Source organism: Schistocerca gregaria, chromosome X (assembly GCF_023897955.1).
Source record: "Schistocerca gregaria isolate iqSchGreg1 chromosome X, iqSchGreg1.2, whole genome shotgun sequence".
Lineage (NCBI taxonomy): Eukaryota > Metazoa > Arthropoda > Insecta > Orthoptera > Acrididae > Schistocerca > Schistocerca gregaria.
In genome coordinates, this window is record NC_064931.1 from 859,541,185 (window position 1) to 859,685,363 (window position 144,179).

At 42.7% G+C, this 144,179-nt stretch overlaps 1 protein-coding gene and 1 long non-coding RNA gene across 2 annotated transcripts; one reads left to right on the top strand and one right to left on the bottom strand.

The window, feature by feature from the left end:
* Positions 1-9,362: 9,362 nt before the first annotated feature.
* Positions 9,363-10,153, bottom strand: LOC126298677 (uncharacterized). Its single transcript, XR_007552642.1, has 3 exons — positions 10,014-10,153; positions 9,745-9,855; positions 9,363-9,566 (listed from the first exon to the last, which is right to left on the bottom strand). It is a non-coding gene; the product is annotated as an uncharacterized LOC126298677 (long non-coding RNA).
* Positions 10,154-10,282: 129 nt separating this feature from the next.
* LOC126298676 (epoxide hydrolase 4-like) lies at positions 10,283-121,235 on the top strand. Its single transcript, XM_049990108.1, has 6 exons — positions 10,283-11,542; positions 11,618-11,742; positions 67,588-67,863; positions 92,122-92,273; positions 110,021-110,272; positions 120,452-121,235. The coding sequence occupies exons 1-6, from the start codon at positions 11,330-11,332 to the stop codon at positions 120,631-120,633; spliced, it is 1,200 nt and encodes a 399-aa protein (XP_049846065.1). The 5' UTR covers positions 10,283-11,329; the 3' UTR covers positions 120,634-121,235.
* The last annotated feature ends 22,944 nt before the right edge of the window (positions 121,236-144,179 follow it).

Genomic DNA, 144,179 nt, shown 5'->3' on the forward strand with positions numbered 1-144,179 from the left:
TACCACCAAAGAATGTGGTACTGCCGCACCATGTGGATATAGGGGCCTCACAGATTCAATGATACTGTCAAACTGTCAATATTTTGACTATATGAGGGCATGTATTGCCAATACTACAAATGTTGATGAGCAATATTGATGGACTTCAAAATATTCTCAGTATTGTCAATACATACTGAATCTGTGAGGTCAAATATTACAGTTTGACAATATTCCCCATTCAGATGTTGACAGACTTCAGCAACTATCTGGTGGCGTTAGTGTGCACTGTTAATTTTTTCAATTCAGCACTGTGTATGTGATACCCCAATTTCAATTTTTAAGGAGTCTTTTAACTTAAAATAATTTAAATACGGCAATGCGACGGTAATCATTGGATATGTCACTTTAATAATGTTAACAGAGGATTCTCTATGACACTGCTTATTTCATTAATTTGAAAATATGGTACCGATTGTTGTACTACACAGCAGTTCCGTAAAACGCTCACATTTGGAAAAATACGTCATATATCTGCAATGATTAGCAGGAAGTGTGTGAAATGCATGTCAATTTCACCAACAAAAAAAGTCTTACGTTTATTGCCTGTACAGGTTCTTGCCAGGCAGATATGATTGCTCCACAGGTTTCCATGGAATTTTACTAATTGTGCTTGCTGATTTAACAGAACTAGACTTCGAGGTGCGTGCAAGCTATAGCTAATATACACTCCTGGAAATTGAAATAAGAACACCGTGAATTCATTGTCCCAGGAAGGGGAAACTTTATTGACACATTCCTGGGGTCAGATACATCACATGATCACACTGACAGAACCACAGGCACATAGACACAGGCAACAGAGCATGCACAATTTCCGCACTAGTACAGTGTATATCCACCTTTCGCAGCAATGCAGGCTGCTATTCTCCCATGGAGACGATCGTAGAGATGCTGGATGTAGTCCTGTGGAACAGCTTGCCATGCCATTTCCACCTGGCGCCTCAGTTGGACCAGCGTTCGTGCTGGACGTGCAGACCGCGTGAGACGACGCTTCATCCAGTCCCAAACATGCTCAATGGGGGACAGATTCGGAGATCTTGCTGGCCAGGGTAGTTGATTTACACCTTCTAGAGCACGTTGGGTAGCACGGGATACATGCGGACGTGCATTGTCCTGTTGGAACAGCAAGTTCCATTGCCGGTCTAGGAATGGTAGAACGATGGGTTCGATGACGGTTTGGATGTACCGTGCAGTATTCAGTGTCCCCTTGACGATCACCAGAGGTGTACGGCCAGTGTAGGAGATCGCTCCCCACACCATGATGCCGGGTGTTGGCCCTGTGCGCCTCGGTCGTATGCAGTCCTGATTGTGGCGCTCACCTGCACGGCGCCAAACACGCATACGACCATCATTGGCACCAAGGCAGAAGCGACTCTCATCGCTGAAGACGACATGTCTCCATTCGTCCCTCCATTCACGCCTGTCGCGACACCACTGGAGGCGGGCTGCACGATGTTGGGGCGTGAGCGGAAGACAGCCTAACGGTGTGCGGGACCGTAGCCCAGCTTCATGGAGACGGTTGCGAATGGTCCTCGCCGATACCCCAGGAGCAACAGTGTCCCTTATTTGCTGGGAAGTGGCGGTGCGGTCCCCTACGGCACTGCGTAGGATGCTACGGTCTTGGCGTGCATCCGTGCGTCGCTGCGGTCCGGTCCCAGGTCGATGGGCACGTGCACCTTCCGCCGACCACTGGCGACAACATCGATGTACTGTAGAGACCTCACGCCCCACGTGTTGAGCAATTCGGCGGTACGTCCACCCGGCCTCCCGCATGCCCACTATACGCCCTCGCTCAAAGTCCGTCAACTGCACATACGGTTCACGTCCACGCTGTCGCGGCATGCTACCAGTGTTAAAGACTGCGATGGAGCTCCGTATGCCACGGCAAACTGGCTGGCACTGACGGCGGCGGTGCACAAATGCTGTGCAGCTAGCGCCATTCGACGGCCAACACCGCGGTTCCTGGTGTGTCCGCTGTGCCGTGCGTGTGATCATTGCTTGTACAGCCCTCTCGCAGTGTCCGGAGCAAGTATGGTGGGTCTGACACACCGGTGTCAATGTGTTCTTTTTTCCATTTCCAGGAGTGTAATTTCGGCACAGGCTTTGTTTTGTGTGTTCACCATGTTAACCTTGTAAAATCTCGTTTTGTCAGAGTCATTGATAGTGTGAGGTCGCTTTAATTTGTTGAAGGATTGAGAAACTGATATTATCAACATGTGCAGGTCCTTACCTCCCGCATAAAAACTAGACTTCGGCATTGTTTCCTTGTTTCGATACAGTGTATCGATACTTGGAACTGTTTCAGTATTTCGAAACGGCTATGTTTCACTGTTTCGAAAGAGTGGTGTTACATTCTGCTCTGTGTCGAAAACGGGACCAGATTCGATCTTGAGCCAGACACAGAAACTGTATCGTTGTTTCAAAATAACGCTGTTTCAGTCCACTTCTGCTCGGAACGGACTAATTGTATCGAAACAGTGATGTTTCATTTCGCTCTGTTTCGGACGCGACTGGGACACATACAGAGATACTGAAAAACGTTTAACATACTATTTCATAAAACACTTTTAAGAGAGTCGAAATCTTTTTGACACACAAACTGCAGGAAGCTTAAGATTCCCGAAAATAAAGGTTCGTTTCCAATTGACTGCCCTGTTCCGAAATGGCGTGATAGATGCTTTATGAAGACTAACAAACAATAAAATAACGAACACTATTCGCATTCAAAATAATTAAAGTGTGAAAAACATTCAGTTAAATTACACATCTCTTACACTTCTCTGTTCATGTTCAATAATCATATTAAAAACGCAGGGAAACATACAACATTTTGAATTAAAAAAAGGCGTAGAGTGGCAGTTTTTAGACATATACATAAATTGGATATACTTTAAAGCCGTCTCATTGACGGATCATTGATAGTGTAACAATGAACGGGAAGGGCTGGGAAGCAAGGTGCATTTATAGTAATGGTTCGAAATACCTTGGCGAACAAAAAATTTTTCTCTTATATTTTGATATTATTATTCGAATTATGTGGCTTTATTTGCGAGTCTGTAGTCAATGTGCTTATTCTCCACAATGATTCCTTTTGTGTGCATTTTATTAGCAGGCTGGGAAATGTGTAAATCTCAGTACTGCATCCGTTGTTTCTGCAGTTTTCTCCTGCCTCCAGTTCCATTCGTGCTGGTTATTCTGTTTTCAGCTATGGCGTTACGAAGCCTGGAGTGGGATTTAATTATGAAGATGAATCCTGAGAAAATTAAATCTAAGTTTTGATTAGCAGTGTTGTCGTTTAAAAGTAGTTCAACTTATTGCTTAAACAGATGCTTGCGACATTAAGCATCCAATAGTTAATCTATGTGAAACTTGTTCAAAACCAGTTTTTATGAATCTGAGCAGTGACGAAGCGAGTTCAGTTTCTACAGCAACTGTTCAGGACTCTGCCATTTCAGTGCCTGTGCGTCAAGATGAACAATATGTGCGAGAAATACCCAGCACTTTCACCGGTTCAGTTCTGAGTAGGTGTGGTGATGATGATGATGAGTCCCATACTCCGTTTACCGAGCGTAGGGGAGCGACGCGGGAGACCCGCGCCGCCATACTAGGCAAGGTCCTAGTGGAGGTGGTTTGCCATTGCCTTCCTCCGACCGTAATGGGGATGATTGATGATGATGATGAAGACGACACAAACACCCAGTCATCACGAGGCAGGTGAAAAATCCCTGACCCCGCCGGGAATCGAACCCGGGACCCCGTGCTCGGGAAGCGAGAACGCTACCGCGAGACCACGAGCTGCGGACGTAGGTGTGGTAGACAAACAAAGATTACCGGATTTGCATCAAGACAAGTGGCCTTCATCTAAATGAGCCAAAAAACAAGACGAACAGATTTGAAGACTTGTTGTTAAAGAATATCTTCCATTTAATGTAGTCGAGAGTGTAGAGTTTAGAAAAATAATTTATTTATTAAATGAAAACTATGTACCTCCCAGTATAAAAACACTTTCCCACAGTTTACTTTCTCAGGTGTTCTACAGCACACTAATGCGAGTAAGATCTGCAGTGCAAGCTGCAGCCTACATCTCCATAATGACTTATGGATGGGCATCTGTGAAAATGAGAATTATATTGCAGTGACTACACAATGCATTGATGAAAACTACAATCTGAAGTCATATTTGTTATCTAGTGTTTAATTACATGAGAAGCATACAGCAGAAAACATTTCCAGTGAATTACAAAATGTGGCTTCAGCTTACTAATAAAATTGTAGCTTGCGCTACGGATGATCCACCCAATATGCAGAAGGCAGTAATGATGTGCATATGGTGGCATGTACCTTGTTTTGCACATACACTTAATTTAATTGTGCAAGTCCTCAATCACTTGAAAAATTATACAATATCCAGAAGCAAATGGGCTTCCCTATTTTAACATCGAAACAAATTTGCTCCAAGCGATGGAATTCCACGTTAGAATGTTTCATAAGCTTTTGAAAATCAAAGGGTCTTTGCAAAGCACCCTCGCCGTCCTCAGTGTGGATTCACAAACAATACTGTCCAATGAAGAATGGTCAGTTATTGAAGAATCTTTGAAATACTATCTCCTTTTGAACAAGTCACAACAGAAATTAGCAGCAAAAGAAATGTAACCTTGTCACAAGTTGTCTTATTAAGCAAATTTTTTACAAAGTCATTGTCTGAGACTGAAAAACTCTGATAACAGCAATGAAGCCACCGATACAGTAACAGCTAAACTTGAAGGTGGAATCTGTACCCACCTCGTTCAAATGTGTGCAGATAAAGCAATTGCATGCAAAGCAACATTATTCGATCCTAGCTTCAGGGAGCATGGGTTTCCAAAAACTGGGCATTGATTGAAAGGAAAATAGACGCCATAATTAATAAGTGCTGTGCAATATGACAGAAATCTACTCGGTGTTCTATAGACAATCAATCACCAGCCAAACCAGTTGTGGCGAGCACATTCAACTCTAGCAGTGGCAGCATCTGGCAAGATTTTGACCAAGCTGTAGGTGGCTTGATCCAAAGTCTAGACAATCCACGTGCTGCAAGTATAGTCGAGCTTGATAAATATATGAAGATGTCACTAATACACAGATCAGAAGATGTATTGCTGTGGTGGAAACAAAATCATGTGTTGTTTCCCACATTATTTAAAATAATGAAACGATGGCACCTCTGTTCCACATGAGCGTATATTTTCAAAGCTGTGGCAAACAATAACAGATAGGCGATCCCACATTCCAAGCAAAAAAGTGTCAAAAATGATATTTCTAAACTATGATTTAGAGTAGGAGCAGTAGATCTACTCAGAAATGATCGCTAAAATTTTGACTGATTTTCTTCTTCTCTGGAGAATGTGTACTGAATTTGTATTTGACTGTATTTTGTTTAATCCACTAAATCCTACATGTAGCTACTTTACAAGAATATTTTTTGTTTTTCAATTTTTTGCACACAGAAGACACATTTTTGCTCACCATTCAGTGAGTTTAACTTTTTTGAGTATGTTATTTATTTATATGTTTGAGAATAATTATCTCTTTATGTATGAATATGTTTGTGTGTTTATTTTTGTAAATGTGCTATGTTTGGTTATTACACGATAGGTATCTTGATACTTGTGTATCATAAATAATTCTCCGGAAAATCAAGATACTTTTGGTTTTGGCGTTCAGATACTGTGATACAAATTGCATTTCAGCAGCAACTTAACTTCATCTCTGATTTCCTGGGGAAATTTATAATGAAATTATAATACAACTGCTTGCTGTGTGTACTTGAGGGAACTCCATATACCTGCACCTCAAACTGACTTCTCTAGCAAGAACTGTAAGTGGTGCAGAGCCAGGTCTGCCATGAAATAGGTTTCACAAAGGCATTACACTGTATGAATTGTTTCAAATTTTAGTCTGGACGTTATACTTCAAGGAAACATACAGATCTCTGCGTTTCAGTTACTTTGAAATGTTTTATTATGGTAATTTTTTTAACTGTGTGCATCAGTCACTTTGCATCCTGCTCTGTGTGACAAATAATGAAAAATTTAACTGTGAGTAAGAAAAGTGTAAGTGGCACACACATAAATGTTAATTCAGTGCCTCGCTTTCCAGAATGTTATCTCAATAAATTACATCTCATGACATGGATTTTCAAGAGCAGATGCAGGTTATCACTAATAAAACCATTCAAAATTAAGCACTAGAATACAGAGAAACAAGTTTGGAAAAAGCTCTTTTGTCAAACATATGAAGTATGTTCTTGGCCAACTGGAATGTATGAAAGTCACACGAGATGAAAGCAGCGCATTTGTTACAGGAAATACGAAAGTGCAAAGACACCTAACTGAAAGTTTCGTACGTTTTGCGACATGATTGGTGCTCTCGCACCTCAGTTGTGTTTTTATGACAATATTTATACAGTAGACACGTAAGATGATATAATGTGAAGGCTATTGCAAAACACAAACTATTTCACTGTTGCGAAACATTACATTGTTTTGTTTCATTTGTTTCGAAACTGTTATGTGTTCCCTTCTGCTCATCTGTAATGAAAACAATTAATATCTTGCGAATTGTGCAGGTCCCGCCAAAAAACTGTTGAGAACAATTATGCGAATTAACATCACATGACATGATGTGGCGTGTAACATGAATACATTTCAAGTAATTTATCCTGTTCTACAAAGAAGCATTTGACTATTAGCACTGTATTGTACTGCAGTACATAGATGTGTCATTTAAATCCACGCCGATGAAGATCCGCCTGGTTTAAGCAGTGCGGTATTTACATTATAAGCTGTTCAAAAGCCTTGTTTCTCCGTCATGGACAAACAAAAGTTTCTTAAGATCTAATTACTAAAACGAAGCCTGCCTTTCGCTATACAATCGAACTCGTAAGATCTTTTCACCTTTCTGTTGTTTAACTCATAGGTATTTTTGAGTATGGATTTAGGACTACTCAAACCACCTCTAAGGACTAAGGCTTGTAGCATTTTAAGGCGCGTTTACACTGAGGTCGCAACATTGTTCGTGGCTAGTAATGGACTATCGATGTTCGCAACAGTAAGATAATTTAATTATTGTTTGTGACTCATATGCTGTCTGTATCTCTTATATGTATTCTACTATGTGCAGTATGCACCACCATCATCTCTCATCACACACCACCTTTTTACATTTTGTCTGTATATCCTATATGTATTCTACTACCGGTATGTGAGTTAATGTACCACTACTGTCATCTCTCGTCATATACCATCTTAACATAATTTTTCAAATTGACTTGTCCTATATCAGGATTTCCTTTGCTGAACAAATTGTATGATCTACAGGACCAATAATAAATCAAAACAAATCAAACATATTCGCAATACAAAATCAATGTTACACGGCTGCATTGGTAGAGATCAAAGAAACACTGTTCGTGACCTGCTACCATTAAATTCCGCTACGCAGCGCTAGTGTTCATTTGCTCTTAGTGAGTGTTTTGGTGTTTATTTTGCTGGAGTGTAGTGGTGCGTTTGTTGTATGTCCCTTCATTTTTATTTGAAATGGAGTGGTCACGAGACAAAATTTTCCAATTGATATCGCTCTATGAGGCAGAGGAGTGCCTGTGGAATTTATGTTGCGCAGGTTACAAAAATACCAAATATCAAACATGAGTCATTACAAAAAGTTGCTGTGGCGCTTGGCACCAGCAGCAGTGACGTGTACAAAAAAATTAAATCTCTCTTTCCTGAGTACGGACGAGAGGAAAGAAAAATATAGGAAAGTAAAACATCTGGATGTGGTACTGACACACTTTACGAAACGAAGTGGTTTGGATTTAAATATCTACGTTTCCTGGATGATATGGAACTATCTGAGATATGGCTGGCTTTGATAGGAGTCTCCTGATGCCAGAAAACGAAGAGTAACAACAAATCTGTGGTTCACAGGGATTGCTTTTCTGAAATTTGTGTCTTTCTTTGAAACAACTGGTCCTATAATATTCAACAATATTTCAAAATCTGACGGCGACATCCTAGTGAAATTACGAAAGCCAGCACCGTCTTCCATATTCAGCGCACACAGTAGTGGTGGGCAGGAAATCGCGTATCTGTTAGGAATCACAGTGATTGAGAAGTCACACATATCACAATAACAACTTTACAAAATCTAACTGCGATTTCAGTCACAGTTAGCAGTCGCAAGTAGCATTTCACATTAAACGCCGTGAGCCATCTGTTGGCCGAATTCCATACTGCTTTCTGCGATTTCAGTGACAAATCGCAACTAAGAGTCACAAGTAGCAACTAAAAAGCGCAGTTAGCATTCTTTTCCTAGTTGTTGAACGACGTATGTACTTCGTTATGAGAGCTTTGTGCCTCACGAGATCGGTGTGCTGTGTGTGTGCATATGAAGGACTTATTTCATTAGTGGTACAAGTCCATTTTTGTTCATTTTGAGATACGGAGTCGTAAAGTTAAATGAGCGCTGAAAAATCTACAGTTGAGATATCAGAAATATTCAAGCATATGGCTTCTTGCTAGAAATGAAACTTTATTAATATTTGTTTGGATCATTAATCTCAGAAGCATTATAGACAGAAAAGTGGAGGTAATGGGCTTGTACCACTATTGAAATAAGCCCTTCACATTATATGACGACATGCACATTCAGCATCGGTTATGATTGGTCAAACACAGCTGTGGCTCTGAATGTATTATATTAATAAGAAGCAACATTGCCTTTTTCTCCTGAAAATATCAAGTAACGTAACAAATGTGATTCTGCTTCCAATATGACAATTTTGGTTAATAATCCACATGCCTACAGGACTTTGCAATGTTAACACAGCAGAACTCAGACATCTGTATAAGTGTAGTGAAATGAAAACAGCATTATTGAGTCATATGAATGCCTCACTTTTATTCCGGCACAGCTCAAGACTCGGGATAAAAGTTTTGCACCTGGTGTTCTACATGGCAACTTTACACACACGAACTTTTTGCCGACACTACTACCACCTACATAAGTAAGCTTTTCCTGTGTTACTTTCAAGTACTGCACTTAAGCTATTCCTGATTTAACTATAAGACCTGTACTTCCCACTTTCATATCAACAGCCTCAAAATGCATGTTGTAGACTTCGTGATATGTTACAGGTCAGTGTCACACCAAGATTGTGGAGAAGGGGGGGAGGGCGGCATGTCACTCTCCAACTAGTGTTTACCAGTAAATAAGTGGCGGAAAATTACGAGTATAGGACGGCTTAAACATGTGGAAAATGAGATTTTCATTACTCACTGTATTGAACATTTATTATTCCTTTAAAATCGCATAACATCTTCAATAAAACACAGTTTAATCACTCATGTGCACACTTATTTCACAATTATGTCACTTTTAAACTGCAAATCCTCTAAGAGCTGTCTTGAATCTTTACGAGTCTCTCTCAACAGCCTTGATGTGGATAGATACGTACAGCAACCAGTAATCAAGAGTCAGAACTGTGTCTGCAAAATCACAAGCATTGTTAAACAATTTCTGCTGTCACTAATTACAAGCAATATAATTGACAGAGTAGATTGCTAATATTAGCTGTAATGAAAGCCACTCAATGGGGTATATTTCACATGTGCAAGAACGATCTCACTGAAGTAATTAAGTCCATCGAAACACTTAGAAACTAACCTCTCGTCTGACGAAAACGGTCTAAAGACGCAGTGGCAATTTCTCCAGATCTGTTGACAATGATATTTTGAGTTATCAATTTACTGAGTGACTGAACTGTAGTTCGGGTACCTGTGAACATAACAATATATTAGAATTCATTTTCTTAACACGAACTATTACGCTACTGTATGGCTACTTACATATTAATTACACTATTAATATTTTCACAGTTGTTTCTTTAATACATAATTAGAACCAACGGAAGAACAAACGTAAAACGTACTTACCAATGACAGGTTTGTTGAGATGCAATTTTCTGTGTGGGCAGATGTAACTTTTTCATACGGTGGTAAGTCGCAGAAATCGCAGAAGTCACAGAAATCGCAGAAGTAGCAGAAGTCACAGAAATCGCGGAAGTAGCAGAAATCGCAGAAATAGCAGTGGCGGAGGGATACGCTACCTACGTTCCTTAACTGCGACAAATCACAGTTAAGAATAGCAGATACTGAAAAGTAGCATTCACAGAAATCACTGATATCGGAAAATCGCAGTTTAGCTCATCACTATCACAAAGCATGACATTCCCGCCACGTCTTCTATAGTATGTTTTGGTCTACCAACGCCGGACTAGGTCGTTTTCTTCGTCTGTTTATTTCGTTTAGTATTATTAATGCAGGACCAAATGTCATTAATTCTTCCTCTTCACTTGACTTAGGGTTTATCTTGATGTGAATACACACAGTAACCTATCAGTTCACCGCAGCAGACTATGTGAATACGTAGAAATTCAGAATTGTTGGTCATAGTGCAAACGGGAATGCGAACAACGAACAATGTTGCCAACATGTTGAGGGAACTAATTGCACACGATGTTCCGAACAAATACATGTTTGAGCTCAATGTAAACGCGCCTGTACACATCTTAAGCGATTTTACGTTTACATTTATCTACGTTGAGAGTTAACTACACTTCTTACACCAGGCTGATACTACGCTTTTTAAAATGGTTTCTCACAAATAACCGCGCCATCTGTGAAGGTCTCATAGTGCAACTCAGCAACTGATAACTTATTCTTCAATTTTAATTACAAAATACAAACATGTGAGTTTGAAAGAGATGAAACTGTGACTGCCAATGTGCATAAAAAAGAAGAAATACTCAAGAACTACCTCCTTTCGTTGGAGTCAGATGCGTACAATGGTTTCACTTTCACATGTAGTAGGGAAATATGGTAGTTCCCGTAAATATTTTACTTGCATATCATTTTAGCTCATTCTATGACAACGATTTTCTCAAAAAGATAGTGATTCACATCTTTCTCCTTTAGTACACGCATTTCTAGTTCCAGTGACACATCTTTCTCCTTTAGTGCACGCATTTCTAGTTCCAGTAACTGATGCGATTATTTCGTCATTGTTTTGCGTATCCTGATATCACAAAACCATGTACGTGACGATTAGTATTGAATACTGGAAGTCTTTGATCATAGAGGTGAAGGACGCAACTGCGTGCCCGTAGACGTCAGTTTTAAAGTTCATTGCTTGGTTGTAGTTGGTGGTAAGATTTTGCAGTGAGTGACAGTCACGGAGAACGGCAAACATAATGAGTGAAAAAGAAGCTTGTGTTGTGAGCATATCGCATTGGGATACGTTGCGAATACACGCAATATCGTGCGTTATTGGCAGCTGGGTTGTTTTCCGAAGACTCGTCAGATCATTATGGAGCCCATTAAATCTTAATCTACAGGATAGAGAGAAACCTCCTCAATGCCTGGTTGACTCTTCACTGGGGCAACATTCGTATATAAAAGTCAAAGTAAGTGTTGAAGTAATGTTTATTGCACGTCTACGCTCTGTACAGATCTCCTTAAATTATCCATATTATTCACAGGGTGCCAAACTACATTATGTAGAAGCTGGTTCACGAAGTAAGCCGATGCTTTTGCTCTTGCATGGTTTTCCTGATTGCTGGTTAACGTGGCGATACCAGATTCCAGCACTCGTAAAGCATTTCAGGTTGGTTGTTACTCAATGAAATATGCCGGCTACACAGAAACGTGCAAATATGTTGTGTTATTTAACTCTAAAACTGTATTGACAGTGATGGAACTATTTGTTTCCACATTTATAGCTATTAAATGTCAATTAAGGACTAACAACATATCAGGTGTTTAAAGATGCTGACAATCCAATCCATTATTTATCAGCACTAAATGCCTTCTCTCTTATGTGAAACTGTTGATGTGAACATGTTTCTGCACTTGATGTTACATTAAACATTATAACACTGTTCCATGTCCTTCAGTGGGTTGCAGTGTATGGATGTAAATGTGAAATATATTTCACATAAAACTTTATTTTCTAGGACATGAAGTAAAATATTTATACTTGTATTAAGATACACTCCATTCTGATGGTTTATAGAATATGACCATTTCGGTGCCACATGTCAACATTACACACTTAACTAATGACAGTTGTTAGGACAATGTTAGGAAATTATCACTTTATCCTCAGAGGCTCAGGTTGAAGTAAATGAGATTTGTATGCTTACATATACATGGTAATTTTTGGTAGTGTTAAAATACCTTTGCTAATGCAAAATGTTGGTTCCTCTTTGATGGCGGCTTATTCATACTAACCTATTGTTGTTCATTTTTATATATATATCTGCCACTTAGGTCGACCAACACATTTACAACATTTATGTGATAAAGCTATGCCAATGATTTGGCCAATATGATGCTTTTACGTTGTTTATATTAATAGAGGCATATTAGGGATGTGACACATTCATTTGATATTTCTTGAAAGTGACACAGAGAGCAATTATTAGTATGTTCCTAACTTTATTTGAAAATATTCTGGTGTTTAAATTTTGCATATCGACTGAAGACCATTCAAATAAATTGTTATTCAAGGGCAGTGTACTATTAGAAACATTGTTTTAATTTCTGCTGCGAGATGTGATGGACAGCATTGCAGCCTTAAAAAAACTAAACTGACCAGTTTAAACTGTTGTAACTGAATGGTGTCCATGTAGTTAATTATTTTCTTTAATGCTAAACAAACACACTACTGTGTATTTTATTGGGAAGAATAGGTGTTGTTCCCGTATTTGTAAGCCAGAATTCATAACTAAACAAACTTGTTCATGGATTTTTATTCAGTACAATAATTTCATACTAATGAAGTGATATGCATACTGTAATCATTCTGCAGTGTTTATTTCTCTTGATAACCAACTTTTGGCTTAAAAGGTCTTTGTGAAATAACATTAAGTTTGCACTTTCTCTAGAGGAAACAGTAAACTGAAACAGTTAATTTGCTTTGAAGATTGTGAAAAGGTAGCACTGCTGTGGTCACCATAGTATTCTTTCTCTTTCCTGTCCAATTTTACTTAAGTATTCCATAATTCACACAGTCTGGAGGATGCAGGAAGAAGGCCAATGGAAGTTGTGGACAGAAGCACAGAGATAGGAGTTTATAGAATACATTAATATAAAAAAGTTGGTACTACAAATATTGCAATAAAATCTGATTTCATTACTTAAAAGTTTGAGTCACTGTGGATATTCACTGAAGAGTTAAGCTGTTGTACACATAAAAAAAGTAAAAACCTCCTATCCAAGTGAGAGATAGAATCATCTAGCTTGTGAGACACATACTAAGTAATTACACAACCTGCAAATTGACCTTTGAATACACCTACCAGGTCAGTTATAGGGGCACCTGAACCATGGTGTATCTTGACATTTTTCAGATTAACAATTCATTGACAGAGTGGGAAAAAGTGATAAGTGACACAAAGAATCCTTGGCCTGTCTTCGGACAGTTCCACTTTGACCTTGATGGTAGTGAGGCAGCAATAACACATTGTAGTATCTACTTTGAGAGTCCAAAAGTGTTGGGAAGCCCTTCTCATTCGTGACCTCTCGAGAGCATCCACAATTCATGGAGATTGGTTAGAGCTGGGTCCAAGATGCACACACCTTGTGCAGTAATATCCAGATGCACTAAATAATATTTTGGTCAGGTGACCTGACAATTTAGGATTGATAAGGTTGTGCATTGTTTTGCTGAAGGAATTGCCAGTGGCATGATGTAAGTGAACAAACATTTGTACGTGGCTGGGTAAAAGGCTCCTGTACCATTCAGTGTCACAAACATAATTTCATTTAAATGTACAACTGTATGAGAGGACCTTAAATGTATGCCAATATGTGACATGTAATGATAGTTGGACACTGTCTCCATGCTCAGTGTCAATGGCAGTGTTCTTGCCCATATGTTAATCTGTGTCACAGTCCATGTAGAGAGAAGAGGTGCGTGTGTGGAGGCTGTGGCTTCTGCACTTCATAATTGGGGGATAGTTCTGTATGGTATGGCTATCTAGCTTTGAATTGGTGAGACATTTGCTCACAGAGACCTGTGTATTTGATATTCAAATTTCTGTTTATCTTTGATGGGATACTATCAAGTTGATGTCAGTGGCAATTGGCACTGATACTAATACCTCTCTCTGAATCAAAGTACCTTTGGGCTTATCATTTACATGATGGCACGTGAGATTCTCCATCACTAGAACATCTGAGATGGAGTGTCCTATGTGTTGGGCATAACACAATATGGCCTTGACCAGATGTGCTGCTATCGTGCATTTTGCTCATCCTGTGTTACTGTAAAGCTGTTGGTCAGTATAAGGTCTGAAGAGATTCCAGTTATGTGACACACTATTCTATTCAAACAATCCCCAATCCAGTTGCTCATGAGTATTGTGTAGCATTCTTAATGGCACTGTTTGTTTATTTAGAGTGACTGGAACATCTATTACTTCGTGTAAGAAACTTAATCTTAGTTTTCAAACATCATTCCCTGAACTTTAAACCCTTTCACTATTGGATGGCTTGCACAAGTGCATGGAAAATGACAAGATTTGGATACATAATACTATAAAATAAGTTTTGTGCAGTCTCTTATTGCTGGCAATATGGGTATGGCCTGTGCATCCACCTCATCATTTTCAGTTTCAGATTTGACTGCATTTGAGAGAACTGCATCTCATGACCAAGGAGAGATTATTCTGCATCCAATTACAATAAACTCGTTTGAAAGTTGCTGGCACACCTGCATTAAGGGACTTCCAAATCGTCAGGATTGGAGACAGGACTAAAGATGGGGTGGCTGTTGTAATTGATGAGAGGTACCACTCCTCTCCCAACCCTCTTACCACTGCTGTCCAAGTAATTGAATTGAAAGCTCTTGCGCCGAAGATCACAATGTGTTCTTTATAGTTTCCACTGCATGATATGCTGGTTGTAAATACACTGACAGCTTTTCCAGGTACTCGCTCCAGCCATTCATTCTCTCAAGTGAGTTCAGTGCATGCAGTGTGCTGGAAGGCTCAGCTACCACGTGCCCCAAGGGGTTGTATTATTGAGTTCTTCATCCAGTCAGTGTATCTGACTTCTGAACTGTGGTCAGAGGACTCTTTCTTTTCTACAGCTAAAAGATCTTCAGCAATTGACCTCTTTTTTTTTTTTTTCCTCTCCAGCTATTGCAGACTCTGTCCAGGGGAAGAGGCTACAAATTTTTATTCCAGTGAAACACACTTTCTAGTGTGTATCCACCTGCTAAGTGGTACAGTGTCAGGTTGAGACTACAATGATGGATGCTCTAAAGGGCAAATTGGTCACGATACAGTTAGCAGGCTATCTTCAAACAGGATTGTGCCCAGGAGATTGTTGATCATATAACCTATTTGATCCACGGAGCTGCTGTCGATTTCGTTTGCCAGTCTAGGAACCATCTCAGATGACAATCCGTTCCTTGGTGGAATAAAGAATGTTACAGGCAGTCGGAGCCAGGCATTCAGCTTTGGAGAAATTCAAACACTGTCCAACTGCAAAAAATCTTTTGCCTTCAGGGCTGTGAGAGCACAAGCAAGGTGAGCGATAAAAGTAATACTGAAAGGAATTCACCACTTCCATCAGTCAGTCCGTTTCCACTGTGAGAGTTTGAGAATCGGTATGGAGGATTTCAGCAGGTGCTGTACATCTCCCCTTACGGTTTTGATGCAAAATGGGGTATTTATGTACCTAGAAATGTGGCTCAGGTTTTTAGCTTTGTCATGCGGCAAACTCTAGAGTTCCAGATGTTCTGTAGAGACAAGAAGGTTCTGTTTCTTCTTGTGTAATAAGGAGTTCTACAATCGTCCATTCTCCACGTAGGAACCAGAATCAGCTCTGTCTGCAGCCAGAGACATTGCTCCAGGACTGGATCAGGTTCATTATGCCATAGTCATCTGTGCCCTGGGGCCAAAGATGAGCTCCTATCTTGTTCCAATCAGATGTTGTTTGATGGCTAGTACCCAACCACTTGGAAAGAGGCAATATTAATTCTCATATGAAAACCAGGTATAGGTTGTATCTACCATCAGAGTTCCTGGAGTGTAGCCCTTACCAGCTGTATGGGTGAGACTCAAGAACGCATGTTCGAATGCTGCCTTGTCTCGGTACTTGAATCCAGAGTTCACATGTGCCACTTTTAGTGTGGTTTCAGGTGCAACCATTCCACCATTTACAACTTAATTCCACTATAGTCGGTGAGACAGGAGTGTCTCTTATGCTGAATCCATTTAGTGATATTGTGACCATGAAAAGGTGTATGACACCACTTGGAGGTAAAATATCCTTCACCAACTTCATGGATGAGGAACTATGTTTGTGACTGCTGCTTCTTATTCAGTTCTCCCTCAGTGCTAGATACTTTATAGTATTTCTGATGCCTCACGTGACTCATTATGTTCAACAGATTGGGGTCCACCTAGGAAGTGTACTCATGTGGGAACTATGGCTGACAGTCAAGAAGCTGGAAACATGAAACAATAAAACTGGTTTTAGGTTCTCACTACACAAGACTGCTTCTTAATTTCAACTGTGCTCATCATGGTTTTAATGAATTAGTGCTCACGGTGGGGAACAGTATTCTAACTTTCAAAGACAATAATGTTTTTTTTAAATCTACTATTTAACTCAAAACTAACCTGGCTACCACACCTGAAAGACCAGCAAACAAAGGACATAACATCATTGACTATTTTGAAATACCTGGATGGAAAGATGTGGGTGAGCTGTCAGCTACTGCCCTATGCAATTTCTTACAGCATTTGTTAGATCATGATTAGATTGTATTTGTGTTTGAGCACATACTTTTTACCTCAACATGGTATGTGCTGTCCACCATGAGGGCATTTGTATATCATCTGAGACATAAGGGACCACTCCAGACTTGGCAGCACCTCCTTCTGATCTCTATTTTTGAAAATTTTCTTGAAGAGTGAGCCATTTGGGGAAGGGTGCCTTACATGGTGCATCGTGCATTGAGATTTTTAGCCCACTTTCTCATCGTGGCATTACAGTCCTGCTCATCCTCCATTTCTTGAGCGAGGACACCTTCCTGAGTGCATTTTCCTTCATCCACTATGCAGTGTCGTTTCCTGTGCCGACAATGTCCGTGGAATTTTTTGCACCTCATATCCAGCAAGGTAGCTAGTCTGTTGTGGTGCCCCCGACTACACAGGGATGGCTCCACTGATGCCTACGCCGTTAACTCGCGTGTGCCAAGGGGTAGATACCCGTGATCCTGGGGCATTGGGACTCCCAGCAATGGCCATCCTGCCAAGTGGCCTTTGCTGTGTCTGGGTGACACCCTTGGGGAGGGTTCCTGGTCGGAGTGGGTGGCACCAGGGCAGATGACGCGCACCACGTTATCAGTTGTTGGTGATCAAACGCCAGCAGTGTTCAAAGTCTCAGTACAATGCAAGAAAGCACAATCCCAAATCATTCCCATCCCTGGCTACACCATGGGAGGAACACCAGGCTAAGGATGGCAGCGAATTTTATTCGCCCTGGTACCTCGTGTATACGAGAGCTGATGGGGAATCTTTCATGATGATGAAGCCTCAGTTTTTGTTGAGCATTTAGAGGACAAGTTTGGGGAGTTGGGGAGCTTGTCCAAAATGAAATCTGGGTCAGTCTTGATCAAAACATCATTCTCTGCCCAGTCACAGGGGTTACATCTACATGACTACTCTGCAATTCACATTTAAGTGCTTGGCAGAGGGTTCATTGAACCACAATCATACTATCTCTCTACTATTCCACTCCCGAACAGCGAGCGGGAAAAACGAACACCTAAACCTTTCTGTTCGAGCTCTGATTTCTCTTATTTTATTTTGATGATCATTCCTACCTATGTAGGTTGGGCTCAACAAAATATTTTCGCATTCGGAAGAGAAAGTTGGTGACTGAAATTTCGTAAAAAGGTCTCGCCGCGCCGAAAAACGTCTATGCTGTAATGACTTCCATCCCAACTCGTCTATCATATCTGCCACACTCTCTCCCCTATAACGCGATAATACAAAACGAGCTGCCCTTTTTTGCACCCTTTCGATATCCTCCGTCAATCCCACCTGGTAAGGATCCCACACCGTGCAGCAATATTCTAACAGAGGACGAACGAGTGTAGCGTAAGCTGTCTCTTTAGTGGACTTGTTGCATCTTCTAAGTGTCCTGCCAATGAAACGCAACCTTTGGCTCGCCTTCCCGACAATACTATCTATGTGGTCCTTCCAACTGAAGTTGTTCGTAATTTTAACACCCAGGTACTTAGTTGAATTGTCAGTTTTGAGAATTGTACTATTTATCGAGTAATCGAATTCCAACGGATTTCTTTTGGAACTCATGTAGATCATCTCACCCTTTTCGTTATTTAGCGTCAACTGCCACCTGACACACCATACAGCAATCTTTTCTAAATCGCTTTGCAACTGATACTGGCCTTCGGATGACTTTACTAGACGGTAAATTACAGCATCATCTGCGAACAATCTAAGAGAACTGCTCAGATTGTCACCCAGGTCATTTATATAGATCAGGAACAGTAGAGGTCCCAGGACGCTTCCCTGGGGAACACCTGATATCACTTCAGTTTTACTCGATGATTTGCCGTCTATTGCTACGAACTGCGACCTTCCTGACAGGAAATCACGAATCAAGTCGCACAACTGAGACGATACCCCATAGCTCCACAGCTTGATTAGAAGTCGCTTGTGAGGAACGGTGTCAAAAGCTTTCCGGAAATCTAGAAATACGGAATCAACTTGAGATCCCCTGTCGATAGCGGCCATTACTTCGTGCTGCCATTACTGCGTTGCACAAGAGCGATGTTTTCTGAAGCCATGCTGATTACGTGTCAATAGAGCGTTCCCTTCGAGGTGATTCATAATGTTTGAATACAGTATACGCTCCAAAACCCTACTGCAAACCGACGTCAATGATATAGGTCTGTAGTTAAATGGATTACTCCTACTACCCTTCTTGAACACTGGTGCGACGTGCGCAATTTTCCAATCTGTAGGTTCAGATCTATCTGTGAGCGAGCGGTTGTATATGACTGCTAAGTAGGGAGCTATAGTATCAGCGTAATCTGAAAGGAACCTAATCGGTATACAATCTGGACCTGAAGACTTGCCCGTGTCAAGCGATTTGAGTTGCTTCGCAACCACTAAGGTATCTACTTCTAAGAAACTCATGCTATCAGATGTTCCTGTTTCAAATTCTGGAATATTCCATTCGTCTTCCCTGGTGAAGGAATTTCGGAAAACTGCGTTCAATAACTCCGCTTTAGCGGCACAGTCGTCGATAACAGTACCATCGGCACTGCGCAGCGAAGGTATTGACTGCGTCTTGCCGCTTGTGTACTTTACATACGACCAGAATTTCTTCGGATTTTCTACCAAATTTCGAGACAATGTTTCGTTGTGGAACCTATTAAAGGCATCTCGCATCGAAGTACGTGCCAAATTTCGCGCGTCTGTAAATTTTAGCCCATCTTCGGGATTTCGCGTTCTTCTGAACTTCGCATGCTTTTTCCGTTGCCTCTGCAACAGCGTTCGGACCTTTTTTGTGTACCACGGGGGATCCGTTCCATCTCTTACCAATTTATGAGGTATGAATATCTCAATTGCTGTTGCTACTATATCTTTGAATTTGAGCCACATCTCGTCTACATTCGCATAGTCAGTTCGGAAGGAATGGAAATTGTCTTTTAGGAAGGCTTCTAGTGGCACTTTATTCGCTTTTTTAAATAAAATTATTTTGCGTTTGTTTCTGATGGATTTGGAAGAAATGGTATTGAGCCTAGCTAAAATGACCTTGTGATCACTAATCCCTGTATCAGTCATGATGCTCTCTATCAGCTCTGGATTGTTTGTGGCCAAGAGGTCAAGTGTGTTTTCGCAACCATTTACAATTCGCGTGGGTTCGTGGACTAACTGCTCGAAATAATTTTCGGAGAATGCATTTAGGACAATCTCGGAAGACGTTTTCTGCCTACCACCGGTTTTGAACAAGTATTTTTGCCAACATACCGAGGGTAGGTTGAAGTCCCCACCAACTATAACCGTATGAGTGGGGTATTTATTTTTTACGAGACTCAAACTTTCTCTGAACTGTTCCGCAACTGTATCATCGGAGTCTGGGGGTCGGTAGAAGGAGCCAATTATTAACTTAATTCGGCTGTTAAGTATAACCTCCACCCATACCAATTCGCACGGAGTATCTACTTCGACTTCACTACAAGATAAACCACTACTGACAGACACAAACACTCCACCACCAATTCTGCCTAATCTATCTTTCCTGAACACCGTCTGAGACTTCGTAAAAATTTCTGCAGAACTTACTTCAGGCTTTAGCCAGCTTTCTGTACCTATAACGATATCAGCTTCTGTGCTTTCTATTAGCGCTTGAAGCTCAGGGACTTTTCCAGCGCAACTACAACAATTTAAAACTATAATTCCGACTGTTCCTTGATCCAAGCACGTCCTGTATATGCCAAGCACCCTTTGACATTGCAGCCCATCCCGCACTTTCCCGAGGCCTTCTAACCTAAAAAAACCGCCCAGTCCACGCCACACAGCCTCCGCTACCCGTGTAGCCGCCAGCTGAGTGTAGTGAACTCCTGACCTATTCAGCGGAACCCGAAACCCCACCACCCTATGGCGCAAGTCAAGGAATCTGCAGCCAATACGGTCGCAAAACCGTCTGAGCCTCTGATTCAGACCCTCCACCCGGCTCTGCACCAAAGGTCCGCAGTCGGTTCTGTCAACGATGCTGCAGATGGTGAGCTCTGCCTTCATCTCGTAAGCAAGACCGGCAGCCTTCACCAAATCAGATAGCCGCTGGAATCCAGAGAGAATTTCCTCAGATCCAAAGCGACACACGTCATTAGTGCCGACATGTGCCACCACCTGCAGCTGGCTGCACCCTGTACTCTTCATGGCATCCGGAAGGACCCTTTCCACATCAGGAATGACTCCTCCCGGAATGCACACAGAGTGCACACTGGATTTCTTCCCCTCCTTAGCCACCGTATCCCTAAGGGTCCCCATTACGCGCCTAACATTGGAGCTCCCAACTACCAGTAAGCCCACCCTCTGCGATTGCCCGGACCTTGAAGGCTGAGAATGATTCTCTGAAACAGGGCAGGCAGCTGCATCTGGCTCAGCCAGAGACAGTGCCTGAAACTGGTTTGTCAGACGCACCGGGGAAGCTTTCTGATCAGCCTCCGGGGACGCCTTTCGCTGCCTGCCACGCCTTGGAACGACCTCCCAATCAACCACAGGCGAGGGCTCAGTCCCACTGCGGGCAGCAACCGGGGCAACCACAGCGGCAGACCGATCTGGGGACAGACGGGACGAGGTTGACATCCCCGTGATACCAGAGTCCGGCTCCCCACAGTGGTGCCCATTGGCAACAGCCTCAAGCTGTGCGACCGAAGTCAGCGCCGATTGCAGCTGTGAGCGAAGGGATGCCAAGTCGGCCCTCATCCGAACACAGCAATCACAGTCCCTGTCCATTCTAATCGATGTTTTAACAACAGTTACCGAAACACGAGTCCGTGCCTAGATAACGCAAGTGGAACACGCAAAGAATGTATCAACTAACCTGTACAAATGCCTAACGACTGTGCTACAATCTGCTGAATTTACGATTACAGTAACTAAAACTCGAAATTGCACCTCCTATACGAAACTCACACGCAATTTAAATAAGAATCTACGAAGTAAACACTAAAGCGCGATGCTACAACTGTCAAGTACTATAATACGCCCGAAATATATGAATTAAACAATGCAAGTACCCAAAAACACGCAAAGAAATTAATTAAACTATCTAACAAATAAGTAAGCTAGGGTTATACGACTTGCTGCTGCAGCTACTTATCCAACGGCTGGGGGATGTTTCTGTAACCATCACGTCCCACAAGAGCTTATATATGGTCCAGGCTCTCATACTACAGAGGGACCTTGTTTTGCAGTCTGACGATGAACTGCGTGCCAATTTAGAGCGGCGAGGTGTACATTTTGTTTGGCATGCCCACCAGGGTCCAAGGGATAAACAGGTTGTCACTGGCACCTTCATCTTGGCCTTCGAGGGTGATATATTACCTGAGAAGGTCAAGATGATGATCTACCGCTGTGACATTTGCCTGTATCCCTCCCCTGTTGTTGTGCTTTAAATGCTGGAGGTTCGTCCATATGTCTTCCGCTGTACTGCCAGCCCCACCTGTCGAGATTGTGGACGACCATCGCATCTCAATACTCCATGTGCCCCACCTCCCATCTGTGTCAACTGTGAAGATAATCATTCACCGTGGTCACCAGACTGCAGGATTTTACAGAAAGATAGGAAAATCCAGGAATATAAGACCCTGGACCGACTGACCTATGCTGATGCTAAGAGGAAATTCGAACGGCTACATCCTGTATGTATGGCATTGTCTTACGCCAATGCTACAACAGTTCTAGCTCCGTCAGCTCCACCAACCTCAGTCACTTCCGAACTGTAAGACCACATGCCCCTTCCCTTTTGTTCCTGCACCACCTACTTCAAGAGCAACACTCCCCCAACAGTCGGGGATATCAGTCCCTACTTCTGCACTGGAGAAGTGTAAGTCTTTTTCGGCTCCTCTTGCTAGGAAGGGTTCCCTTGTGTCACTCCCTTCCCAGGTTGCTACTAGTGGTCAACAGTGGCTGAAGAGCTCAAAAGCAGCTGGTTGTAGGGCTTCACACTCATTTTCAGTCCCAGAGACTGAATCGGTGAAGTCCTCCCAGCTAGGGAAACCCAAGGAGCAGCTAGAGAAAGCCAAAAAGAAGATCCCCAAGACCAAGGGAATTGAGGTGGCACCCACACCACTGCTACCCAAAAGCTCCGAGTCTGTGGATGAGGTGGAGATTCTGGCGTCCGCTGAGGACCTAGATTTTGCTGGACCCTCAGACATAATGGATATAGACTGCTCAGGCAAAATGTTGGTGGCATTAGGTGACCATGAGGCGTAAACTGCCTCATTGAATGTTACATATCTTCCCAGTCTCAAGATGTCATCCTCCGTGGATTTGTGACCGTTTTTTCCACCGCCTGGCTGAGCTGTGGCAGCTGTTAAGCTTTACATCTGCTTTCTGCATTGCCCTCCAGGAAACATGGTTCCCAGCATTGCAGACACCTGCCCTCTGCAGCTATAAGGAATATTACAGGAACCATAGCGACTATAATCAAGTGTCAGGTGGAGTTTGTGTTTATGTTCTAAACTCAGTCTGTAGTGAAACTGTGCCCCTTCAAACACTTTTTGAGGCTGTGGCTACCAGAATGATGGCACAGGAAGTAACTGTCTGCAATGTGTATATTCCGCCAGATGGCGCAGTACCCCTAAATGTATTAGCTGCACTGATTGATCAGCTCCCTAAACCTTTCCTTATTTTGGAGATTTTAACACCCCTAACCTCTTGTTGGGTGGCACCGTGCTTATTGACCAAGGCAGAGATGTTGAAACTGTACTGTCTTACTGTTTCAGTTTGACCTCTGTCTCTTAACTATTGGGGCCACCACACACATCAGTGTGGCTCATGGCAGTTACTTGGCCATTGATTTATCAATCTGCAGCCCAGGACGTCTCCCATCTATCAACTGAAGAGCACAGGACGATCTGTCTGGAAGTGACCACTTCCCCATCGTGATTATCACTCCCCTGGCATCAGGCACAGATGCCTGCCCAGATGGGCTTAAAACAAGGCGGACTGGGAAACTTCAACCTCTACAGTCACTGCTGAACCTCCCCCACACGGGAACATCGATGTGTTGATTGAACAGTTGGCTACAACAGTCCTTTCTGTGACAGAAAATGAGATCCCTTGCTCTTTAACTGCCACTGGCGAAAGGCAGTCCCTTGGTGGTAGGTGGAAGTCGCTGAAGCAATTAAGGAGTGTCGGCGAGATCTACAGTGGCATAAGCAGCACCCTTCCTTGTAACACCTCATGGCCTTTAAACAGTTCCATGCCCACATTTGCCAACTTATCAAACAACGGAAGCAGGAGTGTTGGGAGAGCTGCGTCTCGACCACTGGGTGCCATCGTCACCTTCCCAAGTCTGGACAAGGATCAAATGTGTTCTCAGGTACCAGACCTCAACAGTTGTTCCCGGTGTTAACATTAATGGCGTGTTACCTACCAATGCAATCACGATTGCCAACCACTTTGCTGAGCCCTATGCTTGAGCCCCTGCATCATAGAATCCCCCCCCCCCCTCCCCCCCCCCCCCCCCCCCCCCCCCCCGCCTTTCGCAATCCCAAACGTTGGATGAAAGGGAAAGTCCTCTCATTCACTGCACGCCACAGTGAATCCTATAATACCCCAGCTACAGAGTGGGAGCTCCTCAGTGCCCTTGCACATTGCCCCGACACAGCTCCTGGGCCATATCTCTCATCTGACTACAAACGACATCTTGTCATCTTCAACCAGATCTGGAGCGATGGTCCCTCGAGTCTGCCATCAAAACAGCCTTTTCCAGATGCCAACACCTGGTTGCTGTCTTTTGGTTTATGAATAGCGCAGGACACGACCTGGTGACATCATATCCTTGCCACATTATACGAGTGTGATGTCAGAGGCCCACTCCAGATTTTTATCTAAAATTTCCTGTCACTTTGTACTTTCTGTGTAAAAGTTGGTGCCTCCCGTAGTCCCCCTGCCTCCATATCCAGAATTAGGTCCCGCAGGGCTCAGTATTGAGTGTGTCTCTATTTTTAGTGGCCATTAATGGTCTGGCAGCAGCTGTAGGGTCACCCTTCTCACCCTCTCTGTATGCTGATTGACTTCTACATTTCAAACTACTTCACCAGTACTGGTGTTGCTGAGTGTTGCCTACAGGGAGCCATCCACAAAGCGCAGTCATGGGCTGTAACCCGTTGTTTGCAGTTTTCGGCTGCCAAGTTGTGTGTTATGTACTTCTGTCGGTGTTGTACCATTCATGCGGAACCAGAACTTTACCTTAATGATGATCCACTCACTGTAGTAGACACACATCGATTCTTGGGTCTGGATTTTGACACTCGATTGACTTGGCTTCCTCACCTCCATTAGCTTAAGCAGAAGCGCTGGCAGCACCTGAATGCCCTCCACTGCCTGGGCAACACCAACTGGGGTGCAGATCGCTCTACGCTGCTGCAGCTCTGCAAAGCCCTTGATCAATCCCATCTTGACTATGGGAGTCTCGTTTATGGTTCGGTAGCAGCTGCAGCATTGCCTTTACACGACCCAGTGCACCACTGAGACGTTTGCCTAGTGACAGGAGCTTTTAGGATGACTCCGGTGACCAGCGTCCTGGTGGAGGCCAGAGTCCCTCCATTGCAGGTTAGGCGTGCACAACTGCTGGCCAGTTATGTTGCACACGTTTGTAGTTCTCCTGCGCATCCGAATTACCGTTTCTTTTTCCTGCCCCGGCGGTTCATCTCCTGCATTGGTGGGGCCTCTTGCAGGGACTCTGTGGTTCTCTGTTGGCTCCGTATTGGCCACGTTTGGGTGATACATGGCTACCTCCTGCACCGTGATGACCCACCTCAGTTTCGGTGCAGTGCCTAGCTGACAGTGGCCCGTATCTTAGTGAACTGTCCTTCTTTGGCTGCCGTTCGACCGACTCTTCAGTTATTGGGCTCATTGCCATTAATTTTAGCTGACAACACCTCATCGGCTAATTTAGTTTTACTTTTTATATGTGAGGGTGGGTTTTATCATTCTATATAATTTTTTGTGCATGTCTTTTTGTCCCTTTGTGTTCTCCACTCTAATGCTTTTAGGCTGGATGTTTTAATGTGTCACAGAGTGGCTGGCTTTTCCTTTTTATTCTCATGCACAGCCAGGCACAGTCATCTGCTCCCTTGTTTTTATTCCTTCTACCTGTTTCTTGCTTCTCTCAGTGGTTTTCTTTTCCTGTTTTGTCTGTAGTAATGTTGGTTGTCCTTCTGGTTCTTCCATTCTCCTGTTGTTGTGCTCTATGTCTTCTTTCTTTTCTTCTTTTCCTTATGTAGTTATTTTACGGGAATAAGGGACCGATGACCTCGTAGTTTGTCCCTCCCCCCACCCCCCCTCCCTCCCTCATTTAAACCAACCAACCAGAATTTCATTGGATTTTTTCAGTAACATTCTGCTACAGTAGTTTTTGGAGGCTTCACACGTGGCTCTCTTGACAGCCAAATGCATTTCATTCAGCTTCTGTATGTACCCCTATGTTTTGTTTTAAACCTATTATGTGGTATTCTCTCTTTCCTTAGAAGTTCTTCTGCAATGTCTGTGTACCCTGGAGAGACCTTCCTATAATGTAGTGATCAACTGGGTATGTATCATCCAGTACATTGTCAATTATTCTTTTAAATTTGATCCATAGCTCCTATCACATACTCCAGTTCTGAGCTGTGAAAGTTCAGAGTTCCTCATTGAGGTGTAATACTACTGCTTCTTCATGTAGTTTACTGAACATATCAGTCTCTCTAAATGTTTTAGTTGTCCTTCATACTTCAGTCATCATCGTTGCACAACTGCCTCGGTACAGTTCAGTGTGGACAACCTCAAAGTGATCACATTTATTTGTTGCCATTAGATCTAACATATTTTCAGGAGTTGGGTTCTGAACTATCTGTTCTGTTTCACATGGTGTCCTGTCACATACAAAACTGTAATTTTCCCAATTGATTGTTGTATGATTGAAGTCTCCTCCAGTGATTACACCATGATATGGGAACTTAAGTCATAGGTAGCAGAGGTTTTCTCTAAGGTTAGTTAAATCAGGAAGCTAGTCTGGTGGTTGATAGGATCCAATTATAATCTTAGGCCCACCTTTGACACTGAGTCTTGCCCAAACAATCTTGCAGGCACCTTCAATTTTTATCTTGATGGATTTGAGTTTTTTGTGTACTGTGACAAATACTCCACCTCCAATTCTCGTTAGACAATCCATTCAATAGATACTTAAAATTTCCCCAAAAAAATCCACTGATATAAACTTCAGGTTTTAACAAATTTTCTGTAAATAGTATTATGTGAACTTCACTGCTTTTTACAAGGATGCACAGAAAAGTAATGCTTCCGATTTTTTTCGTGAAACCTCGTAAAGCTTTTAAAACAAAAAAAATGTTCTTAACATTCTAAATCTTTATTCATGTCTGCATATTTAATTCTCAACGTAGTGATCCTGGCGACGAACACAATTTTCTCAACAAGACACTACTTTGTTGACACTATCAATGTAGAATGTTTGACTTTTCGATGAAGTGACAACCACACCTTTTCTTGTGCTGCTTGATTCCTATCAGAGTGAAGTCCTAGAAGGGTATTTCCAAGTTTTGGAAATGGATGAAAATTGGATGGGATGAAGTTGGGACTGTTTTGGAAGATTATCAATGACAGTGAACCCAATGCATCAGATTATTTCAGGTTTTGCAGTTCTCATGTGTGGTTTGGCATTGTCATGATGAAGTGGGTGTTCCATATGTGCACAAACTCTTTGAAGTCAAAAGTCGATTACAGTATGCTGTTTCTCATACACACAGTCATGTTATTGCCACCATGTTACACACTACAATTGAGAGCCCTCTAGAAGCAGATGGATGCAAATATTTAGACTATGAAGAATAAAGATGTAGAAAATTAATAAAATCTGTTTTATTAAAAAAGCTTTAACAGTTTTCACATAAAAAATTTGGAGACATTACTTTCTGCGTGCTCTTGTAGTTCTTCAGACTTGGACACTTTATTGTGAATGCTTTGACAGTTAACTAATCAGCTTTTGATGTTCTTGCCTGTGGGAGGGATTTATTTTGATCTTACACTGATACTTTCCATTATCTTTCAGATTTAGTTACATGGTCTGAATGGAGAGTTGTCTAACTCAAAAAATCCTTTTGTGCAAGCCGCACACATTCAGGTACTTGGGTAAGAACCTCTGACATGTGGTGCACACTAGACCCATTTAGTGGGGCCTTACAGTTTTCGTCCCTAAGGTGAAGTCTAGGAAGTCACTGCGTATCTTGTCGCAGAACCTTCAAATTCTCTGGTTCAAGCATTCCACTTGACTGGGAACATGGGGACGGACCACAATCTATTCATTGAACAATGCTGCAGATATTCATCGTTGTTGAAACTCCATAAGCAAAGCTGGTTCTTCAGCCTTCTCTGCCAATTTCTGGAATGATCCAGGTATGACCTAGGAGCCCAGGCAACAGGTGCCATTTGTCCCAGAGTGAACCACAGTCGGCAATTGGTTGCAACCTGTTCCTCAATGGCTGCTGAAATAGCATCCTTATATATATATCCCTATGAAATCCCCAAACCACCTTCCCTACCCTCTGGCTCCTACCCTTGTAACTGCCCCCAGTGTAAAACCTGTCCCATGCACCCTCCCACCACCACCTACTCCAGTCCTGTAACCCGGAAGGTGTACACGATCGAAGGTAGAGCCACGTGTGAAAGCACCCACGTGATTTACCAACTGACCTGCCTACACTGTGACGCATTCTGTGTGGGAATGACCAGCAACAAACTGTCCATTCGCATGAATGGACACAGGCAGACAGTGTTTGTTGGTAATGAGGATCACCCTGTGGCTAAACATGCCTTGGTGCACGGCCAGCACATCTTGGCACAGTGTTACACCGTCCGGGTTATCTGGATACTTCCCACTAACACCAATCTATCCGAACTCCGGTGGTGGGAACTTGCCCTTCAATATATCCTCTCTTCCCGTTATCCACCAGGCCTCAATCTCCACTAATTTCAAGTTGCCGCCACTCATACCTCACCTGTCATTCAACATCATCTTTGCCTCTGCACTTCCGCCTCGACTGACATCTCTGCCCAAACTCTTTGCCTTTAAATATGACTGCTTGTATATATAAAGGTAAATCTTTCCGCTCCCGGGACTGGAATGACTCCTTACCCTCTCGCTTAAAACCCACATCCTTTCGTCTTTCCCTCTCCTTACCTCTTTCCTGATGAAGCAACCGTTGGTTGCGAAAGCTTGAAATTTTGCGTGTGTGTTGTGTGTTTTTTATTGTGTCTATCTACCAGCGCTTTCCCGTTTGGTAAGTCGTGGAATCTTTGTTTTTAATATATATAAGTGCATCTGATAATCCTTTACATCCCCTGCTGCCATTTCCCTAAGGGGTACCATTATTTGCTGTAGGTTTGAAATGCGGCTCTGACCCATTTGTTTGCCTACCCTTGACACAGCACAGAGCATGTTTCCAAAAGGTGAAGTAGCTCTCACTGTTTCATTTAGTTTCAGATGAAGACAGTGCTTTGAACCAATTGGTTAGGGGAACGGACATAATATTCTGAGTTCTCCCTAGGCACTGTCTCCTCTGTGCAGAATGTCTAACCCTACCATAGACATGCCATTCATAGTCAAATGGACAAGAAGTTACAGATTCTGTATTTCCTGTGGAAGAGGCAGTATCCACAGGAAGGTATTGTACTTAAAGTACTTTTAGTATCTCTGGTACATGGCTCTTAGCCGGCCTCCCAGCACACTCATTCATAGCAGCTTCCAGTCTCTCGAATACAAAAATCTTTATTGCTGAAGTTCAGACAACCACAAGTAACTGAATGTCATGTACTGTGAAGGGGACATATACTTCATTAATTCATTCATTTATTCACTCATTCATCCATCCATGTATCATTCTTACAGTGATATATGATTTGTCATCATAAGATAATGAAAATATCTTCAATAAGGATAGAAGCTGAAGTAACAAATTAAAATTTCTGCAACAGCTGGCACTTGAGCATAGGTCTCTGACTTACCAGGCATATGTGTTATCTACTACATCACCCTGATATTGTGGCTAACACACCTGCATGGACTACCCTAGTCCTAGGCCTTCCGTAACACAAATTTCCATTCCTTCCTCAGACCATCTTGATTTTCCCTCTTCTAAAATCGTCAGTATTGCTGAGGCCCTCAGATATTGGAATAGCACCCCACAATGAAACTAAATAGCTCAAAAATATCCATACGCACATAATATACACTATGTGATCAAAATTATCCGGACGCCCCAAAAACATAAGTTTCTCATATTAGGTACATTGTGCTGCCACCTACTGCCAAGTACTCCATGTCAGCAACCTCATTAGTCATTAGACATCATGAGAGAGCAGAATGGGGCACTCCACAGAACTCGTGGACTCCGAATGTGGTCAGGTGATTGGGTGTCACTTGTGTCATACGTCTGTATGCGAGATTTCCACATTCCTAAACATCCCTAGGTCCACTGTTTCCAATGCGGTAGTGAAGTGGAAACGTGAAGGGGCACATAAACCATAAAAGTGTATGAGCCAACCTCATCTGTTGACTGACACAGGCGACAGTTGAAGAGGGTCATAATGTGTAATAGACAGACATCTATCCAGACCATCACACAGGAATTCCAAACTGCATCAGGATCCACTGCAAGTACTATGGCAGTTAGGTGGGAGGTAAGAAAACTTGGATTTCATGGTAGAGTGGCTGCTCATAAGCCACACATCACGCTGGTAAATGCCAAACGATGCCTCACTTGGTGTAAGGAGCATAAACATTGGCCAGTTGGGCAGTGGAAAAACATTGTGTGGAGTGATGAATCACGGTACACAATGTGGCGATCTGATGGCAGGGTGTGGTATGGGGAAAGCCCAGCGAACCTCATGTGCCAGTGTGTGTAGTGTCAACAGTAAAATTGGGAGGCAGTGGTGTCATGGTGTGGTCGTGGTTTTCATGGAGGGGGCTTGCACCCCTTGTTTTGCGTGGCCCTACCACAGCACAGGTCTACATTGATGTTTTAAGCACATTCTTGCTTGCCACTGTTGAAAAGCAATTTGGGGATGGAGATTGCATCTTTCAACATAATCGAGCACCTGTTCATAATGCACAGCCTGTGGTGGAGTGGTTACACGACAATAATATCCCTGTAATGGACTGGCCTGCACAGAGTCCTGACCTGAATCGTATTGAACACCTTTGGGGTGTTTTGGAATGCCGACTTTGTGCCAGGCCTCACTGACAGACATGGATACCTCTCCTCAGGGTTGTACTTCGTGAAGAATGGGCTGCCATTCCCCAAGGAACATTCTAGCACTGATTGAATGTATGCCTGTGAGATTGGATGCTGTCATCAAGGTTAAGGGTGGGCTAACACCATATTGAATTCCAGCATTACCGATGGAGGGCGGCACAAACTTGAAAGTAATTTTCAGGCAGGATGCCCAGATACTTTTGATCATGTAGTGCATAAGTATGCTTTTATGAGGATAGGACAGGTGGTTGGCTGTTGCCTTGATGAAGGAACCATTCTGGTATTTTCCAGAAATGATTTAGGAAAACCTGAATCAGGATTATCGAACAGAGGACGTGCCATTTGCTGAATAGATTGGTGTCTTAACAATTGCATTTCTTAATTCTGTTGGTCCCTTTTGTATTATGTTCCTTGATCTATACCCTATTTACTCAGATAACTTATTATAGTTTTGCTCATCATCACTGAGCACATCAAGAACACCCACTGGTCACACCTGAACAATGAGCATGCTGCTATGCCACTTACATCAACTCAAGTCTCTTTAGAAAACTGACTCCACGTCTGTAATTGTACAGCTATGCCCGATAGTCCACATGACAAACTGTCAGCCTCCTCCTCCTCCTCCTCCTCCTCCTCCTCTGATGAGTGAGATGCTGAATTCAAGAGAATGACAAGACACTGCTATCATGCACTTTGTCTTCACACATGATTTTCTTGTAAAAGGGTCAAAACATAACAATGGTGGAATAATGTGTTTTCATTATTAACCACTAGTCTGAGTCCTCTAAGCAATCTCTAATTCCATAGCTGTTTTAAAGAAATTTATTTTAGTAATTGTTTTCATCTCCTTGAACAGTTTATTGTAAATATTATTCCCTGATAGAAAGTCTGTTTTAAATTCTTTTGTTTGTTTTTCCTTGGTAGACAAGAGTCCAAACTGGCTATTGATCCTTTGGTATCCTGGTCCAATGATTTTGACTGCCTGCCAGAAGGCACGGATGTACATGACAGCCGCCAGACGATGCCCTTATAATTTGCAAGCACTGCTGTTGCTGCCACAGCGCTATGCACAGGCCTTTTCCGCTGCGTTTTTATATCTGTGCTCACGATTGTCCTATAAAGCCAGCAGCCCAGGGGCTCAAACTGCAGTGGTGTTCAGATAATACTCATGATCGTTTATCTGTTCATCGTTGCTCTGGTTGCTGGTTGCTGCTATGACATGGTATCCAATTTGGTTTTGCTGTCTGGTCTAGGTATTTTGTCGTGTGGTCTGTGTCATCAGTTGTTGATGTTTGTGTCTGCGTTGTACCGTTAATTCCCTGTTGACCAGTATGCTCCAATCTCACTAGATTCTCGTTCTTAGAGTTCCACAATTAGATGTAAAACTGTTAGTGAAATATTTAGTAATGTTTTCCCTGATATACATAATGGATTGATAGATGTATTCACTTGGTGCACTTAAGGATACCTAGTTCTTTAAACAGTTTTTTACAATGGGCCTGACTACCTCTTCCAGTTGTCATTCTTAACGGCCCTAACCTGCTTTTTAAAATTTGTGTCCACGTTTTGTCAGGTCTCCAGAAAAGAATCCCACGGCTAAGAGTCAAGTGTAAGTTGGATAGTATGTCATCACAACACATTGGATGTTACATATAGATGATAGAACCCTGAACAAAACTTAATGATGACATTCTTTTTGCCAATGCATTCTGTGTTAATTGGCAATCAGTACTCCTCCCTAACACTTTGTGTTTTCCACAATATATGGATTTATTGTTTGTGGTTACTGCAACAAAATCGTTTTTCCTCTTTATGCTGAAGTGCTTACTGTTTGTTTTCTTTATGATCAGTGTTAATTTATTACATACTGCCTAGTCATAAACATCCTTGAGATTTTAATTTGCTTTGTCTAATAAGAGTTCTTGTGTTTCGTCAAAAAAAGTCATCAGCAGATGTATGAACTGTCATTACATTTTGCACCCAATTTTGTAGGCAAGATTGGAACCAGTCATTTGCTATTCCGCTTATACATAGTGCTTCTTGCTTGTGTAGTAGTAATTTATGGCCAGCAGTGTGAAAAGCCTTGGAGAAGTCAAAGAATATGCCTATAACTGTCGTGCTTCTTCAAAACTTCAAGTACCATTTTTTGTAAACTCTTTATTTGTTGATGTTGTACTTGTTCCACTTCAAAAACCAAACCATGCTGCATTAAAAAGGATGTTTTTATTCATGTAACTCATTAGTCTCATTTATGATTGAATCAGTTATTGTAGAGACTGCTAACAGTTAGTTTAGTTATTTTAGTTAGGTTAGTTACTTTCATGTGCCATGGATCATTTTGTGTGATAAATCATCATAATGTGGAATGCGTTATTTTACATTCATATTGCAAATTAATTTGTACATCTAGTTGTACTTCAAACATTACCATATAATTATTCCTCCCCCCACCACGACCACCTGCTTTCCCCCTCCACAAAAGCAAAACACATTGAGTCAGCAATACCTACCCACCACATTATACACATTACAGACGTAGAAATTCTTCTGCGGAATAGGAGTAGTTATAAAGGAGAAACTTTTTCAATTTGTTTTCAAATTTTACTTTGCTGTCTCAGGACACTGGGTATGTGGTCAAAAATGTTTGCTGCAGTGTTGTGCACCTCTATCTGTGCTAAAGACAAACTTAATGTTGAGTACTGAATGTCATTTTTTCTTCTAATATTGTAGTTATGTACCTCTTTGTTCCTTTTGAATTGTAGTGGATTATTTACAACAAACTTAGAGAATAAATATACTGTGGAGCAGTAGTCAGAATGCCCAACTCCTTCGTCAGAATGCTTAATTCCTTAGTCAGATGTCTAAAAGATGAGTGCGGGTAAGCACCACATATTATTCTTACAGTGCGTTTTTGGGCAATGAAGACCTTCTGTCTTAAAGATGAGTTACCTCAGAATATTGTTCTGTATGCCATTACTGAATGAAAATAAGCAAAACACAGGGTGATACACAAAGATATGCAAATAATTTACTATGTTATTCCACAAGTAAAACTGAAGAAAAAAGTTCATATAAACATAGGTCTGTAAATGTTTAGTTACTGAGTTACGGCTAACAAGATTTTGCCTGAAATTTAGCAACTCTGATAATATGAAGCCATCGCAAATGTGTACGAGTTTAAAGTAAAGCACAATTTAAATTTCTTTTCTTTTTATTGCTCTGGTGAATCTAATAAAACATGTCCCCAACGGGTATCTGCAGTAGTTTTCCAGAACACCTTTTGCCTTGGATAGGTCACAAAAATACACACCAGTCCTATTTTGTTATTTAATGCTTGTCATATCTGGTGTGTGAAAATGTAAATGGCATTCTCAGTAGAGGAACCCTTCTGAAATACAAACTGTGACTTGCTGAGGATATTATTGTTGCCACAGTGAGATACTACTCTAGAATACACCACCTTCTCAAAAATTTTGGAAAATGATGTAAACAGTGAAATAGGTCAGTACTTACTGACATCTCTTTTACCACTTTTCATTAAGATGGGTTTAAAAACTGCATATTTTAGTCTCTGGGAAAATGCGTTGAGTTAGTGATGCATTACATATTTCGGACAATACCGGACTTATTATATGGGAACAAATCTTGAGTACTCTATTGGAAAAACCATCAAAATCAGAGGAGCTTTTATTCCTGAGAGAATGCATGACCCTCTTAATTTCAGAAGTAGATATTAGTGGTACATTCAAGTGATGTAATTTTATGAGAGTTACTTTTTCAACATATTGCTGTTATCTTTCTCTTGAGCTATTGGTCCATATGCTTTCTACTATATTTAAGAAATGACTATTAAATAAATTTGCTACCTGTGACTTGTCATTTATAACCCTTCCATTAAATTCAATAGTAATGTTATCCTCTTCTGTGGTTGGTTGTCCTGTGTCTTGCTTCACTATATTCCATACTGCCTTAACTCTGTTGTCAGACATACTCATTTGGCATGTGCATGTTTCTTGATATTTTTTCTTTTATTTTTTTTTCTTTAATAACCTTTCATATTAATTTTGAGTAGTTTCTATAGTGTGCAATGATTGCAGGGTCTCTACTTGTTCTTGCCAAAAGATATATTTCCCTTTTCATTTCACAAGAGACTTCAATCCCTTTAGTGATCCATGGTTTTTTACATGGCTGTTTAATGTTCCTTCTGATTAACTTATGTGCAAAGCTATTTTCAAATACTGATATGAACTTGTTGTGGAATAGATTAAATTTTATTATGGCATTTAGTTCTTTACAAATTTCATCCCAGGTGGTTTCTTGTAAACTTTTCTTAAAGTTTGCTCTGTAGTCATTAATGATTCTGACTGGCTTCCACTTAGGTGTATCCACAGTGTAAGGCACTATGACATTTGTCTGACAAGCTGTGCATCATGATCAGAGAGAGTGTTTGTTACTGATAAACAGTTATTTTCTTACTTTGTGCCTCATCAAAGAAAACAATATCAATTAGGGGTCTACTGTCTTTATCCACCCATGTTGGAAAGTTAACTACTGAGAGCAAATTGTAGGATCCAAATAAGGTTTCCAGATCATTCTTACTATCAGAATCCTTTAGAAAATTTACATCGAAGTCACCACAGACTATTAACTGCTTGCCTATGTCTGGCAGACTGCACAGTAAGGAATCCAGGTACTTCATAAATGATTCAAAATTTCCCAGTGGGGATCCATATACAGTTACAATTGAAAGTGAACTGTTTTTCAGCATTAATTCACAAGTGCACTTATATGTGCTGATCACTACGAAATCCACTTGTGTCAATGCTTTTGAACTTGTGTTCTGTCTTAATATATGCAAAAAATCATCCTTTTCCCATTTAGTTCTGCACGAGTAAGCTGATAGACTGTAATATTTTATATGTAACTTATCTAACCTTGTGGTTATGTGGTGCTCAGACAAGCAAAGGATGTCTATCTTTTCCTCTAAATTTTGCAGGCAAGCAAAAACCTGTTGTACCTTAACTCAGTCCTCTAATATTTTTGTGGAATAAGCAAAATGTACTTTCTGTGCATTCTTGTGGGGCTCTTCTGTTGTAGTGACTTCCTTCAGAACAGGGTGCCTGGAACTTGATTGTAACCTAAAAAAGGTGCCCCTCTGACAACAGTAACCACAGGGATCTTGCATTGTGTGATGCTGGCTCTCTGTACGTTTTATGCAAGAAGTTCAGCCAACCTATCTTTCCCTCTCCTATTCAGGTGCAGGCCATGTCTAGTACAACCCCATCTCCCAATTGTAACAACGGGCACTGCACTCATATGAGAATTCATTTCAGTCAGCAGTAACCTGCTCAACTCAAGAGTTAACACGGCTCACAGCAGTATTAACCCAGGGCTGGTCATGGCTCTGCAGGACCTCCATGAAACTCGCATTCGTGTGTGTAGTTGCTAATCCTAGCTGTAATTTTCAATACTTTCTGCATTAGCTATCTTTAATAAGGGCATAATTCGCACGTTCTTTAGGTACTCTGGAGAAATACCTGGACTAAGGGACTCATTATGTCTGTCAGTGAGGTTTGTGTACTCTGTATGCACTCCTTTAGTGCATAGACTGGAATGTTATATATGCCTGCTGACTTGTTTTAATTTCTGTATTATCTTCCAGACTGTAAGCTCTGTTGTGGGAATCATCATTGTGCTTGCTGTGCAAGCCATAGTGAGTGGTACATGTGGATTTTCTATTATTCCACCTCCAGCTTTGATCTGTATGTTGCTACACTTATTTGCATTTTAGAATTACTTGTTTTTTGAAATCCTACACAACTTTGCTTCTATTTTGTGAATTGCATATTATTTTGTCATTTAATGGTTTTTTGCGGCAAGTGGTAGTCTCCTGTATGTATTTTTTATACCTGTGATAGTAGTCTAGGAACTGTAGGTTAGTATAGAACTTCTGTAAAAAAACAAAACGGAGAAATATAAGCATCTGGGAAGACTTTCTAGTACTTGTGGTTTTGTCTATTTTCGTTAGCAGCTGCTGTGTTAAAGTGGCCACTTTTGGAATTGCCTCCTCAAGAATTAATTTAAACAGTGTTCAGGATTTGTTTACGTGTAAATTTCCCAGTTCCCTAAATGTTTTTTTTTACATTCCAAGATGAGCCTTTTGTAGGCCTGCAGTTTTGTGCATTTTACCAAGCCTGTTTGTATCTTCATCATCTGACAGTAATGCTTAGAAAGGCCAGTAGGTCATCCTATCAAAACTGAGGCATTAGACAGGGAGTTGTGTGACTTGATTCTGAATGCCTTGTCCAAAAACTACTTCAAACAGATAAAGAACAAGCAGCCCATAAGGAACATCAGACCCTCCAAAGATCTGACACAAGACCAGCTGGTATGGAACTAACATGACATGCCTGGAAAACAATTAATTGGATCCGCAGAGGCCACGGCATCTGTGCTGAAAATCTCTACTGATGGGGAAAGGCTTCATCTTCTCAATGTGACTGTGTAAATGAACACCAGAAGATCAATAGCATTGTAACAAGCTGTGGCAGAAGAGCCTAACATCGGAACTTTGAAGATTTCTTGGAAGTGACAGAGGCAGCCCTTGAATGAATTGACAAATTAGATATTAAAGTATAGACTTATTTTTTAAATTATAAATTATGAAATTAATATATTTTTGTGAAACTATGTAATCCACAATAGTTAGTTGCTGTTCATATGTAATGCCATATACTAAATAAATATTATGCAGAATATTTATAAAGATAGGAATTGCTTAACAAGAATGACAGGATACAAGTTGCAGAGTATCTGAGTAGTCAGCATTGAATATTCAGTGTTGATGGCAGTGATGTGGAGCACAAATGGAAAAAATCAAAAGCCTCATTAAATATGCATTACACAAGTATGTTCTGAGCAAGGTCTTACGGGCTGGGAAAGACCCACTGTTGTTTAATAGCCATCTTAGAAAACTGCTTTGTAAATGAAGAGAGCTTCATTTCAGATTCAAGAAAAGTCAGAACCTAGCTGCCAAATGAAAGATGAATGAAGAGAATATTACTGAAAATAAAGCTGTGAGAAGTGTTCAATGACTTGGAAAATAAAATTTTCCCGCCCTTAGGTTCTGGGGGTTAGAATAGGCTAGAGGTATTCCTGCCTGTTGTAAGAGGTGACTAAAACGAGTCCCACATGTTTTGGCCTTTATGTGATGGTCCCCTGTAGGGTTTGACCTCCATTTTTCAAAATTTTCCTTAAAAGCGAGCCAGTTGGGGAAGAGCTGCTTACATGGTGCATTGTGTCCATCGTGCAGAGAGATCTTTACCCACTTTCTCATCATGGCATTGCAGTCCCACCCATCCTCCATCTCTTGGGTGAGGACACCTTCCTGGGTGTGTGTTCCACCATACACTACGCAGTGTAACTTTCTGTGCCAACGATGACCATGCACTTCTTCGCACCTCATATCCAGCATGATAGCCAGTCCATTGTGGTGGGGCTGCCATGTACCCTGTTGTTTGTAGCCCCCTGACGACACAGGGATCACTCTGCTGATACCTGCGCCGTTAACTCCTCACGAATGCCAAGGAGTAGATAACAGACACCCTGAGGCATCGGGACTCCTGGCAATTGCCATCCTGTCAGGCGGCCTTTGCTGCGGCTGGGTGGTGCCCGTGGGAAGAGCCCCGGGTTGGAGTGGGTGGCAGCAGGGCAGATGACACGCCATGAAGCATAGTACATCATCTCTTGCAGGTCGTCTGCCGCCAGCAGTTTCTAAGCGGGCAAAGTCTAACACCAATGCTAAGAAATATGGCCCCAAGTCGTTCCACTCCCAGGCCATACCATGGGAGGAATGCCGGGCTAAGGATCGCAGTGAAGCTTATCCGCCCCAGTACCTCGTATGTACGAGAGTTGATGGGGATTCTTTCATGTCCACGAAGCCTCAGTTTTTTGTGGAGCATTTGGAGGACAAATTTGGGGAGGTGGGGGGGCTTGTCCAAAATGCGCTCTGGGTCCGTTTACGATAAAAACAGCATCCTCTGCCCAGTCATGGGCACTACTCACTTGTGGCAAGTTGGGGAATGTTTTTGTTACCGTCACGCTTCCTAAGAGCTTAAATATGGTCCAGGGTAATATATTCCACAGTGATCTTCTTTTGCAGTCTGACGACAAGCTGTGCGACAATTTAGAGCAGCAAGGTGTTAATTTCATCTGGTGCGTCCATCGGGGGCCTAGGGGTAACTGGGTTGCCACTGGTGCCTTCATCATGGCCCTTGAGGGTGACACATTGCCCAAGAAGGTCAAGGTGATGGACTACAGCTGTGACATCAGGCCTACATCCTTTAAGTGCTGGAAGTTCGGCCATATGTCTACCCGCTGTACTTCCAGCCCCACCTGTTGAGATTGACCGCCCATCGCATCTCAATACTCCATGTGCCCTGCTTCCCTTATGTGTCAACTGCAAAGATCATCATTCACCTTGGTCACTAGACTGCAGGATTTTACAGAAAGTGAGGAAAATCGTGGAATATAAGACCCTGGATCAACTGACCTACACTGAGGCTAAGAGGAAATTTTAGCGCCTGCCTCCTGTGGTATTGACCTCTTCATAGGCCACCGTTATGAGAACAGTTGTCGCTCCATCAGTTCATCGAATTCCTGCTGCCTCTCAGAACAGGCGACTACTCCTGCCCCATGATTGTGGGGCACTTCTTCCCTGTCGCTTCCGAACCACCTACTTTGGGAGCAACAACGCCCCCCCATTCCCTCCCCCCCTCCAACCATTGAGGATTGGAGTCCTCATTTCTGAACCAGAGAAGTGTAAGGCTTCTTTGGCTCATCTTGCTAGGAAGGGGTCCCTTGGGTAACTCCCTTCCCAGGTTTTGGCTGGTTTCGATGTCTAGGTGCTGGGATACATAGTAGCTGCATTACAGGCCAAATACTGCTGAGCCTATAAGACTACACACATAAATCGAATGGTCGAAGGTTCCTATCACCCGGCAATTGTGAATTATGAAAGTAACATATAAATTTATAAATGAAAGATTACATTTAAATAAAATCTGCAGGTACTATCGTAACGACTTTAAATGATGAGTACAATAGTAGAAGTAGTTTTGAGAATGTGTTATATTTCTGCAAAAAATTACTGGTGTTGATGGTATAGCAATTAAATAAAATATAACTTGAATAACAGGGAAACAATAGATTCCTACAGCACATAATTAGTTATGAACAACAATACAGCTCGTGAGGTGTTCGCCTGTAAACACACACTACGTCTTCACTGTAGAATCCACGGAAATCTCAAAAGTGCACAAGTCAGCACTCCAAAGTATTTCTATCTGCCGTGACCACATGCAAACTGCTCCACACTCTCAAAGTATCTGCCGTGACTGTCTGTCCGTCACGCTGTCATTCCAGCACCCGTGTCCTTTGCAACTCTCCCCTCGTGCCGCACTGCCAGAACTCCCTGTCCTCTCTCAAAACAATGCACTTCCCTTGCTTCCATCCAGTCTCCCCATTCACGAGCGCTGTGATTGGATAGAGTGCTCTTGCCATGTCTTCAAGCTAACGCACCCACACATTATTGAAGCATATGGAATACTGGATTTACATTTAAATAACTTGAAATTAAATAAATATTCCTACAGCTGGACCATAAACACGTTCTAACACACATTATTAAATACATAAACAAATTAAACAAACATATATAAAGCAATAGCAGCAAAAGATAGGCCAGTAGCCTAATGTTTGTTAAATATTTAACAAATTTCTTTATGAATAGTATACATTGAATATAAACAAAGTCATAGATGAATGCATATATTTATAAGCATGCTGCTACCATTTCGTCATGTAACTGTGGAGTACTTATGGCCTGATGCAATCTATAGTAATCAGCCACTTTGACCTCCATTAGCTCGTGTACTATTAAAGTTTCGTGCCTGTAATTCATACCAATTTAGGTTTACACTAATATCTTTCAAAAGACATGGTGATCAAATAAATCAACTGAAGCGTTTATATTTTGGAAATTTGTTGCTGGGTGTTACTTGTATAATTTACCTTCAGATAATAAACTTTAAACTAATAAAAATATTGAAAATCTGATTACACCATCAGAATTGTCTTGCAGATAATAGTAATGTACATGTTTCTTTTTGAGATATCATGATTCATCTGGCTACTATTAATTTCTATATGAACTGTGAAATGTCTGCCATTAAGGTTCCACAAAGTCCACCATCTTTGGGATTCTCGGCATGTCCCCTTCAGCATAGTGTCACCATCTCGCTTCAGCCAGCATCTGCCACTATGTGGTCGGCCTGCCGAGTGGCCCGTGCCCGTCAAGTGGCCCGTGCGGTCACTGCTTCCCCCTAACTTAGAATATTTTCAGGGCGCAACGACTCGCCTGTTACCAACAACCAGGAAATAACTGTCTGCAATGTATATCTTCCTCTAGATGGTGCAGTCCCCCTGAATGTATTAGCTGCACTGATTGATCAACTCCCTAAACCTTTCCTACTTTTGGGAGATTTTTACACCCATAACCCCTTGTGGGATGGCACCGTGCTTACTGGCCAAGGCAGAGATGTCGAAACTGTACTGTCATACTGTTTCAGTTTGACCTCTGCCTCTTAAATATTGGGGCAGCCACACATTTCAGTGTGGTTCATGGTAGTTGCTCGTCCATTGATTTTTAAATTTGCGGCCCAGGACTTCTCCCATCTATCCACTGGAGAGCACATGACAACCTGTGTGGTAGTGACCACTTCCCCATCTTCATATCACTGCCACGGCGTCAGGCCCACAGACACCTGCCCAGGTGGGCTTTAAAGAAGGTGGACTGGGAAACTTTCACCTGTGATGTCACCGTTCTCTCTCCCCCATACGGTAGCATCGATGTGATGTTTGAGCAGGTGACTACCACAGTCGTTTCTGTGGCAGAAAATGTGATCCTTCGCTCTTTAGGGTGCCCTCGGTGAAAGACAGTCAATTTGGTGGTTGCCGGAAGTCACTGAGGCAATTACAGAGCGTTGGCGAGCTGTACACTGACATAAGTGGCACCCTTCCTTAGAGCATCTGATAGCCTTTAAGCGGCTCCATGCCAGTGTACACCTGCTTATAAAACAATGGAAACAGGAGTTTTGGGAGAGGTACATGTTGACCATTGGGTGCCATACGTCACCTTTCCACGTCTGGACGAAGATCGGACGTCTTTTTGGGTACCAGACCCGAACAGGTCCCTGGCGTTACCATCAATGGTGTGCTACGTACCGATGCAAACGCGATTGCTGAGCACTTTGCTGAGCACTATGCTTAAGTCACTGCATCGGTGACCTACCCCCGGAGCCATTTGCACCTTCAAACGACGGGTGGAAAGGAATGTCCTCTTGTTCACTACACGCAACAGTGAACCTTATAATGCCCCATTTATGGAGCGAGAGCTCCTCAATGCACTTGCACATTGCCCCAACACAGCTCTTGGGCCAGATCGCATCCACAGTCAGATGATTAAACGTATCTCATCTGACTACAAGCGATATCATCATCATCATCATCATCATCATCATCATCATCTTCAACCGGGACTGATGGGATGGCATCTTTCCATCGCAATGGCAGGAGAGCACCATCGTTCCAGTGCTCAAACCCGGTAAAAACCTTCTTGATGTGGATAGCTATTGGCTCATCAGCCTCACCAATGTTCTTTGTAAGCTGCTGGAATGTGTGGTGTGTCGGCGGTTGTGTTGGGTTGGGTCCTGGAGGCAAGTGGCTTACTGGCTCCATGTGAGGGCGATTTCCGCCATTGGTGTTTTACCACTGATATCCTTGTGTACCTTGAGTCTGCCATCTGAACAGCCTTTTCCAGACGCCAACATCTTGTTGCCGTATTTTTTGATCTACGCAAAGCGTGTGACATCACCTGGTGACACCATATCCTTGCCACGTTATGCGGGTGGGAGGGTCTCAGAGGCCCGCCCCCGATTTTTATTCAGAATTTCCTGTCGCTCCGTACTTGCCATGCCCAAGTTGGTGCCTCCCATAGTTCCCACCCCATATCCAATAGAATGGGGGTCTGCAGGGCTCTGTATTGAGTGTATCACTATTTTTAGTGGCTATTAATGGTCTAGCAGTAGCTGTAGGACCGTTTGTCCTGTGTGGACCCTAGGACACGTCAGAATCCCAGGCAACAAACTTGCCGACAGGCTACGCGGAAACCGCTTCTGGAAATGGGCATCTCTGAAGCTGACCTGCATTCTGACTTACGCCATAGGGTTTTTCGGCTTTGGGAGACGGAATGGCATAACAGTACACACAACAAACTACATGTCGTTAAGGAGACTACGAATGTGTGGAAGACTTCCTTGCAGGCCTCTCGCAGGGAATCTGTTGTCCTCTGCCGGCTCCGCATTGGCCACGCTTGGGTGACCCGTGGTTACTGCCGTGAAGACCTGCCAGAGTGTCGATGCGGTGCCCGGTTGACAGTGGCAATGGCAGGAGAGCACCACCGTTCCGGTGCACAAACCTGGTAAAAACCTTCTTGATGTGGATAGCTATTGGCTCATCAGCCTCACCAATGTTCTTTGTACTGTCTCACTTTGGCTGCCTGGCAACGAAATCTTGGGTTACCAGACTAGCTGCTAATTTTATCTGACAACGCCTCATTGGCTGACTTAATTTTACGTTTTATTCGTGAGGGTGGGTTTTATCATTTGATCTAAGTTTTAGTGCATGTCCTTTGTCCCTCTGTGTCCTCCACCCTAGTGATTCTAGGGTGCAGGTTTTAAGATGTTGCACAGTGGCTGGCTTCTCCTTTTTTATTCTCATGGTCAGCCAGCTGTGGTAATCTGCTTTGTTGTTTTAATCTCTTCATCTTGTTTCTTGTTTTTCCGTGGTTTTCTTGTCCCCTTTTGCCCATTTACTTGCTCGTTGCCCTTCATTATTCTTGTGATTTTCCTTTCATTCCATTTTGAGTTGTCAGTTCCTTTAGTTTTATTCTCCCACTTGTGGCATTGCTTTATTCGGAACAGGGAACTGATGGCCACATAGTTTGGTCCCTTTCCCCCCCTTTTAATCCAACCAACCAATAAAATTTTGTTAGCTGATCTGAGTAAAAACCCTAAGTGGTTTTGGTCTTATGTAAAATCAGTAAGCAGTTGGAAATTGTCCATTCATTTATTTGCTCAGTGACCATACTGGCACCAAAACAGAAGCTAACAGAGATAAGACAGAAATACTGAACTCGTCTTCCAAAAGTTTTTGACTGCCAGGTGCAAGTCTTTCGATTAGACGCCACTTCGGCGACTTGGACGTTGATGGGGATGAGATGACAACTATGATTAGGACAACACAACACCCAGTCCCTGAGTGGAGAAAATCTCCGACCCAGCCGGGAATCGAACCCGGGCCCTTAGGATTGACAGTCTGTCAAGCTGACCGCTCAGTTACCGGGGGCGGACATTGGGAGCAGATGAGACACCTATAAGATTCTGTGAAGACTGTGCAAAAGAACTTGCTCCCCTTGTAGCAGCAGTTTATTATAGATTGCTGGAGAAATGAAGGGTACCTAGCAATGGGTGAAAAGCACAGATCAGTCCTGTTTTCAAGAAGGGCCGCAGGACAGACGGATATAACTATAGGCCTACATCATTGATGTCAGTCTGTTGTAGAATTGTGTAACACTTTTATGCTCAAGAATTGATGTTTTTGGAGAACAGATGTCTCCTCTGTAAATATCAACGAGGATTCTGCAAATATAGAACCTGCCTATCTCAGCTTGCTCTGTTCCTTTGAGAGCCATAGTGCTGTAGACAATGGCACTCGGCTTGATGGCATTTGACAACATCCCACACTGCTGTTTAGTAGAAGAAAATGAGCTTATTGAGCACCAGACCAAATCTGCAACTGGACTCAAGACTTCTGCAGATGGAACTCAACATGTCACCCTTAACCGAACAAATCTGCCAGATGTAAAGGTAATTTCTGGAGTACCTCAAGGAAGTGTGATAGGACAGTTACTGTTTACAATATATATAAATGATCTAGTAGAGAGTATTAGAAGCTCTTTTTTACTGTTAACATGTGATGGGGTTGTCCATAGGAAAGTAGCAAGTAGAAGACAGTATCAATTTGCAGAATGACGTGGAGATGATTTGGAGTGGTGCAGGCTCTGACAGTTGACCCGGAATGGGAATAAATGTGACACACTGTACATCCAAACGAAAACAAATGCACTGCTGTACAGTACATTGTTGATGAGAAACTGCTGGAAACAGTATCTACTGTAAGATATTTAGGAGTAACTATCAAAAGTGACATGAAGTAAAATGACCACACAAATCAAATAGTGGGAAAAGCAAGTGCCAGACTGAGATTAATAGGAAGAATCTTGAGGAAATGTAACTTGTCCATGAAGGAAGTTACTTATAAGGTGCTTACTAAACCAATTCTTGAGTACTGTTCGTCAAAGTGAGATCCCTACCCGACAGGACGGATAGAAAACAGAGAGAAGATCCAATGTAGAGTGGTGCATTTCATCATGCAATTGTTTAGTTGGCACGAGAGAGTTTCTGAGATGCTCAACAAACTCCATTCGCAGTTGTTACAAGAGAATCATTGTGCACAACAGAGGTTTACTGTTGAAATTTCTAGAGAGCAATTTCCAGGAAGAGTTGGACAAAATATTACTCCCTCCCACATACATCTTGTGTAATGACCTTGAAGAGAGAATCTGAGAAATTGAAGCCAATACAGAGGTTTACTGACAGTCATTTTTCCCATGCACTTTTTGTGAATGGAACATGGTAGACATAGATCTTTTACAGATACACCACTTTTTTTTCCCCCTGTCGATATCTGTAAATACTTGGTCTAAGACTAATGCTGAACTTTTTGATGCTCCAGTAGAAGTGTTAATCATTTGTGCCAAGCCAAAAGTGCTCAAAATGTTTAGGAAGGTATTACTAATTTCACTCTGTCTGCATATTACTATGTTTGTTTTTGGGGCCAAGACTCTTTCCAGAACTTCAGTTAATTCGTTGAAGAAAGAGTCCACATTCTCTAGATGAGTAGTACATGTTCAGAATGATTAACTTCTTGTACATGTGTAGCTTTGTTAGTTCAATGACTGCCAATTCAAAGTGTTTATCTAAACTAACTGTGATCGTATTTTCTCTGGCTGTAAAATGTGTGCCACCTTTGACACGAATACGAGATCCCCACCCCCTAAGGAATTCCTACAGTAGCAACTGGCACATTCATATGTTGATAGCACTAAATGCTGTATTTCATTATCTCTGCACCAGTACGATTTAGTGCAAACCACTGTGCTCTTCAAAGACTGTAATTCAACTTCAAGCTTGTGTACTTAATTTTAGCGGACTGTGTGCATTTTGTGGAGAATAGATAATTATAAACAAATTTTTGTGGTGTTTGTGCACTCTGGTGTGGTAGATGATGTTCTGTGTGCACATTGAAGAAATCTCTAAACAGATTGAAATGCTGTTTAGGGATAGGAGCCTGTGGTCTTGATTTATCCTAAAAAAGACCTAGTTCTCTTCAACCCATGACAACACGTATTTGACCATATGTGGCCCCACACCCATGTGCTATACTCCAACTTAATCAACTTTTCTTTTCCAGTCCTGTTGGGGAGCAGACCATGTGTATCTCCTGATAGTCCCCACTGACACAAGTGCAGTGTGCACATGTGTAGCAGTCACCAGCACCAACACCATCTCCAGCTCTGTATTGACTCATTGTACAGCACTGCCAAGACAAGGCTGATCATGCCATCAGAACAGCCCAGTCATGCTGAAATTGGTGCTACCATTTAGAAAAACCATCTCAATCTATATTTTGCAAGCCATGTTCCCATGTATGGCAGAGGGTACTTAGTGTAGCAATCATTTCCTCATTTTCCAGTTCCAGTCACAAATAGTTCGCAGGAAGAAAAATTGCTTGTAAGCTTCCGTGTGAGTTTGAATCTCTCTAATTTTATCTTCATGGCCTTTTTGCTAGACATGTTAGAAGAAAGCAGTATATTGGATGGTTCTTCTAGGAATGTACACTTTAACAGTAAGCTATACCTGATGCAGAATTGTTCTCTTGCAAGATGTCACTGGAGTTAGCTGAGCATCTCCATGACGCTTTTGCACTTACTAAATGAATCTATAATGGAAATGTGCAACTCTTCTTCGGATCTTCTCTTTCCTCTTTCAATCCTATCTGATACAGATCCCAGACTGACAATCAGTATTACAGTATTAGTCAAAAATGTGTTTTGTAAGCTACTTCCTTTGTTGATGGACTACACTTCATGAGGATTCTTCTAACAGATCTGCCTGGCATCTGCCTTACCAGAAATTAAATTTGTGATCAATCCACTTTTAATTGCTCCATACACGTACACAGAGAAGCTGTAACTGCTTCCAGTGATTGTTCTGCAATTGTATGATTGCACATTAAAGATTCTTTCTGTCTATTCATTCGCAGTATGCTACATTTGTTTTTGTTGAGGGTCAGTTGCCACTCCCTGCACCAAGCATGATCCTATGTAAGTCTTCCTGCATTTCACTCCAATTTTATAGTGTTGTGACTTCTCTGTATAGAACAGTGTCTTCTGCAGAAAGCCTCACAGAACTTCTGATGTTATCTACGAAGTCATTTATATATACTGTGAAAAGTAATGGCACTATAACAGTCTGTTGGGGACACGTCTGATGTTACTTTCACATCTTAAGACTTCTCTCTGTTGAGAATGACATGCTGCATTCTGTTTTCTAGAAACTCTTCAATCCAATCACATAGCTAGTCTGATATGCCACACACTCGTATTTTCTACTGTAGGCAGTAGGTGGAACTGTATTGAAGGCTTCCCAGGAGCCAAGGAACAAGCATCTACTTGGGTGCCTGTATATACTGCTTTCTGGATCTTGTGGACAAAGAGAGTGAGCTGTGTTTTCCAAGATTGTTGTTTTTGGAACTGAGGTCAGTTTCTACAGAGGTGATTTTTGATTCCAGAAATGACGTAATACACGAGCATAAAATATGTTCCAGAATTGTACAACAGACCGACATCAGAGTTATAGGCCTATAGTTTTGTGCATCTGTTTGATAATCCTTTTGGAAAAAAAGAATGACCCGTGCTTTTTCCAGTTGTTAGGAAAGAATCACTCCTGCATGACAGGCACTCTGAAATCAGTCAGGGGATTGTGTAACGGAATGCTATGGGTTGAAACTGCTAAGTCTCAACAAGTCACTGACCTCTGGCAAGCTACGTGCCTTCAGGAAAGTGCCATAGACATGGAGCTCCACAACACCTTGAACTATAGCAAAGATGTTGTGACCTATAGAGATCTGGTCGACATTCTTGAGGAGAAATTGAAGGATGATGAAGGAATTGTTGATATGCAAAATATATTGGAATGGGTGAATGGGAATCTTATAAAATCTGGTTCCTTCATCCTTACCTTCAATAGCACAAAACTCCCAGATCATATAAAGGTAGGTTTCCTTTGTCTAAGTGTTCGGTCATATGTTCCCAACCCAGTGTGCTGCTTTGAATGCCAGTGCTTTGGGTGCACTGTCTTAGGATGTAAAGGTGAAGCTACTTGCGGCAAATGTGGCAAGGCTGCCCATGGTGGAGGTGGTTTCTCCTCCCTTCTGATGTATGTAAAATTGCTCTGGAGTAGGGATTGTAGTGTCTTTCTCGGATAAAGGAAGATATAGGAGATTGACATCAAAATGCATCCCATATGGCGAGGCCAAAAAGATCTAAAACATCATGCAGCTTCCCACATTCACTGCATTTGTTTCAGCCTTAAAAACGAAGGTTGCTAGTGTCATCACTAATACCTGCGTTTGTCAGTGCACGTGTCAAGCTGGGGTTGTTTCAGAGCCTATAGCCCTCCAAAGAATGTCAGATAAAGCAACAGTTGGCACTACTGCAGACCTCCAAGTACCTCCAATGCCAGAGCCTGATAAAACATTAGGCACTGCTGCTATTGCTGCTGTGGTAGCTCCTACAAAGCACTCCCAAACTAACAAAGCAAATGGGAAGCTTCCACTGCAGGCAAAAACAGGCAGTAAATTGTCAGATTGTGTCGATGTCACTTGACTTAATGGACTTATCACTTACCACCACCACCACCACCACCACCTGTTGTGGGCCCCCAACCTCAGTGAAAAGACAGGATGAAAGTGCAACATCAGTGGATCCAGGACTCGTGTAGGAACTGCAACTTCTGGCACAGGCACAACCCCTGTGCTTTTGTTTACAGGAAATGACACATTTCAAAGCCACTGATACCCTTGTGCTACAGGGCTATACCCTCTTCTGAAAGGATGACCTGACTGGGGAAATTGACAAGGGAGGGATTGCTGTGTTTCTCAATAACACAAACCATTCCTCTGCTCTCTCCTTGGTTACTGATATGCGAACAGTAGCCATTGCAGGTGGGTCAGAAGATCAGTGACTGTTCCCTGCATTTAGCTCCATGCGATAGACTCTGAGGCACTTGGACGTTATTGAGCAACTCTCCTGCCCGTTTCTCCTACTGGGTAATTTCAGTGCCCATAGTGTATTATGGGGCTCGAACTATAACTGCCCCAGGGGTCGAGTCTTGGAGAACCTCGAGATGTCTCAGGAGCTGTGCATCCTCAACATGGGCAGTACGACTCATTTCTTTTGCTGATAGTGGGTCATTCTCAGCCATCAACCTCTCTTTCTGCTCTCCAGCCCTTGTAGAGGCTGCTCAGTGGGAAGCAACTGACGACCTTCATTCCAGTGACCATTTCCCGCTGTGGATCTATCTATTGGATGGAGGAATTGGTGAACAGAAGCCACCAAAATCTATGATCAGTAGGGTTAACTGGACGCTCTTCATTTAGCTTACTGTGTTTGACCACCATAACAACATACAGGAATGGGTGGACCACATCACACGAGTGATCCATCGTGGTGCTGACCTATTGATCCAAGTCCTCAGGACAGCTTAGGAGGAGACCTGTACCTTGGTGGACTGATTAGTGCCATTCAGCAATCTGGGACAGGTGTGTAGCTCTTCAATAGTTCAAATGCTGCCAGACAGCAGACAACCTTTTGAATCACGAGAGCAAAGGCTCTATGCATAATGAAGGAGAGAAAGAAAAGGTCGTGGCAAGCATTCTTGGACTCTATCAACCATTCAACTTTTTCTATTAAAGTATGGGAAGCCATCCGGAGGATTTCCAGTTAACAGTTGTTTACAAATAGCAGCAGTGCTGAAACACAGATGTCTCCAGCCAACACCCAGAGACATCGCTCAGACAACTGCAGAGCATTTTACTGCAGCTACAGCCATTGCCAGCCAGGATCTGGCATTTCACTGCTACTGTATGAATGCGGAGAGGGCAAGTTGGGCTTAAGATCCCACAATTCTGAGTCTTAAAACTGCCCTTTCTCCATGTGGGAACTGGAATCAGCTCTATCTGAGACTTGTGATACTGCAACTGCTCACAATCAAATCCAGTAGTGCATGTTTAGACATTTGACAGCAGCATCAAAGCAAATCCTCCTCAATTGTTTTAATCTGATATGGAAGACAGACAGTTTCCCAAATTGTCGAGCGAGGCAACTGTAATACTTCTTATCAAACTAGGAAAGGACCACACACGTCCCAGTAATTACTGAAGTGTCACCTAATGAGCTGTGCAGGAGAGATGATGGGGTACGTGGTTAAGAAACCTGGCAACTCCTTAGCCACTCTTTGTGGATTCTGGAGATTTCAGTCCACTGTCAATGTCACCCTAATAGAGGCTGCTATTCAGCAGGCTTTCCTATGTAAACATCACTGTGTCAGTATATTCTTGGATACCAGTAAGGTGTATGACACTATTTGGAGACACAGTATTCTTGTACAACTCCATTTATGGGGCTTTCGTGGCCACTTCCCCATTTTCATATGGTCCATTCTGTCTAAGTGCCTTTTTAGGTCTCAAATTGGTGATGTGCTTTCAAATTGTTTTGAGCAGGAGAATGGTGTTCCTCAGGACAGTGTTTCAAGTGTTACCCTCTTTGCCAGAGCTTGAAAGGGTGACTTGAAAATGACCCATCAGTTGCAGTTTATATTGTGGAGGTTAGAGGACTGGGTTGCAAATATGGGTTTTCAGTTTCCTGCAGGTAAGTGTGTGTGCGTGTGCGCGCGTATCAAAAATGAGATCCAAAAACCTCACCGAGCCTTTGAATTGTAGAATGGTGTCCCTCCTAAGCAAATCAGGAAAATTAAAAATAGACGAGAATGATTACAATGAATGAACGAACGAAAAAGCGTTTCGTTCGTTCATTCATTGTAATCATTCTCGTCTATTTTTAATTTTCCTGATTTGCTTAGGAGGGACACCATTCTACAATTCAAAGGCTCGGTGAGGTTTTGGGATCTCATTTTTGATTCCAAATTGTCATGGTTACCACACCTGAGAGATGTGAAAGCCAGAACCCAGATGGCACTAAGTATTGTAAAGTGCCTTAGCCACAGATCATGGGAGCATGCATGGGCATGTGCTCCAGTTTTACAGGGCCTTTATGTTCTCATAGCTAGACTATGTATGCATAGTGTGTGGGTCAGTGAGGCCATCTTACCTGAAGATTATTGATACTGTCCGCCATGAAGTGCTTAGGCTGGCCACAGGTGCTTAGAGGACTAGCCCCATACCCACCACTCACCACCATCTGGTGGCAGCTCCTCATGGTGCCTCAGGCATCTAAGTTTCTCACAGCTCTGATTTCACCTGCATGCCGTGCTATTGCTCGTCCACCTCTGGATACCTTTTCTCAAAGTGTCCACCAGTGACAATACCAGCATTCAGGATCAGCATGCAGTGCGTGCTGGAGTCACTTGGTGTGGAGCATATGTGACCCAAAATTGAGGATTTTAACTGGCTACCACCATCGTTACTGCAATGGCCCAGTGTAATTTTAGATTTGGTGCAATACAGGAGAGACTGCACTCCTGCATCTGTTTTTAATGGGATATTTTCTGACATTTTAAATGAGCACCACAATTAAGTAGCTGTGTTTACAGATGGGTCTAAATGGGAACTCCATTGGTTTCTCTGGTGTCCTCCTGGATCGTGTCCTCAAGATCAAATTGCCTCAAGACTTTACTGTCTTCGACGCTTAATTATATGTGCTCTTGTGGCCACTGGACCAGATGAGATGTTCTTAGTGTGCTAAATTCCTTGTCTGTTCTGATTCTCTGAGAGCCCTTCACTCTCCACAATTCTTGTACCCAACAGCTAAGTCATCCAAGACATCCTCCTCCAGCTGTCCAGCTGCAATGGCTAAGGAAGGTGGTGTTTTTCTGCTAGGTACCTGGATACATGGGTATTGTGGGGAATGAAAGGACAGATCTGGCAGCTAAGGAGGCATGCTGTTTTCCTGAGTTATTTCAGTGTACCAACCCCTGCATGCTGCAGCCTCACTGTTGAGGTACAGTGTCTTGCATTGATGGGAGGATGAATGATTGGAAGTGACAGACAATAAGCTCTATCTAGCAAAGCCCACAACACAGCCGTGGAATATCTCCTTCTGGCCATGTCGACAGAGCGAGGTCCTCCTTACTTGCCCCTGCACAGGCCACAGCCCTATGACACGACTTCTTGCTTTGGTGAGAAGACCCTCCAATGTGTAATGCTTGTGGCGTGCAGATTTTATTAGACTGTATTTTAGTGTCTGACCAGAGGGCAATGTCAGATTTGCCAATAGATCTGCCCTATGTTTAAAGTAACATTCAAATGAATGTGGTGAGAGTTTTAAGGTTTTGTGGTTTGTGCAGCTTATTTCCTAAAATTTTGGGCAGATGTTCTTAATGTGTTAACAGGGTGACTGACTCGTCCATTTATTATTATTATTATTATTATTATTATTATTATTATTATTATTATTTTTTTTTTGTGAGTGGTCAGTGAGTCAAATTGCCCTGTGTCTTTCTTTTAGCACTTCTGTTGTTTTACTTCTCTCTTCATCCCATGTAGAGCGCATTTCACTTTTTCTCCCTTGTCTTAAGGCAAGATGACTGACCGTGTGAGTGAATGGGAATGAGATGGGAGTGAGTGAATGCTAGTAATTTTATGTGCTTCCTATTCACTGTGTGGTGACAAATTTTGCAATTCTGTCCACATTAGTTTCTTTTAATATGTGTAACGGTGCTGATAACCTTTGGTGAGGTCATTAAGACTAAGGGCACTCAACACCCAAGTTTCCCACACTATATAACTCCAGTGAACCATTTTCTACAGCTCCCACAATGCATAACACTACTTTCCTATGGCAACTCCCACAGTTTCCACTCATGACGTATAGCAGAGAAAAAAAGGTGTAATATATGAAACTAAAAAAATATTCTGAGTTCCATTTCCTTTATTTTACTTTTAAAGGATGTAAACTCCAATAATGTGTTGAGTTTACTAAGAGTGAGAGATCAGTAATGTCAGATGGATGCATGTAAACAAAATGTTGGATAGAAGTTGTACTTAACCAAAACTTATAACAAGAAGAGAGATTTCCTAAATGTAAAGTCAAAAATACCAAATAGTCACTTGGGTGACAAGAAAAGACACACTAATATGGTTTTCCAAAGCAAAAGTACATGGCGTACATTAAATCTGGGAACACGTTCAATTATTTATTACACAAAAACCAAACATTGTACAGATATCATACATATGTCATTTTGAAGAGAAACCCTGAAAGTTTTTCTTCATGTATACCACCACAGTGTAGTTTGGTAATTTGCCAATAGTCAGTGCTAGTTTCAAACATGGTGAATTCAGGTGCGGAGTGAGCTGTCTCATGAAATGGGCTCCCCAATCACCAGATCTCATTCCGTGTGACTTTTTTTGTGGGGACACATTAAAGATATGGTGTATGTACCGCCTCTACCACACTATGCAGCAGAGCCCCGGGGGAGAAGACAGGAAGTGACTACAACCGTTGATGATGCCGTGCTGGGATTGGTATGGCAAGAATTCAATAACCGTATTGACATCTGCCGGGTCACTCATGGTTTGCATATTAAAAAAAAATTTAAAAAATATCTGTGTCTCACTTCAAAATGCAATATGTATGACATCTGTACGATGTTTGGTTCTTGTGCAATAAATAATTGAAAGTGTTCCCGGACTTTATGTACACTCTTTACAACTAAACTACTCATGGATGTGCACAGTTTAAGAGAGAGATAAAAAAGTTAGTTTATACTAACCCTCCAATAAAATAACCACCAACTGTATTGCAAAAGATATCAATAATGTGAACCAGACAAAAAGAACAAAAATAAAATATAAATTCAGTGTTAATGTCTAGGCAAGCACTAAAATTACACTTGTTATTCTGCCACCATCTTGGCAAAGAAAGACACATGTACTGCAGAGTCTGTTGTATTTCAGGATGCCAGATAATGATGCAGAGGCTGTGGTTCGGTTGGCATCTATATTAGGTGGTGGAACTGGGTTGTTGGTCAGGAAGTTAGTAATCCGTAACCTTGGATGGAGTAGCAATGGAGTGGTGAGGGATGCCTAGTTGTCATTAGATGTTCAAGAAAACAACATTGTTCAAACATTCATTTATTGCTCAGCAATGTACAATAGTTGTGATGAAGCTTGGAGAAGACAATGTACCCAAAGCCTAAGCTGTACACGGTCGGTGAGAAGGTGCTGTGGTCAGCTTAGGGGCTTGTCACTCGCTGCCCCTGTTGTCACATGACTGGTGAAGTGCTGATGGCAATGTTTTGACAAGGACTCTGACTCCAGCAGCGGGTGGCAACCCACGACAGCAGTCACAAAGGCTAGAGGCAGCCACATGATGGGGGCAACGCTGGGGCCTGCAGACTCATGCCGTCCATGTAAGCAGAAGGGAAAGTGTACTGACTCTCCTAGTTCACTAATTCCACTGCAAGATCTCAGCTGTTCCACTTGGTGAACCATGGAAGTACATGTTAGCATGGCAATTGCAGGACATGAATGGAACCGTTCAAGAAATTTATGTAATGAAATAAAAATTACGTGGATATAGTTCACTTATCTTAGTGGACATCAGTTCTCCGCTAGTTTCGACAATTTCCGGGCAGTCTTTGAAGTATTTGAAGACTTCAGCTCCTTCAGAATTTGTTTAATGCCACTGAAAAATTAGCATTTCATATAATGAATAAGCTTAGGAATGATGTCCATCACATGATATTTGCAACATCCAAAATTTGATATTTCAACACTAATGTGATCTATACTATTTAAACATTCATAGAAAATGTAGCCCCCATGAATAGTCCTTGTAGGGTTTTACTGCGACAATATTTTCCACCTATAAGAATAGTAAAGGCGCCTTTTGATGGGTATGATCAATGTCTTCCCTGTAGAGGAGCAGTAATCTGTAATAGATATCAGTTAAGAGTGTAGCATGTAAGATAAATTCCCATTTAGAAGGCACAAACGCTTCAGGCATTTTACAATTCTTGTTTGATGCACCACATAACCTGCCAGATGATAAACTAAATATTCGTTTGCTGAGGAGTTTTCAACACTTCATAACATATGTTGCGGGTCGGGTTGAGCCTCTCTGAAGTTACGCAGGAGACACAATGTTTTTTTTTTTTTTTTCAAAATTATATCTTCCATGTCTGCATCTGGCTTATGTATTATGTCAAAGAAAATTCTCACTTGTGTTCATAGTTTCCACTGGAAGATAATGAAAGTTTAACAGAAATATAAACACACTAACAAGCTCAGGAAGTCTATTACTAATGGATGATCATTGTAACTTACAGAACTTACAATACCGAAATGATATTCATGTGGATCCTGATTAAATTTTGCTGTCAGGACATATCTGAAACCTCTTTCCCACAATATTCAGATATTTCTAATGTACTTCCAATTGTTATTCTTAGAGACTGGAGAGTGTTTTTGGAAGCAAAACTGTTACTCCTCTCGGTGAGAATGGTTTTCCCTGTCATTAACATTATTTAAGTTTCTGACTTTTTGTACAAAACAGCCTTAGGAAAGTTGGTCATACATCTAGTGAGTGATGCCATTGATTCACTGCCTTTGAATCCTGATGCTTCAGTTTCGCTGAAGAATTTTATTCTGTTGGCTATTGAGTTACTGAATAACTGCAGAGCTAATCTTACGTTAATTCGTTGAAAAGAGGATGGATCAAAGTGGGTGAAAGCTAACTTGTGACAAACTCTGAACCTTGTGAATTCTGGGGAACTGTCTTGTTCATAAACTCTTCGATAAAAATTGTAGTTGATCATCTTAAAATTCAAAAATACCTCTGATTTATCACAAAACTTATTCTTTACTCATTTTATTGTATGAATAGTCTGAAAATGCCCAGATTCTTCTGCTTTATTCAACTGGATTTGATATAGAGAAAGTCATTTTATTTTTATGCCACTAATTGATAGACATTGTCAGACCTTTTTTATTTGTTTGACTGCCATCAGAAATGAATGCAGTAATTCTTATTATGCCGTACTCTAGCTGGATAATTATTTGAATCAATATCGGCGAAACTACGTCACCAGGAGTTGCACTGCAACAAGCATACACAGCAACAGGGTGGATCTAGTTATACAGTAGAGGAACAAAATAAACACCATAACATGATTTGCAAGTGTATTTTTAGTCTTCTGGGGTATAATCCCCTAAATTGATGAAACCATGAAGTTTGTTCAAAGTGTTATTGAAATATAGTGCTTCTTGGAGTCTAGTTTAATAAAAAATCATTTGTTTTCAGCTCGTTTTTCCCAAAAATATTTCTTAATTGCTTCCACTAAGCTCATAAATGTGGTTTGGAAGGAAGTGGCAACAATTCATGCTTCAAATGATGACTGTATTTTTGGGAAGACTTAATTTTTAAGAGCATGCTGTCCTCAAGGAACACGTTAACATACCACATTCCCTTACTGCTTTTCAGTTGTCATTTCTTTATCATAGTCCCTACTATGTTTCAGTTTCTTACTGAGTTTAGAATGATCTGGGAGATTTGACTGAGACATCTTAAACTTTTGTAGGAGAGCTGCTTTCACAGAAGATTCAACTTCAAAATTTCTTATATTTCAATGTCCTCTGTAATGAAATTACTGCTGCATCCAGTTATGTTTCATTCTGTAAATTTTCCTTGAAAAAAGAAACGGTGAGAGACACGATAACTTCTTGTTCAAAATTTCCTTCGCTGTGGCTTCTCTCTTGAGTATTTTACTGGCAATTTTCTGTTATGTAATACTTTTGATAGATATTGCAGTACATTGGGAAATAAATGAGGAATGCTCCTAGTTTTAGAGACCATCTTTGTCTTGGAATTTTAACTTGTTTATTGCTGATGATAAATAAGCCCACTCTTGTGATAAGTTCTTCACTCAAATGTTAATCACACAGAAAACAATTGAGTGAGATCTGTCTTTTTGAGGTATTGCTCTCACCCATTTGGAAAACTTTGTTTTTTGGAGGTCTAAAAAAATGTTTACCTTTACTTTGTAGCCAGATCTGCATGCTGTAGTGAAACCCGTAGGCAAATTTTTTTATTTTTTATTTTTTTTTTTAGTTGTTCTTGAAGTATGAGTAACTGTAACTCTTAACACCACTTTATCACTGCAGCCTTCAACTGTGCACTGTTACCTTTCAACACTTCAACAAACCCACAAAATAAGCACAGACACTACCAACACAACCTTTTAGATATGGTAAAATCACATTTGTCTCGAGTGACAGTGCTGCTTGTAGCTGGCGGGCACGCCATCTATCCAGTGCTACCTGTGTTAAGGTGCCAGGAGGTAGCACACTTTCTCTTGTACTTGTTGTGAGACTACAGATGCATCATGGAGGAGGTGGAGGTGGATAGCAAGGAATTTGCCCACACAAAATGAGGGCAGCTGAGTGGCTGCTTGGCCCCAGGTTCAAACTGTAGACCACCAAGGGTAGGAAGCCGGCAGTAGCTGAGCAAGCCTGAAGGTGGCCTTCTGGTTGAAGGGCACAATCAGCAGCAGTAGCAGCAGCATCCAGGGGTGTGGCTAGATCATCCTTCCAGACTGGTAAACCAGTGTAGGTCCCTCCTCACATCTGGTGGCTGTCATACTGCATACTTGTCTACAAATGAGTTGTATTTATATGGGTTTGTTCTGTCCTTATTTCACTGTGGCATAAATTCCGGTCATGTAAGCTACAACAGAGCTGCAACTCAGACATTAAGCAAGCAGAATGCTCACCACCTGACGGTTCTACCTTTCTGCTGTGACAATGAAATCACATCTACATTTGCAAGCCACTGCATGGAGTATGAATTTTGTGTTACACTCTCAAATAAAGGGAGGGGAAAAGATGGCTGTCTATATGCCTCTGTACAAGCTTTAATTTCTCATATCTTTGTGGTGCTTGCACAAAAATCTATTAGTGGCAGTGGAATCATTCTGCAGTCACCTTCAAATGCCATTCTCTAAATTTCCTCAATAGTATCTTGCAAAAGTAAATAGTCTTCCCTTTGGGGATATCCATTTCAATTCACAAAGCATCTCCATAATACTTGCATGTAGATCGAATCTACTAGTAACAAATCTAGCAGCCTGCCTCTACATTGCTTTGATGTCTTCCTTTAACCCTGTGTGGTGGGGATCTCAAACACTGATTAGTTATAAAGAGTGGATCGCAGTACTGTTCAATATGTGGTCTCCTTTACAGATCCCCCCCCCCAGGGGACTCAGTTCTTTCACAAGTTCGTTCATGGTGCCTGTAGGGCACCAAGCTGTTGCAGCCCATTCATCCTTCCTGGGCTGAATTTCCTTGCCTTGCCCTTACCCTCCCTCTGTGTCCTCTCTCCTTCCGTGCTGCCCACTCTTTCCCCTCTCTGTCTTCTTGTGTGTGTTGATCTGGCTATCCCACTAGTGTCCTGTATTCCTTGTGGTTTTGTTCCCCATGCCTTTTCTTTTTCATCCTTCCTTTTTGGTATTTTTGGTATTTTTGGTTCCCCTCCATTTCTAAATTTTCTCTCCATAGTGTGACAACAATTGGGACATCTTCGGTGTGGATTCCCCTCCCCCTTCCTTCTCTGCCATTAGACCCCTTCCATCCCACTAGGTCACCAGAACCTATCCCCCATCCCCCCCCCCCCCCCCCCCCCCCCATCTCCTCGAGGGGCAGATTTACAGCTTTAAATCAAATTGTTCTTGGACCGACTCCTGGGAGGCCATCTCCTGTCTAAAAAACTTTGCACAATTGAGGAGACTTGCACCACGTGACATTCTTCCCTCTGTCTCACCCGCTGGGAATGTAACATCATCTACTGTGTTCATGTTGGCCATACCAGGTTGCCCCATGGTTTTTTACTCTGCAATGAGCAACCATCTTTAACATATGAACCACACTTTGTTAAAATTCACCCAATAAACCAAAGCTGAACACTGGCCATATCTACTACCATCCTTGCATGCATGTTCCATTTCATATCGCTTTGCAATGCTACACATAGATATTTAGTTGATATGACTGTGTCAAACAGCACACTACTGACATTTACAGCTACATCTAAATCTACATGGACACTCTGCAAATCACACTTACGTGTCTGGCAGAGGGTTCATCGAACCACCTTAACAATAATTCTGTTATTCCAATCTTGTGGGTGGAAAAATGAACACCAGTATCTTTCTGTGCAAACTCTTGATTCCCCTTATCTCAGTATGATTATTTTTCTCCCTATGTAGGTCAGTGTCAACAAAATATTTTCTTATTTGGAGGAGAAAGTTGGTGATCGAAATTTTGTGAGAAGATTCTGCTGAAACAAAGAACACCGTTGTTTTAACGATGTCCATCCCAAATCCTGTATCATGCCAGTGATGCTCTCTCCCCTATTTTGCTATAATACAAAACGTGCTGCTCTTCTTTGAACTTTCTCAACGTACTTCATTAATCTTATCTGGTAATGATCGATTACCACACAGCAGTACACTAAGAGAGGATGGACAAGCATAGTGTAGGCAATCTCTTTAGTAGATGTGTTAAATTTTCTAAGTGTTCTGCCAACAAAACCCCGTGTTTAGTTTGCCTGATGCTATATTTGAAAATTTCTATTGTCACCCCTATGTGGTGCCAGGCTGTGTGCTAAGTACTTGATGCCGTGTAGCAATACTTGTATTAGCTGGTTGCTTCTACTGTAAGCACCTAGCCAGCCCTTGTCTGACCTGCTTCCATGAGGCTCTTGCATTACTGGTAATGGTGCTTTATTCAGCCATGCTAGGTAAATTAGTTGCAGTGCAACAAAGTTAAGTGTACATTAGTAGCAGTCCCATGTTTGGTGAATATTGAAGAGGTGAGTAGACTGCCTCAGACCTATAAGCCTCTACCATCGCTGTAAGATAACCATTTAGATAAGAGACAGATGTTGGAAAACTGGACTAAACCTGTCAAGTTGCACTCAGCTGATTCTTTCTGACAATTTTGAAGAGGACCCCAAAACAGCTTTTGAAACTGATAAGCCAACAAGCCCTTCACATAATCTACTAACTGCTGCAGTTTCCCCAGTACATTGGAAGGCAAGGGACAGGAAAATCCTTCACTACTAAATGGCTCCCACTCTATAGTATAACAGAAATCAATTCAGATCACAGGTAGAAGAGTATACTGTTGATGCATAAGGACCCGTATTCTTGTATCTTCAGGAGACATTTCAGTGTGATACTGTTTTAGTAAGGGGCAATGTCCTTAATAGTAAGTAGGCCTTGAGTGGCTAAGAGATAAAAGGGAAACTGCCTAGCTTTATTAATGATTCATGCAGTTATTCACCTCTCCCTTTCACCACCAGCCAACATGTTGGAATCATGGTGTGCATGTACATGTGTACCGTAGGGCTACTATATATTCCACAGATCTACCACTACACAATGTCCTAAGTGAAAAGATGGGTCCCTCCTTCATTTTATTTCAATGTATGTAATTAGGGACACGGTACCGAGTGAAAAGTAGAGATACTGTACTTGTGAGTAGTATCGGTCAAAAAGTATCGTACTCGTGAAGGTATCGACACAAAAGTATCGATACCCCAAGTTGTTGATGCTTTTGGTGTCAATAGATTTTTCGAACAAAATATGAAAGTTTACAAAATTTCATCATAGAAAAATTGAAAGTATCAATACTTTGGGGTATGTTTTCAAATGCTCTATGAAGTTCTTTTGTATGATTTGTACTTCATATCATACAAATTCAACATCTATCCATATTTTGAGATTTCAGAAATTTAAATGAACTTCACAACTTCCAGTCTAGTTCTAACATAAAATTGGTAAGCAATAATATAATGCACAAGACACAGTACAGTCTGCTCCATACAGCATAATATGTGCCTACGTAGAAGATACACTGCAAGCCCTATGAATGTTTTAACATTGAAAATAATAAGCAATATTTCAAGTAATCAAACAATTTATTTAGTATAAATATTTCACAATATGAAATCCAAATTATGATTATATATTTCAAACCTACCATTCTTCCTCTGCACAATCACTTAAAAATAGTTTATCCAACCGTTTTGGTGATAGCCTGTTTTGCGGTTTAGACATAGTACTGTCTGCTTTCTAAAACAATTTTTCTGAAGGCACGGACGTAGCTGGGATTGCCATTTATTCTTTAGCCAGCATTATATAATTGTGGAAATACACATTTTGTATCTTTCCACTGTTCAAATGAGTTCGTAGATAGTGGGATAGTGGCGACACGGATGTTGCTAAATATAGCGCCATTTCATCTGTCAGATTTACTGAAGATAGTGGGTTCATGAAAGAGGAAGTGGCTGAACCTCTTCTCCCCCCCTCCTCCTCCTCCTCCTTCTCCTCCTCCTCCTCCTCCTCCTCCTCCTAGGCCAGCGTTTTGTGAGGGCTCCAAAAGTCATAAGATGTGTCAGCTGACAAATCACTATCCGTCTCGCTATTAGTGTAGGTGGTGACAGGATTTGTTGCTACCAGTCGCGACTTATCATAGATATTGTTCGGGCACAAGCTCTGGCGTCTTGAAAATGGATGTTTTTGAATCTGTGATTGAGTAAGCAAGACATGGCTCTTAAATGACTACTTACCACTTGTCCAAACCTGTGCTGAATCTTCTAAGGGTTCCTGCCACCCAGTCACTAGACAGATTCAAAGTGTCTATTTGTGCTTTTAAAAAGTTGATCATCGGTATAATTTTAATGATGGTCACATACTGCTCTCCAGATATTTCTTTAGAAACTTGTTCCAATGACTTCAAAACATGAAGCAGATCTTTAATATTTTGCATTTATATGGCCGATGGAGTAGGCGGTGCTTCCTCAATAAGCATCAAAATTTGATACACGAAAGGAGCCAGTTCGATATACCTCTCAAGCATATAATATACAGAATTCCAATGCGTCTTTACATCTAAGATCAACTTCAAAGTAGTTCCAGTTTGTTCTTGCCTTAATAAATCACTTTGAATCATGCTTGACTTGAAATATTTAACATATCTAACTTTATTACACAATAAATTTAAATCATTGATTGACAGTCGATTCAGCAATAAGATTAATGGTATGGGCAAAACAATACCGCTACCATATTTGCACCATTATCAGTAATAATAGCGGTGATTTTCTCAGATTTGATACTCATTCCTCGACAAATTTCTTGCATCTGTTCAGAAATGTAGTCGCCAGTATGCCGTTGATCCAGCGAAACAGTAACAATGCAGCATGAAGTAAGTTTATTGTTATCAGAATAGTGGGCAGTGACACCTAAATAACTAGTGGTAGTCATTATCTCGGTCCATACATCACAGGTTATTGAGATATTATTAAAGGTTTCAAATTTCAGTTCAATTTTCGATCGCATAACGCTGTAGAAACTGTCTAGATTTTCTTTAAGAGTGTCTACGCTCGCAATTTTAAAAGATGGATAAACCTGATGCATCAATTTCCGAAATCCACGACCTTTAACAATGTCAAATGGTCGTTTGTCCACACAAATAAAATAAAGCAACAATTTGCATAACAGAAGTTCCCTCTCCCTCCATCCACATATGATAGCTTTCTCTGTACTGTTTTTCTGATGGAAAGTTGCTTCTTTTTGTTAGACAGTCTGCGTCCGTTTAGTTCTCTGATGATTGCACAGGGTTGAAGACCTTATTGTAGGAAACAAAAAATAAAAACTTCCAGTGTAGAACACCTCATACATGTGCTTTTTCAGCCGGCCACTGTGGCCGAGCAGTTCTAGGCGCTTCAGTCCGGATCCGCACAGCTGCAGCGGTCGCAGGTTCGAATCCTGCCTTGGGCATGGATGTGTGTGATGTCCTGAGGTTAGTTAGATTTAAGTAGTTCTAACTCTAGGGGACTGACAACCTCAGATGTTAAGTCCCATAGTGCTTGGAGATACTTTAACCAGTTTGGGCTTTTTCCTCTATTCTCTGATAGACGATGATTTAGTTTTTTCTAAATAAAAATGAACTGGTTTCAGAAAAAGTAAAAATCTAAAAAGTATAATATTCTAACAATATTAGTAAATTTACCTCGATATTGGGCTTTTGGGATGCTTTTGCAAATGTTTCTTCATATTTGACGTATTCCCCAATGATTTTAAGGTTTTGAAGTAAATTTTTCATTTCACTTCATTGGTGTTTAATTGCGTGTAATAATTTTCAGAGGTGCCATCCTAGGTGTGCATGCAAACCACTTGCTGACAACTGACAAACTAATTTTTATTTTCAAGAAAGCCAAATTGTTCATTTAACATTTCTAACACAAAGTACCACGTGTGGACATAGTATTTTGTTAGCGTTTCGAATAGCCAGTAGCGTTGCAACAGTGTTGCTAGCCTAATCTTTGTGGCGCGGCAGTCGCACTGCATCAGTGCCAACAGTCGGAGCCCTAAAAAGTACTCGTTACCTACCATGAAGTATTCATTGAGTGAAAGAATCGATTGCAAAATGTCGAGTAGAAAAGTATCGTTATCGATATAAATGTACTCAATACTCCAAAGTATCAATACTTTTTCCGTGTCCCTACGTGTAATATGCTGATGATGTCCTCCAGTTGTCTGCACCAGACATTGAGCTGTTGATAATATCTTGCTATTAAGAAACACATTTTTCAAACAAAAGGCGAAGTATATACTTAAGCACTGTTACGGGGTCAGTAATTAACAACCTGTAGGGGCAGTTTCAAATTCTTACACAAAGTACTCAATGTGGAGTAGTCAATATGCTGCCACGTGACTACTTTTTGATTTGGATACACATGCCAGATAGAACAGTACCCAGATGAAAGCTACAAAATGTGTACAATAAGGATAATTTGATGCTGGATTTGACTGTATTAGTGACACATGTGACTATATTCCTTAAGCATCTGTCTTCTAGCTAACTAAGAGAATAACTTGTCTACTATTTAAGTAAATATTTCTGCTTTACAATTGGGTTCAAATGTTGGCCACCTAATGAAAACTTTGCCACTTTTTGGTTGGTGGTGGCAAAATGTATCATAATGGGTAGAGATTGTGACAACTGTTCTTTAGAACTGGAAACCATTCCATTAAACAAACATGAATATTGGAGGATTCTGTGGAGAGGTGAAGGATGCATTGTTAATGCTATAATGACAAACTTCTCTCTTGTGACAAATAAGGGATGCGTGGTCCAGACTGTGGCAAAATATTTTGCTATTAGGTTTCCATCGTTACCAAGTGATTGTTGAAAGGAGCTTTTGGAACCCCAGTTCCACCAACAATGCAATTTACAACTGCCTTTCACCATAGGAAAGCTGAATTCACCCTAATTTGTGAGCCCAATACTGCACCAGGCTATGACAAAAACCAGTATGTGTTGTGGGCACCTCAGTGAGAAAACTAGAAAAGTCCATCAACCTGTTAATGTTTATGGGAAACAGGACAGATTCCTGACTTCTGGGAGGAAGATCCTGTTTCCATCCTCCTCAGAAAATTGAAGTACCAAACTTGTCCTAGTAACTATTGTAGTTTTTCTTCCACTACCTGCTTTACGTGATGGTCAGACAGTCAACTGATTCTGGGCCTGGTTCTCAGAACCCAGATAATACTTTTCCCCTCTTCCTTTTATTTGTTGTTGATCTGTGGTACTACTTAGTCACAATATCCACAAACAAGTCCACACGAGAATCTTCTTTGGCACATGTTCATGTTTTGTGGTTTTTTCTCTCCTTTCATTGTTTTAGATGATCTGGTGATGACCTGTCAGAATGTTGTTTTATAAGAGGCAGTTGTAGTAGCTTTCTCAGAACGACCTTTTCTTAACAGCTGTAGGTAATGTTATACCCATAGCAAAGACACCCTTCAGTGGTCTTTGTTCATTTATTACTTTAGAATTTTCAGTTCACATTCTTAGCCTGGCAACAAGTCAACAGTTAGAAGGCTAGAAGAGTAAGCACTAAAGCTTGGTTCAAAGTTTTTCAACAGAAAAATTGTTTTTCTTTTCACTGTTACATTCATGATTTTAATGTGTCAATGCCTGTACTGAAGGCGCCATTTTAAAAATGCAATGGTTTTTTTAATTTGATCAGAAGATTGTGGTTTTCGTGCATGAAGTGCCTGAAAACTCCATTCCACACAGTGCTTCATTTGTTAAAAGTGCATTGTTACTGGTATATGGGAACAGATTGAACTTGCCTGTTCCAATTTTATATAGCTGTATGGTACATAGATGATTTTGGATGCCCATTGTATGACTGTTGGACCATGAGATCTGGAGGAACTGGATGAAATCCACTGTGACTAAATCACACAGACCAAGGTGCATTTAGTACAAGGCCCACTCCAAACATTAGGCAGAGGCTGGCAAACTGGAACTTGAGTAAGGCAGCAACTCCTCATGATGCGGGAAGCATACAAATTATGCAACGTATGACAGGCACCTTCATTTCATTCTGTTGATAGTGTAGTCATGGTAAGACTTTCATTAACTGTGTTCAAGCAATTAGTTGTTATAGGGTTTGTTCAAAGAACTGATTTTTCAGAAATGAGAGTGAATGTTGAAGTAAATAATGCCTTGGACTTCTCAAGAGTCCCAGAATTGTTTGAGATTTAATGAATTTCAGAAAAGTGAGCAGTCCAAATATATTTTCTCAGGTATTTGGTTTATAGTACAGGGTGATTCAAAAAGAATACCACAACTTTAAAAATGTGTATTTAATGAAAGAAACATAATATAACCTTCTGTTATACATCATTACAAAGAGTATTTAAAAAGGTTTTTTTTTCACTCAAAAACAAGTTCAGAGCTGTTCAATATGGCCCCCTCCAGACACTCGAGCAATATCAACCCGATACTCCAACTCGTTCCACACTCTCTGTCCAGAACTTTTCCCTTTGCACAAACACCCATTCTCTGTAAACTGTTTATACCAATGTTTAATACACCACCTATCAGGAGGTTTAACACCATACTTCTTTCGAAATGCACGCAGAACAACTGTCGTCGATTCACTTCTGCCGTACTCAATAACACAAAAAGCTTTCTGTTGAGCGGTCGCCATCTTAGCATCAACTGACGCTGACGCCTAGTCAACAGCGCCTCAAGCGAACAAATGTACAGCTAAATGAAACTTTTTAGCTCCCTTAATTCGCCAACAGATAGTGCTTAGTTCTGCCTTTTGTCGTTGCAGAGTTTTAAATTCCTAAAGTTGTGGTATTCTTTTTGACTCACCCTGTATTTTAGAGGAGCACAAAAATTTTGAAATAGACTCCCTCAGCTCCACAAAGGTTTTCTCAGTCTTGTCTTCAGGCTTTTCCCATGAGAAACCTAAGCTGTTGTGAAGACAATGAAGCAGAGGAGCTGTGAGTGAAGGAAGAACTTTCTCATTTGTTCATATTCTATTAGTGGTCTTCTGATCTATCAGCAATAGGACCTCCTATTCCTCCCAAGACAGCAGCACAAGCACATTTTCTGCTGGCCACCAGGTGACATACGAGTAAGGTGAATTGAGTGAGCTGAAAAAACAAGTGTGCATGGTGTGTGCGCGTGCGCGTCGGCCTCTTTACAGTTCAGTGAGTACATCGAAGGCCCTGATGCCAAATGACCTAGATATCACCACCATCACCCCCAGCACGACACAGTTGCCGCAAGTGAAACCATCTTTCAATGCCCAGAGTACAGTGTCTGATATTATAGGAAACTAATAAAGCAATTGCGGATGTAGAGTTTTTAAATTTTTTTTTATGTCTAGTTCATACTGTTGTAGTAATTTTCTTAAGCTTGGAAAAATGTTGTTGGGTAAGAGAGTTGACTAATTTCTTTCTTTGTTAGTTGGCAGCACTGTTCTTACTCTTGTGTACGTACTCATCAACATTTTTATACAAAAAAAAAATTGTTATGTATGATTTGCTTTTTTTTGTGCAGGGTTGTTGCTCTGGATCTTAAGGGATTTGGTGACTCAGATAAGCCAGCCTGGAGGAGGAGCTACCGTGTTGACACATTACTGGCAGAGCTGAAGGAACTGATAACAGCTCTTGGAACCTCAAGCTGTACAGTTGTTGCTCATGACCTTGGTGCATTATTATGTTGGTACCTTGCACACCAATACCCTAATATTGTTGAAAAATTTGTGTGCATATCGTGTCCCCACCCAAATGTTTACTGGAGTACAGTTCCAAGAGAGAGTGTTTTCAACTCGAGGTAAGCATTTTCCATCTAATATTACTTTGTATCAACAGAAGTTTGTTGAATTACCTAGTTTCTTTTCTGGTGTTGCAACTGAATGATTTAAGTGTGTTGAGGCCTTAAATGGAGGAGGATGAATTTTATCCATAGTGGATGCTGTTGAACTCTCTGGCTGTTCCTTTATAGGGTGTAGAAAAATTTCCGCTACCAGTCACAATAAAAGGTTGTTTATTTGCCACATGATTGGTTTCAGGCTTGTGCTCATCCTCAGGTGTTTATACTTTCATGTTCATGTTTATATTGCTGGAGGTCACTGTATAAATAAAAAAAATTGCTGGTGACTAAACACACAAAAGTGGGACAATTGTAAGTGGCAAGGCAGCATTTGTCGAAAATATATCTGTACTTACAGAAAGATGAAGCATCATTATTATAGTTATACTGTGGTGACAGTTTTTCCACTTAGTTGCACACTTATCATTATTTTCATGTCCATATTTCAGTTTTATAAAGTTTAGCTGCATATTTCACTATTAAGATGTGCACTTGTGAAATACACTGTGTTTACATACGAACATGTGGGCTATGGTCTGGGTTATGGTCAGAGAACTTAGCCACAGGAAGTGCAAGTGTGTTGCACATATAGAAACTTAAAAAGCTATTATAGACTGCAAAGTTTTTTGATATACATTATGAAATTTTTTGATCCACATTATGAAAGCCGACTGTGGTGGTCTCGCGGTTCTAGGCGCTCAGTCCGGGACTGCTACGGTAGCAGGTTCGAATCTTGCTTCGGGCATGGATGTGTGTGATGTCTTTAGGTTAGTTAGGTTTAAGTAGTTCTAAGTTCTAGGGGACTGATGACCACAGATGTGAAGTCCCATAGTGCTCGGAGCCATTTTTTGTTTTTGCAAGCTCCACTTGTTTGTTGAGAGAAAGGTCTGGTGAGTTATACCCACAGCTCTTAACTCACCAGACCTTATTCTCAATGAACAAGTAGAGCTTGCAAACAAATCTTATCTTCACATATTTCATGAAATATTCAAAAGCAAAAACTAATTATCCTCTGATGTAATAACAAAATAATATTCTATGGAAATTCAATGTAGCAGTCATACAACAGTTAGTGTCATTATCGTAATTTGTAAAAATCATATTGCAAACACAAGCTGTAACTGTCATTGTATACTTTGTAATAGCTTTCAAAATTTCATGTGTGTAATGCCATTGTACTTCCTAGATCTAAGTTCTCCACTGACAAAAATGTGGATCAAAAAATTTCATAATGTGTATTGAAAAACTTTGCAGTCTACAATAGCCACTTAAGTTTCTATATGTGCAACACCCTTGCACTTCCTGTGGCTAAGTTCATTGACCATAACCTAGATGTTTCTGTATGAGCAACATCTTTACACCTGCTATGTCTGTGTCCTTAAACCATAGCCCACATGTTTGTATGTAACACAGTGTATTTCACAAGTGCACATCTTAATAGTGAATTATGCAGCTAAACTTTGTAAAACTGAAATATGGACATGAAAATGGTAATAAGTGTGCATCTAAGTGGAAAAACTGTCACCACAGCGTAACTACAATAATCATGCTTCATCTTTCTGTAAGTACAGATATATTTTCGACAAATGCTGCCTTGCCACTTAAAATTCTCCCACTTGTATCTGTTTAGTCACCAGCAAATAATTTTTTTTTTTTTGTATTTATACAGTGGTCTCCAGCAATATAGACATGTACATGAATGTACAAACACCCGAGGATAGGTGCAAGCCCGAAACTGGTTGTGTGACAAATAAATAACCTTTTATTGTGACTGGTAGCGGAAATTTTTTTACACCCTATGACAGAGGACAATGTGGCACTGAGAAATTTGCAGAGAACAATGTGGGGCTGTACTGATGATAGAAATGAGAGAGAGAGTAAAAACTAATTCAAAAAAGAAAATCTTATACAAGTAAGGAAAGATGTAGGAAAAATGGGGAGAGAGCAGACCCAAAACAGACTAAATTGCTTTCCTGTGGGTGGAGGGGGCACTAGTTTCATTTTCTGTAGGATGCAACTATTATACCCTGTTGTGAATTTGACACTGTTGTCTATAGGATGTGTCATTTGGTCGGAGAATTTGTTTTCATAACTGCTAGTTCACATGTAAGACATTTTATTTATTTTTAAAATGTTTTGTCTTCTTCTTCCTAAAAAAAAAACTTATTTCATGTAATTCTTCAGTCAGAGAACCAGATGGTTGACTCTTTCCCTTTTTTGTTCTCATGGTCAGTCAACCAGTTTCCGGCCCTCTTCTTTTCTTCCGTTTCTTTCTGTCTGGTGTTCGTCTGTACTCTTCTTGTCTCTAGCGTTCGCTGCCACATTGGTGTTCTTTCAGTGACTGGGGGGAGGGGCATCTCCTCCCCCCTTGGGGTTTTACCTGCTCCGTAAATTTTCGTCTCGCCTGTTTTTGGAATGGGGGACTGATGACCTTAGCTGTTTAGTCCCCCTTAAACATCCCAACAACAACCACCACCACCAGTAAAAAGTCAGGGGAGGGGGGGGGGGGGTGCAAGTTCAGTGAGTTGGTTTGTGCTTGTCAATTTCTGACTAAAGATTGCCACTCAAAACTGGGTTGTGGTTGAAAGGTCAATCTCTTAAAATGCAGGTCTCCTCATATTGGGGAAAATGAATGTTACTCATTAATATGCACTTAGGAAACTAACTTTAAAATCGATAACATTCGTAGGGTGAACTGCATTAGTAATGTTTCCAAAATGTGAGTGTATGTAATACTGCTCCCTCATTCTACACAACACGCGCGCGCGCGCGCGCGCGTGTGCGTGTGTGTGTGTGCGTGTGTGTGTGTGCGTGTGTGTGTGTGTGTGTGTGTGTGTGTGTGTGTGTCCCCAGTACAGAGCAACATCTACATGTATAATCTTCAAACCACTGTGAATTGCATGGCAGAGCGTATGTCACATTGTACCAGTTATTCTGGCTTCTTCCCATTCTATTCACATATGCCCCTCTGCGGGTCCGGGGTAAGAATAGGCCCGAGGTATTCCTGCCTGTTGAAAGAGGCGACTAAAAGGAGTTTCAACCGTTTCGGCCTTCCATGCGATGGTCCCCCTTGGGGTTTGACCTCCATTTTTCAAAATTCTACAGAAGTAGGAGCCTTTAGGGGAAGGACCCCTTATGTGGTGTATCACTGGTCCTCAGTGCACTAAGACCTTGGCACTCAGGATTGTAATGGCGTTGTAACCGCACCCACTATTCCTCAAATTGGGCCTAAACACCTGATGGGTTGCACAAGTTACGCCTATAGTGCGTCGCCATCTGTATCTACGATCATGATGGACTACCCATGGCACCTGAAATCCGGCATGGTAGCCAGCCCGTTGTAGTGGGGTCATCATGTACCCTCTAGGCTGTAGCCCCCTGACAACATAGGGATTGTACTGCCGATACCTGAGCTGCACCCTCCCCAAGTTGGCCAAGGAGTAGATGCCCGTCTCCTTGGGGCATCAGGACTCCCGGCAACGGTCATCCTGCCAGGTGGCCCTTGCTGAGGCTGGGTGGCGCCCGTGGGGAGAGCCCCTGGTCGGAGTGGGTGGTATCGGGGCGGACGTTTCGCAGATGAAACATCAACATGTATCAGGTCGATCTGCGGCAGAGTCTTATCAAAAGAATGGTACTGTCTCTGGTTCTGGTTCTCCTGCCCTTTCCCCCTTGGCCACTCACTGGGAGGAAGGGCAGGCCCGCCGGCTTCCAGCGAAGTACTTCCCCCGCTATTTACTCTGTTCTTGGACCGATTGGGGGGGGGGGGGGGGTACGTTCGCCACCTCAAAGCCCATGTTCTTTGTCCAGCACTTCGAGAACATCCTCGGGGAAATCGAGGCTCTCAGTAAAATTCGTTCGGGGTCCATTCTTATAAAGACCACCTCCGCCACACAGGCGTGCGACCGACTAGGGGACATCCCAGTGTCCATTGTCCCGCATCTGGCACTGAATAGGACGCAGGGGGTTATTTTTCATTGGGACCTCCTGCTGCAATCTGATGAGGAGCTCAGGGCCAACCTGGAGTGCTGAGGCGTGCATTTTGTCCTGCGAGTCCAGCGCGGCCCCAAAGACCGTCGCATCGACACCGGGGCCTTTATCCTCGCCTTCGAGAGGGATGTTCTCCCGGAGAAGGTAAAGGTGATGTGCTACCAGTGCGACATGCGACCTTACGTCCCGCCTCGTATGCGCTGCTTTCGGTGTTTGTGCTTCAGGCATATGTCGCCACGGTGTGAGGCTGAGCCCGAGCCCCTTTGTGGCGATTGTGGACGTCCTCTTCGTGAGGAACATACATGCACCCCACCACCTCGATGCGTCAATTGTCCTGGCCTCCACTCGCCTCGATCTTTAGACTGCCCCGCGTATCAGAAGGAGAAGAAGATTCAAAAATTAAAAACTTTGGACCGTCTCTCTTATTCTGAGGCGAGGAAGAAGTATGACCACCTCCATCCTGTGACGTTGACAACTTCGTTTGCCTCAGTCGTGTCCACTCCTTCCACAGTATCCTCACCCCTATCCTGTCCCCCCTCCACCTCCTCACCCCATCTGTTGTCTATGCCTCTGCCTCCCAAATCCCTCCCTTCCAAATCCTCCTCCCTCGCGGCCCCTGCCCCCTCTGCCCCAGGGGCCACCCTTCCTCCTGCCCCCCCTCCGCCGCCTGAGAAGTGATCCTCTTCTCAGGCGTCCATCGGGGAAACGTTCTGGACCCCGGCTTCAGAGGTCCGGCGTACCAAAACGGACCCCGCGTGTGAGGACCTACTTCGGGTCCAGCCCACCATCCCCGTGCCGCCTCATCGGACTTCCACCCCGGCGCGTTTCGTCTGACGCACCATCCGTGAGTCGCTGCTCCCGGCCGTCCTCAGTTTCGCCAGAACGCTTTGCTGCCAGGCGCTCAGCTGGCCTGTCGTTGGCGAATAATGCTGCCCCTTCTACGCAACCCAGGAATGCGGCCGCAGCTGGCAACGTTTCAATGGAACAGGATCTGCCTCCCGCCGGTCGTGGTGTTGTTCCCTCGAAACCTGGCCCTCCGCGGCTGTCGAGGTGACCAGCTCTTCACCTGTTTCGTTCCCCCTTTTTTCTGACTAGCGATGGCTTTGTTACATTGGAACATACGAGGCATTGGATCTAATCGGGTGGAATGAACACTGCTCCTCCGCCTGCACTGTCCGCTTGTCCTTGGTCTCCAGGAAACCAAGTTGTGCCCAACTGACCGTACTGCTTTTACCCACTATACCTCGGAGCGGTCTGACCTCACCCCTGTGGACGGTATTCCAGCTCATGGTGGGGTCATGTTGCTCGTTTGGGACGATGTCTATTACCATCCCATCCCATTGACCACCCCACACCAAGCAATAGCTATCCGTATTACTCTTTCTGCCTTTACTTTTTCTGTTTGTACTGTCTACACTCCGTCATCCGCAGTTAGTCAGGCTGACACGATGAACCTGATGGTTCAGCTTCCTCCGCCATTTTTATTGTTTGGCAACTTCAATGCCCATCATCCCCTTTGGGGCTTTCCTGCATCCTGTCAGAGAGGCTCTCTCTTGGTGGATGTCTTCAACCATCTCAATCTTATCTGCCTCAATACTGGCACCCCGAGTTTCCTCTCGGACTCTACTCATACCTACTCCCACTTGGACCTCTCGATCTGTTCTACCACTCTTGCCCGTCGGTTCGAGTGGTATGTCCTTTCTCGACACCTATTCGAGCGACCATTTCGCCTGTGTCATTTGTCTCCTGCACCACACCCCATCCCCACATCCTTCGAGCTGGAACATACCGAAAGCTGACTGGGGACTTTACTCCTCCCTGGCGACCTTTCCGGACCAAGATTTTCTCAGTTGTGACAGTCAGGTCGAATACCTCCCAGCTGTTATCATCAATGCTGCCGACGTTCCATTCCTCGTACTACCTCTTCTTCATGTCGTGTTTCCGTACCCTGGTGAAATGAGGCTTGGAGAGACGCTATCTGTGCTAGACTACGTGCTTTACGCACCTTTAGCCGCCATCCTACGTTGGCGAATTGTATTGGATACAAACGACTCCGAGCGCAATGCCGTAGAGTCATCAAATACAGCAAGAAAGCTTGTTGGGCCTCTTTCACCAGCTCCTTTAACAGTTTTACTCCCTCTTCTGTCATCTGGGGTGGCCTGCGCCATCTGTCGGGCATTAAGGCCCACTCCTCGGTACCTGTCCTGACTTCAGGTAATGAGGTACTTGTTGATCCTGTGGATGTCTCCAATGCCTTCGGCAGCTTTTTGGCGGAGGTTTCAAGCTCCGCCCATTACCACCCTGCCTTCCTTCCCAGTAAAGAGGCAGAAGAGGCTCGGCGACCTTCCTTCCGCTCGTTGAATCTGGAAAATTATAATGCCTCCTTTACTATGTGGTCCTCTGCTCCGGGGTCAGATGCCATTCACGTTCATATGCTGACACACTTTTCTCCGGCAGGCAAAAGCTTTCTTCTTCGTACCTACAATCGCATCTGGACCGAAGATGAAGTCCTCATGCGTTGGCGTGACACCGTCGTTGCTCCTATACCCAAACCCGGGAAGGATAGACACCTTCCTTCTAGTTACCGCCCCATTTCTCTTAGAAGCTGTGTCTGTAAGGTGATGGATCGCATGGTTAACACTCGGTTAGTTTGGATTCTTGAATCTCGACGGCTACTTACCAATGTTCAATGCGGCTTTCGCCGCCGCCGCTGCGCTGTTGACCACCTTGTGACCTTGTCGACATTCATCATGACCAACTTTTTGCGAAAAGCACCAAACGGTAGCCATGTTCTTCGATTTGGAGAAGGCTTATGATACCTGTTGGAGAGGAGGTATCCTCCGCACTATGCACAGGTGGGGGTCTACGCAGTTGCCTGCCCCTTTATTATTGATTCCTTTTTAACAGATCAAAAGTTTAGGGTACGTGTGGGTTCCATATTGTTCGATGTCTTCCTCCAGGAGAACGGAGTGCCTCAAGGCTCCGTCTTGAGCATAGCCCTTTTTGCCATAGCGATCAATCCAATTATGGATTGCATTCCACCTAATGTCTCAGGCTCTCTTTTTGTCAATGACTTCGCAATCTAATGCAGTGCTCAGAGAACATGCTTCCTGGAGCGCTGTTTTCAGCGTTGTCTTGACAGCCTATACTCATGGAGTGTGGCTAATGGCTTCCGGTTCTCTGAAGAGAAGACGGTTTGCATCAACTTACGGCGATAAAAAGCATTCCTTCTGCCGTCATTACATCTCGGTCCCGTTGTTCTCCCATTTGTGGAAACAACTAAGTTTCTAGGGCTCACACTGGACAGGAAACTTTGTTGGTCTCCGCACCTCTCTTATTTGGCTGCCCGTTGTACACGTTCCCTTAATGTCCTCAGAGTTCTTAGTGGTTTATCTTGGGGAGTGGATCGCACTGTCTTTCTTCGCTTGTATCGGCCCATAGTCCGATCAAAGCTGGATTATGGGAGCCTCGTCTGCTCGGCCATCCCTCTTACGCTGTCTCAACTCCATCCACCATCGGGGGTTACGTCTTGCGACCTCTGCTCGCTCCCGAAGGAGGGTACTTGGGCTGCAGTGTATTGCTCACGGTTTGTCGAACTTCGTGCGCGACTTGCCAGTCACACCTTTATTTACACTGATGGCTCCAAAACTGACGTTGGTGTCGGCTTTGCCTTTGTCGTCAGGGCCGTCACCTTTAAATACCGGCTCCTCGACCAGTGTTCCAACTTTACGGCCGAGCTTTTTGCTCTCCATCAGGCCGTTCAGTATGCCCGCTGCCACCGCCATTCATCGTATGTACTCTGCTCTGATTCACTCAGTGCTCTTCAGAGCCTTGGAGCTCCATATCCGGTCCATCCCTTGGTGCAACGGATCCAGCAGTCCCTCCATTCTTTTGCTGATGATGGCTCTCCTGTCAGCTTTCTGAGGGTCCCCGGCCATGTAGTAGTGGCTGAGAATGAGGTTGCTGATGCTGCAGCCAAGGCTGCAGTCCTCCTGCCTTGGCCAGCCTCCCATTGTGTCCTGTCATCTGACATTAGTGGGGTTGTTTGTAAGAGGCTTGTGTCATTGTGGTGGGATACTTGGTCATCACTTCAAGGAAACAAGGTCCGGGCCGTAAAACTGTTCCAAACTGCTTGGACAACGTCCTCCCGACCATCTTGGTGAGAAGAGGTCCTTCTGACGAGGTTGCAGATTGGGCATTGCCAGTTTAGCCACCACTACCTGCTCTCCGGTGACCCAGACCCGCAGTGCCCTTGTGGTCATGCATTGACAGTGCGCCATGTTTTATTGTCGTGTCTCCGTTTTAGTCACCCCCTTGCGGGTTCGGGGGTTAGAATAGGCCCGCGGTATTCCTGCCTGTCGTAAGAGGCGACTAGGAGTCTCAAACTTTTTGGCCTTATTTGATGGTCCCCTGTTGGGTTTGACCTCCATCTTTTCCGAAGAGAGAGCCGATTGGGGAAGGGTGCCTTACTTGTTGCATTGTGTCCATCTTGCAATCAGACCTTTCGCCAGCTTATACAATGTTGAATTGCCATCCTGTCTGCTCTTGATCTCTTGGGCGTGACTCTGTTACTACGTGCAGATTACACCTTGCACTGTGCATTGCCTCTTTCTGCACCGACAGCGACCATGGACCACATGTTACCCAACATCCAGCTCGTTAGCCAGTCTGTTGTGTTGGGGCCGCCATGTACCCTGTTGGTTGTACCCCCCTGACAACACAGGGATCGCTCTACTGATGCCTGCACCATTAACTCCCGATGTATACCAAGGAGTAGATTCCTATCCTCCTGGGGTATCGGGACTCCCGGAACGGCCATCCTGCCAGGTGGCTCATGCTGTGGCTGGGTGGCGCCTGTGGGGAGGGCCCTTGGTCGGAGTATGTGGCATCAGGGCGGATGACCCGCAATGAAGCGTGGTACATTGTCTCTCGCTGGTGGCCAACCGCCAGCAGTCTCTAAGCGTTTTCGAGTTCAGTTTAACGCTCAGAAGTACAATCTGAAAACGTTCCCCTCCCTGGCCTCACCGTGGGAGGAACGTAAGTCTCAGGATGGAAATAGCAGTTATTCGCCCTGCTTCTTAGTTTGTATGAGGGGTGATGGGGAGTCTTTTCTCTCCACAAAACCTCAGTTCTTCGTCGAGCATTTAGAGGACAATTTTGCGGAGGTGGAGGGCTTGTCAAAAATGCGCTCTGGGTTAGTCCTGATACAAACGGCATCCTCTGCCCAGTCACGACAGTTACTCGCTTGTGACAAGTTGGGGGATGTTGCCGTTACGATCACACCCCATAAGAGTTTAAATATGGTCCAGGGAGTTACTTATCATAGGGATCTTCTTTTGCAGTCTGATGAAGAGCTGCGCGCCAATTTAGAGCGCCGAGGTGTACATTTCGTCCGGCGTGTTCATCGGGTTCAAAGGAAAATCAGATTGCTACCGGTGCCTTCATCTTGGCCTTCGAAGGGGATATATTACCGGAAAAGGCCAAGGTGATGGTCTACTGATGTGACGTTAAGCCCTATATCCCTCCCCCGATGCGGTGCTTTAAGTGCTGGAAGTTCGGCCATATGTCTTCTCTCTGCACTTCCAGCCTCACATGTCCAGATTGCGGACGCCCATCACATCCCAATACTCCATGTGCCCTGCCTTCCATCTGTGTCAACTGCAGGGAGCACCATTCACCTTGCTCGCCAGACTGCCGAATTTTCCAGTACGAGCGTAAAATCATGGAATACAAGACCCTGGACCGACTGACATATACTGAGGCCAAAAGGAAATACGACCGACTCCATCCTGTGAGAATGACATCTTCCTACGCTGCTGCTACAACACCTGTGCTAGCCCCGTCTGTTTCCCCAATTGCCCCCAGGGGCTCAGCATTCATTTGCTGGGTACGGGCTTGGCGACCCTGGGGTTCCTGAGCTGAGGACTGGTAAGTGCTGCCAGTCCCCTGTCACCGTAAGCTCTGGGCATGCTTAAATGACCACCGTGCGGCGTGGCGGTGGAATGTTGTGTGTCTCAGGGAGTGGGGATCTTGGCTTGGCCGCCCGGATCGCAAGGATGGAATAAACCTCTATAAACAACCCCTCAATCTCAAGGTGTGCTGCGCGCCGATGAGATGCATGGCTGTTGAGGTGGAACAGTCATTAGCGGCAACCTCTGGGGAACCTGCCTCAGTTGTATAAGGCTTACCTAGGCACGTAGGGCTCTGTCTAGGTGGACTTCTAGTTCCCTAGCTGCTCGTGGGACCGAGATGGATCCTTCAAAATCCTCTTTTCCTCCTTCCAGCCGAAAGGGTGGGCCGCTGGAAGGTTCTGACACCCAGTGTCTGAAGAGGGCTCGTGCAGTCAGTCCCCCTGACTGCAGCACATCTTTGACAAGTGAAGTCTTTAGTAACAGGATGCATTCTGGTGCTCAGAATGTGTTTCTCATTGTGAAACGGAAGGAGGGTAGTTTTGAGAAGGTATATCCCTTCTATATACAAAAGGGATTGGAGGGCATCTGTGGCTCCTTGAAATCGGTGAAGCGCTTACGTAATGAGACCTTGCTAGTGGAAACTTACACTTCCCAGCAAGCAACTAACCTCCAATCTGCTAAATGTCTTGGAGAGTATGCCGTAGACACTGAATTGCACAGCACCTTGAACTACAGCAAAGGTGTTGTGACATGCCGGGATCTAGTAGACATTCCCAAGGACGAACTGCAACGTGAGTGGGCTCCGGAAGGTATCGTTGATGTCCAACACATCATGAAGAGGGTTGATGGCAATCTTGTTAAATCCGACTCCTTTATTCTGACCTTCAGTAGCACAAAACTTCCTGAACATGTTAAAGCTGGCTTCCTTCACCTTAGTGTGAGGCCTTATTTCCCGACCCCAATGCGCTGTTTTAAATGCCAGCGTTTTGGGCATACCACCTTAGGATGTAAAGGCGAAGTGACTTGTGGCAACTGTGGTAAGGCTGCTCATGAAGGAGTTGGTTGCTCGTCTCCGGCTAAATGTATTAATTGCTCTGGGAACCACCCTGTTTGGAGTAGGGACTGCTGAATATTTTTAGAGGAACGCAAAGTCCAGAAAATCAAAACAACCAAGCAAATCCCCTATGGTGAGGCCAAGAAGATCTATAAGTCAATGCAACCTCCCACATTTGCTACATCTTTCGCATCCCTGGTTCAGAAGCCTACTCCAAAAGTCGATGCCTCAACGCAGACCGAGGTGGTGAGTGTTGGCACTAACATCTGCAGCTGTCAGTGCACTTGCAACACAGCCAGTGTTTCAGAGCCGTAGCCCCTACTCGAACAGCAGACAAGGGTATAGTGGCGAACTTGGGCCAGCCCCTGTCGCCTCCAACAGCTGATGCTGTTCCCAAGCCTAGTGCGCCAATAACCACTCCCACATCAGCTCCCCCAAAGCCCACCAAACCACAGAAAGCTCCTGTACCGCAGCAACACCGGGTCAAATCACGTGGTAAACCGTCTGACCATGCGGCTGTTGTTTTACGTGAGGCTTCATCTGACTCTTCACCAGAATTAATGGAATACGACGTATGTGTGGGGCAATCAGCTCATTCCACACCTGCCCCTCCACCTGCTGCGGTCTCCCCGCCCCGTCTGAGAGACAGGATGAAGGTGCTACCCCCAACATAGTTGGCTCCCATACTTCAGTGGAACTCGCAAGGGTTCCGGACGCATGTGGAGAAACTTCATCTACTCTCTCAGGGTAGACCACTGTGTCTCTATCTCCAGGAGACTTATTTCCATCCCTCATACTCCCCTGAGCTGCGAGGCTATACACTCCACAAAAAGGACGACCTGCATGGAGAGAGAGCTAGAGGAGGTGTAGGTATTTTCGTCAGGACGGACTACCACTCCTTGCCTCTCTCGCTTATGACGACCTTACAGGCTGTTGCTGTGTCTGTGCAAGTACGTCATCCACTGACTGTCTGTTCACTTTACTTGCCCCCACATGAGGCACTTGATGAAGTGGCCCTCACCGACCTTCTTACACAGCTCCCCCAACCATTCATTATTTGTGGTGATTTTAATGCCCACAATGTGCTTTGGGGCTCTGCAATTACCTGCCCCAGGGGTAGAGCAATTGAGAGGCTTCTCCTGTCATCCTGTGCCTACTTGCTCAATGGAGGACAGAGTACTCATTTCTGCACAGCGACTGGGTCGTTCTCTGCCATTGATCTCTTGCTTTGCTCTCCAGCTCTTGCCGCCAGTGCTCACTGGGAAGTGGTCGCTGACTTGCATGGCAGTGATCATTTCCCCATCTGGATTCACCTGCCAGATGGCGTGGGCCCCGAAAGGAGACCACCACGATGGGTGCCCAGTGGAGCTGACTGGACACTTTATAGCCAGTTGGCCCAATTCGAACACTGTGCGACTGTTGATGTGTGGGTGGATCATATTACCGAAACAGTCCACCACACTGCTGCAGCATCCATTCCACAGTCCATGGGCCCTCGGAAGAGGCCACCTGTGCTGTGGTGGAGTGCCGACTGCCGCTCTGCCATCAGGACCAGGCGTGCGGCTCTGCGTCTGTTCGTCTCGGCCGACTGCTGATAATCGTGCAGAATTTCGGGTGGTGAGGGCAAGGTGTCGCCGCATTATTCGTGAGAGCAAGAAGAGGTCATGGCAACAGTTCCTGAACACCATTAATTGTTCCACCAAAAGTTCCATTGTGTGGGAGACCATCAGGAGAATTTCTGGCAGAGGACGGAGGTGTCCCATAGCTGCTGTAATGAATAACGGCACTCTCCACACGGATCCGCGAAACATTGCCTAGACTATGGCAGCGTATTTTGCCACAGTTACTGCAACAACCAGTCAGGATCCAGGTTTCCAGCGCCGTAGAGCCGTTGCTGAGGGATGTAGTCTGAACTTCCAGTCCACATCTCATGAAGTTTACAACTGCCCGTTTTCTATATGGGAGCTGGATTCTGCATTGTCTGGAGCTCGTGACACCTCCCCTGGTCACGACAGGGTCCATTACAGTATGTTATGGCACCTCACAATGCGCAACAAAGAAATCCTCCATGCACTTTTTAATGGAATTTGGGCGTCGGGTCACTTTCCTGACGCGTGGCGTGAGGCAGTTTTAATCCCTTTTTTAAAACCTGGGAAAGACCGCACGAGCCAGAGTAGCTACCGTAGTGTTGCCCTCACTAGTTGCATAGGGAAGACCTTGGAGTGGATGGTCAACCATCGCCTTGTCTGGATGTTACAGTCCCGGCAACTCCTTAGTCGCTTTCAGTGTGGGTTCAGGAGGTTTCGTTCCACCTTCGATAACCTGGCCCTACTGGAGGCGGCTATACAACAAGCTTTCCTACGCCGTCATCACCTTCTAGGTGTATTTTTTGACATTGAGAAGGCCTACGATACCACTTGGAGGCGTCTCATCCTGGAGCAACTTCACGAATGGGGTTTTTGGGGTTGTCTTCCTCTTTTTATTCAGTCTTTCCTCTCGCCACGATATTTTAGATACCGAATTGGTGACGTCCTGTCCGATCGCTTTGAGCAGGAGAACGGTGTCCCTCAGGGTAGCATTTTAAGTGTGACTCTCTTTGCCATCGCTATTAATAGCATTACGTCCATAGTGAAAAGTACTGTCCAGTGTTCTTTGTTTGTGGATGATTTCTCTTTGTTTTGCTCTTCTTCAAGCCTTGCAACGACATCTTGTCAGTTGCAACTTACGATTAGACGTTTGGATGACTGGGTGCGGAAGAGTGGTTTTAAGTTTTCCACCGAGAAGTCTGTATGTGTTCTTTTTAACCGTTCTCGTTCGATTTTAACCTTTCCTGAGTTGTGGATGAGGGACACTATTCTCACTTTTAAAGACACGGTGAGGTTTCTGGGGAACATTTTTGACTCAAAGCTCACGTGGTTACCTCATCTAAAAGACCTGAAACGGTGGTCGCTTAAGGCTTTAAGTATTTTAAAATGTCATAGCCACAGTACATGGGGAGCTGACAGGACTTGTCTGCTCCAGTTTTACAGGGCGTTTGTGCAATCTCGGCTCGATTATGGGTGCACGGTGTATGGGTCTGCGATGCCTTCTTACTTGAAGATGTTGGACGTTGTGCACCATGAAGGGCTTCGGTTGGCCACTGGGGCATTCCGAACTAGCCCCATACCAAGCCTCTGTGCAGAGGCTGGTGAACCGCCACTTCCTATGCGGCGACGGCTACTTACAGTGCGCCAGGCGTATAAAACTTTGTCCACACCATACACCCCTGCATATCCTGCCATTGCTCAGCCTCCTCTGGCACAGTTATTTCATAACCGGCAACGTGCGACGCAGCCCTATGGGATTCGCGCACAGGATTGCCTCACTGCGATGTCTATGGCTGGTCTTCGTGTTTTGCATCACGGTTGGAGCAGATACCCCCCTTGGCTCCTCCGGAGACCCAAACTTATTTTAGATTTGACTAATTTTAAGAAAGATCGCACACCAGATTTTACATTCCAATGTCTGTTTAACATTTTAGATGTGCATCACGGTTTCACTGTCGTGTACACTGATGGCTCCAAGCAAGAGAATTTCCTTGGCTGTTCTGTAGTGTTCCCTGATCAAGTTACCCGGATTCGCCTCCCTGCTGAATATACCGTTTTCGCAGCGGAGCTCCACGCGATCTTGAAGGCACTGGAGCAGATGAATCGTGTTCGGGGAGATCGATTTCTTCTCTGCTCCGATTCTCTTAGTGCCTTACAATCACTGCAGAACCTGTATCTGACTGAGGCGATGGTCCAGCTGATACATGACCAACTGTTCTTGCTCCAACGGTGGGGTACAGAAGTATCCTTCTGCTGGGTGCTTGGTCATGTTGGCATCTGGGGCAACGAAGAGGCCGATCGGGCTGCTAAGGAGGCCTGCAGAGAGCAGGATGTGGTCCAGTGTCCTATTCCCTTGCAGTCAGTCATCGCTGCACTCCACAGGAAGTGCATGGAGTTGTGGGAGGACGAATGGTTGGCGGTGACGGCCAATAAACTGCGGTTGATAAAGTCAACCACTCGGCCGTGGCGTTCCTCCTGCCGGTTGCTCAGGCGGGAGGAGGTGGCCCTCACACGACTTCCCATCGGGCACTGTCCTCTCACACATAGCTTTTTATTATGGCGGGAGGATCCACCGTTTTGTGATGCTTGTGGTGTGCACATCTCTGTCCGGCACATTTTAACAGACTGCATTTTATACCGTGATGCACGGGCAGAAGCACAAGTTGCTGGGGATCTGCCTTCTGTTTTAGCTAATGATGAGACGTGTGTGTCTAGGGTTTTTAAGTTTGTGATGTGTCTGGACTCTGGCCTAAAATTTTAGGTTGAAGGTTTTAGTGTATTGCAGAGTGGCTGACTCCTCCCCTTTCTTCCTTGCGGTCAGCCAGCCACTTCCATCTGCTACATTGTTTTAGCTTCTTGTATCATTTTCTTCCTGTGTTTTCCATGTTTTACTGCTGATGCTCTGCTTCATCCCACACTTTGGTGTGGGTGAGCACATGTTTTTCGACGATTATTACCCATGTTTTCTGTTCCGTTTTATATTCCTGTTCTGGGATTTTTCTTGACACCTGTCTCACTAAGTTACTGAACAGGCGCTGAAGACCTTGCTGTCGTGCACCCAAAACCCCTCTACTACTACTACTACTACTACTACTGTTTCTCCAATTGTGGCCAGATCGACGAGTAGTACAATTCCTCCTGCCCCCTCTCCAGTGGGGGGCTCTACCCACCGGGTTGCTCCTGCGCCACCTACCTCAGGAGCGACACCATCCCACCCATCGGGGACGTCCGTCCCCACTTCTAAGCCGGAGAAGTGTCCAACTTCTTCGGCTTCTCACGCTCGCAAGGGGTCCCTTGGGTTCCTCCCTCCCCAGGTTTCCGCCAGCGAGAAGGCTGACAACCGACAGTGGCGTAAGTGCCCGCAATCAGCTGGTCGTAGGGCTTCACAATCCTCCTCCTGTCCCGGAGACTGATTCGGTGAAACCTTCCCAGCCATTGTGACCCAAGGAACAGTGTGAGAAACCCAAGAAGAAGAGCTCTCAGCTCAAGGAACTCGCGATGGCAGCCATCCCACTGCAACCTTCCAGCTCTGCGTCTTAGGATGAGGTGGAGATTCTGGCATCCGCTGAGGACCTCGATCTCGCCGGTCCCTCGAGACGCCATGGAAAGCACTCACAGGTGCTCAATCGGAGGCAGCAGGTGACCCAGCGGCGTAATCTGCCTTCACAGTCCCGTCACGACTTTCTCAGCCATGGACAACACCATCCTCCAGAGTAACTGCAGCGGTTTCTTCCACCATCTAGCTGAGCTCCGCCAACTTATCAGCCGTCACCCTTTCCTCTGCATTGCTCTGCAGTAAACTTGGTTTCCGGCAATGTGAACCCCCCGCTCTCCGTGGCTACCGGGATTATTATAAGAACTGGGCAGCTTGTGAAAGGGTGTCTGGTGGCGTCTGCATATATGTCCTGAACGCTCTACACAGAGAGTCTGTACCTCTCCAAACACCTTTAGAGGCTGTCGCTGTTCGGGTGTGGACTCCACAGGCTGTTACCATCTGCAGTCTTTACCTTCCACCGGATGGTGATGTCGCGCAGCATGTCCTGGCTGCTCTGGGAGCCCAATTGCCGCCACATTTCTTGTTACTGGGCGACTTTAACGCCCATAACCATCTGTGGGGTGGGTCAGTGGGAACAGGTCGAGGTACCATCGTTGAGCATTTATTGGCGCAGCTCGATCTCTCGATATTAAATGATGGTGCCTTCACACACTTCAGTGTGGCACATGGCACATACTCCACCATTGACCTTTCCATCTGTAGCCCTAGCCTCTTACCATCTGTCCAATGGAGAGTGCATGACGACCTGTGTGGTAGTGACCACTTTCCAATCTTTCTGTCACTGCCACAGCGTCAGTCTTCTGGGCGCCCTAGCAGATGGGCTCTGAGTAAGGCTGACTGGGACTTGTTCTCCTCCACTGCCGCTATTGAGCCTCACTCTAACGATGACATTGATGCAGTGGTTCAATCGGTCAGCACTGGCATCGTTACTGCCGCCGAATCTGCCATTACCCGTTCTTCTGGGTCCCCTCGGCGGCGGACTGTGGCTTGGTGGTTGCCTGAGATCGCTGAAGCAATTAAAGCTCGCCGGCGGGTGCTCCAGCATCACAAGCGACATCCCTCAATCGAACACCTTATCGCCTTCAAACGGCTGCGTCCGCGAGCCCGCCGCATTATCCGCCAACGCAAGCAGGATTGCTGGGAGCGGTATGTGTTCACCATTGGCCTCCATGTCACTCCATTGCAGGTCTGGGCCAAGATTCGACGCCTGTATGGCTATCTGACCCCTGTCAGTATCCCTGCGCTCTCACTGAATGGAGCAGTTTGTACTGACTCAGACGTCATTGCAAACCGCTTGTCAGAGCACTTTGCTGTGAATTCCGCTTCTGCCAACTACCCCTTGGGCTTCCGCTCCATTAAAGAGTGGATAGAACGTCGGAGTTTTTCTTTTCACACCCACCATCCTGAATTGTACAATGATCCATTCAGTGAGTGGGAATTTCGCAGTGCCCTCGCCACTTGTCCTGATACCGCTCCTGGGCCAGATAGCACCCACTCTCAGATGCTGAAACACCTTTCAGTGGACTGCCAGTGACGCCTCCTTGACCTTTACAACCGCATTTGGGTCGAGGGTGACTTTCCGTCGCAATGGTGGGAAAGTCTTGTTGTCCCCATTCTGAAACCAGGGAAGAACCCTTTGCAGGTGGACAGCTACCATCCCATTAGCCTCACCAACGTTCTTTGCAAGTTGCTTGAACGGATGGTGAGCCGGCACGTGAATTGGGTACTGGAGTCTCGGGGCCTTCTGGCTCCGTCTCAGGGTGGGTTCTGTAAATGTCGCTCCGCCGCCGACAATCTGGTGCGCCTGGAGTTGGCCATCTGTACTGCCTTTGCCCGCTGTCAGCATCTGGTCTGTCTTTTTCGACATGCGGAAGGCATACGATATGACATGGCGTCATCACATCCTTTCTACGCTTCATGGATGGGGTCTTCGGGCCCTCTGCCGATCTTTATCTGCAATTTTCTTTCGTATCGTACCTTCCGCGTGCACGTCGCGCCCTCATATTGTTCCTCCCAAGTCCAGGAGAATGGTGTGCCACAGGGTTCTGTTCTAAGTGCCTGTCTGTTTTTAATAGCCATTAACGGGCTCGCTGCGGCCGTGGGAAATTCTGTCTCCGCTTCCCTGTATGCTGACGACTTCTGACTTTACTACAGCTCTATTGGCATTGCAGCTGCTGAACGTCAGCTACAGGGCACAATCCGCAAGGCGCAGTCTTGGGCTGTAGCGCAAGGTTTTCAGTTTTTGGCAGCCAAGACCGGCGTTACGCATTTCTGCCGGCGACGCACTGTTCACCCGGAGCAGCGGCTTTATCTTTTCGGCAAGCTTCTTACAGTGGTGGAGTTACATATGTTTTTGGGAGTGGTTTTTGATGCCCGGTTGACTTGGCTACCTCATATTCGGCAGCTTAAACAGTCGTGTTGGCGGCATCTAAATGCTCTGCGATGCCTGAGCCACACCAGGTGGGGCGCCGACCGATCTACTCTCCTACGGCTTTACCAGGCGTTAATCCAGTCCCGTCTGGACTATGGGAGTCTGGCTTATGGCTCAGCATCCCCATCTGTGTTGCGGCTGCTGGACCCCATCCTCCACAGTGGGATACGCCTTGCCACTGGTGCCTTCAGGACTAGCCCTGTGGACAGCATACTTGTGGAGGCAGGTCTCCATCGACTGTGCTTACTACGCCAACAATTACTGACTGCTTATGCTGTCCATGTTTTCAGCTTGCCGGGCATCCAAATTATCGTGTCCTGTTCCGACAGTCAGTCGTCCATCTGCCAGAACATCGGCCCCGGTCGGGTTGTCCGATCGCCGTACGCGTCAAACAGCTTCTCTATGGGCTTGGGTCTTTCCCTGTACCAGCTCCTTTCCGGGCACCTCTGCGTACACCCCCATGGTGTGTGCCTCGCCCTTGCCTTTGGCTCGACTTGGCACAGGGCCCGAAGGACTCAGTCCCTCCGGAGGCCTTCTGACGCAGCTTTTATTCCATCCTGGCCACGTATGAGGGCTCTGGCGTTGTCTACACCAACGGTTCAATGGTTGCTGGTCATGTTGGTTATGCACTAAGTCTAGGGGACCATTCTGAACAATGTTAGTTGCCGGCTGGCTGCAGTGTTTACACTGCTGAGCTGGTCGCCATCTTTCGTGCCCTAGAGTATATCCGCTCCTGCTCAGGTGAGTCCTTCGTTACCTGTAGCGATTCCCTGAGCGGTTTACGAGCTCTCAACCAGTGTTTCCCTTGTTCTTGTCTGGTGATGGCTATCCAGGAGTCCCTGCATACTCTTGCCTGTTGCGGCAGATCTGTGGTCTTTGTTTGGACCCCGGGCCATGTTGGGATACCCGGAAATGAAACTGTTGAACGCCTGGCGAAAGAGGCCACCAGTGCACCATCTCTGGAGATTGCCCGCAAATCAGTCGCCGCGAGGCCAGTCTTACACTGCGAAGTTTTCGATTTATGGGACACTGATTGGCACAACCTGCCTGTGCCAAACAAACTCCGCCGTATCAAGGAGTCGACTACGGTGTGGCGCTCATCTATGCGAGCCAACCGCAGGGACTCAGTCGTCCTTTGTCGGCTCCGCTTTGGCCACACCCGACTCGCGCACAGTTATTTACTGTGTCGTAAGGATCCCCCTCTTTGTCGTTGTGGGGCATCCTTGATGGTGTTCCATATTCTGTTGGAGTGCGCCCTTTTAACTGTGCTCAGGCAGACTTTTGCGCTGCCTGCTACGCTCTATGTGCTTTTATCTGACAACTGTTCCATAGCGGACATAGTTCTGCGTTTTATTCGGGCAGGGGGATTTTATCACTTGATGTAAGTGTGTGTGTGTTTTTGTGTTGATTCTGGCCTATGGCCTACGAGTTGTCTGATTTTTTTCCATGTGTTTCTCGGTGGTTGGCTTTTCCCTGTTTGTTTGTATGGTCGGCCAACCACCGTCACACTCTGTGTGGTTTTAGTTCGCTTCCTCTGGTCTTTGTCTACGTTTCTCTTGTTCTGTATTGTCTGTTGATCGTTTTTATTCTCTGTGGGTGTTTTTAGTATTTGGAACAATTGACCGATGACCGTAGCAGTCTGGTCCCTTTAACCCCCACAAACCAACCAAACCAACCGTTCTAGTCAATCTCGTGTTGTCCTGTCTCTGCTATCTACTATGCAGGATACTTTAGCTGATGACGCTTGAGGAGCTACTCGTGTTCTTCGTTTTATTACTTTGACTGGCTTGTCCAAAGACATCTCTTTCACTTATTTTATCTGCATCTATGTAAGAACTTTCTGGTGTCCCCCCCCCTTTTAGTTTCACTAGATTCTAGGTGCTCTTACAATTGTGACTGGGCGCTAATGACCCCAGTAGTTGAGTGCCCTTAAACCCCCTCCCCCCCCCCCCCCCCAAAAAAAAAAAAAAAAAAAAAAAAAAAAAAAAAAAAAAAAAACTATTCACATATGGAGTGTGGGAGGAATGATTGTTTAAATGCCTCTGTGCTTTCAGTAATTATTCTAATTGTATCCTCAGAGCCCATATGTGAGCAGTACGCAGGGTGTTAATATATTCCTAGAGTCATTATTTAAAGCTGCTTCTTGAAACTTTGTCAAGATAGTTTGTCTACATTTGAGTCTGCCAGTTCAGTTCTAACAACAACTTAGTGACACTCTCATGGGTCAGGCAAATGTGGGACCATTCGTGGAGCCCTTCTCTGTTAGTCCTATTTGGTATGGGTCCCACACTCTTGAGCCGTATTCTAGAACTAGTTCCTCTGCATGCTCGTGCCCTGTGCTGAAAGTTTAAAGTTCCTCATTGAGATTTAACATTACTGATGTTTTATCTACTTTACTGAACATGTATATTTTTCTTCTTGTTTTACTTGTCATTTGTATTTTGGTAATCATGTTGCCGAAATTGCATCAGGCACTGTAACAGTTTTGATGTGGACATTCTCAAAGAGGTCAAGTTTATTTGTTGTCATTAAAATGAATATATTTCAGGGTTCCGAACTATCTGTTCTAGGTAGTTTTCAGAGAAGGCATTTAGTAATGTTTCACAGGAAGTCTTACATCGTGCCCACCACTAATAAAACTGTAATCTTCCCAATTGACTGTTGGATGATTAAATCCTCCACCAATGAGTACAATATGATTGAGGAACTTACATGCAAGTAAACTGAGGTTTCTGAAAGTTTTCAGTTATATCAAGAGATGAGCCTGGTGGGCGATAGAAGAATCCAATTATTTCATGCACACCTCTGACACTGAGTCTCGCTCAAATAATCTGAGACGTAGCTTTAGATTCTGTCTCAGTGGGTTTGAGTTTGTCTACTGAGACAAATTCACCACCTCCATTTGCCTATCCTTTCAATGTACACTTAAATTTTCCCCAAAAATCTCACTGCTATTAATTTCAGGTTTCAACCAGTTTTCTGTACCTAATATTATGTGAACTCCACTGCTTTTCAGGCGTGCTTTAAACTCTGGCAGTTTGTTGGGAATGCTTTAGCAGTTTGTCAGTTAACCGTTAGGACAGAAAGTAGCAGCCTAGTTTGTCACAAAACCTTCGAAGTTTCTGGTTTAGTCCTTCCATTTGACTATGGAACCAAAGGGCCATAATCATCTCTAGGGACAATGCTGCAAGTAGTGAGCTTCATTGAAACTCCCTGTGCAAGGCTGGTGTTTTCAACCTTCTCTGCCAGTCACTGGAATGACCCAAGTATGACCTCAGATAGTACCGTGTAGGAATAATCTTTGATACTGGAAAAGCATATGACACTCTGTGGTGGTAAAACATACTCATCTAGCTTCACAACTGGCCTTCTGTGGAAGGTTGCCATTTTTATGGTTGCCAATTTTATTAAAATTCTTCCTTTTAGAGTGCTCATTCCATCATCAAGTAGGAGGCATACTCTCGAGCAGTTTTATACAAGAGAATGGTGTCCCTGAAAGGGGCACATTGTTACTCTCAACATTGCTATAAAAGACACAACTTGCACAGTAGTGTGTCCATTGAAGATGTCTTTGTTGACAGTTTTATGATGATCTACTCCACATCCTGTATTTCTTCTGAAGCTAATCAGTTACAGTTGACTCTTGACAGACTGGAGGATTGGGTACAAGACAGGTTTTAAGTTTTCAACAGATAAAATAATGTTTTCATTTTAATCATCCACCACAATTTTAATGAATCAGAAATATTTTTTAATCAGTCAGGTTTCTGAGTGGCATTCGATCAAAGGCTCACATGGCTTCCACACTAGTGTAAACTTCGTGTAGAAGCACTTACAGCCGTAGACTTTTTAAAGTATTCCAGCCTGAATGTTTGTCTAAAACTATTTTATGAAACATTTTTTCCAGTCCCATTAGGATATGAGTGTATAATTTATGGTTTGCTGTAATGTCATATGTAGATGTTGGACACAATACACTGTGGGTATCAGAATGACAACAGGGTGCTGAAGCTGTGAGCTATCACTTACTACCAAATGGCAGCTCCTGACAATACAACATTCCTTTAATGCTAAGGCAGTCACATAATCTCCAACTTCCATCATTTTGCTCATCTCTAGCAGAGCAACTATTTGTGAACTGCCCATGGGTCAAAAAAGTCATTAGGGATCTGGACAAAGCACCTCTTAGCAAGACTAACGTAGATGCTATTGAGGTCCTCCTAGTGTTAACAAGCAAGTTGGCATACTGGTTAGGCACTGGACTTGTATTCAGGACAACAGTAGTTAAAAGTCCTTGTCCAGTCATCCAGATTTTGGTGTTTCGTAGCTTCCCTAAATTATTTAAGGAAAATGTTCTGTATTCTTCAACATTCTGAAGTTGTGCTCTCTCTAGTGACTTTGTACTTGATGAGATGTTAAACTTTAATATTCCTTCCTTCCTTCCTTCTTGTCTTCTACATTTTATGCTTATTTGTTTTATGTAATTTTTAACTCCAGACATTTTTGAGGTGGGAAGTGTTGGTAGTGGTGGGATATATGTGGATTTGGTCTCATCACAGGTGGGTCCTCCTGAATGTTAATTGACACATTCTGAAACAGGTGCTATTACATTTCCTTTGTGTACAATTATAAAACAATGTTCTGTACGGAGAAATTTTTCTTCATTTCACAAACTGGTAACATTTATATCCAGCTTGGGCACTGAGAATCATGTTGTTGAGCACCCTAGAAGAAAATCATCCATCATCATCTGTGCAGGTGTTGACACTTCAGATTGCCACTTCTGATAATACCAGAAGTGTTGTTTTTAAAATGTAAGTGTACTTTGCAACATCATTATTATTTTTAAATTTATAAGTACATTGTATTGCCAGTTTATCCACTTCCACATTCATTCATAAAATCAGTTTGTCATTTCTTTCATCTGTTTGCTCCTTCTGTGATGAATTTATTGGGTGCAGACACTATGTATCATAATCTATCATATATAATCAAAAATTAAATTTGGTTTCCTGTATTTTTTATTGTTATTACTACCGTGGCTATATTTGCTGCAACTTTTTTCAGCTGGCTTAATTCCATACTTCAGATTCGTGGATGTCTGTAAAATGGTGAACCTTCAGTGTCACTGTATTTTGAGACCTGCAAGAAATATATGCTACTGTTTCCTAATGCTGAATTGTTGCATCTAGCCACTGATTGCAGTATAGTGTAGATTATAAGTTCAAAGAAACATTCTTTCTGTGTAATCCTCATTAACAGGTTGATTAATCTTACAAGTTATGCTTTCGATTTATTGAAGTACATGTATGTCGTCTAAACAAATTCTTATACCAATTTGCATTTAGCATACTGTCTCAAACTAAAATTGTTTGCCAGTTATTTAAACCACTAATTTACCAGTACCGCATATTTGTGCCAAATATTCAGGGTGACCTATAAGAAAGTATGTGCACTTGTGTGCATGTGCAGAGTATTTGTAGTTTTAAATTAGGTCCATAGTCTGTAGGTTTTTAAACTGGAGCAAATAATATTTTTACTGCTAATGCTTAATGTACATATTGTAGAAATGAAATTGCTGTTTTTAAGCATAAGAAAGTCTTAATTTGTAAACCTCTCATACATGAGGTAGTGGGGGCGGGGGGATGCAGTTAAGTTGATTGATGTTTGTAAAATATATGTCAATGTTTCAGCTGGATCAGTTTCAGTCAACTTCCTTACTTACCAGAAACAGAAGCCTTAAGAAATGGTCTGAGCATAATCAATCAGCGATACCCTCATCTTCAAAAAAAGAGTGATGCAGATGATTATCTTGTAGCAAACAAATATGCTTTTTCTAGGAAAGGTAAAACTCTGTTGATATTATTTGCTTTCACTTTCACTATCTCACAGCTTAATTGTTTCTACATGATGTAGTGGAAATGTTCCATTAATTTGTTAACCGCAGGTAACTTTTAGTTCTATTATTAAGTACTGTCTTGACTGGTATTGATCAAACATTTCTTTATGAGGTGTGGCCATAAAGTTTTGATTATTAGCCCATAAAATAGTTAAAGTTCATATTTTTTTGTTTGTGTTGTGGTTCATTGTGTACCAGGACTGCAGACGTATAGCTGCAAACAAGCAAAACCTTAAACATCTTTTGAGATGATAATTAAAATTTGATTATCTTTTGTACAAAAAGAGATGTGACTTCAGTTTATGGCTACATCAGTGCTGGAAAGTGTTCTCTATTTGAGGGCTGCTGTTTGCAGAAAGAGATACATACTTCAGCAAATTCATGATTTTGCACATAAACAATGTTCTAGCAAATTATTTGTCTGTGATATATGAAATGATAGTCTTAGAAGACCTGAAATTTCAACACAGTTTACAGTAAGCAGATGGTAAAGTTATATGCCGATATGAATATCCATGGACACATCTGCTGACTTCCATAGTGATAATTACTTTGCAGCAGAAACCTGCAGGGTTGCATATATCTGTGCATCTATCTGCTGACACAACACAATATCTTGTGGTTAAAAGCACACTGTCAATACTACACTGCAGTTTTTGTTTACTTGAATTACAAGTTCCCAACATACATCATTGAATGTAGTGGTACCACATATCTGTAATAAAGTTGGATAAAATCTTTGTCAGCCTGCATACACTGACCATGTGTTGCTGCAAGCTTAACTTGTGTGAAATCTATTAAGCATATTCCCAAAGACGTATCTGGCTCTTATACCCCCAGTTACAGTGGTGTTCAGCTAAGAAGGCGAATGGAGGGGCAAATGCACAGTAACAAGACTGTGCACCATGTGACACTGAAGCCAATAGCATCATTCCACTATTTCATGCATTGTTGAGTGTGGTGATGTTTTCTCCAGTGTACATGTGTTGATGGCTATATTATTTGTGAAGTGTTTATCATGGTTAATGGATCAGAAAAGTGACAAGTCTTTCACAAGCAAGAAAGAGTTGCAAGCAAGAAAGAGATGCAATGTTCAGAGTGTATAAGTTCATCAACAGTGTGTCTAAACCAGATGACTTTCCTTGGACAGTTCTCGATCCAATGTTGCTAACAGCATGGTGAGACCGGCTGAGGGGTGTGGTGTGGGGGCTGAGAACTGTGTAGTGTATCTATAATGAAGTGAACGCACCTATCAAAGCCAATGAATGAGTTGGAATCTTTTAAATCGCTATGGAAGTGATGCAGTTGAAGGAAGAAGGCAATCTGAATGATTCTGCTAAGAACGTTTCACATTGTACATTATTAGATAGGTATTCGATAGGTGAATACCTGACTACAGACAGTTTAGTTGTGAGAATGAGAGAGAACTTCGATTTTAACAGCATTTGTTAGAAAACACAGATTGTTAAAGGACATGGGATTTTGATATATTAAGATGGACAATGGGAGAAAATTCCTTGTGGAGAGAAATAATATTGTGGCTGTGATGACTATATTTTTAAGAACAGTGCATGAGATTCTAGACAGTGTTATAGCTCACATTTATCATATCGGTGAAATGTATGTGAACCAAAATCATACATGATCACTGTGCTGGAAAATAAGTGATGGGCATAGTTGTACTAAAGTTCCAGTAGGTGAAGGTAATTGCCTTATTATTGTACATGCAGAGTCAATAGACAGAGGGTTTATTCATGAGAGTGTACTAATGTTTAAAGCTTCAAAGTCAGAGAGAGTTCCAAGGATTACCACAGTGAGGTGATGTGCACTATATTTAAACAGTGGGTTACAAAAAAAATGTTGTATCTCTGCCCAAATTCAGTTATTGTGATGGATGAAGACAGCATCCACTCACTCCAACTTAAAGAAGTATCTACTACGCATATCAAGATAAGTGACATTATCACTCCGGTTATCGAGCAACAGCATCCCTCAGTGGAACTGGTTGTCAATGCCAGTGAGCCAGCATACCATACCTATGAGACACGTTAAATTACTTCACAACATGGGCACCAAGTAATTTGATTGCCACTGTGTCATTGTCATGACAGTCCTGTCAAGATGGTATGAATACGGTTTAAAGGCTATGTCATAGAGAAGAATTACACTTTCAAAATTGCAAATATTGAGTCACATGCACAGAGCAATCGAGAATATCAAGATTTCTGCATGGGCGGATTGTGCGAGGCATACAGAAAAGTTACTGGCTGAGGACTATCAACAAGAAATTAGTAGTGACTGTGCTATGGAGTCTTTCATAATAAATCTTCCTTAGATTCATTGCAGCCATACAGCAATAATGGTGTGTCTATTATTGGTCTGAAATTCAGAGGTACTAAACTTGTCATTGCCTTGTCTGTATGGCTGCTGAATCTGTGGTCGCATTACATATAGTTAGTACCTATTAATCCACCTTAGAAACAGTGATTATGTAATTTTATATTTTGTTTGTGTGGAGGTAAATAGTGATTCCCAGTAGTTATCGTGCAAGTGTATGTGAAAATAATTTCCCACGTTTCACAATTTATTATATATATATATATATGCTTAATCCTACTCCCAACATCACCACAGCCGAAGCCCAGGCTATCCGTGATCTGAAAGCTGACCGATCCATCATCATTCTTCCGGCTGACAAGGGTTCCACGACCGTGGTACTTGATCGTCGGGAGTATGTGGCTGAGGGACTGCGTCAGCTTTCAGACAACTCTACATACAAAGTCTGCCAAGGTAATCCCATTCCTGATGTCCAGGCAGAGCTTCAAGGAATCCTCAGAACCTTAGGCCCCCTACAAAACCTTTCACCTGACTCCATCAAACTCCTCACCCCACCAACACCTCGCACTCCTACCTTCTACCTACTTCCTAAAATTCACAAACCCAAACATCCTGGCCGCCCCATTGTAGCTGGTTACCAAGCCCCCACAGAACGTATCTCTGCCTACGTAGATCAACACCTTCAACCCATTACATGCAATCTCCCATCCTTCATCAAAGACACCAACCACTTTCTCGAACGCCTGGAATCCGTACCCAGTCTGTTACCCCCGGAAACCATCCTTGTAACCATTGATGCCACTTCCCTATACACGAATATCCCGCACGTCCAGGGCCTCGCTGCAATGGAGCACTTCCTTTCACGCCGATCACCTGCCACCCTACCTAAAACCTCTTTCCTCGTCACCTTAGCCAGCTTCATCCTGACCCACAACTTCTTCACTTTTGAAGGCCAGACATACCAACAATTAAAGGGAACAGCCATGGGTACCAGGATGGCCCCCTCGTATGCCAACCTATTTATGGGTTGCTTAGAGGAAGCCTTCTTGGTTACCCAAGCCTGCCAACCCAAAGTTTGGTACAGATTTATTGATGACATCTTCATGATCTGGACTCACAGTGAAGAACAACTCCAGAATTTCCTCTCCAACCTCAACTCCTTTGGTTCCATTAGATTCACCTGGTCCTACTCCAAATCCCATGCCACTTTCCTAGACGTTGACCTCCATCTGTCCAATGGCCAGCTGCACACATCCGTCCGCATCAAACCCACCAACAAGCAACAGTACCTCCATTATGACAGCTGCCACCCATTCCATATCAAACGGTCCCTTCCCTACAGCCTAGGCCTTCATGGCAAACGAATCTGCTCCAGTCCTGAATCCCTCGACCATTACACCAACAACCTGAAAACAGCTTTCGCATCCAGCAACTACCCTCCCAACCTGGTACAGAAGCAGATAACCAGAGCCACTTCCTCATCCCCTCAAACCCAGAAGCTCTCACAGAAGAACCCCAAAAGTGCCCGACTTGTGACAGAATACTTCCCGGGACTGGATCAGACCTTGAATGTGGCTCTCCAGCAGGGATACGACTTCCTAAAATCCTGCCCCAAAATGAGATCCATCCTTCATGAAATCCTCCCCACTCCACCAAGAGTGTCTTTCCGCCGTCCACCTAACCTTCGTAACCTCTTGGTTCATCCCTATGAAATCCCCAAACCACCTTCCCTACCCTCTGGCTCCTACCCTTGCCAAACGCCCCCGGTGTAAAACCTGTCCTATGCACCCTCCCACCACCACCTACTCCAGTCCTGTAACCCGGAAGGTTTACACGATCAAAGGGAGAGCCACGTGTGAAAGCACCCACGTGATTTACCAACTGACCTGCCTGCACTGTGACTCTTTCTATGTGGGAATGACCAGCAACAAACTGTCCATTCGCATGAATGGACACAGGCAGACAGTGTTTGTTGGTAATGAGGATCACCCTGTGGCTAAACATGCCTTGATGCACGGTCAGCACATCTTGGCACAGTGTTACACCGTCCGAGTTATCTGGATACTTCCCACCAACACCAACCTATCCGAACTCCGGAGATGGGAACTCGCCCTTCAGTATATCCTCTCTTCTCGATATCCGCCAGGCCTCAACCTCCACTAATTTCAAGTTGCCGCCGCTCATACCTCACCTGTCTTTCAACAACTTCTTTGCCTCTGTACTTCCGCCTCGACTGACATCTCTGCCCTTACTCTTTGCCTTTAAATATGTCTGCTTGTGTTTGTGTGTGTTTGTGTGTGTTTGTGTGTGTTTGTGTGTGTTTGTGTGTGTTTGTGTGTGTTTGTGTGTGTTTGTGTGTGTTTGTGTGTGTTTGTGTGTGTTTGTGTGTGTTTGTGTGTGTTTGTGTGTGTTTGTGTGTGTTTGTGTGTGTTTGTGTGTGTTTGTGTGTGTTTGTGTGTGTTTGTGTGTGTTTGTGTGTGTTTGTGTGTGTTTGTGTGTGTTTGTGTGTGTTTGTGTGTGTTTGTGTGTTTTGTTCATGTGCCTGTCTGCCGGCGCTTTCCTGCTTGGTAAGTCTTGGAATCTTTGTTTTTAATATATTGCAAATTGAACAAGTGCAAGAATATCATGAGGTTGTCTTGAATGAATAAACCATAAGTATATGACGAACAAATAGCTTTATTTCAAAATTCATTACGTTAACGTCATTGTTGAGTAGCACACAGTACATTGTTTATATTTTCACTCACATGTTTCAGTGTTGCTAAACATTGATAAAAGGAAGTTCTCTTGCGTAGTTAAACATATATTGTTTACTTGAGTGCCTGGCTTAGCTGATCCAGGTATATTTTGCTAGAATGTATCATTTATTTTTGTAGAGTGAGTTTGCTATTAAAACTCCTTCCCATTTCTTTCACATTCTTTTGAGCACTATATTTTCACTTCAACAATGAAAAGCATTTCAGTGTGTGGTTTGTTGCTGTCTGTGCTTGTTCTGAAGTAGGGGCTGACAATTGCACTATCCACAAAATCTGTGGTATATTGCTCATTTTAGTGACTGCAATACAGTAGTTGATTCCTGTACATATACATTAATCTATGCAGCAACTGCATGTTAGTGGCAGTATAAATGAGAAATTTAATGACACCTTGTTCGACATTTCCAGTTTGTTTGTGCTGCAATTTGTGTGCTTCGTAACTTACAAAACATCACAACTAATGCTTTTTCGCCTCAATAAAATGAATTGCATGTAAGGATGAAAAACACATTGTTCTACAAAATAAAGAAAAGGGAACTATTCACCTGCAGTTAACTAGAACATTGAAACATGCAATAGAAAACAGTATTTACATTAGCTTTTGATCTCTTGTTCGTTTCGTAGTAGAAGTACACACAGTCATACAACACCCACAGGAATGTGTGCACTTCAGCTAGGTGAAGAGCAAGAACTTGAAAGTTCATGTAAATACTGTTTCCTGTTGCATGTTTCTATCCACCACAAATCAGCTATCGGTGTGTGGTCACCTTCCCTTTATTTTACATACAAATTATTCCATCCAGGAATTTCTATTCCTAAACACATTATTTCTGTAGACACATAGAAGGTATCAAAAACAGTTCAGAATGCATGAAAAGAGTAAGACAGACTGCTTGCAATGTCTGACTAAAATGTGAAATTAGTGTATAAGTAGAATATTCTTTACTAGGTGTAGAGCTTAACCATTGGGATACAAATAACAATATTGCGAAGTGCACACAACATGGAAGGGGCAGACTGCCGATGTCACAAGCATTCTTGCTCTGTCTGCACAGAACGCTTCATGCAGCTGCCTTTCTACCTACACGCACCTATAATATCCTGTAGGTCTTGAGTGACCTGCTAAACCATGCATTGATGCTAGCATGTAGATTATGGCAGTAAAATTAATGTGTTTGCCAAATTTTGTGTTAGAGAGATGACTGTGTGTAATGCAACAAACTAAAATGAAATTGGTGATTTTGCAGAAATATGATAGTTTGTGTTGGCAAGGAAGAAATAGTGATAAAACATGTATGAAATGCCATCCTATCAAAATACCTTAAACACAAGTAATTGACAAAATAATTGTGTGGGTGTTACATGCAGACCCAAATGAATTTAATTGAAAGGCAAATCTGATAAGTATTACTGCCAAGTTTCCACAAATTATCATAGATAAATGCACAGACTTCAACAAACAAAAATAATTCATAAAATTATTACAGTCTGCTCCCCAGTTTTTATACACCATCACAAAGCTGACAAAACCTTTGTTGCAACTGGTCTGTCAACATACATCATTTTACAGACCTGGATGTAATACACTGCCTGAAAACAGTGAAGCACCCAGAAGACATAGTCAGATGTTAATGTAACTTAGTACACATACCCATACAAATGATTCGAGTTAAAATTCTCTAGGACATGTAGAATGGCCAGCCGGAGTGGCTGAGCAGTTCTAGGTGCTACAGTCTGGAACCATGCAACTGCTACAGTCGCAGGTTCGAATCCTGCCTCGGGCATGGATGTGTGTGATGTCCTTAGGTTAGTTAGGTTTAAGTAGTTCTAAGTTCTATGGGACTGATGACCTCAGAAGTTAAGTCGCATAGTGCTCAGAACCATTTGAACATGTAGAATGGCTACCAGAGTGCATTAGTGTTTATTGTGTTAGTGTTACCATGCCTGGTAGGGTGTAAGAGGCATTCAAACATCAGATGTAGAGTGACCACTGTAAAGGACAAGGAGATGCCACATACTCAGGTGAGACTGCGTTATTAGCACCTGACAGTTTTAAAGCAGCCTCATTGAGGGTCTCTGTTTGGCCAGCTGGTAGAATCGTGCAATATACATTTGGATGTAACAGTCGCCATGAGTCCCCATGTTGAACCACGTGGAAACGTGAAGGAAGCATACTTGTCATCACTGTTCTGGAAGATCATTTCTGACTGTCATAAGGGACAATTGCCGTACTGTGTACCAAATGCACCATAACACCTTCACATCTGCACCAACTATCTGAGAAAAAGTGATCGACTCTCTGCGGCATTGTGTGTCATCGTACATCATTGCTCGGAGACAACCACCCCCCTCCCCCTGTCCCCAGGGGCTCGCCACTCTTTGGCAGGTTCGTGCTTGGCTACCATGAGGTCCCAGCCTTTGCAGAATCTTTCCCTTCTATGCTGCATGTCTATCCTCTTGCTATTCTTTTTTCCCTCCCTTGGGGAACATGTCTGGGGTATGGGAATGTTCTGCAGCCTGTGTTTGAAGTGGTTCTTTTTCATCTTCCTCCCTGTGTGCTCCTGAAGGCTGGCCCTTGTCTGAAATGTAACAGGTGACATGGTAATGTGTAATTACCAGCCCCGGCTTGATAGGTAGGGTTCACACGTACGCCCTGGTACAGGCCAGGCCCAGGAATGGGCGATTACCTGAGCTGTAACCTTCCCAAATTTCCGATTGGTCCCTGTCAGGTGTTAAAGAGGTGTGACCTGAGATGTGAACTATCACCTAAGGTGGGTGCGCCACCTTGTGAAGTGGGACCCTCAGTTGGAAGGATGCTGGCAATCATACGGGACTTTCTCCCAATGAGCCAATCATCTTCCAAATCAATGTAAACGTAATAAGGCTAATGGTTGAGAAACCCTCCCAGCTGCACCACGGTTCCTTCTGATGTCAGTCTTTCACCATGGTAAATACGTTAATTATTCAGAAAGATGTTGATGCAATTACTGACCTTGAGAAATCCTGCTCTTTTTTATGGAATGGCACTTTGCTTTTGGAGAATGCTTTTGGAGACTACTTCTGATTCTCAAGCACAATAACTGCTTGCTGCCTCACTTCTCCGTGGCTACCTGGTTTGTGCTGAGGCCCATAGAACTTTGAATTCTTCCCTTGGTGTTATTTACACTAGGCTGCTCAATGGTCTAACCAAGGCCGAAATTCGGTCTTACCTCTCTGATCAGGGTGTCACTGCCATCCATCATGTAACGAAAAAGGTAGATTCCTCCTTAATGCCCACCTGCACTCTTTCTCACCTTTGATAGAATGGTGCTTCCATCAGAGATCAAAGCAGGCCATACCTTCCAAACCCGATGCACTGCTACCAATGCCATTGTTTCAACTGCGCTAGAACATCTTTAGACACCCAGCCAAATGTATAAGCTGTGGTAGGGATGCGGATGAGTAAGACTGTCAGCTTCCTTATCCCTGCTGTATCAACTGCAGTGGTGGTCATGCTGCTTCCTCTTGGGATTGTCCCATGTATCTTGATGATTCAGAGATATGGGTAAAGGAAAAAATATGCCTTACCCAGTCACTCGCAAGTCATTGGCTAGTCGCAAACCCTGCGTTCTCCCCTCGAACACCTATAGTTCCGTTCTTGTTACCCTTGCTCCACGAAGGACATGGCCACACAGGCATGTGACCTCAAATTCAGCTCTGAAGTTGTGAAATCGCCCAATGTCAAGGTAGCATTGCCATCCCCCTGTCCAGCTGTGCAACAAACCATCGAACTCTCACCTCAAGTGGCAAAGCCTTCAGTTACACAACCGGTGGGCCGAAAAGGACAGTAGTAGTACTCCCGTGAAGACTTCTTACGTCCCTCTAGCCAAACAACACCTGAGTCTTCCTCTAACTGGAAAGGCTCGAAGAAGTCCACCAAAGGCATATGGTCTTCTCCTTCGCCGACTTGAAGAGCCTCTTCGATGGTGTTGCCATGTGATACCTTAGACCGGCTGGCCTCTGTGTCACCAGTGCACACCACCAACCTTTCTTCAGCATTCGGCTCCACAGACCGGCAGCACAAGCAAGCCGATGCTTTTGTGAACCCCATGGAGCAAGATCCTCCTCCTTCACAGGCTGGCAATCAGTAGCCGCCGAGGTGACCCCCCCCCCCCCCCCCCCACATCTCTTCCTCATTATGACTCTCCTCCAATGGAACATTTGCAGCCCTTGGTCCTGCAAAGAGGTTTATGGCTGCTTTTAGCATTGCAGCGTCTCTGTGTACTCTGGCTTCAGGAAACGAAATTGTGCCCTCATGACCACTGTGAGCTTTCACATTTCTTTCTAGTTAGTTTTGACCTTTCCCCTGAGTCAGCATTCCATCTCATGGGGTGTCATGTTGCTCATACGGGATGACATTCGTAGTCAGCCCATCTTCAAGCTGTTGCAGTTCACCTTTTCCTTCCCCACCTGACTTTTCCCTGTGTGCCAATATGTCCCTCTGTCATTCGATGTCCCCAGGGCAGACTTCCTTCTGCTTATTGGGCAGCTACCTCCCCCATTTCTGTTACTCGATGACTTCAATGCATGTCATCCCCTTTGTGGTTCTCCCAGAACCTGTCACAGAGGTACCCTCTCAGCTGATCTCCTTAATCATCTCCACCTCTTTCCCCCAGGGTGTCCACAACTTGTTTTGTGGACGCGTGCGTGGCGAGCATGGGACCCCAAGCTAGTGAAGCTCGCTTCCCTTTCCGGGCTGCATACCTTCCTTCTCCACATCCGCCCTCGTCGCCGATCCTTCCCACCCCTCCCCCTCCCTTCCCCTTCTCCCTCTCTTCAGGAGTGTTTTTTGTGCCTACTTGAGGAGATGGACACTTAAGACTGTAAGAGGTAGTTTCTCTTCTTTGCTTTCTATGCTGGAAGGTCTCTGTCCTCCCTTTGCTCTTCTGTTTTCCTTGCCTCTTCCCTTTGCCCTCTTCTCTGCTGTGGCATTTGAGACCTCTCTTCTTTCCTTTCCTTTGTTCCTTCCTTTCTCTCTCTTTCCTCCCCGTGCATCTCTGAAGGCTGACCCATGCATAGCCGGTGACAGGGTAATGCGTAATTCCCCGCCCCGAGTAGACAGGTAGGACACGTACGTACCCGCTGGTAAAGGCCAGGCCCAGGGAGGGGTGATTACTCGAGCTGGTACCTTCCGAATACGCTGATTGAGCCCTCTGTCCATTTCTCAGAGAGGCCCCCCCATGAGGAAAGGAGTGTGCCATCGATCGGAGACGCCGGTAATCATGGGGAATATTTTCACAATGGTTACCTCTACGTCTACAACTTATACCCACAAGAGAAAGCTAGAGGAGTCTCGGCCACAGATAATTCTTCCATCAGTTCCAAAGTTGCTAGTTGTTTCTTGGTCTGATGGAGGTCAAGACTTCTCCACAGTTAGCCCTTTCATTATTCCGAATGGTATCAATGCAAATGCAGGTCCTGTAGTCTTGTTCCTGATTATGAAATGGCACCTTATTGTTAGAAACAGTCTGTGCCCTCCAGGCATAAAAATTTCTGCGAACTATGCTGTTACACACCTTCCCTGTCTGGGTGGAAGCACACCATACTTCAAATTCATCACGCGGGGTGGTTTATACATGCTCACTCGATGCGTCATCCAATGAGGACATTCAAAATTACCTGTCTGACCAGTCATGAAAAGGGTTGACAAGAATTGGTACCGACCCGTATTCTCTTCTTGACATTTGACAGAGTTCAACTTCCATCGAACATTAAAGTGGGCTATAAGATATTTTCAGTTTGTCCTTACATCCCGAACCCTAAGCGTTATCGGTGTCAGCGTTTTAATTATACCAGCCAGTAGTGTTCCAATACTGCCAAACGCGTTACATGTGGCAGGGATGCCCATGAGGGTGATTGTCCACCTCCATCCCCTTGTTGCATCAACTGTATGGGCGACCACGCTGCTTCGTCTCGAGATTGCCCTATTATCAAAGATGAACAAATTATTCAGAAAATCCAAGTGAAGGAAAAAGTTTCTACATTTGCTACTCATAAGTTATTTGCCAGTAGAAAACCCACTGTGCTTCCAGTGGGTAAATATAGCATTGTCCTTGCATCTCCTCGCCCTACTAACGAGGTAGCCACACAACTTGCAGTCGTGGTCATCAGGTTGGCCAGCCCAAAGATCGCCTATTCAAACTCCCAACTATCTCCTGCTCATTCTAAGGCTCACCCCTCATTGGCTCCTGCTAAATCACTGGTCCCAACATAGGACACCCGGACTTCCAAAAAAGAGCCTACTCTCGAAGATTTTTACGTACCCTGACCTCACAACCATCGATTCCTCCCTCATCTCAATGTCCTGCCTCCAAGAAGGCTCAGACAAAACAAAGTTCCTCTCCTTCTCCGCCACGGCGTGTTTCCTATGCAGCGCCACCCAGTGGTAGCTGGGCTCGACCATCTTCGGTGTCACCAAGTCGCACTGCTGACAGCCGATCACTGGCGGCAGGAGCTGCCCCCGAACGACTTTTTGATGAGGATATTCTGCCTTTGGCTGGATGTCGTTCCACGCCTTCGGCTGCTGGCTCTCAGCAGTTGCTGAGTTGACGGCAACCACGATGAGATTTTCCCTTTTCTGTTCACCCTATGTCAATTATCCATTGGAATATTTGCGGAATTCACTCCAATCGGGATGAATTTTCGATCCTCTTATGATCCTCCTCCCTGTTTTTCTGTCTACAGGAAACAAAGCACATCCCCATGATCGCTTTGTCTTCCCTCATTTCCAATCAGTCCAGTTTGATCTCCCCTCTGTTGATGGCACTCCGGCACTTCTCAATGATACTGTCTATTATCACCTAATCCCCGTAATCAGTTCTCCTTGGTCAGCTTCATACACCCCTCACCCCCATGTGCTAGTTGGGGACTTCAATGTCCACCAGCAGCTTTGGGGATCTCCACGTCCTTGTCCGTGAGGCTCCCTATTGATTGACCTTTTCCTCCAAGCGGATCTTGTTTGCCTCAACACTGGGAACCTACATTTTTTGCTGCCTCCACATGTGCTCTCTTCCTCTCACTCTTCCATCCCAGGACTGGATGGCATCCGTGTCCAAATGTTGCTGCATTTATTGTACTGTAGTCTGCGTTACTTCCATTGCCTTTCCCAGAAGATGGCAGGAAGCTGTTGTCATTCCTGTTCCGAAACCTGGAAATGACAAACATCTCCCCTCTAGGTATAGCCCCATATCTCTCACGAGTAGTGTATGTAAGGTACTCTCTCCTGTACTTTCTCCCAAGAAAATGGGGTGCCCCAGGGCTCTGTGCCAAGTGTTGTACTGTTTGCCACTGCTGTAAACCCAATTATGGATTGTCTCCTCCACAATGTCTCGGGCTCCCTCTTTGTCGAAGATTTTGCCATCTACTACAGCCTTCAATGGACCAGCCTTCTTGAACGTTGTCTTCAAGAATGTCTCAATTGCCTCCACTCATGGAGCATCGAAACTGGCTTCTGCTTTTCTGCCAGTAAGGCCGTATGTGCAAAGTTATGGCATCGTACGCAGCTTCCTCCACCTACCCTATATCTGGGCATATCGACCTTCTGTTTGCAGATGTTGACAAATTCTTGGGCCTTATGTTTGACAGAAAACTGTGCTGGTCTTCCCACATTTCATTTTTCGGCCTGCTGTCTGTGATCCCTCAACACCCTCCATGTTCTGAGTGGTGCCTCTTGGTGAGTGGACCGAATGGTCCTCCTTCGTCTATATTGCGCCTTAGTGTTCTCAAAATTGGACTGTGGAAACATAGTTCACTCCTCTGCATGACCATCTATTCTTCGGCATCTTGACTCTGTCCACCACTGTGGATTGCGTTTAGCGTCTGGAACTTTTTACACCAGCCCCGTGGAGAGACTGTATGCTGAGACTGCTGAACCTTTGCTGTCCAATTGGTGAGCTGTCCTACTGAGCCATTTCTCTAGATATCTGTATTCCATGTCTTTCCATCTGACCCATGCACTTTATTTAGACACCTCCTTGGATAGGGTATGCAGGCAGCTCTTCCTCTCTCCTACCACCAGGAGCTCTGCTTCTTTCAGCTGCTGTGTTCTTTTCCCTTCCACTTTCCTAAAACTTTCTTGACAAATGGTGGTATTGTGCCACCTTGGTTTCATCCCCGCATCTGCCTGCTCTCTGACCTTTGTCAGCTTCCCAATGATAGTAACATTCCCCCCCCCCCCCTCCCCCCCCTATAGTTTCTCATTGGGCATTTACTGCTCTAAATGGAGAATGCCACATTTATTTACACTGACGGCTCAAAAACCACATTTGGTATTGGGTGTGCCTATGTTGTTGGTGACACCCGTAATAGATTTCGGCTTCTCAACCAGTGTTTGGCTTTTACTGTGGAGATTTACACTGTTCCCCAAGCTGTCTAGTACATCTGTCACTAAAAGCTGCTGTAATATATCATATACTCGGATTTGCTCAGCTCTCTCCTCAACCTCCAAGCTCTTTACCTCACACACCCTCTGGATTCAGCACTGCTTCCACTTGATCCAATTGGGGGAGATCTCTTTGGCATGCCTCTGGATCTCGGGGCACGTTGGAATCTGCAAAATGAGGCAGTCAATATAGTGGCCAAGGCTGCAGTCTCTCCTCTTCAGCCCACTGTTTGCGTGGTTCCCTTAGCCGATCTACAAAGCGTTTTATGTTGTCCTGTTGTCCTGCTGTTCTTTTGTGGCATACACATTGGCCTACGCTTCCTGATGATAAATTATGGGACATAAAACCTCTGCCCTGTGCTTGGACCTCTTCCTCCCAGCCTCGTTGTTGGGAGGATGTAATTTTAACACGACTCCAGATAGGGAGCTGTCTTTCTAGCCACTGACATATTTAAAGTGGCGATCCTCCCCTGCTTTGTCTCCACTGCTCTCCACCATGGACAGTGAGACACCTTTTATTTCAGTGCCCATATTTTTATTTTAATCCACTACGCACCTGCTTACAGCTGTCGCCTGATATGTCTTCCCTTGTAGCAGATGACAAGCACTGAGCGGATCGCATCCTTGAGTTTGTGTCAGTGAGATGACATTGGTCGTTTGAAGCTCTTTTTTGGGGACAACCCCCCTCCCATCAGTAGTAGTTTTCTAAGATTTCCTTCCATTTCTAAATTCCATCCTTTTTGAGTTCTGCTCCCATTGCTGCTGAATTAACATTATTTTTTACCCTTCCCTAAGCCACAGAATGAGCACTTATGACTGTAGCAGTTCTATGCCCTAAAACCATTTGAAAAAACCTCAACCTCTTCTGTCTTAACACTAGAGCACCCACATTCCATTCAAGCTTCTTTCGCAACTATTCCTATTCGGACCTATCCTTCTGCACTGTCTGGTTTGCCCATTGTCTTGATTGGTCCATTCTTTCAGATGTCAGCTTGAGCGACCATTTTCCATGTGCTATGTTTGCTGACTCATATCCCACCTGCATGCACACCCAAATGGCAGCTTACTAAGGCTGACTCGTGGCTTTACTCCTTCATGGTGACCTTTGAAGAACAAGATTTCCCCAGTTGTGAGGATTAGGTGGAATATCTCACAAATGTTATCCTTACTGTTGCAGAATGTTCCATTTCTTGTGCTTCCTCTTTACCATGCTTTGCCCCAGTTCCTTGGTGGACTGAGGCACGCTGTGATGCAATTTGTGCACAGGGACGTGCTCTCCATGTTTTTAACTGTCATCTTACAATGGCAAACTGCATTCATTATAAACAGGCGCCATTCATTATAAACAGATGCGTGCAGTGTCATTGTGTTCTTCAGGATAGCAAACACGCTAGCTGGATTTCATTCACCAGTTCTTTTAACAGTTCCACCCCTTCATCTGTCATGTGGGCCAACATCCAAGAGCTCTCTGGGACCAAGATTCATTAACCAATTTCCAGCAAATGATGTTATTGTGGACCCTGTTGCTATCTCCAATACCTTGGACCATCATTTTGCGGAAGTTTCGAGCTCTTCCCACTATCCCCATGCCTTCTGCCATCGGAAACCAGCTGGGGCGGCTTGGCCAAAACCCTTCTTATCTCATAATCATGAGTGCTACAATGCCGCCTTTACTATGAGCGATCTAGATCATGCTCTCAGTTCATTCCGATTCTCTGCACCAGGGCCAGACACTGTCAACATTCAGATGTTGTAGCACCTTTCTCTTGCAGGCAAGCACTTTCTGCTTAACATGCACAACCGCATCTAGGAGAGGGCAGATTTCCTGGATGCTGGAGTGAAGCCACCGTCACACTCGTACCAAACCTGTAAGGACAAAAATCTTCTTTCTACCTACTACCACCCCATCTCTCTCACCAGTTGTATTTGCAAGATGATGGAATGTAAGATTCATGCCCGGCTGGTATGGTGGCTTGAGTCTCACAATTTATTAACGAATGCTCACTGTGGATTTAGAGCGCAGTGTTCTGTTGTTAACTATCACGTTACTTTGTCCACCCATGTCATTAATGGTTATCTGCGGAAATCCCAGACTAGGGCTGCGGTGTTTTTTTGAGAAGGCCTAAGACATCTGCTGGAGAACTGGCATCCTCCATACTCTACACATGGGGCTTCCGTGGCCGCCTGACCTGTTCTCTTCAGGAATTTTTGGAAGACTGGGTTTTCAAGGTGTGTGAGGGTTCTGCCTTGTCGGACACCTTTATCCAGGAAAATGGTGTGCCTCAGGGTTCCATCCAGAGCGTCGTCCTCTTTGCTATCGCCATTAACCCTATAATGGCTTGTCTCCTGCCGGGCACCACCGGCTCCCTTTTTGTTGACACTTTTGTCATCTATTGCAGTTCTCCACAGACATGTCCCACTGAGCGGCGTCTTCAGCGATGTCTTGATCATCTTTACTCCTGGAGCATGACAATGGCTTTCGTTTTTCCATTGACAAACTGTCTGTATGAATTTCTGGAGGCACAAATGGTTTATCCCACCATCTTTACATCGTGGGCCTGTGGCCCTTCCATTCATTGAAACTATGAAATTCCTGGGTCTCATGCACGATAGGAAACATTCTTGGTCCTCCCATATGTCTTATCTGACGGCCCGATGTACGCGGTTCCTCAGTGTCCTACGTGCCCTCAATGGTACTTCCTGGGGTGGCACTCAAACCACCCTTCTCTGTTTGTATCAGTCCCTTGTTTGTTCGAAACTTGACCATGAGTGCTTTGTTTATGCATCTGCATGTCCATCCCTCTTATGCAATCTCAACACTATCCACCATAGTGACATCTGTTTGGCTACTGGCGCCTTTTACACTAGTCTGGTTGAGAGTCTGTATGCTGAAGCTGCTGAACTACCACTGTTCTACCGCCGTGACTTTCCCCTTAGCAGGTATGCATACCACTTGTATGCCATGGGTATGGGGTGCATCCCTCTTCTGTTAGCTCCTGTAGTCCACTTTCGGCGCTTGCTACAGCAGCTTAACTTAAGACTACCTCCAACTTTTCTGGTGGGTGTGAACCCTTCACCATCTTGGCTTCGTGAAGTGGCACAAGTTAACTGTGGCCTTCACTAGCTTCCTAAGGACACTAGTCCAGCCTCTTTCTATTGCTTTCAGTTTGATGACCTTTGCATGGAACTTCACGGTAGTACATTTGTGTACTCTGATGGCTCTCGGACTGCCCATGGGGTCAGGTGTGCCTTCTTCATTGGCACCCTTGTGTAGGCTGTTATTAACACCCCAACAAAAATGGCTGTGTCTGAAGTGCTACCACGACTGGGGAGTATGGGACACTGATGAATGGCATCACATCATGTTAAGTAAGGTGGTAACCTGGTGAGAGGTTCCATTCTTCCAATGTTTTGGATGCACACAGTGATGTTGCTCTTTGCCTTATGGTGTGGGGAGCCATGGGGTATGACTTCAGATCATGACTGACATAGTGATTGAGGGAACTGTGACAGCACAGCGGTACATCAAGGACTTCCTACGTCCTCGAGTGTTAATTCTCATGTGACCATGTTGTGGTGCCATTTTTCAACAGGACACAGATTAGCCACAATTGGTATGTGTATCTATGAACTGTCTGTATGATGAGGTGCATTGTGGCCAGCGAGAGTTTGCACATCTGCCCCCAACAGAAAATGTATGGGACTTGTTCAAATGTCAACTTGGTCCCAGTGCCATTATTCAGAATATAAAGGATTATCCAGAATATAAAGGACCAGTTAAAACAGTTGTGGGCCAGCTTGCCCCGGGAGAAGATAAAACTGCTTTATGACGCCATTCCAAACTGAATCGTGCAGGCATCAGGGCCAGAGGTAGTGTAACATCATACTGCTAAATGGGCTGAAACTATAAAGCGGGTTTTTTTTTAATTTGACTACTAACTGTAATTAGTGAAATAACATCACATATCCTCTCAGCTCCAGAAGTTTGATTTCATTTTATCTTCTCCTTCTGAGAGCTTCACTTTTTTGTCAGGCATTGTACATAAGCGCACATAATTTTATGAAGGAAAAGATGCGCATAATTCAGTACTTGGTTTAGAATTTAAAATGGTGTATACAGCATGTTCATATTTACTGTTGGTAATGTAAATACTGTAAGTTTTCACCATTCCATCTTTCAGAGGACTGGACTGGAGCCATCAACTATTTCAGAAACCTACCTTTTCAAAGAATAAGTCCTGTCTGTGAACCAGTGAAGGCACCGTGCATGTTCATTACTGGCAATCAGGATCCATGTCTCACTCTGGAAAGTATTGTCACATCAACAGAGTTCACAGAAAAATTCCTTGTAAAAATTGTAAATGGAACTGGACACTATCCTCATCAAGAGAAGCCTGAAGTGGTCAACAAAATGATAATTTCATTTCTTAATGGTAAATTTCATTATTAGTTCAAATTATGTTAAACATGTTGCACTCCATTATTTTTAATTTGGTATTGAGTATATCTCTCTTCCAGTAGGATACTAACATTTAGCAAATATGTCCTCTGTAACTGAGAACTAACCATCTTAATTAACTGCTTGTCACAACCCTTTATATTTAGTTCATTGAGCTTGTGAGCTAATATCTCAAATATGTTCAGGCTCACGTGAGGTTCCTCTTTGTCGAAATGTATTGGGGTTGTTAATTGTCTGGCTGATGGCAAGTTTGAGAAATTGTATGAAACATAAAATGTTAATATAACATACAATGACAATAATAATAATAATAAAAATAATGAAAATAATAATAAAAATAAAAGACTAAGACTCCGGTATGTTCTGCCAGTCGTAAAAGGTGACGAAAAGAACGTACCACTGAAGACAGAGGATGAGATGGTCAGATGAAGTTAACCGACACCTCATGTTATGTTATTACCAAGCAACAAACTTACGAACCAACACAACTGGATACAGATCACAAGTATACACAACATTTATTACCAGATACCCAGAATTAAAATTTTTAACAGAACAATGACTAGCTGATCAGATGTGCGTAATAATAAAAAATAACAGAATACCCCAGTCAGAATTAGAAAACATCAAACAGGTACAACGAATACTGGAACAAAATAATGTGCAATCAGAATAAGAAGAAGAAGAAGAAGAAGAAGAAGAAGAAGAAGAAGAAGAAGAAAATACAGTAATGGACCCAAACATCCCAGAGCAAACAAACAAAGAACAACACGCATCAATTAAGCAATCGGATGAAAACAAAATCTTAAGACAGCCACCAGAACAAGCACAAATAGAACACAGAAGTGACACATGTTACATATAGAAGAAAAATTTCAGCTGACATATATAGAATACAAAGACACACATACAGACATTAGACCATTCTTGCATAGACCACCAAATAACCCACAAGTTGAAACAACTACTACTATCAACACAATCATACACAACAAAATAAATGAAAATACAATTATGGAAGAGTTAAAACTACTGGTTTATATAGGAGCACTCACTACGCTAAATATACACACTAGGCAGAGATCAGAACCAACCAACGCACAGAAGAAACCCACAAAACCAGCATGGCAACACAGGCTACAGATCAGAGTAGAAAAACAGAGAAAAGACTTGGACAGCCAACACAATTTATAAGAAATGAAATATCAGACAACAAACGAAAAAGGTTAGCTAAAATCTCACAACAAGAAGCGATAGAGCAATTACATGAAAAGAAGCAGAAATTCAAGCATTGGCCAAATGACTTAGAAGATACAAAAAAAGTGAAAATAGAAGGAAACAAAACCAAACATTCAACACAAACCAAAAGAAATTTTACCAGACAATAGATAATACATACATTAAAATAGACAATCCACCAAACATAAGACATTTAACACTTCTGGAGCAACATTTGGCCAATCCTGGTACAACATAAGACATGCATGGTGGATACAAGCAGAAACAGACACGTACCAGATGATACCATAAGTACCTGAAGTGATAATTTTGCAACATGAAGTCACCCGAGCAATTAATTCTACGCACAATTGGAAAGCCCCTGGAAAAGATAAAATAGCAAAGTTCTGGCTAAAGTAGTTCACCTCAACACATTCACATCTAACTAAATTATTTAACAGTTACATTGCAGACCCATACCCAGTCCCTGATACACTTACAGGACGAATAACTTATCTGACACTTAAAGATCAAGTAGACACAGCAAACCCAGCAAAATATCGCCTCATGACATGCCTACCAACAATATACAAAATATTAACTTCAGTCATTACACAGAAATTAATGACACATACAACACAGAACAAAATTATAAATGGAGAACAAAAAGGCTGCTGCAAAGGAGCACGAAGATGTAAAGAGTAACTGATAATAGATGCAGAGGTGACATATCAAGCTAAAACTAAACAAAGGTCGTTACACTACACATACATTGATTACCATAAAGATTTTGATAGTGTACACCCACTCATGGTTACTACAGATATTGGAAATATACAAAGTAGATCTTAAATTGACACAGTTCCTAAACATAGTAATGAAAAATTGGAAAACCACACTTAATATCCAAACAAATTCAAAGAATATCACACCACAGCCAATACAGATTAAGTGTGGAATATACCAAGGAGACTCATTAAGTTCTTTCTGGTTCTGTCTTGCTCTGAACCCACTATCCAACATGCTAAATAATACAAATTATGGATATAATATTACTGGAACATACCAACACAAAATCGCACATTTGCTATACATGGATGATCTAAAACTAGTGGCAGCAACAAATCAACAACTCAACCAATTACTAAAGATAACAGAAGTATTCAGCAATGATATAAATATGGCTTTTGAACAGACGAATGTAAGAAAAATAGCATAGTCAAGGGAAAACACACTAAACAAGAGGATTACATATTGGATAACAACAGCAACTGCATAGAAACGATGGAAAAACAGATGCCCATAAATATCTAGGATACAGGCAAAAAATAGGAATAGATAATAGAAATATTAAAGAAGAACTTAGAGAAAAATATAGACAAAGACTAACAAAAATACTGAAAACAGAATTGACAGCAAGAAACAAGACAAAAGCTATAAATTACTTAAGCTGTACCAATATTGACCTATTCATTTGGAGTAGTGAAATGGAGTAACACGGAACTAGAAGCACTCAATACACTTACACAATCACAATGCCACAAATATAGAATACATCACATACATTCAGCAACGGAAAGATTCACATTAAGCAGAAAGGGAGGATGAAGGGGATTTATCGACATATAAAAACCTACATTATGGACAGGTAGACAATTTGAGAAAATTCTTTATAGAACAAGCAGAAACTAGCAAAATACACAAAGCAATCACTCGTATAAATACATCGGCTACACCATTGCAATTTCATAACCACTTCAACCTTTTAGATCATGTAACATCAACAGATACAAAGAAAGTAAATTGGAAAAAGAAAACACTACATGGCAAGCACCCGTATCATCTAACACGGCCACACATCGATAAAGACGCATCCAACACATGGCTAAGAAAAGGCAATATATACAGTGAGATGGAAAGATTCATGATTGCAGTACAGGATCAAACAATAAACACCAGATATAACAGCAAGCATATTAGTAAAGATCCCAATACCACAACAGATAAATGCAGACTTTGCAAACAACAAATAGAAACAGTAGATCACATCACAAGCAGATGTACAATACTAGCAAATACAGAATACACCAGAAGACATGACAATGTAGCAAAAATAATACATCAACAACTTGCCATACAACATAAACTAATAAAACAACACGTTCACACGTACAAGTATGCACCACAAAATGTACTGAAGAATGATGAATACAAGTTATAATGGAACAGAACCATTATAACAGATAAAACGACACCAGATAACAAACATGACGACATGCTCACCAATAAAAAGAGGAAATTAATGCAACTAATCGAAATATCCATACCCATTACAACAAATATACAGAAGAAAACAGGAGAAAAAAATTGAAAAATACAACCAACTGGCTGAGGAAGTCAAGGACATGTGGCATCACGATAAAGTTGACATTATACCGATTATACTACCAACTACAGTAGTCATACCACACAATATCCACCAGTACATCAATGCAATGCAGCTACATCCAAACGTATATATATACAACTACAGAGATCTGTAATTACTGATACATGTTCAATTACCCGAAAGTTCCTAAATGCAATGTAACACATACCGTACAGTTAAAAGGAAGTCGCGCTTGGTCAAGGTCCGCACCACTTTTCATTTTTAACCAGACATAACATCTGAGAAAGGAAAGAAATAATAATAATATCGGGAGCTAAATTAACGACTCATAAATGATGTAGACCACACAGTTGTGATTTGGTTAGAATAATGTTTATTCAGAAAGCAAACTGGTAGCGAAAGTGATTATATATAGAATTACTATTACACTCGAGTGAATATCCATTTGTCGCAGTTCGATCATTCAGTCTCATCGTGAATTAAAAGTCCATACTCCACCTTGTTAACTACATGAAAAGTTAGTTTACACCAGGTGTGTGGCTGCTCACCACTCAGAGACTAAGTCCTGCGATACCACTAAACGTGAAATTTTCTAAGTTTTTTCACTTCCTAGCTACCTAAAGACTGACAGTCTGCTTTCACATCTCCACTACCACTGTCCCTCTGCCCGTCCCTGTCTGCATTTCCTGTGCGCCGAATATCCTCTTTCAACTGACTTGTGCAGTTACCTTTCCTGAAGCCGTTCACCTGTTTAGCTGCAGCTTATTCTGCAGTATTTTACATTTTAACATATTTAAATAATCAAAGCTTGACCACTTTCTCATTCTAAATAAAGTAGCAATAATATGTATTACATAATAAATGTTAAATTCTTTTACATGAAACCAATACAATTTCCTTCTTAACTTTGAATGTCATGGCCAGTAGCCTTGCACCAATGTGCTTTCTGATAAATAAATAAATAATAAATAAATAAATAAAGAACAAAAGTAACTATAATGCTCTAAACTTTCAATAAGGTGTTGTGCTGTCATAGTTCAGTGTGTTTTATGTGGAGGAAATGATGATCTGATGCTTAACTGAAAATACTGGTAATTTAAATTTACTGTATCTTTAAACAAATAAAGTTAGAGTTGATATTTACAACATTTGTAATTTTAATGAAGCACTTCTATATGAAATGTTGATCATTAAGATCGACTAAAGCATTCAGATTTTAGCATTCAGGTCTTTGTTACAAAACTTAATTTCATTTTAACAGCAAATACTGAACTATTATAGATATGATCCAATATTCAAGTTTTATTGGGATCACCATGAAAATTTATTAAGGATGGTAGATTAAAATTTCTGTGGCTTCATTCTCTGAATTACTACAAAATTAAATAGTTTTCATAAATGTTTCTCTTTATGGTAGATCTTAGGTCTGGCATATTTAACACTGCTACATCTCCCTGGCCACAAACAGCTTCTACAGGGTTTCCCTATGACGTAGGTTCTTGTCTGTCTCACTCGCACACTACAGCACTTAGACCTCATTCAGCACAATAAACGCCTGTGAATTTCCCCATCTCGTAATGAAGCTGTGCTCTTTGTGGCACACAGTCCTGGATGACAGGGTTTGTTTCTCAATTCCTGAAGGCTGGCTATTTCGGCCATATACTTAAATGAGAGCGAAATGCTCGTTCACTCACAAGCTGCAGAATGATAAACTATATTCCGTCATGGTACTCCTAAAATGTTTGTTTGTATGTCTTGTATGTCCTTTCACTGTATGATTAATTTTTGAAACTAATGAACTTAAAGGATCAGCTGTAGAGGTAGCAACTGATCAGATGAAGCACATTATAGTGTAAATTAGGAATCAAATGATGAACTTGCTTAGCTTTTCCTTTTGCCTGGACATAAAGGCCTTACTCATAAAAGCCTAGATCAGTCTCCCATAATATTAGGAGCAGCTAAGGTGAATAACTCGCAGCTGCATGAAGATTACAGGATGGTCGGGGCAAGATGTACAGTGTTTTAAACAGCATTCCAAATTTGCCCTGTATGAATTTTAAAGTTCGCCAAATGTTTGGCTAAATTGTTGGGAAATTTATTTTTTGGGCGGGGGACAGGGGTGGTGGTGTAAATAGTCCTTTTCAGAATACAGGTGGGTGTGGCAAATTTAATAAGCTGATGCACATAGTTTGCTACTAGGACTCTGTCAACTTTTCAGAGACACTGAAGCCATACCAGTGTTTCATTCAACTTGCATAAGTCTTGTGCATTTGAGGATAAAGTTGCCCTGTTTTGTATTCTGTTGGGAAGAGGAATCATGTAAAGCACTTTTATTCTCTTGTGTTTTACACTTGTACATGTTGTTATGGGTGATACTGTTCATAATTAGCTCGTCCAGTGGTCGTGTTCCTTCACCTATGAAGATTCTCTGTGTAGTTTGCGAAGTCAGCAGTTTGTAATGGTGGTACTGTAGAGTGAAATTTCTTTGCCTTGTTTTTGATGGCACCACAGATTTTTTTAACATCATAAGTGGGGAAAACAGTGCCATACAATAGCTAATTTGGTAATGAGAAGTTTTCTCAGGAGTAAAAATGTGGGATTAAGGGTACCATATTTATAGTAATACATGATCCCTTAGCAGCTCACTACTATCTCACCAAGTTCTAATTCAAAATGTGCCTTTTTGAGAACACATTTGGAATACCACACCTGGTAATTGAACAAGAGTTGTCGTGTCAACAAACTATCGATGTATCATACACCTTACACTAGCTACCATAGGCATCCACAAGGCGGTGAGATGCGGCACTAGCCCCTCCGTCCTATGGAGTGTAAAAATTCTGTATTTCATTCATATATGGAGTGAATAACCATAAATTCTCTGGGATATAATAATTTTTTAGTGTCATCCATAAAATTTCTTATTCTCAAAATTCAATGGTCAACTCATATATACAGGGTGGTCCATTGATAGTGAGCGGGCCAAATATCTCACGAAATGAGCATCAAACAAAAAAACTACAAAGAACAAAACTAGTCTAGCTTGAAGGGGGAAACCAGATGGTGCTATGGTTGGCCTGCTAGATGGTGCTGCCATAGATCAAACGTATATCAAATGCATTAAAAAAAAAAAGAAACCCCATTTTTTATTACATACTTGTGTAGTACGTAAAGAAATATGAATGTTTTAGTTGGACCACTTTCTTCGTTTTGTGATAGATGGCACTGTAATAGTCACAAATGTATAAGTATGTGGTATCACGTAACATTCAACCAGTGCAGACGGTATTTGCTCCATCATACATTACCCGTGTTTACCAATTGCAGGAAAGGTCGGTATCGTGTTGTGTATGGCTATTGTGATCAAAATGCCCAACGGGCATGTGGTGTGTGTGCTGCTCGGTATCCTGGACGACATCATCCAAGTGTCCAGACTGTTCACCAGATAGTTACATTATTTAAGGAAACAGGGAGTGTTCAGCCACATGTGAAACATCAACCATGACCTGCAACAAATGATGATGCCCAAGTAGGTGTTTTTAGCTATTGTCACGGCTAATCAGCACATCAGTAGCAGAAAAATTGCGCGAGGATTGGGAATCTCAAAAAAAACGTCGGTGTTCAGAATTCTACATCAACATAGATTGCATCCGTACCATATTTCTATGCACCAGGAATTTCATGGCGATGACTTTGAACGTCGTGTACAGTTCTGCCACTAGGGACGAGAGAAATTACGGCACAATGACAGATTTTTTGCATGCATTCTATTTAGCGACAAAGCATCATTCACCAACAGCGGTAACGTAAACCGGCATAATATGCACTATTTGGCAACGGTAAATCCATGATGGCTGCGACAAGTGGAACATCAGTGTCCTTGGTGGGTTAATGTATGGTGTCCCGTTATGCGAGGGAAGATAATTGGCCCCCATTTTATCGCAGGCAATCTAAATGGTGCAGTGTATGCTGATTTCCTGCGTAATATTCTGCCGATGTTACTAAAAGATGTTTCACTGCATGACAGAATGGCAATGTACATCCAACATGATGGATATCAGACACATAGCTCGTGTGCGGTTGAAGCAGTATTGAGTAGCATATCTCATGACAGAGGGATTGGTCGTCGAAGCACCATACCATGGCCTGCACATTCACCGTACCTGATGTCCCCGGATTTCTTTCTGTGGGGAAAGTTGAAGGATATTTGCTATCGTGATCCACCGACAATGCCTGACAACATGTGTCAGCGCATTGTTGATGCATGTGCTAACATTACAGAAGGCGAACTACTCGCTGTTGAGAGGAATGTCGTTGCATGTATTGCCAAATGCATCGAGGTTGATGGACACCATTTTGAGCATTTATTGCATTGATGTGGTATTTACAGGTAATCACGCTGTAGCAGCATGTGTTCTCAGAAATGATAAGTTCACAAAGGTACATGTATCACATCCGAACAACCGAAATAAATGTTCAACCGTACCTACGTTCCGTATTTGAATTTAAAAAACCTACCTGTTACCAACTGTTCATCTAAAATTGTGAGCCATATGTTTGTGATTATTACAGTGTCATCTATCACAAAGCGAAAAAAGTGGTCCAACTAAAACATTCATATTTCTTTACGTACTACACGAATATGTAATAAAAAATGGGGGTTCCTATTTAAAAAAAAAAAAGAACCAGTTGATATTCATTTGACCTATGGCAGCGCCATCTAGCGGGCCAACCATAGCGCCATCTGGTTTCCCCCCTTCAAGCTAGGCAAGTTTCGTTCTTTCTAGTTTTTTCATTTGACGCTTATTTCGTGAGGTATTTGGCCTGCTCACAATCAATAGACGGACTCTGTCTCTGTGTGTGTGTGTGTGTGTGTGTGTGTGTGTGTGTGTGTGTGTGTGTGTGTGTAATTTTAAAACCTACACCCCCTCCCTCCCCCTCCCCCTTGGAAAAATTTCTGCGGATGACTGTGCTAACTACACTGCAATACAGTAAGATACAGTTCGGTAGTTCTGTCTTCACTCAGGTTTGCAAAATTCAGTTTTAATATTGCATTGTCCACCTTACAGCTTTCAATGTTGTAGGAACTGGCAAAGCTTCTGGTTCAACTTTTCAGTTCCACTTTCACTACAACATAACAAAGTTAGTCTCTCTCTACTAAATTTTCCTCTGTGCCATTTCTTTTTCTCTCCTCCGAACAGAATTTTTTCAGGTATAAAGTGAAAAATAATCCCATTTCATCTGGGACTGTACTTTCCATGATAGATGAGAGTATTTTTCCGTGACTCGACAGTATAAAGGTTTAAACTTCTAGCCTCACATCGAAGCTATTTATACACTAAATTACATCTGTTGTTGAACCTTTTGATCCAACCACTGGGTGCTTTGAACTCTGAGAGTTTTAGCATGAACCACAGTACCACAATTGAAATACTCAAAGCAGGAACTTGTTTTACCCATTACAATAGCCATTTTCCAGTTCTGGAAACTGAGTGTCTTACAAGTCTTTGTCATTTCCACCTTCCAAATATGCTGCATTAATTACGTTCTCATTTTTTCACTGTTGTATTTAATGTTGGAGGAATGTTCAGTTTCTTTGCAATATCAACATGCTTCGTGTGTGTTTTTGTCAGTTTCTTGAATAATGTTCCACTTTCCTTCGTCTTGTTAAGTCTCGCTGTCATTCATGATGTTTCGGTACACCATTCGGCACACAAAAATCATGGACTGAGAGTGAGTCATGCACTAAACATGTACAAAGAAAACCAGTGTCTGAGTTACATGTTAGTAAATATTAAGTTTATTGTTTTGCTGCTACAACTTCACCCCTACCTGCAATTAGTACTTGTCAGTAGAAGCCTGAAATTATCAAAGCTACTGCCAGCCTATATGAACTGCTTCAGCATGTCATTTCTGCAATAGAAAATAAGAATGGTGCACAAAGGTGCCGGCACTAAACAGCATAGTTGCCCTACTTGTTTCTTCACCCATTAGCCAGAAACGTTGTACTCCTTCCATTCTCAGGGCTCTCGATGGCAAAATTTTCACTGGCCAAACAGTACAGATACTGACAAATGTCAGTGTACTAAGCAGGGAGGGAGAATGTATAAATCAGTTGTTTCATCACGCATTTACTACAGTTGAGAGTGGGGCTTGACCACTTAAGAGTAAGCCACACTAAAAGATGTATAAATGTGTGAAGTAACTTTCCAAGAGTTTTTAGGTACTAAAACTCTGATATGACATGCCATACTTAATACTTTTCTTCTTCAGAAAATGAAAAGAGAAACCAAGCACTCAGCTGCTTCAAAAAAAGTTGTAGAGTAATTATTTCACACACAGTCATAACCTGCCGGAAGTTTCAAATCGGTGCACACTCCGTTGCAGAGTGAATTTCATTCTGAACTGTGTTTGTAATTTAACTATTGACAGCAAGACTTCATTCCTAGGATATTACCCATTTGTGTACTAACTGTAGGTCGCTCACTTCCAGGTTCGTGTCTTTTATTTGACATTATGTAGAAACTTTATTTTACTTTTTTGCAGTTAGTGAATCTCCAGAGAAAGTGGATAAACCTGTTCAAAAAGGTCTGATGGACCGCATGTTTGGAGCAGTCGCATCTACTGTGAAATATGGAAATCAAATGTTTGATGTTGTTCAGAAGACTAGTAATATAGTACCAGGATTGCAGCGAAAATCTTCAGTACTGGGACAGAGTGCTAGCTGATAACACCATTAAAGGTAAAAAATATGGGTTTTCCAGGTTCCTTCAGAAATCTGGTGGAAAGTCTGATCTCTTGTTAACTACATGAGACACATAGTTCGCTGTTCATGTATCTTTTGTAGTTGTTTTACATTGTCCTGATATGTAGAACGTTGGAGTCAAATCTTCATTTTCTTATAATATTTTATACAAGGAGTATATTTGTATGGCAACTGATATTTATTTTTTAGAACACTTTTTGTACAAAATATTTTTGTAGTAAAATGTGTGGGATGTAACATTGGTGTAAAGACTGAAATTGTAAGAATTTATTCTTGCTCAGTAGATAAAATTATGCAGTGTGTACTGTTCATTCCATGTCACAGTGGTAATACCTATAAATTTTAGTTGCGACAAAAACTTAAATATTTCTTTTTGTTGAGACTATTCAGTAATAAGGTGCTAATTTGTACATAGACATGTTGTATATTTTATTAAATTATTGAAACCGAAGGCTGTTTAAAACTGCAAAACTGTTCAATAAGCTTTACTGAAAATTGTTGTCTACTGCTATGCAGATGATGTATCTATTTTTTTTGTTAATAAATGGGAATTTTTCATAAAAATTCAGTGTAACGATTTTGTTAGTGTAACTGCTATGTTATGTTTAGTGAAAGGCACAGCACTTTCCTAGTAGGTATATTTACTACTTTTTTCTGTTAAATATGATTATCCTCAGCCATTCATCCTGATTATAGTTTTCTGATATTAGGATGCTGTTGGTGTTGTTTTTGTTGTTTTTCAAGCAACTACCTCATAATATTTTTGCATTGAACAGGCTCTGGAAAACAAATATGGGACCTTATGGCATGGTGACAACAGTGCTCTATCTTATTTTTCCTTCTTTTTAATTGAACACCAAATCCAATTTCTCCCTCTAATACAGTAGACAGGACTGTTGTGATACCATGTTATATCATATCTAGCATTAATTAGCTGGTAGTAGCTTCCTTGGTCAATGATAAAGAACTATCCCTGTTAATAAGATATCCTCCATCCCCATGCAGTCGGTACATAATTTTACCAATTCACACCACATGAGTGCAGAGGTTTATCATTAAGTCTGATAAGTTTTGATGAGAGAAATTCTGGACATATTTTAGAATCGTCTTTTAGTGATTGTTGATACCTAAATGATTGTGCACCTGGTTAAGTCTTGTCATATCCATTACACTTACGCTGTTAAGATATTTCAATATGTGTGAAATTTGAGAAAAGACAAGGTAGTCTCCCATGTATTTATGAATGATTGCACCTAGTGTGCTTGTCGGTTACTGGGTTTGGGTCTGATCTCTGCAGTGTCATTAAGGATTGTAGAAGTCATTATCTGATCTGCAGTTTTCCTGTGCTATAGAATCAGCTCCATACTGTTCAAGTTTTGTGAGGGTATTGTGAAAGCTGTACAATTCATTACTTTTGTGTGTTTCAGGTGCACTGCACATATGCCACGAACACTTTGACATTTCCATCAGTCAATTCCCTGACCGATAGGGGGAAGGGAGAAAGGCTGAAGGAAGTAGACAAAAATCAAATACAATCAAATAATGTAATATTTGCTCTCGCACAAAAGGCCCATACAGAACATCCCAGTTTCCTTTGGAACTGTAGCTGTCTGAGGATTGTGGTAATGACATTTCTTTGTGGAATATTATCCAGGATTAAACTAAATTGTAATTTTCACCTGAACAGAAATGGCTTTCGAAAGGAGACACCACTCAATACTATTATTTTTCCCACAGTCAACTGCAACCTGTCATTGCATTATGTATGTTTTGCCTATTAAGTTCTGTGCAAGGTGAACCAGAACTTCACCGACAAACTTTTGGAGATGGTAGTATGGACCAAAACTAGAAAAAATATCTAACATTGAGTCTAAAATGCCTACCTAAAGAGCTGTGAACAGCTGTTAATATTTTATACTGTGAAACACATCTCTGCTACTGAAAGAGTACATACTGCAGCATGTCCACATGCGTCAATGACCATCCAGCAGTTGTCAATCACGCTGCTGGGGAATGAAACGCCTTAACACAAGAACTCCTTCACAACGTTGTGGCCAACATGAGAGATTGTTGCAGTGTGTGCATTGCCTTATGCGGTGATCACACACCCTGTTAAGATCTAGACCCCACACTTTTAATGTAAAGGGAGCCATCACGAAGTGCAGTGACTACAGTGTAATAACATCTACAGCTACATGGTTACTCGACAATTCACAGTTAAGTGCCTGGCAGAGGGTTCATCAAACCATTTTCATACTACTACTCTACCATTCCACTCCCGAATGGTGTGTGGGAAAAAGGAACACCTAAATCTTTGTGTTTGAGTACTGATTTCTCTTATTTTATTGTGATCATTATTTCTCCCTACCTAGGTGGGTGTGAACAAAAAACTTACACATTCGGAAGAGAAAGTTGGTGATTGAAATTTCATAAATAGATCTCGCTGCAAAGAAAACCACCTTTGTTTCAGTAACTGCCACCCCAACTAGTGTATCATATCAGTGACACTCTCACCCCATTGCGCGATAACATGAAACAAGCTGCCCTTCTTTGCTCTTTTTTGATGACCTCTATCAGTCCTACTCCGTAAGGATCCCACACTGCGCAGCAATATTCCAGCAGAGGATGGGAAAGTGTAAAGTAGGCTCTCTCTTTAGTGGGTTTATTGCATCTTGTAAGTGTTCTGCCAACAAAGTGCAATGTATGTTTTGCCTTCCCCACAATATTATCTATGTGGTCTTTCCAATTTAAGTTGCTCGTAATTGTAATTCCTAGGTATTTAGTTGAATTGACAGCCCTTAGATTTGTGTGATTTATCGTATACCCAAAATTTATCGGATTTCTTTTAGTACCCATGTGGATGACCTCGCACTTTTCTTTGTTTAGTACGAATCGCCACTTTTCCCACCATACAGAAATTCTCTCTAGATCATTTTGTAATTGGAATTGACCGTCTGATGATTTTACTAGGTAGCAAATTACTGAGTCATCTGCAAACAATCTAAAGGAGCAGCTCAGATTATCACCTAAATCGGAAACAGCAGAGGGCTTATGACCACACCTTGTGGAATGCCAGATATCAGTTAGCAACCACATAGCAACAAACTCTCACTACTTTGAAGACACAGTAATATACACAGTATAAAATTGAAGTGTGCACTCACAATTATCAGTATTTCACAGAGCACTATAATGTGAACACTGGTATGAAAACCAGTGCTATACATGGTGTAAATTGTACAGTGAAGGGAATGTTCCTGAATGTAGGTGGTAAGTTTAGTGGAGGGTCTTTCCCCTTTTGTCTTCTCAAACTTGACTTCTTATAGTTTTCCCATTGTGCCTATGGATTCACTAAATGTCATATTTGTTGTTAGCAGCAGGAAGGTCTGCTTGTGCATGTGTGCCTTTGCTGGGCTGAAAAGTTACCAGTCAGACCGCAAGCACATCCTTGTGAAAAGGCCTTTATTCAGTTAACTGAAAGATATCCTTAGATTAGATTAGATTAGATTAGATTAATACTTCTTCCATAGATCATGAATACGACACTTCATAATGATGTGGAACGTGTCAGGTTAATGAAAGATGTCTGTACAAGATATTACATTACACAAAATATTGCATGACACTAATGCTTAAGTTAGTTTTTTTCCCTCCCTTAATTTATATCTAAAAATTCAGCCAATGAGTAGAAGGAGTTGTCATCTAGAAATTCTTTTAATTTATTTTTAAATGTTGGTTGACTATCTGTCAGGCTTTTGATGCTGTTTGGTAGGTGACCAAAGACTTTTGTGGCAGCATAATTTACCCCCTTAAATTTCATAAGTGAATATATGTACTGTGAGGATCCCTAGATCCTCAAATAGATGTCTGCAAGATGACCGTGGGTGGGCACCTAAGCTAAACATAGCTCGTAATAATAATAATAATAATAATAATAATAATAATAATTAGTCAAACTGGACATGGACAAGTGCAGACTTGGACAATTTGTTGTCGTGAAGTGTCCATCCTCGAATACAGCTGAGTGCAAGCGGAAGAAGCAAAACATCTTTGAGAGATACCATTTTCATACAAAATGATTGGTTTATTCCTATGGAAGTAAAAAAGCTGTTGTTTGCTCGTAACCACTTTGTCCAAATGGAAGAGGGAAAATATGTTTTGAATTATATGCAAGACAGTCTGTTTTTAAGGAGTGTGTGTTAGTTCATTTCATGTCATGATCTCAGGTACTAGGTTCCTGCTTTACTCTAACAACAATAGAATGATATGCTTGAAATCAGCCCAACGTCCATCACTATAACTCTTGTTTCACTCCCGTCTTTCTTGGCAATACCACAGCATCTTTTCCGGAAATGGCACATAGAATATTATAAACAATATATATTACTTTTAGTATTTCAGAAAATATTCAGACAAATTTCAAAATTTATGACCATTTTTGAATAGGTATGTGTGTGAAGTAGATTTAAGAGGTGCTTCCAAACAATTTGCTTTCTCACATCCTTGCTGAAACAATGGAGCTTCCTGATGCATTAAGTGAAATATGGTTTAAAGTCTAAAGACTGATGTGTTTCAAGAAATATTGTTTTCCTCTTCTTTAAATTGAGGTCACCAGAGGGGTCTCAGTGCATCATTTCTAATAACACTTCTGCAGCTTGTATGCAAGCATTTAATCGGCTTCAGGTAGGTCCTTTAGCATTTGAATGTGGTACAGCTTCTTTCCCAACTGGAGGTGGAGAATTTTTAAGATACTTGTTCCATGATTTTGGTTTCCCATGCTAATCCCATACTTGACTTTCCTGGACTTCTAATCATTGTGACTTGAACATTTACGATGTTATCTTCCATTTTTACATTTCTTGGATGGCCACTATATCCTTTACTGTCATTGGTCATAGACCCAGTGCACCCAAATTTCTCATGCAGTCTACAGATAGTTAAACGGCTTGTAGGGGCTGTATGAAACCATTGCTGAAATGTTTTCTTACTGTTGAGGGTGACCCAATATTCATATATCCAAGCTGCTAGATTCCTTCTCTCATCCAAAGTCAGGTGGCCACCTCTAGTTTGCAACAAAGAAACTTTTAAAGAAATGTAGTACCATATGAATGGTAACATTGTTTTGGACATCTCTATATTCTGCACTCTACATTTTTGTTAATTAATAACATAACAGTGTATAAACGTCTCTCCAGTAAATAGCACAGAAATATTACAGACAGAGCAAAGTGTGGCGTTCGTGGTGCTGGTAACTGATAGGATCTGGGGCAAATTGTAGATGGTTTGCTTACAAATATCTCTAGTATTGTTTGAGGAGGATATCTATAAGAATGCTTTAAACTGGTGTATTGGTAGTTCACAGAGAAATCGTACCATGGACAGATATTATCTCCTAAATTTATGTTTTCACTTACACATTAAGAAAAAACTTCTTGAAGTCCACTACAGTTGCTGATGTTGGAATAATGATTGTGGTTAGAATAGGATTAGTGGTGTTAATAGTAATAGTTGCATTCTTTCTAGAGTCTTGAAATCACTCTAGTTCGTAAAATTGTTTTACTGTAGAAGCATAATTTATGTAATGTAGATGTGCAGTTTTTTCAATAATTCTAAAATTAGAAAATGCAAGGGAGGAATTAGAAAGAATGAGGAGGGAGGAAGAGACTGGTGGAATGGGAAATCAGTTGGGAGGAAGGCTGCCAGAACAAGGATATATTCAGACAGTTGTGCTTTGTGCATCATGAATAGATTTTACCAACTGTCAAGAGTTTAGTGGAGAGGAGTGTCTTGTAGCTATAAGAGTAGGAAAGCTGCAGCAGATATCAACAGTCAAGGAGCCTAAGTCAGTTGTAAACTGAGGTGGTTTTGCTATTAGGTAGGTCTTATGACAGAGGCATAGGCCAACAATCACAGGAAGTATTGGGGAATGAGTACCAGTCACCAGTATTGTGAATCCTAGTATAGGATTGGCCCAGGTGATTGACAACATAGGGGAGTTATGTTGGAATTTTACAAAAGAGGATCAGATAGTGACTGTGGGTGGAGCTGGGAATAGGCTTGATAGAGGCAGGGGGTATGACAGGCAGTGACATTTAATAGAGGGCTACTCAAACTGGTGGCACAATTATGCACCTTGTGCACTTGTTTCAGGTTGTGATTGGCCTCATCTTAATACAGCTATTAGACATATTAATGTGGCACTTGGAGAAGTCACTGATGATGGAGGGTGTGGCTCACATTGCAGTGGTGTCAGAAGAGTCAATCGATAGTTAAGGTTTCACTAGGTATGGCGTGCACCTTAAAGGTATAGGTAGAGGAGGTTGGCAAAGCTTATAAGTGATAATGTGTTAAGGGGTGGTGGGACCACTCGTGGGAAAATTCCTGTAGTAATTGGTGTTACAGATGCCCCTTTCTGTAGACTGAAGTTAGCTGATAGCCATGTCTCCTTAAGGTATGTCTCTCTAACAGAGGAACACCCTTGAAAAAAGGCCAGGTATCTAAGCAACTCAAGAATTCGGATATTTTATTAAAAAGGTACTGGAGATAAAGTTAGTGAACTGCTTATAGCTCTTGACTCTGACATTACTGGTACACCAGTGCACCATTTAAACAATTTGACAGTTCAGAGGCTTCATGTACCAGGATACACATCAGATGGCAATTTTTTGAAGAGCTGTTTCCAGAGTGGTGCTGTAAGTGAAAAATGACATTTTGTTTGATTCTGTTGATGTATCTAAGCACTGCACTGGACAGGTAATTGAAATTGTGCAAGAGCAATTGAATTTAGTGAAACTAAAGTTTTAATTATAGTTATCTGTATGTCCTCTACTTCTGATTTCAGAGTACTTCTGTTCAAGCTAGAGAAAGTTCTTGGTTTATTTTACAGAAAGTACCAAAATTTGTTGTATGTGGTGATTTTAATATTAAAATTTAATGAGTGAGTGTGCAAGAAAAAGAATGTTGGAAGATATACAAAATTCACATGAGGTGTGATCGGAAAGCTATAGGAAGGGCCTCGTAATTGTAAAGTGGTGGTACTTACATGCTACTGTGATGAATCTCCTTCACTTAACACACACTCTAACAGTGTTTCCACTTTTGGACACATTTTTGGAAATTTTTTCTCCTGAAGTGTGTTAAGGATGCTTCCATATTTGCCTGGATATCTTCAATTGCTTCCCCATGAACCATGGACCTTGCCGTTGGTGGGGAGGCTTGCATGCCTCAGTGATACAGATGGCCAAACCGTAGGTGCAACCACAATGGAGGGGTATCTGTTGAGAGGCCAGACAAACATGTGGTTCCTGAAGAGGGGTAGCAGCCTTTTCAGTAGTTGCAGGGGCAACAGTCTGGATGATTGACTGACCTGGCCTTGCAACATTAACCAAAACGGCCTTCCTGTGCTGGTACTGCGAACGGCTGAAAGCAAGGGGAAACTACGGCCGTAATTTTTCCCGAGGGCATGCAGCTTTACTGTATGGATAAATAATGATGGCGTCCTCTTGGGTAAAATATTCCTGAGGTAAAATAGTCCCCCATTCGGATCTCCGGGCGGGGACACTCAAGAGGATGTCGTTATCAGGAGAAAGAAAACTGGCGTTCTACGGATCGGAGCGTGGAATGTCAGATGCCTTAACTGGGCAGGTCGGTCGGAAAATTTAAAAAGGGAAATGGATAGGTTAAAGTTATAGTGGGAATTAGTGAAGTTCGGTGGCAGGAGGAACAAGACTTCTGGTCAGGTGACTACAGGGCTATAAATACAAAATCAAATAGGGGTAATGCAGGAGTAGGTTTAATAATGAATAGGAAAATAGGAATGTGGGTAAGCTACTACAAACAGCATAGTGAACGAATTATTGTGGCCAAGATAGACACGAAGCCCACGCCTACTACAGTAGTACAAGTTTATATGCCAACTAGCTCTGCAGATAATGAAGAAATTGAAGAAATATATTATGAGATAAAAGAAATTATTCAGATGGTGAAGGGAGACGAAAATTTAATAGTCATGGGTGACTGAAATTCGAGAGTAGGAAAAGGGAGAGAAGGAAACATAGTAGGTGAATATGGACTGGGGGTAAGAAATGAAAGAGGAGCTGTCTGGTAGAATTTTGCACAGAGCATAACTTAATCATAGCTAACACTTGGGTCAAGAATCGTGAAAGAAAGTTGTTTACATGGAAGAATCCTAGAGATACTAGAAGGTTTCAGATAGATTGTATAATGCTAAGACAGAGATTTAGGAACCAGGTTTTAAATTGTAAAACATTTCCAGGGGCGGTGTGGACTCTGACCACAATCTATTGGTTATGAAGTGTAGATTAAAACGGTTGAAACTGCAAAAAGGTGGGAATTTAAGGAGATGGGACCTGGATAAACTGACTAAACCAAAGGTTGTACAGTGTTTCAGGAAGAGCATAAGGGAACAATTGACAGGAATGGGGGAAAGAAATACAGTAGAAGAAAAATGGGTAACTCTGAGGGATGAAGTAGTGAAGGCAGCAGAGAATCAAGTAGGTAAAAAGACGAGGGCTAGTAGACAGGGTAACAGAAGAAATATTTAATTTAATTGATGAAAGGAGAAAATATAAAAATGCAGTAAATGAAGCAGGCAAAAAGGAATACAAAAGTCTCAAAAAAGAGCTCGACAGGAAGTGCAAAATGGCTAAGCAGGGATGGCTAGAGGATAAATGTAAGGATGTAGAGGCGTATCTCACTAGGGGTAAGATAGATACTGTCTACAGGAAAATTAAAGAGACCTTTGAAGAAAAGAGAACCACTTGTATGAATATCAAGAGCTCAGATGGAAACCCAGTTCTAAGCAAAGAAGGGAAAGCAGAAAGGTGGAAGGAGTATATAGAGGGTCTATACAAGGGCGATGTACTTGAGGACAATATTAGGGAAATGGAAGAGGATGTAGATGAAGATGAAACGGGAGATACGATACTGCGAAAAGAGTTTGACAGAGCTCTGAAAGACCTGAGTCGAAACAAGGCCCCGGGAGTAGACAACATTCCATTAGAGCTACTGACGGCCTTGGGAGAGCTAGTCCTGACAAAACTCTACCATCTGGTGAGCAAGATTTATGAGACAGGCAAAATACCCTCAGACTTCAAGAAGAATATAATAATTTCAATCCCAAAGAAAGCAGGTGTTGACAGATGTGAAAATTACTGAAATATCAGTTTAATATGTCACAGCTACAAAATGCTAACGCGAATTCTTTACAGACGAATGGAAAGACTGGTAGAAGCGGACCTCGGGGAAGATCAGTTTGGATTCCGTAAAAATATTGGAACACAAGAGGCAATACTGACTTATGGCTTACCTTAGAAGAAAGATTAAGGAAAGGCAAACCTACATTTCTAGCATTTGTAGACTTAGAGAAAGCTTTTAACAATGTTGATTGGAACACTCTTTCAAATTCTAAAGGTGGCAGGGGTAAAATACAGGGAGCGAAAAGCTATTTACAATTTGTACAGATACCATATAGCAGTTATAAGAGTCAAGGGGCATGAAAGGGAAGCAGTGGTTGGAAGGGAGTGAGAAAGGGTCGTAGCCTATCCCCGATGTTATTCAATTTGTATATTGAGCAAGCAGTAAAGGAAACAAAAGACAAATTTGGAGTAGGTATTAAAATCCATGGAGGAGAAATAAAACCTTCGAGGTTCACGGATGACCTTGTAATTCTGTCAGAGACAGGAAAGGACTTGGAAGAGCAGTTGAATGGAATGGACAGTGTCTTGAAAGGAGGATATAAGATGAACATCAACAAAAGCAAAACGAGGATAATGGAATGTAGTCGAATGAAATCGGGTGATGCTGAGGAAATTAGATTAGGAAATGAGACACTTAAAGTAGTAAAGGAGTTCTGCTATTTGTGGAACAAAGTAACTGATGATGGTCGAAGTAGACTGGATATAAAATGTAGACTGGCAATGGCAAGGAAAGCGTTTCTGAAGAAGAGAAATTTGTTAACATCGTGTATAGATTTAAGTGTCAGGAAGTCGTTTCTGAAAGTATTTGTATGGAGTGTAGCCATGTACGGAAGTGGAACATGGACGATAACTAGTTTGGACGAGAAGAGAATAGAAGCTTTCGAAATGTGGTGCTACAGAAGAATGTTGAAGATTAGATGGGTAGATCACATAACTAATGATGAAGTATTGAATAGAATTGGGGAGAAGAGGAGTATGTGACACAACTTGACAAAAAGAAGGGACCGGTTGGTAGGACATGTTCTGAGGCATCAAGGGATCACAAATTTAGCATTGGAGGGCAGCGTGGAGGGTAAAAATCATAGAGGGAGACCAAGAGGTGAATAGACTAAGCAGATTCAGAAGGATGTGGGTTGCAGTAAGTACTGGGAGATGAAGAAGCTTGCGCAGGATAGGGTAGCATGGAGAGCTGCATCAAACCAGTCTCAGGACTGAAGACCACAACAAAAATCTTCAATTGAGTCAAATCGCCTCCCTTTCAGTGGAAATTTCAGTTTAGGGAACAGGTAGAAGTCTGCAAAGCCCAAATTAGGGGAATATGGTGGTTGTGGAAGCACAGGAATTTTGAATTTGGTCAATAATAAGATTGCGAAGGCATGATGAGCTGGAGCATTGTCATGATGTAACACCCAACTCCTGTCTTTCCACAATGCAGGCCTTTTCTTCCACACCCTTTCGCACAAATGCTCAATGACACATTTGTAGTATTCCTGGTTGTCTGTCCTCCAGGGGTAAATTCATGATGCACAATACCGGTACAATTAAAAAAAGAAAATCATCAACATTGTCTTCATCTTTGGCTTTGCCGCACTTTTTTCAGTAGTGGTGAACCTGGAGTCTTCCACTGCGAAGACTGCACTTACGGTTCAGCATCATATCCATATACCCACTATTCATCCCTGTAATTACTCTATTTAACAAATCTGGGTCATTTTAGGCCAATTAATCAGTTCTTGGCACACTTAAAGGCGTATTGTCTCCGGTCACTTGACAACACTCTTGGTATGAATTTTGTGGACACTCGATGCATGTTCAAATGTTCAGTTAAACTTGCCTGAACTGCATAGAAACTTAAGTTCATCAGCCATGTCCATAATGGTAAGTTTACGATCAGAATGAAGTAAGTCGTAAACTTTCACATTATTTTCATTCGTTTTTGAGGTGGAAGGATGGCCGGACTGTAGTTAATCTTCAAATGATTCGTGGCCATTTCTAAATCTGTTGAACCAGACACAAAAATGTGACTGGCTCATACAATTATCTCCAAATGCTGTTCGTAAGTCTCAGAAGCTGATTTCTCAGTTTTAAAACGAAATTTCGCACAATCTCGTTGCTCCGTTTTTACGCCCATTTTCCCGCAGACAGAATCCGGTAACGAGCCCTAACAGACCCACATTCAACCAGCTGTCACAATGACTTTGAATATAGGAAAAAAAAGGTTCCTGTCTGAGGGAGTTCAAGGACAACGCAATGATTCACTCCCCACCCTGCGTGTAACTGCCCGGCAAACCAGTAAGCAGTAGCAGATCTATTCTTAAAACTTTCCAATCACACCTAATATCATCTGATGCAGACTGCATTCTTTCCAACTAGAGTGCAGAGGACAATAACACAATTACAGACATTATTTTTGTCCATTCTTTATTACCAGAGGAGCATTCCGTTAAAAAAGAGTAAATGGCCTTTCAAACCATGGTGCACAAATTTTAACACTAAAAGGAATTTGTGAGCACACATGTGCACCCGCACATACATTACAGAGTTACTATAAATGTTAATCCAGTGGTAACAGAGACCTTGTAAAACCTCTTTAAACAAGAGTGGCAGAATGTCTATAGTGCTGATAGCAGATATGATAAATATAATGCTTTCCTCAACGTATTTCTCATGCTCTTTGAAAGCTACTTCCCATTAAAGTGTTTTCAACAGGGTACTAAAACTAACAGTCACCCTGGGTGGCTGACTGGTGGGATAAGGATATCATACAGAACACAATCAGAATTATACACTCCTGGAAATTGAAATAAGAACACCGTGAATTCATTGTCCCAGGAAGGGGAAACTTTATTGACACATTCCTGGGGTCAGATACATCACATGATCACACTGACAGAACCACAGGCACATAGACACAGGCAACAGAGCATGCACAATGTCGGCACTAGTACAGTGTATAACCAACTTTTCGCAGCAATGTAGGCTGCTATTCACCCATGGAGACGATCGTAGAGATGCTGGATGTAGTCCTGTGGAACGGCTTGCCATGCCTTTCCACCTGGCGCCTCAGTTGGACCAGCGTTCGTGCTGGACGTGCAGACCGTGTGAGACGACGCTTCATCCAGTCCCAAACATGCTCAATAGGGGGCAGATCCGGTGATCTTGCTGGCCAGGGTAGTTGACTTACACCTTCTCGAGCACGTTGGGTGGCACGGGATGCATGCGGACGTGCACTGTCCTGTTGGAACAGCAAGTTCCCTTGCCGGTCAAGGAATGGTAGAACGATGGGTTCGATGACGGTTTGGATGTACCGTGCACTATTCAGTGTCACCTCGACGATCACCAGAGGTGTACGGCCAGTGTAGGAGATCGCTCCCCACACCATGATGCCGGGTGTTGGCCCTGTGTGCCTCGGTCGTATGCAGTCCTGATTGTGGCGCTCACCTGCTCGGCGCCAAACACGCATACGACCATCATTGGCACCAAGGCAGAAGCGACTCTCATCGCTGAAGAAGACACGTCTCCATTCGTCCCTCCATTCACGCCTGTCGTGACACCACTGGAGGCGGGCTGCACGATGTTGGGGCGTGAGCGGAAGACGGCCTAACGGTGTGCGGGACCGTAGCCCAGCTTCATGGAGACGGTTGCGAATGGTCCTCGCCGATACCCCAGGACCAACAGTGTCCCTAATTTGCTGGGAAGTGGCGGTGCGGTCCCCTACGGCACTGCGTAGGATCCTACGGTTTTGGCGTGCATCCGTGCGTCGCTGCGGTCCGGTCCCAGGTTGACGGGCACGTGCACCTTCCACCTTCCACCGACCACTGGCGACAACATCGATGTACTGTGGAGACCTCACGCACAAATGCTGCGCAGCTAGCGCCATTCGACGGCCAACACCGCGGTTCCTGGTGTGTCCGCTGTGCCGTGCGTGTGATCATTGTTTGTACAGCCCTCTTGCAGTGTCCGGAGCAAGTATGGTGGGTCTGACATATCGGGGTCAATGTGTTCTTTTTTCCATTTCCAGGAGTGTATAACAACATCAGAAAGAGGCACAATCAGGCTGCAGAAGCTCATCACAAGCAGTACTATAAGTTAGTTTTTTGAAAATGTTATAAGGAAGGCAAAAAGCATTTGGTATGCAAATAGTTACTTCCCAGGAAAATTTTAAAACATGAGGTCAGTTATGAAGGAAGTGTCTGGCCAACAGTGCGAGGCCAAGGATATAAAGTCAATATGTAGTGAAAATGTGTTTTTTAATGATAAGCCACACACATCTACATTAATTAACAGTAAGTTTCAGAATACAGCAGATGATTTATACAAAAACTTAGTTTCTGTAAGGAATTGTTTAACCCTTGTAGAAGACATCTTTCCAAGACTGCTATCTGAAACCAACCTCAGTGCTACTGACAAAAGGAGAGACTGAGTCAATCAAATTGCTGAAGACTAAGGACTGTCATGGATATGGTGGGGTATGTAGCAGAGTACTGAAGCACTGTGCTGCATACGTTAGTCCAGTAATTAGCCATATTTTAAATATTTCTTTAGGAATGGTCAGTTTCCTGACCGATTAAAGTATTTGATAATGAAACCACATTATAAAAAAGGGAAAGGGAGAATGTACACAGTTTTAGACCCATTCTTATGCCATCTGTGTTTGCCAAAGTTACTGAAAAGGCTTTATATACACATGTAAAGTGGTAAGTAAAGTTCTGCGATCTGCATTCTGGCCCTTGATGGGCCAATCTGGCCTTACCAACCGCTGTATCATCCTCTGCCGGTGGCATCATGGGATGCAATATCGAATTGCTTGTGGTGCTCCCAGTTGTTGTTGGGTGTCTTGATTTTAGAACTGCTACTGATTAGTTCGGTAGCTTCTTCGTTGGCTTCATGGGGCTGATTGCACCCCATACCTGTCCTCCCACAAAGGAAAAATACATGAGTGCTGGGAATTGAACCTGAATCCCCCTCCCCTGGCGTCTCCCCCTTCTGCTCATGGTAGTCAGCTGCACTGACCTCTTAGCTGTTGAGGCAGACACATATAAGGGTATACAATTTGGTTTTATAAGTGGTTTAATGACCCAAAATGCTGTATGCCCTTTTCTCTGTGAAACACTAGATGGATTAAACACAAATCTGCAAACACTAGGCATCATCTTTGATGTAACTAAGGCATTTGTATTGATCATCAAATATTCCTGCAGAAGTGGGACCATTATGGATTAAGAGAAGTCGCTCACAGTTGGTTCCTTCGTACAGCAAAAGGTCATTTTCCGCAGAAATGGGAATGGCTATGACGTGGAGTCTGACTGGGGCACGTTCAATTGGTTAGTGCCCAGAGGTCAGTGGTGTTCCAGTTGTCGAATTAAACACAAAACATATTTGGAATTCACAGATGTTATTTGGAAACTTCCATTGTTTGCTGTGGGATACTAGCTTAGCACCGAAGGAACATTGAGTGCAACATGGGGAATGCACTTAGACATAATTTCAGTGTCTACAAAACAAATTGATGAAAAATCACAGTAAGACTGGGTTTTGACAGCTTCTAACCCATAATTCAACTAAAACTGACATTTTTACTACACAGAATGGGCATATGATTAGTGAGTCTGAATAGTCAACATTCCTGTATTCAGATAGATGGTAAGCTGCCACAGAAAGCCCACCTTCAGGATCTTGTTCAAAAATTAGGGGCACATGCGGAGCTCGGGAGTCTGGGAAGTCCAGCATTGGCCTCTAAATATACACTTTAGTTAATGTCATTTATTGTTAATAATATGAGCTTATTTCAAAGAATTAGCAACTTTCACTCACTTAGTACTAGACAGAAATTCGATCAGCATTTGGATTGTGCACCTCCTTGACTCTTCTGCAGAAAGGCGTGCAGTATTCTGCTCCATCTAATTTCAATGAGCTACAAGTACCATAAGAAATTTAAAAAAATCTTAAAGATGATCCACACATTTTATAAGTAAAAACTGAAGTTTTTCCTCATGGTTCACTGAAATTATGTATAGTAGTCCTCAAAAAATTAAGCACTTTCCAGTGTTATATTATCACAATAGTATGAGGCGTGTATTTTTAAGCAAGTACCGTTTTGCCATACCGCGGCCGCAGCGATGCGGTCGGCGTTCTCCACATGCGCACTGGTTACCTACATCTGTTGTCTACGCACTGACGCCATTAGTCTGATTCTTCCTTGTTTACGTTATGTACTGAGTGTTTAAGATGCCTCCGATAATCGTGAGTCCTGCCAACTGTGAAGTACGGGCTGTTACAAGATTTCTTAGTGCTAAAGTCCTAAAAGCGATCGATATTCATCGTGACATCTGTGAAGTTTATGGAGAAAACATTATGAGTGATGGAATGGTAAGAAAGTGGGCGAGAGCATTTAAAAATGGCTCTGAGCACTATGCGACTTGACTTCTGAGGTCATCAGTCGCCTAGAACTTAGAACTAATTAGACCTAACCTAACCTAACCTAACCTAAGGACATCACACACACCCATGCCCGAGGCAGGATTCGAACCTGCGACCATAGCGGTAGCTCCGTTCCAGACTGTAGCGCCTAAAACCGCACGGCCACTCTAGCCGTCTGAGAGCATTTAAATATCGGCGCACAAATGTGCATGATGAACAACGGAGTGGGCATCCTTCGGAATGAAAGTTTGGCTCAGGAAGTGGAAATAAGGTGAGAGGAAACAGACGCTTTACGATTTCCTCCTTGCGGGATGACTTTCCTAATGTTTCTCGTAGTGTGTTGTATGGCGTTGTGACTGAGCACTTGAATTACCGAAAATTGTGCACACGTTGGGTACCAAAAATGTTAATGGATGTGCACAAAAGCAAACGTGTAGACAGTGCATCGACTTTCCTTGAGCGGCACCACAACGACGGTGATGATTTCTTAAGCGAAACTGTTACGGGCAATGAAACATGGGTGCCCTACATCACACCAGAACCAAAGCAACAGCCCATGGAATGGCGGCATTCAGATTCACCCAGAAAAGTGATGTTTAAGCAAACAATTTCTGCCCGGAAAATCGTGTGCACAGTTTTTTTGGGACAGAAAAGGCAGACGAAAATTTAATAGTCGTGGAGGACTGGAATTCGATAGTAGGAAACGGGAGAGAAGGAAAAATGGTAGGTGAATATGGACTACGGGTAAGGAATGAAAGAGGAAGCCGCCTGGTAGAATTTTGCGCAAAGAGTAACCTAATCAGGCTAACACTTGCTTTAAGAATCACGAAAGAAGGTTATATAAGTGGAAGGGGCCTGGAGACACTGGAAGGTTTCAGTTAAATCATATAATGGTAAGACAGGAATTTGGGAACCACATTTTTAGTTGAAAGACATTTCCAGGGACAGGTGTGGACTCTAAACACAATTTATTGGTTATGAACTGTAGATCAAAATTAAAGAAACTGCAAAAAGGTAGGAATTTAAGGATGTAGGACCTGGATAAACTGAAAGATCCAGAGGATGTGGAGACTTTCAGAGGGAGCATTAGGGACTGATTGACAAGAACAGGGGAAAGGAGTACAGTAGAAGAAGAATGGTAAGCTTTGAGAGATGAAATGGTGAATACAGCAGAGGATCAAGTAGGTAAAAAGACGAGGGCTAATAGAAATCCTTTGGTAACAGCAGAAATATTGAATTTAATTGATGAAAGGAGAAAATATAAAAATGCAGTGAATGAAGCAGGTGAAAAGAAATACAAACGTCTCAAAAATGAGATCGACAGGAAGTGCAAAATGGCTAAGCAGGCGTGGCTAGAGGACAAATGTAAGGATGTAGAGGCTTATCTCACTAGGGGCAAGATAGATACTGCCTACAGGAAAACTAGAGAGACCTGTGGAGCAAACAGAACCATCCATATGAATATCAAGAGCTCGGATGGAAAACCAGTCCTAAGAAAAGAAGGGAAGGCAGAAAGGTGGAAGAAATATACAGTGTGTCTATACAAGGGCGATGTACTTGGGGGCAATATTATGGAAATTGAAGAGGACGTAGATGAAGATGAAGATGAATTGGGAGATATGATACTGCGTGGAGAATTTGTCAGATCACTGAAAGACCTAAGTGGAAACAAGGCCCCGGTAGTAGACAACATTCCATTAGAACCTTTGATAGCCTCTGTAGACATTCCATCACAAAACTCTTCCATTTGGTGAGCAAGATGTATGAGACAGGTGAAACACCCTCATACTTCAAGAAGAATATAATTCCGATCCCAAAGAAAGCAGGTGTTGACAGGTGTGAAAATTACCGAACTATCAGTTTAATAAGTCAGGGCTGCAAATTATTAACACGAATTCTGTATAGACGAATGGAAAAACTGTTAGAAGCTGATCTCGGGAAGATCAGTTTGGATTTCGTAGAAATATTTGAACACGTGAGACAATACTGACCTTACGACTTATCTTAGAAGGTATGTTAAGGAAAGGCAAACCTACGTTTCTAGCATTTGTAGACTTAGAGAAAGCTTTCGACAATGTTGACTGGAATATTCTCTTTCAGATTCTGAGGTGGCAGGGGTAAAATACAGAGAGCGAAAGGCTATTTACAATTTGTACAGAAACCAGATTGCAGTTAAAGTCGAGGTGCATCAAAAGCTAGCAGTGGTTGAGAAGGGAGTGAGACAGGGTTGTAGCCTATCCCCGATGTTATTCAATCTGTATGTTGAGCAAACAGTAAAGGAAACAAAAGAAAATTTGGAGTAGGAATTAAAATCCACAGAGAAGAAATAAAAACATTTATGTTTGCTGATGACGTTGTAATTCTGTCAGAGACAGCAAAGGAGCTGCAAGAGCAGTTGAACGGAATGGCCAGTGTCTTGAAAGGAAGGTATAGGATGAACATCAAGAGTAAAACGATGATAATGGTAAGTAGTCGAATTAAATCAGATGATGTTGATTTGGAAATCAGACATTTAAAGTAGTAGATGAATTTTGCTGTTTGGGGAGCAAAATAACTGAGGATTGTCGAAGTAGAGAGGATATACAATGTAGATTCGCTATGGAAAATTAAAGTGTTTCTGAAGAAGCAAAATTTGTTAACATCGAGTACAGATTTAAGTGTCAAGAAGTCCTTTCTGAAAGTGTTTGTATGGAGTGTAGTCATGTATGGAAGTGAAACATGGACGAAAAATAGTTCAGACAAGAAGAGAATAGAAGCTTTCGAAATGTGGTGCTACAGACGAATGCTGAAGATTAGGTGGATAGATCACGTAACTAATGAGGTGGTACTGAATAGAATTGGCGTGAAGAGGAATTTGTGGCACAACTTGACTAGAAAGGGGCATCGGTTGGTAGGATAAGTTCTGAGGCATGAAGAGATCACCAATTTAGTACCGGAGGGAAGGGTGGAGGGTAAATATCGTAGGAGACCAAGAGATGAATACACTAAGCAGTTTCAGAAGAATGTAGGCTGCAGTAGTCATTTGGAGATGGAAAAAGCTTGAACAGGTTAGAGTAGCATGAAGAGCTGCATCCAACCAGTCTATGGACTGAAGACCATAACAACAACAACAACAACAGTGCTTTATTGGGCATAGTCCTTCCTCTGACCTCTAAACTGACTGATACAGTCAGTTGTAGGAGGACCACCAGTTTAATTTGGTCTAGGATCCTTAGTACAGCTTGGCACTACCACACTGAAAAATCACTTCATGGAGTAAAACAAGTGCTAAGTGACAGAAAAAATCCTCAGACTGACTGAGGTATAAAAATTTGACTCTTTAATACAACAAATTATCTGGCAAATTGCAAACAGGTCAATGGAATGACATGTGGTCACTGCGATGAACTGTGACTCGCTGACTGTCAAAGACTAACGAAAAACCGTAGCAATATCTTCCTGAAATTTGTTTTCTGCAATTCGGTGACATTAGGTGAATTATTCTTTAATAAGGCCATTATGTTTCCATAAAAAAAAGACGTATTCTGCTACTTTTATATGCTTAATTGTGGGGACAGTGGCTAATAATTGAGGTTCGATTTCATGGGAGTACACCAGTAAGTTTCCCAAACCAGTCTTAGTGATTCATAATTTCCAGTTAATATTCGACAAGACCAGATTTTCAATAAAGTCCAGCGCAAACAAACCCACAAATGTTTCGCTGAAAAATTTAGAAGTCTAAAGCAGTCTCCTCCATTCAAATTCTAAGTCCACACCGCAGAAAAATGTTTTCCTTTCTAAGTGAAAATAGTTCTAAGTCTATGCCAGAAAGGATAGTCAATGCAGTTACGAACCATCCAGAATATCTATCTGCCGATAGCGTACGGGGACTGGTTGTCTTATTAGTTGTCTCTGCGAAATTAATTCGCATTTTGTGAATCTCGATTGACGTCAGCTGTTTGTGACAGATAAAAATTTGTGCAGGACCGGGACTCCAATCCGGATTTCCCGATTATCGCGAGCGGTCGCCTTAACAACTTAGGCTATCTGAGCACGCTTCCAGGCTCGACCCAAACTTTCATATGTCACGGGGCCCATGTCCCTTACGCTCACAGATTTCGTGATTCTCGCACAAGGAGACACAAGAATTTTTATCGTCATTTTAACCCTTCAAGGTGTGGACACAACATTGATGGTTACAATGTCTGCGATTATACACTGTATGTATATGTAGCCGAAGTGGTTAAGCCGACCGCTCGCAAAAAGTGGGCAATTCGGTTTCGAGTCCTTGTCCGGCACAAATTTTCATCCGTTGCATGCAGTTGACGACAATCCGGATTCGCAAAATGCCAATCAATTTCGTAATATTTACCACAGTTGTAATCGTCAGAACAGTGTCTGCTCCTTCAGACCTGCATATATGTCTGAAGGACATTGTAATATGAAGATAGATACACAGACATTGTAACCATCAATAAAGATATCCCTTCGCTGTACTGAAGGCAAATCTCCATTTCGCTGCCCAGGATACCAGATCGGCGCAGGTTGTTTGGGGTCAGAGCTGGTCGTTCACGCTGCACGTATACATGAGAGGGATAGCTATCAGCTCCAAAAATAACGTTACAAAATTAATTTTTTGTTTGATTGCAGGTACTTGAATACACTCCTGGTACGCATAGGAATTCCGGCACCACAGTACCAAAAATGGTTCAAATGGCTCTGAGCACTATGGGACTTAACTTCTGAGGTAATCAGTCCCGTAGAACTTAGAACTACTTAAACCTAACTAACCTAAGGACATTATCGCATTTGGGAGGACGACGGTTCAATCCCGTCTCCGGCCATCCTGATTAGGTTTTCCGTGATTTCCCTAAATCGCTTCAGGCAAATGCCGGGATGGTTCCTTTGAAAGGGCATAGCCGATTTCCTTACCCATCCTTCCCTCACCCGAGCTTGCGCTCCGTGTCTAATGACCTCGTTGTCGACGGGACGTTAAACACTAATTTCCTCCTCCTCCACCTAAGGACATTACACACATCCATGACCGAGGCAGGATTCAAACCTGTGACCGTAGCGGTGGCGCGGTTCCAGACTGTAGCGTCTAGAACCGCTCGGCCACCTCGGCCGGCAGCACAGTTCCGTAGCACGCCACTAGAAGAGAGAAAAAAATATCGCGCAGTCTACTGATGAAGTGAAATGTCGTGCGGTAATTGGTTTTTTGCTGCATCTGAAGTGGAACACCGCTGCCACACTTTATTCTGAGTTAATGGCAACAATTCACCGCCATATGATACAGTGGTTAGGTGGCGCAGATACTTCTAGCATCGCCAGAGGAAGAAGTGGCAGGTCATCTTTCCGTGCTGTGAATTGCCAATAATCGTAAGACAAGTTGAGGCCTTCGTGATCGAGGTTTCTGCATCACATTCGAGGCAGCGGTAGAAAAAGTAAAAATCAGTCAAGAAGCAGTTTTCGATATCTTGCACGACATTCTGAAGGTGACAAAAATCGCCCCTCACCGGGTTCTGCGACTGCTCAGCTGCGCGCGCAAATTCAAGCGGCCCACCAGAGACGGTGTCGCCAAACGTGTCCTTCCTTTGGTTTCCGAAAACCGAACAAGATAGCAGTACACAAACTGGAGATGGGACGGTAGTAAGGATGGAACCCGAGCCTAAGGCTCACCAGTGTCTTGCATATCAATACGCTATTAGGACAAGTCACACTAACACTGGGAGGCCGCTTGAATTTGCTCACGCAACAGCCTGATTGGCAAACTTCAGTGCTAATTAATATGGAAACGACGCAACGTATCGATTTTTTTCTTAATTATTTCTCAGCACAAACCACCCTACAACACACTTACAAGCTTCTCAGACTTTTTCTGACTGCCGTGTATATATCTGTCACAACTCTTCTGCCTAGTTTTATGCGGCCCGCCACGAATTCTTCTCTCTTCTCATCTCAGAGTAGTTTTTGCTCCCAACGTCCTCAATTATTTGTTACGTGTATTCCGATCTCTGTCTTCTACGGCTTTTACCCTCTAACAGCCCTCTCTAGTTACTCCCTGTTGTCTTAACACATGTCCTATCATCCCGACCCCTCTTCTTGTCAGTGTTTTCCATATGTTCCTTTCTTCACCGATTCTGCGGGGAACCTCCTCATTCCTTACCTTATCAGTCGACTGCTCATACCCATTCACAAAGCCCTCCGAAGTGAAGCAGCAGTGGAAATGTTGCAGCTATGTCCGCGCGACCCAGATGACTTTTTAGCCACATTATCGCCGTGGGCGAGTGGTTCCTGTATCACTATGACCCCGAGACAAAGGAGGAAAGCAAGCAGAGCAAACATGTGGATTCACCATCACCGAAAGAGGCGAAGCACCAGCAATAGAGCAATGTGACGCTGTGTTTTTCGGGACAGCCATGGCTTGTAAGGGACGAACCGCCACAGGGGCAGACTACCGAAATCCCCAAGGCGAGGTTACCGTAGGCTGTCAGGAAGACTTATCTCAGGAAGCTTTACAAGGGGGATGTTTTGACTCCACAACGCCACAAGCTCACTCTGTAAGGGACAGAATCACGCATTCTGCTTCTTTGGACTATAAAACTTTTCATCGGCCTCACTTTCTTCTCATGTGGTACCTGTTGACTTTTTTTCTGTTTCCTCGGATGAGGAACCATTGCGTGCCAGGCATTTCCAGAATGGCGACGAGGTGATGATATGTTTCCATAGCAGCCAAAATGCATAGTTCTGCAACTAACGCCAGCCGGTGTGGCCGAGCGGTGCTAGGCGCTTCAGTCTGGAACTGCGCTACCGCCACGGTCGCAGGTTCGAATCCTGCCTCGGGCATGGATGTGTGTGATGTCCTTGGGTTAGTTAGGTTTAAGTAGTTCTAAGTTCTAGGGGACTGATGACCTCAGATGGTAAGTCCCATAGTGCTCAGAGCCATTTGAACCATCTGAAACTAACGTCTCCGCCAAATCATCCATCGTTGGGAAAAATGTGTCGCACTGAAGCGTGAATTTGTAGAGAAAGACCAACATCATTACAAAATTAATAGAGAGCGAAAAGAGATCCAGAGTTTCTTCAGTACTTCTGCAAATATCCTTATTTCCTCTTTAGCCATAATTACACTCTAACTTCAGAATTATTTCCCCAACGTGTTGTGGGGCGGCGGGTGGAAATTTTGTTGTTAGAAATAAATGATGATATATGTCTTTCCCAACGATGCACCATATGTGGGGCGGCGGGTGGAATTTTGTTGTTATTAAAATGTTCCTATGATTTATTTAATGCTGTTGTTTGCCGTTCTCAACACTGGCTCTCTAACTACAATATTGGCAAACAGAAAGTGATTAACAAAACGTGAAGCCTGTAATTAGAATTCCTAGTGTCCACTTCAACTGAGAAATACACTTACAGCCAGAGCTTATAGCTCTGAGGAATTAGGAGATTGTCTGGGATTCATAATCAAAAAACGATTCTTTTGTCTGGGATTCATAATCAAAAAACGATTCTTTCAAAAATGCTCACTATATTCTGAAAGTCACAGACCAAAAAGAATCTACACAATCCAACTACCAGAGCAGTTCAGAGTCTAATGCGCTGATGCAACTATATCTGTTCAAATTAAATGCTTAAGTGAATGCTCGCCATAATTTGGTGATAATGTTCATCAAACGCCACACTAAATAATGGTAGAATGTCTGTCCCGCGGCGGCACGTGAAAATACGACATACACGAACTGAAGATAGATCATTAAAGTCATCCCACAATTAACACTTCACTCGAAAACGATTTCATGGTTACGCGTATCCCGAGTAACTTATTACGGCATCCGAGGCTGTTTATAGCAACGATACCGACGCGACGCGACTCCCGGCACAGGTGGTG

Excerpts from the sequence above, each read along its gene's own strand:
- LOC126298676 (XM_049990108.1), top strand. The coding sequence starts at position 11,330 with ATGAGTGAAAAAGAAGCTTGTGTTGTGAGCATATCGCATTGGGATACG. Across the intron at positions 11,543-11,617 it reads ATTCGTATATAAAAGTCAAA|GGTGCCAAACTACATTATGT; the intron begins GTAAGTGTTGAA and ends TATTATTCACAG. Across the intron at positions 92,274-110,020 it reads ATATGCTTTTTCTAGGAAAG|AGGACTGGACTGGAGCCATC; the intron begins GTAAAACTCTGT and ends TCCATCTTTCAG.